Source organism: Emydura macquarii, unplaced genomic scaffold, assembly GCF_026122565.2.
Source record: "Emydura macquarii macquarii isolate MOO-44397 ecotype Brisbane River unplaced genomic scaffold, CSIRO-AGI_Emac_v2 contig_1027, whole genome shotgun sequence".
Lineage (NCBI taxonomy): Eukaryota > Metazoa > Chordata > Testudines > Chelidae > Emydura > Emydura macquarii.
In genome coordinates, this window is record NW_027131164.1 from 11,863,163 (window position 1) to 12,007,341 (window position 144,179).

General features: G+C 41.1%; 1 long non-coding RNA gene across 1 annotated transcript; it reads left to right on the top strand.

Moving 5' to 3' along the window:
• Positions 1 to 47,426: 47,426 nt before the first annotated feature.
• On the top strand, positions 47,427 to 90,634 carry LOC137150831 (uncharacterized). Its single transcript, XR_010919082.1, has 3 exons — positions 47,427 to 47,593; positions 82,339 to 82,442; positions 90,296 to 90,634. It is a non-coding gene; the product is annotated as an uncharacterized lncRNA (long non-coding RNA).
• The last annotated feature ends 53,545 nt before the right edge of the window (positions 90,635 to 144,179 follow it).

Sequence of the window (144,179 nt, forward strand, 5' to 3'; positions counted from 1 at the left end):
CTGTTACTGGGGAGTAGGAGGAGTGTAGATGTTTGTCTGCACTTGGGGTGTAGTGTGAAACAGAGGAAGGAGGGGTTTATATGTGCAGGGGATGAGGCATGTGTTTGTATCTTGATATCCTGGTCTTTGTCCCAGCCTGTCTGTTCCTGGCTTTATTTGCGAATAAAGGCACCATTGAGGTTTTGATTAGAGACAAAACTTGTTCGGAAAATCTTTTAAAAATCAGAACTGTTTCCTAAAATATACGAATGAGCCATTAGTTCCTCACTTTAAATCAATATTATTTTATGGCTCTGTGGCACATTCTTGGTCGGATGACAGCTCACTATAAGCTAAGGAGTCTGGAGCAGCCAGTACAAGAGCAAAACATGTCTGACGTCTATTGCTGAGTACTGACCAACTGGCAACTGCCTCAAATGGGCCTACCCCTATGAGTCGTCCTCAATTCCTTTGCACTGGGAAGGGGGGCTTGTTGATTCTTCCCTTCTACTTACAGCTGAGCCCTTAATAATAGTGAATCTACCTAAATGTTATCAACTGAAAGTAAGAGCATGATTATTTCTTGAAGTTGCAGGCAGCACAGGTCTGTTGTCTAATATAATGATAAAAACATTAAGGGCATCCAAAGTTCTCTAGTGCCTTTGTTGTAACAGATTACCCTTTGGAAGGCTGGCTGTTAAAAAGCTTTCTTGTATTCTTGTTATTAAACATTGCTTTTCAAGTGTAAACTCTACCTCATTCTCCCACCTTCCAGCCAATTCCCAGTGGAACAACCATAATTCTGCCAGGAGATAGCCTGACTGCCTGGGACGCTGTTTGGCATGGCTCTGAGCTCAGGCAGGAAATAAAAATTTAATAGAGAAACACAATGTAAGGGTCATCAACTGAAAAAAAAAAACAAAAAACCATATTACCATGTGAAAATTGTTTTACCAGCCATTGTAACAGCCAAGATTACCATGATGAAAGGGATCAAAGGCAAAATACTTTTCTCCACTTTATTTATACTGTGGGTTTGAAAGGAGATTGTATATAATAAATTTCATAGTAATCTGCTTCTCCTGTTTACATCATGTATTTTATACATAGAACACAGTGAAAATGAGTATAAACAGTCAGTAGCAGTGCTATTAATTATTTGTATTGCAGTAGAGCCTAGATATTTTCACAATGATCCCTTCTGGCCTTGAAATCTGTGACTCCCAATAAAGGATCGGGGGCCCCAGTTGTGTTAGGTACTGTACATACACAGACACACTAAAAATATGGGTCCTGGCCAAGAAACTTAAAAATTAAGAGTAAGAGTCAGTTTCATCATTGTACACCTGGGTTTTTTACACAATGGGAAAGAAAACCTTTTAAAAGATAGGAAAATATGGTTATAAACCCACCAAATTGCAGGGGACTTGAAGGCAGGTATAAATATCTGGAATGGCTTAACTCAATTTTTTTAATTACTAGATTTAAATTGATACACTGAAGTAAATTATTCCTAATTATATAACATCATTAATGGTTATAAAGTGCTTTGAGATTCTCAGATGGAGGAGTCTATAGAAGTAAACAAACAAACAAACCTAATTTAGTTGGATAATTATTTTATACAGCAAAACTCATTGGTTATGTGAAATATAATATATATCAGTTACTGAACTGCAACTAAACCTGAAGTGAACCTGGCTAACTCAATATCCAAATTGTCTGACTAGATATCATAGAATCATGGAAGATTAGGGTTGGAAGGGACCTCAGGAGGTCATCTAGTCCAGCTCCCTGCTCAAAGCAGTACCAACCCCAACTAAATCATCCCAGCCAGGGTTTTGTGAAGCTGCACCTTAAAAACCTCAAAGGATGGAGATTCCACCACTTCCCTAGGTAACCCATTCCAGTGCTTCACCACCCTCCTAGTGAAAATCTTTTTCCTAATATCCAACCGAGACCTCCCCCACTGCAACTTGAGACCACTGCCCCTTATTCCGTCATCTACTACCACTGAGAACAGCCTAGCTTCATCCCCCCTGGAACCCCCTTTCAGGAAGTTAAAGGCTGCTATCAAATCTCCCCTCATTCTTCTCTTCTGCAGAGTAAACAAGCCTAGTTCCCTTAGCCTTTCCTCATAAGTCATGTGCTTCAGCCCCCTAATTATTTTTGTAGCCCTCTGCTGGACTCTCTCCAATTTTTCCACATCCTTTCTGTAGTGGGGGGTCCAACACTGGACACAATACTCCAAATTTGGCTATGTTATTATACAGATCATTTCTTCTGTTTAATCTGACCTTTTCTTCTATCTGTTCTTTTTAATCTCCTTTTTAATTAGCCTGTTGTTTGGGGAATTTCACACAGACCATGTTGAAGAAAAAATCCCCTCGTCTTTTAAGGGGAGACAGGGAAGTGGAGATGTCTGGGCTCTAACTCCTTTGGGGTCTCAGCCAAAAGGGCACAGATTAAGGAGTTTTGTCCCAAAAATGTGTCACTGACAGGATTTCAGACAGACATATGGAAAATGCCTTAGAACCATAGTAGAGAACTAAAAGTAGATATTAATTTATGACACTGAATTCAGCAAACAGAGGGCCTGAATTTATATTTCAAAGCAAGGGAAGGTGGGCAAGAGGGATTTATAATGAGGAAAATCCATTCTGCCTATTTGAGAAACCACTGTACAAAAACTGAATCCAGCCAGAGTGAAGGCATGATCTAATTCCTATAGCCAAGAACATGAAAATGCAAATCAGAATTCATTCACCTTGACTGGTGACCATGGCTAAGACAATGAATTACATATGTGAAATGCTGTACTAGGAGCCAGGAAGATGAGTAGTGGGGGTGTTATCAAAATGCGGAGACTCAGAATGTCAGAATTATCCCGATCCCTATGCAATTTTTGCATTTCCTTCTGCAACTGACCAAATACTGTGTTGTGGCTATGCTGATGTACCCTCATCCTTATGTAATAATTAACTCTAGCGCTTAAGAGCTGACTTGGATCAAGGGACTTGATAAGCAGGTCTGGAGGAGATGGGAAAGGATCTCTGGGACACAGAAGGGAAAGGCTATGTCAGCCTATCTGCAAATGATCTGAAGGGAATGATTTAAAGAGATGTAAGATTTTCTGTTCCCTATAACTAATCTAAGGGAAGCCCTTTCAGGGCTTTGCAAAGTGTTCAGATGAGGTGGGGGGGGGGGGTTGTTTTGTTTTTGCAAGCCATTTTGTTTTATTATAATTTTCTCTCTCTTAATTTTTTAAAATAAAACCTACTGTTGAATGAGTAACTTCACACACATGGCCCCAAAGAGATGAGAATTCCTTAATTTCTAGGAAGAGGTGCTGAACAGTAAGGAGTTTGCGGAACCTCAACCTCAACCAGAGTGGTCAGGGTGAAATCCTGGCCCTATTCAAATCATGGCAAATCTCCCACTTACTTTGGTGGACCTGGATTTCACCTGTAGTCAACAGACACTCCCATTGATGTGTGTCACCAAAGGGATATGGGTCAGAAACACAAGGGGAGAAGAACGATGGAGGTGCAGGTGACAGTTACAGTAATTCACTGCAAAGTCTTCATAGTCATTCACTGTTTCATCTTCCTCTTCTCCTTTGTGTTTCCCTTGTTAGCTGCTGTGTGGCTTACAGTTGCACAAACACAATGATTTATCAGTGAAGAGGTAATGCAGCCATTAAAAAGCATTATCGTGGATAAAATAGAAATATGAAGATTATAACAATAGGGTCCCTGTTATCTGGCACTGTATGCACAGAACAAGAAAATGTATTTGCAGTGGACTATGGCTAATACACGTGGAAGGTCATTAGCTGGAATATTGACGAGTTGAACAAATTAACAGAAATGAAAGATGGTAATGTTATGGCTTTATGTTTCTTCAAGATACTTCTCATTCTGAGCAGGAGACCAAGAAACTGGAAATGAACATATATTCTACATTTCAATCCTTTCTCACAAAACACTAAGAACTGATTATTAATAGTTTGGGTTAGATCCGCAAAGAGATTTAGGTATCTGACACTTTAGGAAGGTGGGAGACCTAAGTCCCTGCTCCAAATCAGGCAGAGGGGGGATTTGAACCTGGGTTTTCCATATCCTGAGTGCTCTAACCACTGGACTAGTGTGCAGAAGTGGAATCACTTTTTCCTCCTCTGCGTTTTGTGCGAAAGGGCTGATCTGGGCGCCTAACCCCAGGGGAGGAGTCATGGTTGTGAATGCTGGGAATTGAGGGTGGAGCCTCCCTCAGCATATCCAACTGGAGAGTTTTGGAGAAATCCAACCTCAATAACAATTAGGATTTCCAGTCAAGAATTGTTGGGCCAAATTTGGAAGTGACTAGTGAGACTCCCTTACATACAACTTTCCTGGACCTAATTACATCCATTTACCAATGTTTGTGTATAAGGGAGTTATGTTGATGTGTTTTACATTCACAGGAGTTGGAAGATGGATTTTGAAAAGTAGGAGTGGCCTGCTGACCTTGTCCATTCTTATACGGTCTGGGACAGATGGACAGTAACCTGTAATATCCTGAAAAACCCTTATGCAATTAAGATAAACTTTACTGAGTTAAGTTAAAACCTTATTGAGTTAGGGTTAATACCTGTGGGGTACATCGTATTCAAAAGGCAGTTGTGTGTATATTGCTGTCGAGAGTGCTCGTGAACTTCGTCCACTCTCACTCAGCCTTTCAAGCCACGCCCCGAGGAGATATACATATACAAGTTCAAACTGGATTCTCCAGAGACCAATACAAAGAAAAGACTTTTGAATGAAAGCCTGGGTTTCAAACGGACTCAGGGCCTTCCTCCTGATCCAGCAAATGGACAGGACCCCTAGGTCCACTAAGGGGCCAAGTCTTTAGGGGAGGATTGGAAGGAGTTGGCCTACGGAGGCCCCATAAGGCTCTGTGCTTGTTCTGGGCTGACACTGTAATGAACTTGTAACCACAAAGATACCCCTAGGGTGGGGTGATACCTGGTAAGCTTATTTGCATGTGCTTAGGTTCTTTTATTGTTTTTAATGCGTATTTTTATAATGCTTTTTACCTTAAGAGTAAAATAGGCTTGCTTAGAAAGAACTGTGTGCTAATTTCTATCTGTAGCAATCACTCTGTTATCACTCTCTGAGAGAAAGCAAGCAGCTCTGTTTAGGCAGACTGTCTTTGCCAGGAAATACACAGAGAAGCAATGAACACAAAACAAACACCAAGGCACATGTCGATCTGGTGTTTACATATCTATTGAAACATTAACATAATTGCATGAAGTTTATAGATTTTATGCAGGCAGTTTATATCTGTCAGGCTCTGCATGCTGCTTCACCTACTGTTTTAATGTCGTATTTAAGCTTAAAGCTGGCTGTATATATTTCTGCTTAAGCAATTGCAGCTTGAATAAAGGGAACTTCATCCTGTTATGGAATTACTGCAAAAATGACATAGTGGCAGTTTTGTAATACATACTTTACAAATTAGTATCATTCGGTTCCCTAATTGGTGCAGGTACCAACAAAGCTGTGGATTTTGGATTAAAGTGGGACTCAAAGTGTAATAATGATTTCCAGACTCAGCTGACAGGCTTGCTCACCTTCAGCAAGTTCATCTGAAATTCACCTTCATCCCCAGTGAGATCCTTCTGTATTTGCTGATCAAAATGAAATGAAAATGATTACGTACTTTCAACATATCGAAGGTAATTTTAATCCAGTGCCAAATGCTATCCAAAGCAAGAGGGACATGTTGTCCTTCTGTATAGTATGCATATGGGGCATGTTCTCTTAAAGCTCTCACAAATTTAAGAAGGATTAATAAGGAGAGCCATCCATGCATGCTGCTAAGAGAAGAGGTTCTGTAGCATAGAACGTACAAATCTGATATTCAACTCATAATTATCAGTAGAAGATGCAGGAGCAAGGTCAGAGGTAGAAGTAACAGCAGAACTGTAGTAGGTACTGGGGCAAAGGCAGACATGGAAGTGGCATCTCCTCCCATTATGCAGCCAGCCCAGCTATTTGGGAACAGTATCCTGGGCCAGTGTCAGAGCTGTTCACAATTAACACCGTCTCCTGTAAGTTAACCTCCTCACTGAAGAGTGTGTAAGCATGAATGGGTGGAATTATTTCATTGATTGGGGTGCCAGCCTATTTTAATGAGAAATTTGCCAAAGTTATATTATTATTAGTAATCATTTGTATTACAGTACTGGTAATGGCCCCAACTGAGATGAGGGCCTGCATTGTGCTAGGTGTGTGCAAACATGTAGTAAGAGAGAGCCCCTTTCCTGAAGAAATTACAGTCTAAACAGACAAAGGGTGGGAGGGGAAACAGAAGCAGAGAGAGGTGAAGTGATTTTCCCAAGGTTGCATAATTTGTCAGGGGCAGAACCTGGAATAAATCTCTGCTCGAGTCCTAGTCTTCTGACTTACCCACTTTTAAGCAGTGTTCTATCTTTAAGAATTGTTAATATTTCAGACATCAAACTATGGACAGACATCAAACTATGGGCAGGCAGTAGGCTAACTGGTCCGCTCAAGCTGCTTTTGTGGAGTACATATGGAGTGGCCTCCTTGTTTTTTTTGAGGGGATTGCTAGATAGGAGTAGAGAACTTCACCCTGTGATTTCATTGCATGTTGTGGGTTTTCTCTCAGTATCTTACGCACAACACCTGCTACAAGCTGGCTGTATAAATTAGTCACAGTAATTTGTATAAGGCTTTATATTCTGGGAGATAGACTTTAGAATGTACTAATTAACCTTTTCAGAACTCTTTATAAAGTACACCTTCTGGAAATAAATCTTGGAGATACAGGCAATTTATAGTATTCATAATCATCAGCCTTGTATCCAATAGCAGCAGAGGTCTATTTTCCAATTAATATGTATGCATTGAAGTTATTCTCTAGCTTCATAGCAATAATATTTTGTTTGCCCTGAAACAATTTCTCTAGCATGTTTAAACTCTACAGTTTCTAGTGTTTTCTCTCTCTTTCCCTCTCTCTTTTTGTTTTGTTTTTAATTTTCTGTCTCTGGATATTTGGAACTAAATTTAAACCTCTTAAGTAAAAAATATCACTCATCTTGAGGTGGACAAGGTGAAGCACTTGTCACCTCTGGAAATTGCTTTCCATTTCTCTGCAGATTTAGTGATAAACCATGCTGCAAAAGTTAAACTCAGGGATTTTTTTGTAGCTATACACTCCTTGAAGAGATTAGACAGGAGAATATCTGAAAGCAAAAAATCCAGTGTAAATCACAGATGGAAAAACATTATTTCTATTCCGTTAATCCTTTTAATCTTTGGCAGGTTTATTCTTGTAGGTAGATTTTACCCATTTCCAATTAGGATACTGAAACAGAAGTCGACTATATTTTAGCTTATAAAACTTAAAGCCAGTATGTTGCCTGTATCTAAATTACAGTGCGTCTGCAATTTAAAAAAATAAAATATAAAAGAAAATAAATGGAATGTGGCAAGTTTATGCTATTACCACCACACAGAGTATGGACCTAAACCAATACCAGTTGGAGTCAATGGAAGTGTTGCCATTGACTTCACTGGGGTTTGGATCTGGCTCTATGTGTTTTTCTCCTGCGGGCCCCACACCAACTTATTCATATTAGCTAATGAGTGCAGTGAAAACAGTGGGGGTATCGGTGTATGTGAGAGAACACTCTTGGGGGCTACACCATATGCAGCCCCTACTAATCCTATGATTCTTTGACTCCCTGGCAGGAATGGACCCAAAGATTTGCTCTTCTGATCATGGGTTCAAATTGTACTTTGCTTTTGCCTCCATTTTCTTTTCTTCCAGGGAAATACCATTAAAATGTACTGTAAATAAAAATCAATAAAACAGAGTGTTTCTTTGAAGGTCAGATGAGCCCGGAACACAATGTTCAGAACCAGAATTGGTTCCCAACTCACCCAAAGTTCAGGGTGTTTTGGTTGGGGTGTTCTGATTTAGCTCATTACATAACTAAGATTAAGTAGTACATGTGATTTCTGTTCTGGATCCAAATTTAAGGGGCGTTTGGAATCAGTATTCCAGTTCAAGCCCTTTTCTACTTAAAGGGGTTTGTGTGTGGAGTTCTCATTCTCCTTCTGTCCCCCCATTTCTATATTCCTTTTCTTTTGCTCCTTTCATTTCTCTTTTGCTCCCTCCATGCATTACTTTCATCCTCTTACTATATCTTTATTTCCACTTTATTCCTGTGTGTTCCTGTGCTCTCTCTTAATTTACTATTTTATTTCTGAATTCCTCACATCTCTTTCCTGCGGTCCTTTGCTTCCCCCTCAATCTCTCACCATTCCCTTCTTTGATTGTTCTGTCAATATCTTCCCCAGCCTTTCTTTCACCACCTCCTCTTCCCCACGGTGCTTCTACCCATAAAGTCTTCCTCTTGTAAAAACTCCGGGTACAATCCTGCAAACACTTGAGACTACCCTTATACCACTCTCATGCTTAAAAGTAAGGATGTGCATAAATGTTTGCAGTATTGGTACTTGATATCGGATATGCCAGCCTGGACTTCTGTGGATCCCCTTTGACCTGAATAGTTTACTAATTCATAATCTGTTGTGGTTTATTGCCTGTGACCCTAACAGCATCCCAATACAAGAAGGCATGGAACTCACTGGTATCTGATACTTTGTTTCAGCTAGCCTGACCAGTCAGTGTACTCCAACCCACTAATATAACCTATATCTAAAAGGTGTCATATAAGATATCAAAAGGAAGCTAATAACATACTGATCATTGATATTATTGCCTGGTGTATATACAGAGTACAAATGCAAAATTGCAAACGTATTTAGAATTATGTTCTTAAAGTGTATCTACTAGGCAGGGCTGAAGTTTCCCCACTGTAGACAAAGAAATGTGGATCTGCCACCTTGAAGATATATCCAAGGTACATTCAGAGACAATGGGAATGTATTTACATAAAGATAAACAAAACCATCGAGCTGACAAGGAAAGGAGATAACTACTCAGCATCATGGTAGGTTTGCAGGAGGAGATTACAGGAACAGATCAATTTTCATTTTAGCAACCACTAGTGGGGGAAGAAACCAACTTCCTTCAACCTCCTTCCTCACAGCTTGAATAAACTTTACTTTGCAGGGGTGACATTTAGAAGAATCCATTTATAGGTTCACTGGACTATTAAAGAGAGTGGCAAAGAACACTAAGTTATCTTGCACCTAAGAAGACAAAGGAATTGAGGACTTTGGAGCTTGTGGGGTGGTCAGCCATCTTGCAGGAAGGAAGAGTGGTAAGAATATTACTTTAAACCAAGACTGTAGCTGTGTTAAGTCTTAGTCACTAGAAAGTGTATTTTTACTTCTCACTTTATTCCTTCTTCTCCCAGTGCTGTGTTTGAATTGAAGTGATTGTTAACTCTAGTTAATGTGGCAAGCTGCTGGGTATTGATTCTTTAAAAGAGCAAACATACCTTCTTATTTCTCTGACTGGTCCAGGAAAGGGCTAGACATTGCAGAGCATATGGTTTTAGGAAGATTGGGGGCTGAGAGTGTGTTGGAGTCACTTGACTAGTAGTAACCAAGGCTGTTGGATAACAGGGTTGGGTATGGGTATAAGAAGCAGGCTACTGAAATCAGAGTTGCTGAACCAGAACTGCTTAACACAGAGACCCTCACTGCATGCTTGCTGCTGGCTGTTGATGTCTGGCTGTGAGCCACAGCATCACAGCATTTGAGGCACCCACCGTTACAGGGCAGGCAGTGATACAACCTCTGATTGGTCTGGATTGCACCCCAAAACATGACACTGCCATGCTTAAAACTGGCCTGAACTATGCAATTTGTATATATAAATAACTTATATAAGTTATCTTCTCTCTGTCATGTATTTTAATAATTTAATCAGCTTTCATGTACTATATAATTTCTTTTCAACCAGCAGCCTAGTCTTCCTTTGGGGCACTTCAGGGGAGAAGGTAGTTAACAATGAATATAATTAAGGTGTGCATTTAGGGAACTATATATGGCAGCAAAATTTTGCTATTATTGTCTACTAAATATAATCTGTAGTACATTGTGCAGGTGCCATTTATTATACTTTCTATATCAATTCCTTTCCTTGTCTCTGTTTGGCAAATACAGAGTGGTATTGTGTACTACATGATGCTACATAGGTATCTCAGCTTGTAGAAAAGATTGATGATATGATATGTTGCATTGTTGAGAAATTTATTAAGACCATCAGACATGAAAGGGGACAGAGTTAAGGCTACTCTGAAAGTGGTTTTTGTATGTAATTTCCAAAGAAAGAAGTAAGCATCACGTTCCAGGGCTGTGAGTTCTGGAACTACTAAGCTGAAATACTTAGTTAGGCACCACAAGAACACACCTGTCCAATGCACTCTTGGAGAGCTGGGTGAGGGAGACCATCCCTTGGTCACAGAGAGTACCATAGAGACACTCTGAGGAAGGTCCATTGCCATATTTGAAAATGGGTTTAAACACCATAAAAAGTTTCAACTGGTCCTTAGTTTCTGACCCATGTTGTTCAGATAATCTCTGTCATCCTGCCTTGAAAAGGAACAGTACAGGCTACACGAGTGAATAGAGCACAATGTTTTTCTAATAAACAGAGCAGATGTAATAAAACAGTATTCAGAAAGTCGTATCTCAGAGTCAACTTAGAGTTTCAACCTCTTGAAGTAAATTGAGTAACATGGAGTACACTAAAAAGATGAGAGTTCTGTAGCACTTTAAAGTACACTGTATGTGGAGCATTAGGATGACAGTCTCCTGAATGCTATGTACATTAAAGATCCCATAGCACTTCGCTTGAGAGGAAGGTTTGCCATGTCCTTGGTCAGAAAAGATCCTTTCTACACTGTTGTGCAGCATTCCTGGCACTGGTCATTTGCCACCTACAGGGAAGTGCATTTCAGCAGTCCCCTATGCATGGTGTATGGTTTCTTTAAATGCTTTAGGATCCTTGCCAATGGGAAACACTACGTGAATGTAGAATATTATCTTTATAACCTTGTCACTCAGCTCACTGTGTCTGTTTCCTTTCTTTCTCTGCCCTCTACCCATCAGATTCTCTTTCCTCTGTTAAATGAATTTCCGAGTATAAGAATGGCTGTGTATTTTTTTGTTTTATTTTCTTTGGTATTCTGATTTGTTTTTATGAAGACAGCACCTCTTCTCCTCAATTTACCTCCACAACTCCCACATCTCCTCCAGCAGGTTGAATTTTCTCTTAATGTAAAATGCTAAAAGCCAAATCTGAATATTTATAGTGATTTTGATTCAGATATAATAGTAACTCAGAGCAAAGTTTGGGCTGGTGTGTGGGTGACTGTTTAAAGCTGGCTGATTTCCATCTCCGCATGCTACCCACTGAGAATATTCCAGTGGCACTTTCAGAGGAGCCCATGTTCCCTCTTAATTTCAATTAAAACTTGGTTGAAAGTTTAACATAAAATGCCTTTTCAGTAAGATCCTTGTACCTTTTATTTCTCCAAAGGCCCAGTGGCAGAACAGCCCTCTGTCCAAGAGACTAGGTACGTGGAACATGCTCAGTGACACTCACTGCTTTAGTCAGGGAAGGGTTGGGATCGCTAAAGCAGCTCTAGATACTCTCTCTTCCCAGGAACTGATTGTGCTGCTTCTGTAGTTCTTCCAGGTAATGGCAAGTAAAGCATATGAGCAATAAACTCTCACACAACAAATCTAGTCAGCCTATGGACTTCAGGGCTGCCGAACGTCACAGTCATATTGTAGGGCAACTCAATTTCATAGATTATAAAGCCAGAAAGGGACTGCTGTGATCATCTAGTCTGACCTAATGTATAATACAGGCCATAGAATTTGCCCAAAATAATTCCTAGAGAATATCTTTTTTTTTTTTTTAAACATACAATTTCTATTTAAAAATTGTCAGTCATGGAGTATTGACCATAATCCTTGGTAAACTGTTCTAATGGTTAATTAACTTTGCTGTTAATTTATATCTAGTCTAGATTTGTCTAGCTTCAACTTCCAACTACTAGATCTTGTTATACCTTTGTCTGCTAGATTGAAGAGACCTGTATCATCAAATTTCTGTTTCCTCTGTAGGTACTTGTAGACTATGATCAAGTCACCCCTTAACTTTCTCTTCTTTGAGTTATTACCCTACAAAAAGGACCAATAGGGACTTGTCTGCCCTGTCCCTCTTTGGGGCTGGTTGGGGTGTACAGTAGCCTCATGGTTGGAGCTTACCCAATTTACCTTGGACCAAGACAATATGGCCTAGTAGGCATATGACTGCCCTGGGGATCAGTGCTGTGTGGCTCAACAGCCAGAGTCAATATGGCTGCCCTGGGGATCAGGGCTGTGTGGCCCACCAGCTAGAGTCAGAGGGCCACCACCAGGAGGGGTGACAGCCGGGGTAGGGGGATCCAGGCTCTCCCTGCTCCCAGCCCAGGACCCTGGCAGTGGCAAGGTTGCTTGCCATTGAGTCAGTAGAGAATCTGGCTGCAACACATGGACTCTTCCCAGAGGTCACAACTGTTTTCCCCCCTCCCTGGGCTATTTCATACCCTGTCTCCTGATGTGATGGTCCACAGGTCGTCAGCTCCTCCAGGCTCCTCAGCACAGATCGTTCCCTGAGACTCTGACTCCAGTTGGAGGTCCATATACACTGGGGATCCTGCCTGGTTCTCTGGGAACCTCAGGCAAGGGGTGTAGCGGTTCCTATGCTGGAGCCTCCACCATGCGTCTTTTCTCCTCGGTGGTCAGCTTGGAATGAACTGGGCTGCTCCTTTTTATACTGAAGCAGCGGTTGGAGTATGCCCAGACTGGTCTAGGGGTCCGAACTTCCGCAGTCCATAGTGTGTGGTTAACCCTTTCTTGGCTACTGTGGGGCACATCCACTCTGTCACAGTGCTCCACATCAGGCTGAGCATGATTTGTGCACTCCAGATCGGAGATTTTTGTTAGCAGTGTCTGCAAGTCCATGCCTGCACCCTACATGCCCCCATTCTCTGACATGAAGGTTTATAGGGAGGGAGTGGACATCTGGTACCACTTGATGTCACTCTGGAGCACATCCCAGGCTCACTCATGCTGTGCAGGTTCCTTTTTCCATGGGGACCTCCAAGTCATGGAGGAACCCCAAAGAATCCTCTTCCAAAGGGTATCAGGACAGGACTATCAGCAGTACTGACACTCCCTCTGGAGATGGAGTACCACACCCCCCATATAAAGACTCTGCCTCCCATATCAGTTTAGTTGGCAATCCCATCTCAACCCCGGTACGGACAATTTTAGAATCACAAAATTTTTAATCCTCTCAAATCAAAGATCAAATCTCCCAAAATGTAGAGTTTTAAAATACAAGCTAGCTTTTTAGGTGTAAAATATATGCAATACTGTTCTATAATGAATTGTTACATTTTTTTCTAGGAAGAGCTATTTTATGTGTTGAGTGAACTGTTATAGCCATCTTAAATATAATATATATATATAAATATAATATATAACTATCTTAAAATGGTTTAGAAATAATGTAGCCATGTAGAGAGCAAAACAGTATGTGAAAATGATCTTAACTGTAAATAGTAAACCTGATTAAAAAAAAAAGTAGGACAAGCAGATATATTTTGAGAGAAGATATACAGAGATTTTATTTTTTTTAAAGATTTCAACACACCAGTTTATGCTGAGGGCAATCCAGTGGCTCGAATGCTCAGTATTAATATGTATTGACCCTTGAGGTCCCTTCTAACTATGATTCTATGGTTGCACCCATTTTATCTGCAAAGCTCTTTGATACACCATCCTCTGGAAAAAAAATCTAGGCCGTTTAAAGTTTGTGAAAGCTTATCCTGGAATAATAAAATCATAGAAGATTAGGGTTGGAAGGGACCTCAGGAGGTCATCTAGTTCAAGCCCCTGCTCAAAGCAGGACCAACTCCAACTAAATCTTCCCAGCCAGGGCTTTATCAAGCCAACCTTTGCTGGATCATGTTCTTTGAACACGATGTCAGGCAACTGGGATGTTGGTAGTCTAGCCAAGTGGACATCAGGCCTAGTGGTTGGATAGACATAGCCAGTGCAGATAGACATAGCCTGTCAGCAGCTTGTCCCCCCAAAAAAAGAATGGTGTTGAAAATACCATCTGTGTTTCTGTTGTGGCAGATCTAGTCATTCTATATTAGCTTGTCCTGTAGGAATTCCAAAGAACTTGGGAAATGAACTGGCCAGGTGTGGTAATGGGGAGTGGCCTGGGCCTCAAGTCAAAAGAAGCCCCTGAGCTTTGAACCTTGGCTCTAACCACCATATGCACCCAACTCCCCAGAAAGGTCTCCCACCTTCAATCCAGTTATGTATCCCTGGAGAGGCCCGACAGATCCCAATACAGGATGTCCTGATTGATTCAGGGGCAACAAACAATTTAATAGACGTTGCAGTGGCCCATGTTCCACAAAATCTCTTACAGTCTAAGGCCACCTCTGATCTAATGGACACTATTGATGGCTCATCCCTGTTCTTAGGACCTGTATCTCAAGACATGGTCCCATGGAAGTAATTGTCTGGGAGCACAGGAAATATTGCATTTTGGGGCAATACACTCTCCACGCTTTTGGCTGATCCTTGGGATTTCCTGACTGGACTGCATAATCCTCTCATCTGTTGGAGAAGATAGGAAATCAGTTTCCCTTTGGAATATTGCCAGTGACAGTGCCAGGGACCTCCTGATGTTGATCTAGTCTCCAGCGTAAGAGAATCTCATGCAAAAGTGGGTTCCTAGGCACGTAAACATTCAGAGCCTCTCACAGAATTCTCTTGTAAATACCAGGAGTTCACTGGTATGTTCAGAGGAAAAAAATAAAAGGTGGATATCCTTCCCTCGAACCAAGGCTATGATTGCTCAATAGATTTGCAGCTGGGAGTGCAGGTTGTTTTTGGGTGAATCTACGCTATATTGGAGCCCAAACTGGCAGCCATATGAGATTATCTCCAAAAAAACCTAGCTAAAGGGTTCATTCATAAATCACCACTGCCGGTTGGATGACTGGTTCTCTTCAATAAGAAGAAAGATGGTGGCCACCAGCTCTGTGTAGATTATTGAGCCTTCAATCAAATCACAATCAGGAATTGATACCCACTGCCTCTAATTCATGAGTTGTTGGATTGTGTGGGGACTGACTAAACATTTACAAAGCTGGACCTTCGGGGTCTAGTGCATATGTATTAGAGTGGGTGATGAATGGAAAACATTTTTTAGGATTTGTTTTGATCACTTCAAGTGTTTAGTAATGTTATTCAGCCTAATGAACACCCTGGCCACCTTCCAACGTTACCTCAACAGTGTGTTATGGGATATATTAGACCAATATGTCAATTTCTCTCGATGAGATACTTGTTTTTTCTGATAACCCAGAGCAGCACAGTTTCCATGTTGGAACAGTCCTAGAAAGACTACACCAACATGGCCTCTATACTAAATTAGAAAAATGCACTTTTATCAAACTGCTGTGGAGTTCCTGGGTTTTATCCTGTCTCCTTGTCTCCTGAAGGAATGAAGGTGGACCCACATAAGGTCTAGGTTGTTTGTGATTGGACCACTCCTCAAAATGTCTGTGACCTGCAATGCTTTCTAGGCTTTGCCAACTTTCATCTCCTAAATCCCACAATTGGAAGTGGCAAGGCTGAGGCCTTATCCTGAAAGGGAGAATATAACGCCAATCCAAAGGGTCCAATCTAAGAATCCTCTCATATACTTAAATCCCTCAATTTCCTGAATGCTGCCATCCGAGAGTATTTAATTTCCTTAATTTGTTCTGCCTCTGCTTTGGGAATACTTCCCAATGAGTTAGCCACACTAAACTAAAAGCCAATAGGCACTTGGGAGGGAATCATGTTTGTGAATGACCATATCTACATTTCCCCTGGTCTTTCACTCATCACGGTGCTAGAACTATGTCACAACTTCCCACTAGCAGGACATCTGGGATGCTTCAAAATATCCTGTGCCTTCTGTAATGTGTGCACCCATGCCAAGGCACCAAACAGAAACCCTTCAGCCTCCTTCAACCTCTGGAAACTCCACCCAGGCTGTGGGAAATTATCACATTGGATGTTATTGTATAATTGCCAAAGTCCAATGAGTTTACAATGACCTTGACAGTTGCAGACCACTTTACAAAAATGGCCCATTTTGTTCACTATGGTCACCTACTCTCATCCAAAGGAACAACCCAGTTATGTTGTTAGTCTCCATGGTCTCCTAATCACATTACCTCTGATTGTGGGCCACAATTGACCTCTCAATTCTGCTGGGAGTCAAATGTTATCAATTTAAATTTTCACAGTGCAGGAAATTATGTGGGTCAGACAATAATTATTTAATGACCGACACTGAGAAATAGAAAAATTAAAGCTTTTTAACCATTAAACACAAATGATCAACCTCTCATCTGAAAGTATATGAGGAAAATATCCTTAAATCAAATTAAAAAATGCTGCTTGAGAACTTATGACTTATTTTCCCTTTCTGCAAATTCCTATCGGGATATTCAGTGGCTAGTGTTTTACCCCAAGGCTCACTCTACAAGTGTGGATGCCAGTCTGCATACTCTGGAAGTAAGAAGGGGCCTTGTCTTCTACCTTGATAGGGCTAAATCTTTCAGGGCTTCTTACAGACTGTTTGTCTCTTTTGCAGAATGAAGGCATAACTGATTTCCACTGAAAGACTATTGAAATGAGTTTTGCGGTGCATCTTAGCTAGTTTTAAAACCTCTGGAGTGCTTCCTTTCCCAAGGTAATTGTACATTCCACTAGGGTCAACCCACCTCCATAGTTATGTTTAAGAACAGACCCATCGCGGACATCCATACACGTTTTCATATCACTATGCCATTGTGCCTGCTTCCATGGCAGATGCAGCATTTGGAAAGGCTGATCTCTGATCTGTTCTAGATCTGGCTCCTCAGCACTCTACCCACTTTGAGGTACTGCTTGGGAATCTCCTGACATGGAGCACCCATTGGGATAACAACTCAAGGAAGGGGAAGTTACTTACCTTTACAGTAACTGGAGTTCTTCATGATGATTTTTTCTGATGGGTATTGCACTAACCACCGTCCTTCCCCTCTCCTTCAGAGTCTTGCCTCAGACTTTGGGGTTCAGAAGGAACTGTTATATAATGCTCCACCCTTCCCAGAGCATAGGGATGTGTAGGGTGCAGGCGCAGACCCATGGACACTGCTAACAAAAATCTGTGATCAAGAGTGCATGGGGGGTGCATGGATCCTGACATGGCATGCCCATAGGGACAAAACATACAATCATAGACTTGTAGGACTGGAATGGACCTCGAGAAGTCTTCTAGTCCAGTCTCCTGCACTCAAGGCAGGATCAAGTGTTATCTAAACCATCCCTGACAGGTGTCTGTCCAACCTGATCTTAAAATTCTCCATTGATGGAGATTCTACAACCTCACTGGGCAATTTGTTCCAGTGCTTAACTAACCTGACAGTTAGGAAGTTTTCCTTAATATCCAACCTAAACAGCCCTTGCTAAAGTTTAAGCCCCCTGCATCTTGTCCTATCCTGAGAGGTTAATGAGAACAATTTTTTTCCCTCCTCCCTATAACAACCTTTTCTGTACTTGAAAACTGTTATCATGTGCCCCCCCCCAGTCTTCTCTTCTCCAGAATAAACAAATCCAATTTTTTCAATCTTCCCTCATAGGTCATCTATTCTAGACTTAATTTTTGTTGCTCTTCTCTGGACTTTCTCCAATTTGTCTGTATCTTTCCTAAAATGTGATGCCCAGAACTGGACACAATACTGCAGTTGAGGCCTAATCAGAGTGGAGTAGAGTGGAAGAATTACTTCTTGTGTCTTGCTTACAACACTCCTGCTAATCCATCCCAGAATGATGTTTGATTTTTTTGCAACAGTGTTACACTGTTGTCTCATATTTAGCTTGTGATCCACTGAGCCCTAGATCCCTTTCTGCAGTACTCTTTCCTAGGCAGTCATTTCCCATTTAGTATGTGTGCAACTGATGGTTCCTTCCTAAATGGAGTACTTTGCATTTGTCCTCATTAAATTTCATTCTATTTAATTCAGACCTTTTCTCCAGTTTGTCCAGATCATTTTGAATTTTAATCCTATCCTCCAAAGTACTTGCAACCCCTGCCATCTTGGTATTGTCCACAATCTTTATAAGTGTACTCTCTATGCCATTATCTAAATCATTGATGAAAATATTGAACAGAACCAGACCCAGAAATGATCCCTGCAGGACTCCACGGGATATGCCCTTTCAGCTTGACTGTGAGCTACTGATAACTTCTCTCTGGGAATGATTTTCCAATCAGTTATGCACTCACCTTATATTAGCTCCATCTAGGTTGTATTTCCCTGGTTTGTTTATGAGAAGATCGAGTGAGACAGTATCAAAAGCCTTACTAAAGTCAAGATATGCCGCATCCCCCCATCCGCAAGGCTTGTTACCCTGTCAAAGAAAGTTATTAGATTAGTTTGACATGACTTGTTCTTGACATATCCATGCTGATGGTTACTTATAATCTTATCTTCTAGGTGTTTGCAAATTGATTGCTTAATTATTTGCTCCATTATCTTTCTGGGTACTGAAGTTAAACTGATTGGTGTGTAATTCCCTGGGTTGTCCTTATTCCTTTTTTTATAGATTGGCGCTATATTTGTCTTTTTTCAGTTCTCTGGAATCTCTCCCTCCTTCTATGACTTTTCAAAAATAATCGCTAATGACTCAGATATGTCCTCAGTCAGCTCCTTGAGTATTCTAGGATGCATTTCATCCAGTGACTTAAAGACATCTAACTTGTCTAAGTATTTTTTAACTTGCTCTTTTCCTATTTTAGCCTCTGTTCCTACCTCATTTTCACTGGCATTCATTAAGTTAGATGTCCAATTGTTACTAAACTTTTTGGTGAAAACTGGAACAAAAAAAATCATTTTGCACTTCTGCCATTTCCACATTTTCTGTTATTGTTTTCCCCCCCTAATTTAGTAATGGGCCTACCCTGTCCCTGGCTTTCTTTTGCTTCTAATATATATGTAGAATGTGTTCTTTAAGAACTTTAGTTACTGTAGAGTTAAGTTACCTTTTCTTTTGTAAACTAAAAAAGATTGAACTACTTGAGTCAATCACTATAAGGCATATTTGCAATCCTTTTATCATTCTTGTGGCTCTTCTCTGAAAGCTCTTCAATTTATTACCATCCTTCTTGAATTGTAGACACCAGAATAGGACACAGTATTACAGTAGTGGTCACACTAGAGCTACATACAGAAGTAACAATAACCTCCCTGCGCTGACTTGAGTTTCCCTTGACTATACATTCAAAGATCCCATTAGCCCTTTTGACCACAGCATTGCATCCACCAGGACCCCCAAATCTTTTTCAGAGTAACTGCATCTCATGATAGAGTCCCCCATCCTGTGAGTATAGCCTGCATTCTTTTTTCCTAGATGTATGACTTTACATTCGGCTGTATTAAAAAGCTCGTATTGTTGTCTTGTGCCCAGGTTCCCAAGGGATCCAGATCACTTTATCGGTTGACCTGTCCTCCTCACTATTTTAAAAAAGGAGTTGGATAATTTTATGACCAATAACAGCATTTGTAATCATGCATACTAAGATAGTATGGGTAATCACATCTCCCACTTCAGGGTACATGCTGATTATTGCAAGGCTCAGGAAGGAATTTTATCCCCTATATCTAGCATTCCAAACTGGCAGATGTATTATGGGTTTACCCCTCTTTGTGTATTGGTTCACTGCTGGAGGTATATGATCTACTGCATTTTTGTGCGTGAATAAGGGAAGCCAGAGAACCCCATTCCGATCCCTTGCAAGACAGTCCTAATATTTTTTATTCCTACTAAGTTATCTTTCAAGACTTTCAATCTCAAATCTGGAATTTGAAACTTTGTGTATAAATATCTAGTGAATCTGCATGGGCGCCCATCACTAGAATCTGAGCATGTTTTCAAATGAAATATTGAACTGTGAGCCAGTACCAGCCCTAAATCAACCTTAAAGCAGCACAGAGTACCACAATGCAGAAACTGGCAACCCTGGTTTCTAACACTATGTCTCATTTCTCCTTTCTGGCATATTTTTCCCATGTTAGCAGAATAGTGTCTAAACACAGCTTTTAAAAATGGTTCCTGCCATTGTGTTTTAAACATGGCTTGCCTGGCAATGTATGCACAAGTATTTTAAAACCATTTACCTACACCCATGTTCTTGACAAAATAACTAGCTTAGCTAGTGTCCTACAGCAGCCACCGAGTCAAGAACACAGATCTCTAAAACGCTTATAGCATGGTTAAGTATCATCAGCCAGGCAACCCAGGTTTAAAGTGTGTTTGCAGAAGCCACACTCACAAAACATTTCTGCTAACAGCTTTAAAGAGTCAATTTAAAGAGAACTTTGGAGTACGAGACCCACTTCAGCACACGCCAAGTTCAAAAGCTCTTTCAGCTTTGATGCAAGAGCAGCTGTGCCTCCTGTCAAAACTAATTCAGGGAGATATCCCTGCCTAGTGGTTGTAAGTGGGAACAAGAGTACAGCTGCGACAGAAGAGAAACATGAAGAAGGGCTCTCCAGGTGCCTTTTTTCTGTAAAATGAAACATTTCAGACAGTCACAATGTTTCTGATGTTCCAGGCCCCTTGCAGATTTATCCAGAGAAATGTTTCTTCTTTCCAGTGAATTTCATTCTCTGCAAGTGCCACAGCCGGAGCTTGAGTGCAGTCAGTCACTCTCAGGGACATCAGGAAACCATCACTTAGAACATAAAAGCCTTTCTGTTTCTGCTGGCATTGGATAATGTGGTCGGAAACTCTATTAATGTCTGAATGCATTGTATCAGAGTATCCAGGAAGCAAGCAAACCATCAGAACACAGCAAGATGAGCTTGTTTGCTTTCTTTGTGACATTGTGCAAATGGGCTGGACAGACCTCAGGCCAAATTGTAGTCTCAGTGACCCCAATGTAAATTCAGAGTAACTGCATTTACTTCCATGGGTCACTACAGATTTACAGAAGTGTAACAGAGGGAAGAAGTTGCCCCATGCCATAGTAAGAGTCTTGAAAGTAGTTTTGTGTAGGGCTGGAAATGAACCTCTTCTGGCTTGACCTGCTACCCAATTGCTCACAAAACCTGTCTGTGTACTCCTCAGACTTTGGGGAGAGATTAAACTCCGAACCCAGAGCCAGATCTGAATATTCCAAATGCACCTTGTCTTTATGAGAAGCCAAGCTGAGACGCAGCATCTGAAGACCTCTGAAATTTGGGGTTTGAAATCCAAATCCCAATGTTGTGACTTGAGCCCCTCTTCATACATCAGAGAGATCTAAGATGGCTCAGTTATCCAAAGGGAAAAAGAAAAAAAAACAACCCAAATCTGTCAAGCAGTGGATAACTGTACCAAAGATGCTGAAGGCTACACTGATCAGAGATTTGCTTTTCCAACCGGTACTTTGGACAGCTATTAATCTGTCTAATTGAATGTCTGTCTAAATACCACCCTCTAAATAGCTGGGCACAAGAATAGAAAACTAATGGAAGTTTATGCATAATTTATGTCAATTAACCTTTTTCATTTTTTGATAAGGTATGAATAGAAATGAAATAGGCAACATTTTCAGAAATATATCTGAGTTGAATGTGCCAAGTTTGTAGTTATGGACACAATCACATTTCACTAGCTGGCTTTCAATAGTGCAAACTACTCGTTTCCTAAGTCAGAAAGCCCGCCCCAAAAAAAACAGCCCCCCACCCCCAAACAAACCAAAAGTGAGGACTAGCGGGGGTTCAGTGTGTAAGGCATGGGGCTGACTGTTTATTACTATGTGACCTGTGCAAGTCCCGTCAACCCTCAGTGCCTCAGTGTATCCAACTGTAAAATAAATGGTGAGGTTAGTAAGTGAGAAATGCTATCAACAGCACACTGGACTGGGACTCAGGAAACTTGAGCTTTATTCCCAGCTCTGCCAATGGTGACTGTTGGGAAGTCTCCTCACCCTGTTTCCCAGTTTCCCCGCCTATGAAACAGGGATAACTTAGCTCCTGTATGAAGTGCCTTCAGATCTACTGAAGAAAGACACTAGATAAGAGCTGCATATGGCTATAAGTGTTTATTAAGCAGAAGAATACTTAGTGCGGTATAGGAACCCTCCTTGGTCTCACCTACTGGCAAGAGTCTCCTTCGGCAGCAGGGCCTGTGGTAACTCTGCCCCAACCTGGACAAGTCCTTTGGCTCTTCCCCTTGGCACCTCTCTCACAGAGTGTTTGGTGCAGGCCTTATTTCAGGTCTGGGGGGAGTCCTTCAAACCCATAGAGGAGAAGCAGCTAGTCCCAGTCTGTGTATATGCCCCAGGGAGGTACCTTGCTGTGGCTCCTTCTCAGGGCTGTAGAGGTGGTGGTAAATCCCTGGAGGGTCAGAGACACTGGTCCTTCCTGCAGGCTGGAGTCAGGGTTTTACCGCTCACTGCTTCTCTAGCTAAAGAGAAACACTATTTCCTGGTCGGGGGGAGTCTCTCCTCCAGCCACCACAAACCTTTTGGCAGCACTTTTCTCTTCTTCTCCTTTATTCCCCCTGTCCTTTAGGGAAGGCAGGGTTTAAGTACACGTGGAGTAGCCCTTAATTGGATCCAGGTGTCTCTAATCGACCTGCAGTAACCTCTCCTCTGTTTGCAGGGTAAAGGGCCTTTAGCATTCTAGGGCTCACATCCCAGCCCTGGTCCCCCCTTTTGGATGGCTGCTGGAGGTGCTGCTGCCGGTGCTTGGAGGCCCTGCTGGTGCTTGGGGGCCCTGCCAGCCTGCCTGCCTCCCCCCTCAGGGTGCCAGCCTGGCTGTCCCTGCATGGGGGCCTGGAGCTGCGGGCACTGGGATTCCCGAGCCTGGCCCTATGGCGGATGCCCCCACCTTGCCTGCCTCTCTAGCTCCCGGCCCCGATCAGGAGGCACTGCATGCCACTGGCCCGGTTGCTGGGGCTGCGGACCCCTCCCCCGATCCTGGCCCTGCCCCCTCCCCTGCGCCGAGTCCTGACCTTTCCCCTGCCCCAGCTCCTGCCCCCCTTCCTGCTCCAAATCCCCCTCTGGCTCCTTCCCACCCCTGACCCTTCCCCTCCTCCCACCACCACCTGCACCTCTGCCACCCCTGGATTTGTCTCCTTTCCCCTTGCGTGCTGCCAGGAGGCGACCTTTGTTTTCACCTCTCCCCGCCCACTCCCCACTGTCTTCCCTCCACTGCTGCCCCTATTGCCCGTCCCAACCGGATGCGGGGCAGCCGCGGGGGCCAAACCAGAGGACGATCCCCCTGAGGTGCTGCACGATGAGCTGCGTGCCTTCCTCCAGGACCCGCGTGGCACCCGGAACTGGGTGCAGCTCTCCCTGCAGCGCTGGGCGGGACTTCCACCGCGTCCTCTGGACTGTGAGGGCCACGGTGAAGGAAGGGAAAGGGACCGAGCGGCAGGACGGTGTGGTCTACCAGCGGGTCCGTGGCTTCTGTGACGCCCTGATGGCCATGGGTTGCTGCGGAGCCCAACAGGGACCACTAGCGCTCCTGCCCACGAGGGCCCCCCCCAGCCCTCCTCATAATGCCTGTCACCTTTGCAACCTTAAACACCAGGGGCTGTAGGATGGGTCTCCGCAGAAGCCAGATGCTCTCCTTCCTTTTGGGGGGAGGTACTCTGTGGTGTTCCTGCAGAAGACCCATACAGACCCAGCCGCCAAGGCCAGCTGGCGGCTGCAGTGGGGGGATGGAGTGTTCCTCAGTCACCTCTCCGCCCGCGTGGGCTGAGTGGCCACCCTGTTCTCCCTTGACATGCAGCCCGAGGTGCTGGGGGTCACCGAGGTTGTGCCGGGCCGCCTGCTGCACCTCCGAGTCCGCATGGAGGGGCTGGCATTGAATCTTTCAACGTCTATGCCCCGAATGCGGGCCCAGAGTGGGTGCAGTTTTTCCAGAAGGCGTCCGCCTTCCTCGGCACCCTGGATCCTCGCGAATGCCTGGTCCTGGGTGGGGACTTTAACACCACCCTTGAGGAATGAAACCGCATGGGGACCGAGCACTGCCAGGCTGCCATGGATGTCCTCTGGGGGATTGTAGACCATCACTTCCTGGTGGACGTCTGGCGTGACCACCACCTGGATGACGTTGTCACCTTCACCTTTGTCCGGGTGGGGGAAGACCGGTCGAGCCACTCCTGGTTGGACAGCATCTACCTTTCCTGTCACCATCTCTCGCGGGCCCATTCGTCTGGCATACGGCTGGCCCCATTCTTGGATACCACGTAGTGACCATGACAGCTTCTCTCACGTCCCAGCTCACAAATAGTATGCCCTTTTGTAGCCATCTGGCCTGACTTTACCACAGTAGGCGTAACTACCTCTTTAAGTGCTCATTGCAATCTCAGTAGAGTTAAGGACACACATGACATTCCTAAACTTGTCAACTGATTGTCTCATTTAACACATTTTGAATTATTCAAAGGCTCCCTGTTTTAATGAGCGGCTGGTGCTTGAAATGGAGGAAAATGGGGAACGAGGCAATACTTTAGGTATTGCAAACTTGGTGCACAGCTCCTCCCCATAATTGTTACTTCATTCATACTTCTGAACAAATTCTATTTTAGACATGATCTTAACCATAACTGCTCCTAATTTCACACTTGGGAGACTGAGATCCTTTACCACAGAAGCGAGTGGCAGACTTGCCAGTTACTTCATCAGGAAAAGGGTCAGACCACTAAAATGAACTCTGAAAATCTTGCCCCATTAATTGAGAACATAAAATTTCCCTCACTTGTTTTATCCTGGTGCATCTCCATTTTTCATTCTTTAGGTTTACAGTAATACTGGGAATGAAATTAATTGGAGCTGTTTGTAGAATCTACTGGCGGCTCAGTCTACTGATCCACCCACTTATGTAGAGATGAAAACAAAAAGCATGTCAGCTATTTTTGACTTAAGAAGGTTAACAGTCTTTAAATATTAAATGCTTTTTTACATGAACATACTGTCACTGTTTTCAAATAATTGTTTTGAAAAAACCCTTTCAAATACTGTCTATACCATAAGAACTAGAAAATGCAAAACAATAATAGCAAGTTTATTTATTCCTGAAGGTGCTTGAAACGGTTTCTAAATATGCTGCTGTCAAATGACCTTTGTGCAAGAGACAAGGGTAAACCAGGCAATATGAGCTGCTGAAAGGAGGAATTGAAAAGACAAATAAAGTCAAGATTGCTTATTTACTTATCTTGTTTGTTTGTTGCTGAAATGTTTAAAATAATTTGTTAATAACAGGATACACTTTGATTTTTTTCAAGATAAACATTTAAGTAAAATAATGCAGAAGTATTGAATACAAAGGAACAGAGACTATCATTGGGCACAGGGTAAGAAAAAGGACCACAGCCTGCTGCTTTTCACTAGTTTTTCTTTTTTACATTATTTATTATTTGGAATAACCCTCTTAAAATCTTCAATAAAGCAGGTGCTTCAATCTTGTCCACACGTTTCTCATCAAAGGGCAGCTTCTCTAAATGCCAGTCAGCTCTTCTTTGTGTATTTAAGTTGCATTCAATTGAATTCAATGATTTATCTGGTATGTTTCACAGTAGATCCATAGCAAGACAATGAAAAAAAAGGGGGGACTAAGAGGAAGCCTAATAAATGGAGGAGGAGGCGGGAGAAGGGTTGGGGAGAGGGAGTCATTCCTTGGAAGTTTTTTAAACTCTGGTGCAATTTCCTGAATGTAAGAAGATTTTTAAAAAATAATCTTTTAGGTATTTACTTCATTATTGTAGTAGCTGAACACTTCATGATTTTTAATGTGTTTTTCGTCACAACTCCCCTGTGAGGTAGGGCAGTGCTGTTATCTCCATTTCACAGATGGGCAGCTGAGACACAGAGAGGAACTGCCTTGCCCAAGGTCACACAGGAAGTCTGGCAGAGCTCAGAATTGAATCCAGGCCTCTCAAGCGACAGGCTGGTGCACTCACCAGTGCGTTGTCCTTTCCCGGCAATCTAAAAAAAAAGACAGCCTGCCTGGGCTGCGGTTTTCCAAGGAACCTTGTGCTTTTGGGTGCCAGTTTGAGAGGCTTGCAAGGGATCTGATTTTCAGGGTGGGTTGTGCTTGCCAGTGGTGAAACATTGATCCCGGATTCCTTTATCAAACCAAGTGCAAGACTGAGGGTACAATTTTCAAAAGCATCTAAGTGACGTAATCTCCTAAATCATTTAGGTGCTTTTGAAATTTTTACCCTAACTGTATTAAGCAGGTGTATTGAGACCAATAGCTCATTTCACATAGATCACCAAACAGGCATTAGATGGTAATGACAGTCATTGAGTCAAATTCAATCAATCAATCAAATTCAATCAATAACCTAGAGACAAAGGCTCTGTATCCCATCATCAATCCCCTGAGCCATCCAGTCTCCTAATTTTGTTCTCTAAAGAGATAGTATTTTGGAAAATCAACTAAATATGAGGGTGGCTTTAATAATCCCTTGCCTTAGTGGAGTCATTTTGCTTTACTTAGCTATAAGAAAATATTAGAAATAGTTAGAAATATTCCCATCCTCCCACTTATTCCTTTTATATGTAATTGAAGTTTATTGTTATAATTTCTTCTGCCTTTCATCTTTCACAATCTATTTTCTTTTGAGGTATCAGGAATTCGCCTTGGGATGGTGGGAGGGAACAAATTAGCTGCCTCGTCTTCTCACAGTTTCCCTCCAGTTTCTTTGTCTTCAGTTACAAATATTTTCCTTGCTTATTTGGTTCTTATAATTGAACTGGAGGTTTTTAATCTTCTTTTTAATGTTAATTAGTGAAATTTGTCCTGAGGGGTATACCCCTTATTGGTTCCCACCAAATGGATGAGTATGGAGCAGTTTTGTTCATGGTCAAAGTGTAAACAAGTGGTTCTACTGGCTTGTAAATCTGCTGTAATGGGTGATATATTAAACAAACTCTGTTTAAGAAGAGCAAAGAATGGTTTCTAGCAGAGATAAGTTTATCACAGCTCCTATTGGCTTGGTAAAAGGAAGCTCCTGTTTGACTCCTCCAATACAACCCACAAGCTTTGGGGCCCTATTCTGAGCTTTGACTGAAGTAAAATGCAGGATGCATAAAGCTATTTCAGCTATTGGATGGAGGGCCATCCCTAATTAGTTACGTCCACTCTAGTGTAACATTACACTTCTGTTATCCCTGTAATCTTTGTGGATGCTCTCTAAGCCACTTCAATATACAAACCTTTAGTTATTGAGAACTATTTGCTCAGGCTTCCATGACGTATTAAATCAGAAGGACAACATGTAATACATTTTTGGAATACATTTTTATACTCTCTTAATGCTCATATACTCTTCTAAGATGAGTCTGTCAAATACATCCATTTAAATATGGAGTTTTTCTGTCTACTTTGGTTTGAAATGAAATTTCTAGACACAAGATTTATGGTTTCAATCTAATCTTGAACCCAACTCCTCAATGCATGTATTTCCAACTAACAATGGAAAGTCATCTGAAACTCTCCTGAAGGATCCAACACCTGGATGTCCTTAAAAATACAAGAGATGAAAGAGAGCATCTCTTAGGAGACAAAAAAATGCAAATTATCCCATTCATCCAAAAAATTTAATTTGACAGCTCAGTAACACCAGAGTTCTGATGGAACTCCTGAGGATGGTGTATGGGGTCAGGCCCCTCAGAAGCCATTACGTATTTTCCTAATCTCCCACTAACAGACATCATTCAGAATGTAAATTTAGAGGTCACAATTCCCAAAGAGCTAATCCCCTTCTTTCACTGGACAGCACGCACAAGTCAAAGCTAATCCTGATATCAGAAGTGGAATGGACAGTGCTGGCCATCATGTGAGCCTATATATTAACTAGAGTTGGCTAATAACAAAGACAAGATGCCCAGATGCTTGATTGTTATGACCTCTTAGCCCAGGGGTCTTTGACTTCATTCACAGTGTGGTCTGTATTCTAAAGCACAGGTTATCTCGTGGACCATGTCCCCTCCTAATAGAGATTATTTGGCCCACCTCCTTCTATCTGGCATGGCATAACATTCCTGAGGCACCTCAAAACGTTCGTTTACATGGAACAGTGATAATAGGAAAGTATTTAATGCAGTTCAGCAGCTAGAAATGAGGAGAAGCCAAAACCATGTGATGTGCTAGCATTCCACAGCCCACCAGCAAGTGCATCATGGAACACTGTAGTAGGGTGGCCTATCCCTTTAAAACTCAGGAGGCCTCGGGCTGGCCAGCCCTGTTCATTCATTCCTGCTTGTGCCATAATTAGTTGCCTCCCAGCCCCAGGTGGCAAGACTAATTGGGGTCAGGTGACAATCAGATGAACACCTGGGTCTCAGAAATGGCAGAGAACGCAGTTAGAGAGAATACCCCCTAGGGAACAAGTGGGGCTCCTCTAGAAAGCCTTGAAATAGAGCCTGGAAAAAGAAGGGAGCTCTACAGAAGCAGTCTAGGAGTCAAGGCTCTATTTTAGAGCTCTTAGGGGACTCCAGGAAAGTAGCCTGGGAATGAGGCCCTGTCCCAGAACTGAGAGACTTAAAGGGAACCCAACAGGAGCTAAAGAGGAGTCCAAGCAGGGTGAAAGAACTTTCTGGTTTTCTTAGACTTTTCTTATCCTGGAAGGGGATTGATCTCCGAAAGTGACCCATCTGAGGGCTCTCCCTAGAAGAGACTGAAAACTCTGAGGAGAAAACTGAGGCAGAGAGTGCCATGTGTGGCCAGCAGCGGGATCTACAGAGCAGGCATGCCCTCTGACAGGCACACTAGCCCACAGACTACAATTTGAGAACAACTTTAATAGATTTGAACTTCCTTCATGATGGCTGCTTGAAGATTTTCCCACCACATAGTGAGTTACCATGTTTCAATGCTAATTAGCTAATGCTAATAAGACCCTGGTAAAAGTAGGTGAATAGTGCAGCTAATAGGCTCAGAACAATCTTTTCTAGGTTTATCTGGAGTACCTATTGCCACTGTAAATTAGCTCTCAGTGCTGATATTGATAGCCTGGATCCCTAGAGTCTGCTTTTTTTTTTTTTTTTTAACCAGAGTCTAGGAAATATTGTTGGGATTGGGGGGAGTGGTTAAACTATTATTTATGTATCTTTAGAATGAACTTGGGACAAGGGCCTTTTTTCCAAGGAGTGGCAGTGGATTGTGAAGAAGAGGGACTGACTGCTCATGTCTAGTACAAAATGGAGGCAGAGGAACACCAGAAATACATGAAACAGCAAACAATAGGATTGAAAGAGAATATAACTGAGTTTTCAGTCATTTTATTTATTAAAATTCACTTAAGTAGTTTATAAACAGTTAATAAATGGTTAACAGATGTTTTAATAAAGGGCTTATCAATTGTTAAAGTCCAATAGGTTGTTTATGACCATGGCATATAGCAATCTATAATGGCTTCAACTGATGTGCTTATAATCATCTATAGCACATACTACTCATGTCGGTAACATGCTTATAATATCTATTGATTGTTGATTAGCCCCTTAGGAATGGAACCTTAATACGAAGTGTGACCAAGTTTTCTGTGAGACATCACTGTGTCATTAGATTTGACTTATCCAAGATGCTCGCCAGGCACAGTTCTGCATCCTGGTTTTATGCCCGTTGCAGGATCAGTGCCCAAAGCAATACAATTTACTTAATACCAGGATAAATCTGGAGAGACTACTAAAATTCCCAAACTAAGAGCCTAGCAATTGATTTATCCCCCTTTTGTCCACATGTTTGCATCTAGTGAGAGGCCTGGGAATGCTTAAGGCTAAATATTAACCATAAAGGGTTTGGGAGATGGGAAATGGCTGTGGAATGGCTTGTTAATCTTTTCATCTCTAGAGCAGCACTTCATACCCAGTAGCAAAAAAGCCATTATCTGCTGTTTAGTGACCTATGACAAATTATTTTGGTCGCCCTGATCCACTTCCTAGGCATAGTAGTCCCATCAGAAATATTACCACAACGTTTGATGTTCAGTGGCAAACTTGTTGGTAGCTAAGGCTGAGGATGAAGTGGGCATAGAGACTGATTTGTTCTTCTGACTCTAAGAGGTATTCTCTCCAGGGCCCCAATCCTGCAGTGAAATCCAGGCAGGCAGACCACTGCCCCCACCCACACAGTCCCACTCAAGTCAATAGACTCCACATGGGCATAAGGGTTTGTCAGCTCAGAACTCATTGAAGGATTGTGGTGCAGGTCAGGACTGAGACAGGAGCTTGCACTGACATTGCCTGTGCTGTGCAGAAAGGCAGAAGTTTATTTTTCAGGACTAAAAATCTGGCAGTTTTCATAAATACTAAAGAAAGATTCATGTGAAAAAATAATGGATAGAGAATAATTAATTGTTCCCACATACCATCTGCTCTTCTCCTACGCTACCAAAAATCTGAAACAAATCCCTTTGTTTTGAAGTAGCGTTTCTTTGCAATTATTGTTTCTCAGATTTCAAGACACAGATGAGGAATTTACAAAAACTTGAAGTGAGAGAGAAATAAAATCCAATAAATGTCAAAGAAATTTGTGCAACTGAAGCAAACTGATTTTAAATAATAGCAAATGAGAAAAACTGGGTGAAATCTTGCACTGCTTTTCCACAATGACAAAATTCTTAATCTCACAATCATCCCAACTTTTACTGAACACTTTCCATAAGGGTCTTCGCCCCGCCCCAGTTTGGGTGCCCCCTTACTGTTAGTATAATATATATAGTATGATTAGTATAATACTCACTATAGTATTAACAAGGTTAATAGGTCCCCACTTTGAGCTCTTAGAAACCTGTTCCCTACACCACCTATTGATGAAGAGTGCCCACAGCCCTTACTCAGCTAAATCCTACTTACCTAAATCCTGCTCAAAGGGGAGAATCAAGCCTTCCTGGGCAAGTCCCCCTTATCCAGTGTTTCATAAGGGCAGGGTCACTCTCAGATCTCAGCCCAAATTCCTACCCAGAGTTGTGTAAAAGTTCCATATAAACTAATTTATTCATTTCCCATTTTACTTCCACAAGCTTTGCTCAAGTCCAGTGGAAGCTAAGCATCCCACACTTTATGTAGTGGGGGCATTGTCATACTACCTTAATAGGACACAATCATTCAGGAGCACATGTAGACTATTGGTGGCCTTTGGTGATGGGGTAAAGGTCAGGCAATTTCCTCACAGATTATCAAAATGGGTCTCATCTGTGTAAGACTATGTTAGGCAATAACCAAGCTAGATCCACTTAGTCACTTTGGAGTTCATTCCACTAAAGCTCAAGCAGCCCCTGCTTCCTGTTTGAAAAGTGTTCTTATTTCTGAAATTTGTAGAGTGGCTATATGGAGTTTGATCCACGCATTTACAGGATGCTGTTTTTTGGTCGAGGCTTCCAGATTGGATGCCCCATTTGGCAGGGCTGACCTTCAGTTACCTGCCCTCCCTCTGGCTACTACGAAGTCCTACTCTCTGGGATTCTGAACTGATGAAGGAACTGAGGGATGGTTGGAGCTGCTTCATGCACAAGGACCTTTAGGGCACAGGCATGACCTCAACAGACACTGCTGGCCAAAACAATCAAATCTCACGTGTTGATTCTGGACACTTTGTGATCTGTGTGAATACCAGTGAGACAGGGGATGCCCGATTTGCAGATCAATAAGGTTTCATGTGCAAGGTTTTCTGTAGATATACTAGTTAGATACAAAGCCTAAAATAAACTACAATATATCGTACTCACTAAGCCTGGAGAGCTAAGCAGTCACTCAGAAGGCTGTATACAGGAATGGCTTTCTTCAGGGGCCCCGCCAGGGAGTCAGTGGATCCTCTGGTCCAACCGGCAGCACCTCCCGCAGAGTCAGGTGTTGATGTAGCACCCGCCCCTTTGTCTAAGTGGTAACTTCTTATATCCTTCCATAAACAACCTTCATCTAATTATCTCTCTCTCATTATCCTATATGCTAATTACCTACATTGGGTTTCCACCCTTAACCACATTCCATTCTCACCATGATAATTGGGGTCATCAAAACAACATCTAGTGATAGGAGGGGCGGTGTAAAAATATGCCCCCTGGCAATAAAACAGTGTACCCCAGATGTTCAAGGATAACTTGTTGTTCCCATCGCCATTATCTATGTGCAGCTTTAAGTATTTTGTCTTATGTGCTGTGGTGTGCAGAAACTGAGACATCTATAAGGTTATTCAGTCTATGCCAACTGGAAGATGTCATGCTACAGGGGTCAAAATAACCAAGCAAGCAACTGAAGCTATGCTAGGCCTATAGGACAGTGGTCAAGGAACTCAAATTGTACTGAGCCTCCAACAATATGCATATTGCATGTATGCACCAAGAGTGGAATCCACCTGGACAACATACCTTGAAGAAGCACAGATGCTGTAAGATAACCATTCTATTTCTCACTACTGTAATAGCAAAGAGGCTGAAGTGTTCAAATACAACTAGATTTCCAAATAACTAAATTTAGCATATTAAGAATTTTGTTAAAACACTAACATTTAAAATGTCACTTATATGCACATCTTAGCATATTCTTCCAAATGTTACTAGTTGAAGAAAGAATTATGTTGGAGAGCAGTTTGTCTAGTATAGGTCCCCTAAGTTCCATGGTTTTTAAAACTGACAGCACAAATTAAATAGAAAGATTAGAAAATATCTGCCTTTCTTGGAGAGTTAGTGACGTTCTTTCTGGCTTCCAAAAATATTGTGCTTATTATATTATTTGCTGTCAATTGTCCAGTTTGTTTGCCAAGTGAAATGATAAGGATATTTCACCTTTGTATGTTCTTTGTAGATCATATAGAGTGGCGAGGGTGTGTGTGTCTGGGTGTTTAAAAACAAACAACCCTCTCTACCTTCCCAGTGCAGTATTCTGAGCTCACAAAGGTGTAAATTAAGAGTAACTCTGCTGAAGTCATTGGAATTATACTGCTATAAAACTGATGTAAATTTCTTTGTAATAGGCTGATCCAAAATCCCCAGATCCAACACACCCAAACATAGAAGCTATAAGTTATGCTTGGGCCAAATGATTGCTTACATTTAACTGTGAGAGTATAATTTAACTTGAGCAACATGATAGCATGTGCTCTTCTTGCCTGCCATAAAAATGCCAGAAGAAATGAGTAAGTAACATACTATTCACCAGAGCCTATTTCAAAACCTCAAAACCGCGTATGCAAAGTTAAACACTTCATCATAATCTAAGCAACCTGTGAAAAATATCTCTCCATGGCCCATTTAGAGAAAGGAACTAGAACTAGAGTGCAAGGAATATGCTCCTGAGTGTATGAAGGATGGTACAGTAAATTCATTTATTTATTTGACTTTACTCATTTATAAAGGGCCTACTGCCATAGCAGTTAGGTACTAGTTACAAACACATATAAACAGAAATTGCTCCAAGCTGCTCAAAATGAAAAATGTCAAGTGACTTTAACTATATTGCCCAGCTATAGGTGCATGTCGTGATCTGATGAGGGTAAGTATGTTATCTAGTGGGAGAACAGAACACTGGGGCAACTGCATTCTATTTTTAGCACTCCCTCTGATTCAGTAAGAAAATGTGCAGGTCTGTCTGCCCCAAAATAAATATAAACAGAGATACCATGGAGTTTTAGTAACCAGGATGTATAAAGCACAAAAAGTTTCTCAACTGAAATGTTGTATATACTATCAATGAAAAATTGATATACTATTAAAATTATGGGTCCAATTCAGAAATTATGTGTAAGGTGGTGTAAGTTATACAACAGTGAGCAGGATGGGAGACTAATGGGCTAGATTCACTCAAGCAGATTCACATGGGAGTGCAAACTGAACCGTGTTCTGACTGCAGCTGAGCTTACAGAGGGCATTTACCACCTGGGGAGAGTAGCTTTAAATTCCACCTGGGGAACCCAGCAGGTGAGGCTGACCTGAAAAGCTGCTGGATTAGCACATCTCTTGGTTGGCCTGGCCCCCAGTCCCTTTTTGGTCCACATTTGGGTGGCACTAACTAGCTCTGGCCCCTCAGGCAGAGTGAAGATTATGGATGCCATTGCACCATTTAGGTCCTACTCCTGGCAGACTTTGTACCATTGGGCGCCTGGAAGCTAGACTCTGCTGGAGACACGGCTTAACACATTGAGGAGCCAGTAGAAGATGTAACAAAGTACAGGGAAGCCCAATTTAACTTATACCTTCTTATGTACCCAAGTTACATGTTCTCCTTAGTATGGTCCTTCCTTCCTGTCCTTCAGTTGAGACTGCCTTAGGCTTAGTTAGTGGGCCAGACTGAGAGACAGTGCTTGCAGGGGTGTTAGTTACACATTAGTAACCAACGGTGTAATGAGTATATGGTGTCTAGGCTTTGTTTTCACTGACAAAGGTGTTCTTTGCAGAGCAATAACAAATGTGCAATATTGTAACTATCATACAGCTAAATCTTACCTGGAGAGAAGGCGTTTGTAGCATTTGCCATGAGGTATCTAGGCGAGCTCAGCACTAGACCCCTGCCCGTGGTTGATCTCACCTAGTTTATTGGTCACAGGGGGACTGGCCCTTTTAAGGAGAGGGCCTAATCCATCTGTCTCGGGGAGGGTGGATGGAAGTTCCCTGTGAATGGGGGCCTGGAGAGATAGAAGGGGGAGTGAAGGGAGCTACTGAGACTGGGTGTTGTGGAAGACAGCTGGCTGCAGGCTGGGAAGAGGCTTCCCAGTATTTCCTATTGCCTTTCTTACCGCAGTTCTTCAATGGCAGGTGTCCGGGGCCCTGCGCTCCTCCCACCTTGGCAACTGGCACTCTGTGCACCAATGCCCTTGCCCAGGTTCCAGTGCCATGTCCTGTCCTGCCCCCCACCTCTTCCTGCCAGCTGACGTGTGTGCACCTGCCCCTCCCCCAAGCTAGGTATCTCCAGTGGGATCCGTGGTGGCTGGAAGTTGGAGATGGGCTGGACAGGGGAGTCCTACTTCCTCTCCAGCATCTGGCCTGATCTTGTGTGCCATGGTAGCTGCTCCAGCCCCTCCTCTGGGTCCTGCTCTTGTCTGTGCCCTCCTGTGCAGGTATGCAGGAGCAGACATAGTGGTTTCCCTGTTCTCGCCTCTGCAAGATATTGTGGGGGGTGGAAACATGGATCCAACTCCCCCACCATTATTTCCACTGTGGGGGTGCTGCCCCTGCCAGTGCCTGGTAATTGCCTTTTAATGAGATGGGAGAGAAGACACCTGGTCTATATAAACAGTCAAGCAGCAGCTGGGAGAGAGACAGGCAGGAAGGGGCACCTGGGATTTGGTGGACATTCCTCAGAAAAAGAGAGAGGGAGGGAGAGAGAGCTCGTATGCATCCTGCTGGAGTTTCCTCAGGGAGCAGTAATGGAGAACTCCTTGGGGAAGAGAGCTGTAAAAAGCTCTGGGCTGGGAGAGCAGGGGAGGGAAGTTTTCCCATTGACCTCTTTAAGGCCAGAGAGAAGGGAAGTCCAAGGGAATAATCCTGAGCTGGGCGAGAACCCAAGAGAGACTGAGAACCGAAGGCCAGGGTGGTGAGCCCTTGGCTGCTTTACATTTTTATTGCAGCGTGAGCGGATGCTGTTTATTTGTACTTTTTGTCTAGACATTGAGTTTGGCTAGGGGGCACTGGAGAGAAACCTGGGAATGTGCTGCTCTGATTGAAGAAGGAGGATGAAGAAGAGCCTGGTTTTTTTATTATGGTGTCGGACTGTACTTTGTGACTTTGAGGATTATTTTGAAGCATTTATGGTAATAAATTACCCCACAGCCAGGTCATTATTGAATTATAGAGTGAAGTAAAGGAGTTTATGAGGAAACTTTTGATAGGAAAAAGGAATACTGGAGCACTTGTAGGGCCTCCTCTAGCTATGAGGAGGCATCGCAGGAAGACATGCCTTGTTACATTACCTCACATACAAGTAAAGGGCCTTGCCTCCACTTTGATTTTACATTGGGATAGCTAACACGTGTTTGTTATCCCATGGTAAAGATAAGTTTTCATCCGTGAAGGCATAGCCTGAGAAGGTGTAATGTACCAGATGAGGAAAGTAGGAAAAAGGTGCATGCTACAGAAATTTAGATTCATTTCTTAATTTGGCATTTGTTTAATTAGTGTAATTTGTTTATTTTAAGGGGAAATATGAGTCAATTAAATTAGACTTTAATTAGTCTGACAGTAGGCTGACAGGGAAATGATATTGCTAATTCATACAGCTCTAATATTTCCCAGTCTGAACAGTTCCTAAATATACATCACAAATATATTCAGTTAAATATTTTACCTTGTAAGCAATTTTAAATAATGAAATGCACAATCCAGTTAGAAACAGTGATGAGTAAGCCTGACAGGTTCTTAATCTGCATACACACTGTGACAGATTTGGCAATTTCCTGCAATATCCTTGGAAGACCTTAATGTATTAAGTTTATGTATTACTGGGAACTGCGATTGTATATTTTAGGGGTGACAGATTTGAGACCTGGGAGTTCAAAAGACTATATTGAAAATGTGTCAGACAAGTATGGACTTTTGGGACAATAAATATAAAGTGGATTTCTTGGGAAATCCCTTGGGAGAGGTTAATACAAATTCCTCAGCGCTGGTTATGCAAAAACCCAGTGTTTCAAAGCTATGCCCAGAAGAGAGGGTCATTGTCTGCTGATTAGCTGTTACAGAAGGCCAAAATCAAAGGCCTCAACCGTATAAAGAAATGGCTGCTCTGCTCATTTGGGTTTCTGAATCTAAGATGGATGAACTTGTAACCATGAGGAAACTCAGTTGTGGGCTTTGAAGGACTAAAATCTACCAGAGCATTATGTTGGAGTTGGGGGTGACCTCTGATAAGCTTCTGAGCATGTGGGTAGGTTCTTTTATTGTTTTAATGTTTTCTCTGTAATGCTTTTACCTTAAAAAGAAATGTGCTTGCTTAGAATGAGCCGTGTGGCAACTTGTAACTGCGGGCAATACGGTGGTCATAATCCTCGGAGAGAAAGCAAAGTGCAGGTGCTGGCCTTTTGGGCAGTCTAGCTTGCTGGGGATATCACAGCGTAAGGCATGGAGCTCTGCAGCCTTAAAATCCCCAGTCAGGAGACAGTGATGGCTGAGAAGCTTGAAAACTAAAGTGGGTGCCCTACTGTGACATCTCAGGGTGCAGTCCAGACCTGTGATTGGTGCTCTGGAGTCCCTCTCTCTACAGCAATGGTGAGTTTCTAAGTTAACTCTTCTGTGCTGCCTCTTCTGATTCATTTGCACACAATCTCATTCAGGATGAGGCTTTGGTCATGTCAAATGATACAGAATGCTGTTCAGGACAGCCCAGACTCTGTTTCATCTTAGAGCATGCACAGCTGAATGAGAGGCCTGGGCACTGGCTATACACTGAAGTTTGGGTCTGGTAAACTAGTACAGCTGTTTATGAAGACTGAGATCCAATGTTGTAGACTAGACCAAGAATCAGAGCTGGGCATTAAGGATTCCTGTCACCCACTCCAAGCTGCAAAAGGTCTACATAGACACTCTGCCACCCCAATGCAGTCTTGAAGCTACTGGCCCCCAAATGGCTAGAAGGCCTCACTTTTTGTGGAGCACAGGAGAGAGGCATATCTGTGTGACAGTGGATCCTCCTGCTTCACCTCCTGGCTTGTACACGGAAAGCCCTCATGAAGCTGAGCTAAGTACTATGCCAAGGTGTTCACGTATCCTCCCAGCTCCCCCATCATTAAAACCAATTCTTGAGCTGTTTCTTGGCATAGTGTACAACAAATCAGAGGGCTAGATCCTCAGCTGGCGCGAATGGGCACAATGAAAGGGGCTGTGCTCATTTATACCAACTGAGGATCTGGCCCCAAATCTTCAATAGTCATAGTTAGCCATGCCTGCAATCTTAGAGCTAGGTCCTCTCTTTACAACTGTTCTACCAGGAGCAACCCAAGAAACAAATGCTGATTTGGCGAGGCGCGTTCTACCTCCCAGTCTCTTCTGCTGCCCTGGTAAGGAAGTAAACTTCACCATGTCTATATCCAGCACAGCTTACATCACTTGGTGCACTGGCACAGCTATGCTGACTGATGCACTGTAGGCAGGCCCACCAACAGCAATTCGGGGCCCCAGGGCAGAACAGTCAATGGCCCCCCTCGAAAGGGATGGCTGAAGTTAGAGTGGGTGTCTGCAGGAGGTTTTTACTTATTTATTATGTGCTATGCAGGTTCCTGGGCAGCTGAGGAGGCGGCATCTGCTACTCCGCTTCCTGGGTCCCTTGGACTCCCCAGGAAGATTACTAATGAATCCAGGAACCTGCATGGAACATAATAAATAAGCTCAGCTCAGGGCAGGAGTGGAGAGCATGAGCGGCGGGAGCCTTAGGGGGACAGATAACCAGCACAAGAGAATAAGGGAGCTGATTATGCTTGCTCCTTCATGTAGGTGTGTAGGGCAAGCCCTTATTAAGATTCTCTCAAACAAAAATAAGCTCTAATATTTTCCTGAATTAAACAGTTCAATTACAGTCTATAAAAATACAAAATAAGAGCTGGAGAGAATAATTCATAACAACATAGCACTTCTCATCCCTTGCTCTCTAAGCACATTACAAAAAGATTAGCAAAAAACAAACCCCAAACTAACTCTCTCTTTCAAGCACATTCAAAAATCAATGGGATTACTTGTGTGAATAAAGCAAGCAGGATTTGTCCCTTAAAGACTGTGCATGAAGAAAATAAATTAAGATGTCAGATTTTAATTACCTTTATTTCCTCTTCTCTCTACTTTCAAATGTCAGAACTGGTGACATTTACACCAGCTAGTTTATTTCTCTTTTTGTGATAAATTTATAATTAACATTTTCTGGTGATGCAGTTTTTTGAAGTAGACTGTAATGTTTGTGAAAGGTGTTAGGTTAACAGCACTGGAAATGATCCTTATTTATCCAACAGGTGCATTACAAGTTGTAGCAATGCAAAACTCTCCATGTGGCCCTAGTCACTGTATCCCTCGGTCTAGAGGGACTATCCCAAAAGCAGAGAAGTATCTTTGCCCATTCAGTCCTTGGTCTGCTAATATTGCCAGGCAGGGTGCCAATAGTTAAGCTGTTTGGTTTTGATCTTCTAATTGCAATTGACATTCTTAAATTAATGTAATTTGAATCAATCTGGACTGACCATTTCAAAATGATTTCAATCTGAAATTTTCCAAATTTTTAATCAAAAAAGCAAAGACCAAAACATAGAATATTTTCATTTTTTTAAAAACCAAACACTTTTCAGTTTTCGGTCTCTCTCTCTCTCTCTCTCTCTCTCTCTCTCTCTCTCTCTCATTTTTTTAATGTTTTCCTTTTTTGTCATTGGCAAAATGGAAGAGAAGAAAATAATGGTGAAAGAGGAGAAAGAAAAATGGAGAGAGAGAAGAGGAGAGAAACTGAAAATTTGCATTTTTGGTTTTTGTCCAAAAAAAAAAAAAAAAAGAGGTAAAATTTAAAACCACAAATTTAGTAAAGATTTCCATTTTCAGATGAGGCCATTTTTCTTCAAAAAAGCTTTGAATGAAAAAATTTTGAGCGGCTTTAGTGAAAAGGCTTAGAAAATAGTTCATACAGCTCTGGTTGAAATAAAATTCAGAAAATGTATGAAAGATACATAGTTGATTAGTGCAACAGAGCAGCTAAAAGTGCATGTCTACACTGCAAAAAAATCAAATCAAATCAAACCTGCAGCAACAAGTCTTAGAGCCTGGTCTAAAAATAGCAGTGTAGATGTTCCTGCTCCAGCTGGAACTCTGGCTGTGAAATGAATGCGTGGGTCTCAGAGCCCAAAAGGAAATGTCTGTCTCCTTAGTGTGAACCACACAAGTCCAACACTGTAGACCTGGGCTCTGAGACTCACTGTGGTGGTCAGTCGATTGGTCTTTTCTTTCTTTCTTTCTTTCTTTCTTAGTAGTCCCAGCAGCAAAGCTAAAATCATTGGAAGTTGGAGGGACTCTGTATTTATCAGAATCAGGCTTTTTATCTGCCTGCAGTCATCCAAATCTACTTGAACTAATCCAGCATTGTTTTTAAGAGTCCCGTGCCTGGATGTAAAATGCTGCTGAACCAGAATGGTAGTATTGTGCACCAATTTTGCACAGGTATAAATGACTGCACAGAATACAGGGCAAGCCCTCTGTACTTCCAGGGCTTAATGATAATGCCATTATCCAGCAGGATTTGCAATCATCACCATCATGCTAATCCTACAGAGATATAGAAGCAAGAGAGGAAGACCAAGGACAGGGTAGGCCCATTACTCAAATGCTTGGGGGGGGGAGAACAATAACAGAACATGTGAAAATGGCAGAAGTTCTAACTGACTTTTTTGTTTCAGTTTTCACTAAAGAGTTTAGTAGCAATTGGACATCTAACTTAGTGAATGCCAGTGAAAATGAGGTGGAACCAGAGGCTAAAATAGGGAAAGAACAACGCTCCTGCCCAACTTTAGCACTGAGGTTCACCCACTAAGAGCTGAAATCACAGAGAACTGGGTGGAACTGCAAGAGACCGATCCGCAGAGGTCATAGTGGAGAGGCAGGTGGTAGCAGAAGGTGATGGTGTGCAGCAGAGCGGCTGGCAGAGCTGCTTGTGGATAGCGGAGCGAGCAAGGTGCTTTCGCACCCCCCCAACCAGGGTGGGAGATGAACTCTGCAGCTGCACCTTTACACTCTGGGTCTGTCCTGACTAAGGACAACACCTATGAATGGGGTGCTGTGAAGGGAGAGGCACATTAAAGGAACTTCTTGTTGCTGGACTTAAGAACCTGAGACAAAAGAAACTGCCCAACGTACTCTGGGGTGGGTGTTTTCTTCATGGTTTTATGCATGTGAATCCTGCTTGCGGCATTTTCCCAATTTAATGCCAGGTTTTTTTCCGCTTTTATTAAAAGTCTCTTTTCTACACTCGCTCTCTGTGCTTGTGAGAGGGGAAGTATTGCCTCTAGAGGCACCCAAGGGTTGGTGTGTAATTCTCCCAGGGTACTGGGTGGGGGCTCAAGCCAGTTTTTTGTTGTATTGTTGAAAGGAACCACTGGAGATATTGAACCCAGCACTTGTTGCTGCCAACTCCAATTGGCAGAAGGGTTACACATGGAAGACAGGAGAGATTCCAGAGAACTGGAAAAGTGCAAATATAGCGCCAATCTATAAAAAGAGGAATAAGGACAACCCAGGGAATTACACAACAGTCATCTTAACTTCAGTACCTGGAAAGATAATGGAGCAAATAATTAAGCAATCACTTTGCAAACACCTAGAAGATAATAAGGTGATAAGTAACAGTCAGCATGGATTTCTCAAGAACAAATCATGTCAAACCAAACTAATAATGTTTTTTGACAGGGTAACAAGCCTTGAGGATAGGGGAGAAATGGTAGATGTGGTATATCTTGACTTTAGTAAGACTTTTGATATTCTCTCGCATGACCTTCTCATCAACAAACTAGGGAAATAAACAAATAAACAAACCTAGATGGAGCTACTATAAGGTGGGTTCATAACTGGTTGGAAAACCATTCCCAAAGAGTAGTTATCAGTAGTCCACAGTCAAGCTGGAAGGGCATATCCTGTGGAGTCCTGCAGGGATCATTTCTGGGTCTGGTTCTGTTCAATATTTTCATCAATGATTTAGATAATGGCATATAGAGTACACTTACAAAGTTTGCTGATGATACAAAGCTGGGAGGGGTTACAGGTGCTTTGGAGGATAGGATTAAAATACAGAATGATCTGGAGAAATGGTCTGAAGTAAATAGGATGAAATTCAATAAGAACAAATGCAAAGTACTCCACTTAGGAAGAAACCATCAGTTGCACACATACAAAATGGGAAATGACTGCTAGGAAGGAGTACTGCAGAAAGGGATCAGGGGGTAATAGGGAATCACAAGCTAAGTCCCTGTTTACATTTACCTCCGAGATTCAGGGACAGTCGACCAGAGTTACGCAAGCTACGCAAAAACCGTGCGTAACTCCTGTCAACTACCAATTTAAGAAATAAAACATTTATATTTACTAGTTTCTCCATTGCAGACGTCAGTCACATCTGTTACTTGTAACTGCTTGTCATTTGAGTCAGCAGCAGTGACAGTGACCTTACTCGGTCCAGGAGGTTTCTCTGTATTTCAGGAATGCTGTCAAGATTCATATCAGAATCCATGGCAGGATTTATGATTTTCAAGTTATTTTCTCAGTTTTGTCTGACTTCTTCCATTTAGATCATTTCGCTGTTATGTAATGTGACTGATGCAACCTGGACTGATGTGTCATTACAAGATGCATCAGCCAGGACCAAAATCTGATTTTTCAAAACTGCTGTTCAGGAAATGCATCTTTCTGAGATGTTCCCTCTTTAAAGATTTCCTCCCCAAAATAAACCAGGCCTGTTATATAATTGGAGGTGAGGTTTTATATTTGAAAACAATTTCCCATAGGCTGAGAAATTGATGGTAACAAATATGTGCAGTATTTTTCAGCAGAAACAAGAATACTGGGAATTTTCCATGTAAATTACTCCAGTGCAGGGCCGGATTTCCACTTAAGCACAGTAGGTACATGCCTAGGGGCGCTGGTGTTCTAGGGGCACTAAACAGTGGTGGATTACCACACGAATCAATGGGGCCCATTCCCAGGGTCCCCAGCCAATTTGGGGGCCCCACATGAGTTCTGGAACTCTGGCCACGCCCCCTGCTCCTCCTCCTCTCTCTTGGGGCCCCAGCACCCTGCTCCTCCACTTCCCCCTGAGGCCCCACCCCGTGGCCAGGCCAGAAGCCAGAGCCCAGGGGTGAGCATATCCCCCCCTCACCGGAACTGGCCCAGCCTGTCGCCCATTCAGCACCTCTCTCTCCTATTGTCCCTCTGCAGAAAACACGAAAGTCAGCTGTAGGCTGGGGGGTGCTGAAGATGCTGTGCCTAGGGGCATGTAAGTTGCAAATCTGGCGCTGCTCCAGTGGTTAAATCTTGTTTTTAAATCAAAACTTTTTGCCATGAAATATCAGGAAAATATGACATTTGTTTAACTGGGAAGAACACATTAGCAGATTGTCTGTTTTCTCTAGGGTGAGTGCTGGAATTTCTGCTCCATCTTACGTGCTCGTAGCACCAGTTTCTGTCTGGCAGAACATGGGAGAATGTTTCCCAGCATGGGTAGACAGACACGTGCTAGCTCTGGTCAAGCTAACATGCTAAAAATAAGAGTGTGGCCTCAGCAGCTTGGACTAGATGCCCGAGCACATACCAAGGCAATCAGACAGGATTGTACTTGGCTAGTTAGCCTGGGCCACTGCCCACACCAGCGCAGCCATGCTGCTGTTTTTAGCATGCTAGCTCATGTCAAGGTAGCGCATGTCTGTCTATCCATGCTGGGAAGCAATCTCCCAGCTGCTGCATAGACATACCCTCTAAGACCCAATCTTTCAAGCTCTCCCCTGGCTCTGAATGGGTGCTGGAGTGGATTCATATGGATTAGTTTACAGGATCAAGACATGAGGACTTTTGGATCTGCTTAATCACATTAGATCCTTTTTAAGGTTCTTGGCCATTTTAGTATTTCAACCTGCCACTCAATGTCAATGACAGCTGTTTTGTTTCTCTGTTAAGCAAGTCATTCAAATATATGATGCCTCCATTTTCACCTGTGTAAAATGGGAATAATGCTTACCTCTCAGAAGTGTAGGGAAACTTAGATAATATTTGTAGAGAACTTTGAGATCCAGGGGGGAAGTAGATTGTAGGCATGCCAAATATTCTTAATTAACTGAAAGTAAATGAGCTTCTCCGGAACACAGGTAAGAGGGGATGGTAAATGCAGCTCACCTGCTAAAGATTGAGCCCTAATTATAAGATTATAAACTCTTCAGGGCAGGGAATGTTTCTTGTGTTTGTACAGTAGCTAGCTCAATGTATAGCCCTCATCGCAGTAAGCACCTCATGATCACCGAGGGAGCATATCCTTAAAATACCTCTGTGAGGCAGAGAAATATTAATATACTCATTTTGCAAATGGAGATTTGAGGCACAGTGTGTGACCATGCCGAGCGTGTCAGAGCTGAGCGTGCCAAATTCAGGACAGACTGATAAAAAAGAGGACAGTCATACCTCCAAACTGGTGATTATTCTAACATTAGAGTTCACTAAGCCAGTAACAAAAATGAGCTCCTGTGTCATCACACTGGTTAACAAGAAGCCAAAATACAGTCCTCTTAGGCAATGCAGCCCCTGACATCCCTCAGACATCTAGTCTTTATGATGAGAGGTTACTGAATACCTGAATACATATATTCATCATACATAAAGTTCTTCTAATCCAAAAGGATCAGCCCCAGGTCAATGTATATACTTCAGACCTTACCAAATACCACACTGTGGTCAATTCCTTTAGGAAAACTATAACTAAAGATTTATTAATAGAAGATGAGTTACTGAATGATTAAAGGAATCGTATCTATTACAAGTGATTTCAGAGTCTGTAAATCAGGATCATAGCAGTGATGGTAAACCTGCTAGCTTGTAATAAGTCTCTCTGCCTCCCCCATTAGATTGGAGTTCATCACTCCTTTGTTCAAAAGCTCTCCTTTGTTAGAAATCATGCACAGAGAGGTGGAGCAGGAATGAAAGGCAAAGAAATGATGTCACAGTCTACTTTCAGTCCTAGTGCGTGGAAAGTTACTGGCAAAAGATAGTCTTAGATCACGTCCTATCACATGTCCTTACATGCCTTGCTGAATCACGGGGTAGCCATAGCCTCAGTGCTCTGAAATTTCTCCAGGAGGGGCTCACTAAGAGACCTACCTTGTCTCTCTCATATATTGTCCTTACTGGGTCATCAAGCAGGCTGGCTAGCATTGATGGAATTCTGTCTTGGGGCCTCACCCAAGCAAACATGTTTGAGATACAAACACATAGCAAATATTCATAACTTCATATAGAAAGATGATACTAGGATTTAAACAGGATAATAAAACTTAGCAGTCTATAACTTTTCCACTGATACATGACATTTACATGACATACTTTGGACAAGATTTATTACAATTTTGTAACAGTGGTGACTGTATTAGTGTAACTAGTCACCTTCCTTTTATAAAGCATCATTCAGAGTAAATAAAGTGACTTGCCCAAAGTCTTGCAGGAAATCTGTAGCTGAGCCAGGAATTAAACCCAGGTCTTCTGAATTTCAGTCTGATGCCCTACCCACTAAACCAGCTTTCCTAGCCTCTAGGAGGAATCCTTTATTGTGGCAGACCCTGAAGACCCCAGTCAATTAAGAAATGTTCATTAGCTCAGTGACTAGGAAACTAATATAGTCACATACAGTTCCTTCATTATGTTTGTAGGCAAAGTAAACAAAAGTCCTTTCCCCACCTTATTATTATATTTTTCTCTTGCCCCTTGGTCATCGTGTGTCCTAGCTAGTAGGTTTTAGTCTGAATGTACTTGTAACTGTATTGATTATTGTCAAAGTTAATTTTACCCAATGCAATTAAATACATTGTTTTAAGACTGAGACATGCTGGTGCCACTGTATTCAAACATAACGATCTATGTTTTGAACCAAATACAATGAAACTTTCTGAATGACCTGTGCTTGCCTGTTGCAGAGCCAGAGAACTTTCTGATCTTCAAAGGTAAAACTATCCTTCCCATTACAGATTGTATTTCCAATTTGTGGTATCTGTCCATATGCAAAATAATTAGGATCAGGATGACAACAACTTAAAGATTTAAAGAGATGCTTGAAAAATCAGTCTGAGCTGAAGGTAAGCACCAGAGCTAGGAAATGAATGATCATGACCAACATTTATTTTTTCCAGCTCTTCATCCAGTCAGTGAACTCAAGTAGTATTTATTTTAAAGTATCTTGCTCTCCAGATAACATGCCCCAGCTTTATTAACAGTGGGTCAGACCTGGGGGCCGCTACTCTGCAGAAATTCTGTAATACTTGGTCTGTGCCCTGAGGACTGGCTGGGCTTGCCCTGAAAAATATGATTGTAAAAAAATGTTACTGTACCTTTATTTTGGAGCTGAATGTAATTTGGATATAATGTGGTTTGTTGTTTTAGGTAGCATTCAGATGCTGCCTCTGCTGCATTTTTATTTTATAGAATGTTTTTAACATATCCCTTTGTGGTGCACACGTTGAAACCCAGCAGTGACTTGTTTAATGAGGAGACTTGTTTGGTTATTGCTGATGAAGTTGTTGCACGTTCAATTTCCTTCTTCTCATTTTCCTTATTTTATTTCATGTCAAATGTTATGTGGCATTACTACCCCACCATGTAGCATACATGATGGCTCAAAAAAAAACAAAAAAAAAAACAAGTTCTCACAAATCAAGGTATTCAAAAATTGGTATAATCCTTTCCCCACACACATTGCTTCCTACCATGAAGCTGACACTTCACCCAGCTCTGCTCCTGTTCTCTCTTTAACGGAGACAGAATCTCAGTTTAGAGCTGTTAGCTAAATGCAAATTCCCTAGGATCTGTTGCCCACAGGGGTGACAAGTGCTTCCCCCCGTCCATAAAATTCAGCATGGTGGTCCAAATATTATTCTAATGGAAGGCTTCCCTAGTAGCCAAAGTGGTACAAGTATTGGGACCCAGCATGCACAGCAGACATCTCTTAGTCCCATGTCAATCAGCTGTGTCAATCAGCCTTAGGGCTGTCTTTAATACCTCTCTTTGTAGCCTTCTCCTCCCACTCCAGCTCTGACTCTCACAGGTCAATGGTGAATAGTTGTAGGAGTTATAAAACTCCTAGTCCACAATGAAACCTTCTTGTATAGCTACTGAACATGTCTAGTAACTGCCACACCCTACTTCTGGATGTTTCTAGGCTTTTCCAGCTGCATTCCCCTGCGCTCTGCATATGTGTAGACACACAAAAGTATTCCAGCTAAAATCCATATCTCCTTCCCACTGCTGGTCTCCCTTTCTTTTGGAGGCAAAAATGCTGTAGTATCAAGTATATATGTGGTTAGTATTACCACATTGAGTAAGGTGGGGCTAGCAGCATGGTTATGTGGAGGCATTTAGGCCTCTATGGATCTCAATAGGTACCCAGTAAGTGGGTTTGCACAGGTGTCACTGAGAACATCTGACAATAACAGGGTTTCACAGGTGTAACTGCTGGCAAAACTTGGCCTGCAGAACCTTTATTACTGTGATGATGAAGGCTGAGTTTGTTGGAGGGAAGCTGGCAGCTAGAAAACAAACACCTGGCTATCTTTTTACTTGCAAACTGATCATGATTTGGAAATCAGTTAGACACATGACTAGGGGATCCCATGGTGATGTTTCTACAAAGCTATTTAGGGTTGAATTGCACTTTGGTACCTTTATAAGATCCTGAAGACTTGTCCTGAATGATCACCCAGGCATAGTACTGTCATACCACCCGAATGTTGATCCTGCCTCCTTCCAGCAAGGACTGCAACTGGAGAGGAGAGGCCATGCTGGCTCCTGTTCATGACCAAAGGAGACTCAGAATTGAGGTAACTACCCTTTGACTGTTCTGTCTTTCTTGCAGTCCACTCATATGCCTTGCCTATGTGTTCTTTCTTTAGTTAGTCTAACTCTAGCATTAAAGGCCCCTGTGTAATGCCCAGAGAAGAGAAAAATACCACTAGAAAGTTTTCTAGCTGGGGATTTTTTAGAAGGAGTAGATCCTGATTTTACCTTCCATCTTGCTAGGGGATAGAAAACAGAGAGAGTTCACCAAGGGCCTGTTCCTGAGTGGTGCTGAGCACCTGCAAGTGTTGTTGAAATCGATAGATTTCTGTTCCATCATTACCAGGCACTGAGCTCCTGGGAAACTCCAGTATTAATGCAGAGAAGGAATTGCACTGCAGTGGCTGCAGGGAATATGTTTCCTCCAGAAGGGAGAGGTAAAAGGGAAGGTGGCTTGCCTGAGGTTAATACCAGCAACTGCATAATAGTTCAAGAAGATTTCAGGCAAGTGAAAGTAAAATGATATCTCTGTGTTGATGCCCAGGTCAGTGAGGCCTAACGTGATTCATTGAATAAATGCTGGACACGCAAACAAATGCTGCAGAAGGGCCACAGAACTTAAAATCTCAATTTTTCTGTGATTTAAGAAGCGGGGTGAGGGTGTGGGGAGAGAGAGACTGTTGAGATTGGTTCTTCCCTTATTGTTTTCTATCACTTTTTGACGTGGACGGATTGTACCCTTCAATCTATTCCTTGCCTATTTACTTACTCTGAATCAAACCCTGAGCCTTGTGCAAAGTCTGCGTAAATAGAAATTTTGCACAGGGTGCCTATTTGGAAGTTGCCTGAACGGAACTCTACACCCACCATGCTACAGAGAGCAGGATACCAGCATAATTTTCTCATTACTGGTACTTCAGTGTCTGGAGCCTAATTATTGTTGCTCCCCCTTGTAAAGTGACCATGTCCTGGTTTTACTTGGACAGTTTCAGCTTTCCATGTGGCATCCCCGTGTTCTAATAATGTCTTTTGTCTCATCTGAAACCTGGTTTTTTACTTCATAGGTTTTTTAAAAAAAAAACAAAAAAAAAAAACCTAGAAACATTTTGTTCAAGGTAAATTGCTGTATTGAATAGAATTTGCTCAAAGATTTCCAGGAACAAAGAGTCCTGTGGAACAAGAGTTCAGTGTGATCAACGATCTTTGAAGTGAAGAGCGACTCTGAATGAGTGTAGATATTGTGAAAGCCAGTCTTGCTGAACGATGCTTTGTTCAGTGTTTCCTGATAACTTAGCATGTCAATGAGTTTATCACTTTAAAAAATAATCTTTCACCCTGAGAAATATGGATGTACCACAGCTGCATCATAGAAGATTATGATTGGAAGGGACCCCAGGAGATCATCTAGTCCAACCCCCCCGCTCAAAGCAGGCCTAGCCCCAACTAAATCATCCCAGCCAGGGCTTTGTCAAACCAGGAAACCAAAACCTTGAAGGATGGAGATTCCACCACCTCCCTAGGTAACCGATTCCAGTGCTTCACCAGCCTCCTATTGAAAAAGTTTTTCCTAATATCTGTGACAGGGTGCTGGGTAAAGACTGCTGAGTCAGCCCCCTCTTATGCCAGCTCCCATTGTAGAAGGTAAATTGGAGCTGGCTGGAGAAATCCAGCACCCCAGGAGACAATCAGAGACAGCTGCCAGCAATTTCCCTGGGGCTGTATAAAGTAAGCAAAGGAAGGAAGGAGGAGGAGGAAGCCAGGGGTGGAAGCAGAGCAGTGGCTCTTCCCTCCTGGGGCTGGCTGCTAAGAGAGCAGACTGTGTACACAAATGGTGTTGGAAGCACTTGTAAATAAACCTACACCAGTGGTTATGGAATCAAGGGTTTCTGCGTAGGTTTGTGACCAGAGAAGAAGCGGAAGCAGGGCAGGGTCACGGAGAGCCCTGCTACATATCCAACCTAGATCTCCTGCACTGCAACTTGAGATCGTTGCTCCTTGTTCTGTCATCTGCCACCATTGAGAACAGTCTAGCTCCATCCTCCTTGGACCCCCCGCCCCCGCTTCGGGTAATTGAAAGCTGCTATCAAATCCCCTTTCACTCTCCTCTTCTGCAGACTAAACAAGCCTCGTTCCCTCAGCCTCTCCTCATAACTATGTGCTCCAGTCACCTAATCATTTGTTGCCTTCCGCTGGACTCTCTCCAATTTGTCAACATCCTTTCTTTAGTGTTGGGCCCAAAACTGGACACAGTACTCCAAATGAGGCCTCACCAGTGCCAAATAGAAGGGAATAATCACTTCCTTTGGCCTGCTGGCAATGCTCCTACTAATGCAGCCCAATATGCTGTTAGCCTTCTTGGCAATAAGGGCACGCTGTTGATTCATCTCCAGCTTCTTGTGCAGAGTAACCCCCAGGTCCTTTTCTGCAGAACTGCTGCCTAGCCAGTCTGTAGCAGTTCATGGGATTCTTCCGTCCTAAGTGTAGGACTCTGCACTTGTCCTTGTTGAACCTCATCAGATTTCTTTTGGTCCAGTCCTCCAATTTGTCTAGGTCACTCTGTATCCTATCCCTACCCTCACCCCAGCTCTGCACCGCAAGGACACCAGAATGACAGCTGCCCTCACTGTGGAAAAGCGAGTTGCGATCACTGTGTGGATGCTGGCAACTTCACACTGCTACCGGTCAGTTGTGAATCAGTTTGGAGTTGGAAAGTCCACCGGGGGGGTTGCAATGATGGAAGTGTGCAGGTTCATTAATCGGCTCCTACTATGAAGGACTGTGACTCTTGGTAATATGCAGGGAAATACTTGATGGCTTTGAGGCAATGGAAGAATGGGATTCCCTACTGCGGTAGGGCAATAAATGGAATGCATATCCCAATTTTGGTTCCAGAACATCTTACCAATGAGTAAATCAACTGGAAGGGCTACTTCTCCAAGGTCTTGCAGGGGCTGGTCGATCACCTTGGCCATTTCACTGACATTGATGTGTGGTGGTCAGGGAAAGTGCATGATGCACGCATCTTTAGAAACACAGGAGTGTATAGAAAGCTGCACGCTGGGACTTTCTTTCCAGACCAGAAGATTCAAATGGGCAATATAGAAATGCCCATAGTGATCGTGGGAGACTCTGCCTACCCCTGGCTCCCGTGGTTTATGAAACCTTAATCCAGGAACCTAGACAGCAGCAAGGAGCACTTCAACAACAGGTTCAGCAGGTGACAAATGACGGTTGAATGAGCCTTTGGCAGGTTAAAAGGTCACTGGTGCTGCCTTTTTGGCAGGTTAGACCACAGTGAGTATCTTCCAATCACCATTGCAGCCTGCTGTACTCTGCATAATATTTGCAAAGTTAAGAGGGAAAGGTTTCCCCAGGGGTGGTGTGCTGAGGCAGATAGGCTGGCTACTGGCTTTGAGCAGCCAGACACCAGGGCAATTAGAGGGGCAGAGCAAAGGGCTTTCGAATTAGGGAGACTTTGAAGGAGCATTTTGACAATGAGTCCCAGTAATGTGTCTTCATTTGATGCCTTCAGCCCAGCAATGTTACCTTCAATGACTCCTGTAGTGCTTGCTTCCTGAGTAAATATTCCTGCCTATAGCCACTATGCTTCAATGTTCGCTCCAATTAACGTGTGTATGAATCAAATAAAGACTTATTTTATTTCAAACACTAAAGTTTAGTAACAGAACAGAACACAACTTTCCAGAGACAGTCTGTAACCCTGCTCAACTAGATTGTCATGTAGGAATCAGGTGCTTAAGAATTATATTGGAGAAACATGGAGCTCAGTGCATCCTCTGACATTCATATGCAAGGGTGAGTTCTTCATAGGCTGACTGAACACCAACCAGTTGGAGAAGATCATTTTTATGGGACTATGGCCCAAATCTCCTTGGCTTCCAGCTTCATTCCATCACCCGGGGGGGAGACAGCAGCCAAACTATGAATTTGGGTTCCCTGCAGATGCTGTGTGTCAGGTACATTAATCTGTCTGTTTTTATTAATCAAGTCAGGGCTTCTATTTCTGGTTATCTGAGGGGACTGAACAGCCATGTGAGGCAGGCAACTTCCCACAGCCATGTCCCAGGAATCTTTAAAAAGGTCACAACTACTTCGGAGAGGAGAGCAGAATGATGGCTAAAGGTAGCAGTAGTTGTGCCGCCAGCTCAGGATCAGTGGAAGATAGGAGCCTAAATATTGCTGTGGATCTGCGGCATTAAGGATTAAGAGAGAAGAGTTGGGCAGCCATATAAAAGACACCCAGCCATCTGCAGGAGGACACGTTTCTCCCTCAGAATACAAATTGGCCTCTGGAGCAGTGGCAGCCAGTCATGTTGCAGTGTGCCGGTGACCTCAGCACAATGGACAATAGTATGCCCAGCATTGGGCCCATATAAAATGGGAAACATTTGTTATCCTCCAGGAAGACTGATGGGAATCACATATAAAGGAAGAATAGAGTAAGTTTAATGATGATGTAACCCGTAAGTCAGTGGAAGACATCTATAGGTTACTCAGCCATACAAAGTAATCTATGATGATCTTTGGCCAAAATGACTGCATTGTGGAAAACTATTGTCCAGAGTGCTTTTTCAGCCAGTATGTTGTAATGAGTGCTACAGTCAACTTACTGATGCAGGGTGGGAGTTTCAAAAGTGCCTATTGTCTTTCAGAGACTTGTACTGCTAAATCACTTCGGCACTTTTGAAAACCCCACCTATAACCTATTAAATATTGGCAACATTTATTGACTTCAGTTGGAAAAAATAACAAAAAAATGAAAAATAACAAAAATCCCAAGCTCTAAGCTTGCAAACACACCATTAACAATACCATTTAAATCACAGCAGCATTAAAACAATCAGTTGGGCAGGAGCTCAGCCAGACAGCTACGAAAATCCTTTCGGCCCCTTCATTGTTGTGGGACCAGACCCTCGGCTTTCTTCAAAAACTCTCCAACTCAGATGTCTTTTGCAGAATGCCCAAGTCTCCAAATTCAGACTGATTTGGACCAAGGGGAGGGTGTGTGTTCCAGGATCCAAGGCCCTTATAGAGAACACCCTGCCAGCTATCCCCTCTCTTTTATAATGCTGGGTATCCACATCTAGCATCTCTGCTGACCACATCTGTGGCAGCGAGAGAGAATATTTAGCTCTTCCCTTTTCTTTAAAAAATGGGAATGGCACATATGCAAAGTTCTATATATTTTTACTAATGCTCTGGCGGATGTGGCATTTGATTAGAATCAAAAGATAGTGATGATGATGAATGGCCTAGTTAGTTTCAAAGCTGGAATCCCAAAATAAAGCCCATAAACCCATTATGTCATGTATGACTGAAATATCTCACTTTAGAAAGGGCTATTAATGTCTGATCCAAGTTTGTTTGAACAACTGTTTTTAAAGAAAATACCCTCTGCTCCAATGGATTTTCTTTAAAGCTGATGTGTTAAATCTTTTACTGCTTTTTACATTTTTGGCTTTAGAAAACTAGAGAAGGAGATAAGAGCTCATACAAACTGCTCCTGGGTCTAACAAATGATCCTTTTCTCATGGGTTAAGAGGATCACAAATTAACCATGGAAATTTCAGATTGGAAGTTAAATTAGTGAGCCAAAAATGACTCTCCCAGAGGTTGTTCCAAGTAATAATGCTTGTAGAATGCCTTTCATCCCAGGTTTACAAAACACTTTAAAAACATTAATTAGTTATGATCTCATTTACCTCCAGCACCCATGAAGCAGAACAAAGAGGGGGAAAGCCAGAAGCTGTTACTGAAAGAAGTTAGCAAAAAAATATTCTCTCTCCCTTGTAGGAATAGGGAGTTGATTTTCCTTCTGCACATGGCATTGTTGAGATTCATAGTGGAATGGTGCTCACGGTTTTGGTGTCCACATTTTGAAAAAGATGTTGAAAAATTGGAGAGGGTGTGGAAAAGATCTGCAAAAATGATTGGTGGCTGAAGAAAATGCCTTACAGTGACAGACTTCAAGAGCTCAATCTGTTCAGTTTATCAAAAAGAGAGAGACTGAGAGGTGACTTGATTATTATGTATAAGTAACTCCCTGGGGAGAAAATACCAGATACTAAAGGGCTCTTTAAATCTAACCAAGAAAGACATAACAAGAACCAAAGGCTGAAAGTTGACAAAGCCCTGGCTGGGATGATTTAGTTGGGGTTGGCCCTGCTTTGAGCAGGGGTTGGACTAGTTGACTTCCTGAAGTACCTTCCAACCCTAATTTTCTATGATTCTATGAAAGTTAAAGCCACACAAATTCAAATCAAAATGAGGCACCAATTTTCAACTGTGATGGTGATTAACCATTGGAATAAACAACCAGGGGAAATAGTTTGTTTACTTTGTGCATTTGATAGCACTTCGTGTACAATCACTTTTACTGCATCTTCTTCATAGTCAGTTCCTTCATTCCTGAAAAGACTCCTACAAACAACAGGGGAGCAGAAAAAACTCCAGGAAACTGTTCTAAAGCAATTGTTTTACAAAGAAAATTCAGAACATGCAGTATTATTTAAGCAGTGCGTTACCAGAAAATGAATCAGTTTTAAAATATAAAAATTGAAAGTGTTCCTTAAACAAGCAAAAGTCAGTCAATGCTGACCTAGAGAATGGAATGGTTTTTTATCAATAATTAGGTGCCTTGCTAATTAATCAATCAAAGAAAGTATGTAAATATAATCTTGCAAATAAAACAATCCTGTAGCTTAATTGAGCTGCAGAGCAACAGGGAGACAAGTTGGCATGTGACACTGTGAAAGTCGAGAAGCTTTGGTATGTGGTCAGTGTATTCCAGAGAGTCAAGAACATGCTGGTCTAAAAACTTGGGACTAAAGTCACCAAATCACTTCCCGCTCTTTCCCATCCATATCTAGAGAGGTACATCTGCTTGGGAGAAAGGACAAGGCTGCTGTGTGGCTCTGCTTCCCTTTTCATTGCACACTGGTAATACTTTGCAGCATTTGCACTACTGCCATCGTGTCAGTGCCTCAAGGATTTGACAGCTTGGAAATACGTTTTGTTTCTTTCTAAAACCAAAGAGGCAGTGTAATTTTATCTAACATTTCTTAAACTGAGTGGAAATGAACTGACTTTAAAATAGACAAATATACTGTAATCCCATTTTCTATCTTATGGGGATAGTCTTTACAATGGCTGTATGTAGTCTTGCACTCACATCTAAATGCAACTCAGTGACATACTTATTTGCTATAGGATCAGGAGCAAGTGAAATCCACAAGCACGCATTTGTTGCCTTATCTTGGAACACACGCCTTTTTTTCAGTTGTAATATTTGATGCTCCTCATGCTGCTGGTTTAAACCCCAATACTGATGGGTGGCATAACCTGAAGGAAAAGAAAATTTGGCTTTAATAGGGATGAGAGGTATTAGGAAACTTGTTAGCATGTGGGATTTCTCTCAAGCCACATGTAACTGGGCAGTGCTGTGTCCCCATCCTGTGATGGCCCACTTTCTTTTAGTGTTCAGTCTGTATTTTATTCTATCCCCTTCCACCAGTGCAATGCAGTATCTCAGTTTTAAATCCCTACATCTTTGAGTCCATCTTCACCAAAGCCCTGGAAGAAAAAGCGATCATTCTGTCCTGAGAATGCTTTCAGTCTAGATCAACTAGGCTTGCCCCCCCCCCCTTTGTAGCACTTCCTTCCCAGCTTTTATCAGGTTAGCTAGCTGAGAGCTAATTAGTTCCTTACCTCCCCCAGCCTTTCCTTCTGATTGAGCAATTAGTTAATCAGCTGTGACTGGGGAAACTAATGGAGACTAAAGTGATTGGAATGCTGACCTACCTGTCAGGCCACTGTTTTCTGTCTCAGGAAGGTATGATCATGTCACTGTTTTAAAATATTTAACTCTGATTAGATCACTAATGCAGAAACAATTTTGTGTGAAAATAATTTTGAATTGAGGATAGTCACCAATATACCCCAGCACTAACATTTAGATATTAGCAGGTATTGCAAGCATTAGCTAGTCCAGTTATAGCTTGGACCTGTCATCATCATTCCCTAATACAGCACTTTTAAGAAGATTGTTCTTTCAGAATTGATGCTACAAAGCTGTCAAACACTAGCTCAATAAAAAAAACAATCTTCTACTAAGGTCTGGACCCGACTAGTTGCTGAGTACCTCTGGTGACAGCCCTCAACTCACACTGTACCACACCCCTAGTTTGTTAGGTGGGCAGAGGGCTGTCAGAGATGGACAGCTGCTGGGGGAGGTGGGGAGAGAGAGTTATGAATTTGCTAGTGGCTTGGTGGGACAGCAGCTAGATATGAAGGGGAGATAGGCACAGAAACCCACTGTTCCTTCATTTGGTGGTTATGGTAACCTGATTAATAGGACAAGAGGGGCATTTTTTGCTTTAGAATAAAATGGCTTTATACTGTGTTCATTTCCTGCAGTACTGATGCTGGAGTTTTACTAGAGTTGTGAGCAAAGTTTGAGGTGACTTTAATTTTTTGAAAACCAGTGTTATGGGTAGTTCAGCTCAGGATCCCATTTTCTCCAACCCCAATATTTTTTCAGGGCTCAGAAATTTTTGGTTTTATCCCATCTCCATTACAGGAGATTGGCAAAAGCAGGCAGTGGGTGGGGACTGACAAACTTTCTTTGTTGGGTTTTCGTTTAGGAAAACCAAACCCAGGGTGATTAGATTCAGGCCTGGATTTATCTGAAGTCCCATAGTTCCTTTCTAATATTTGCATGTTTTCATTACCTGTGGTCTTTCTGAAGGGCAACACAGGAGGGAATGTGTGGCCTTGTGGTTTGGTGGTGCAGCCAGTAAAGGAAATAGTCTTTAATTGTCACTGGCAAACTGTCCTGATACCACATTCCAGACTATCAGGGGCTCTCATGCTTCTTGTGTGTGTGGGAGAGAGACACTTCAAGTCATCTAAAATGTAGGAATTTGCACCAGGAACATCACGGGACCCACCACTTTATCCTTTCTTGAGTTAAATTCTCCCTCTTTGTCAAATATATATGTTGGCTTGTACTGTGTGTGGTGCTGTACCTTTCCCATTGGTGTTGATGCTGCTTCATAGAAGGGTCTGTCTCAGGGTTTTATATCTATCTGTCTCAGTGTTTTGTATTGTGCACCTTGTGTGTTAAATGAATTGACAATCACAAAGTCCCTAGTGGATTTCCTGGAGTCTGGTTCATCTCCCTTTTTAGGGTCTATAAACCTCTCCTTGGAATAGGTTTCTTTTATGGGGATTGAGGAGCATGGCTGATGATGTGAATGTTCAGTTATGGTGGAAAAGCATTATCAAATAAGTAGGTTTTGAAACATTTCCTAAAAGGGATCAGACTCTGGATTCATTTAACCACCTCTGGAATTTTGTTCCACAGCTGGGCCCCGCTGGACTGAGAGTCCCTTGTCCATAGCTCTCATTCTGGATTTGAGTTTGTTTAGTACTACAGTATAGTTTGTAAATATGTTTAGATATGCAAAGGTGTTTTTTGATCTCTTGTCTCATGCAGACTAGGGAAAGCTCTTGCCATTTTGCATCAGAGTTCATTTTTTAATGTGTGAATATAAATCATTTCTAACCTGTACCCAAATATCATGATTTACTTCTGGGATCAATGAACTGCAGCATAAAAAATTCTGTGCATTTCAATAGAGAGAGTTTTGAGCTCAAATAGTTTATGCTGAGGAAAGTTAAGTGTGTTTTATTTATTGAAGTTTGTTACAAAAAAAAAAAACAAACCCAAAAAAGCTTTGATTTATTTAGGAATTTGAGTATGTTCAGCAAATATCTTACTGACTTTTTGTAATCCATAAAGGGATTCCATTTAATGACAACTTTAATACATAAAAGGCTTTTGAATTGGACTACATGTCTCAGGGGGAGAAGAACATACACAGCTTTAGTTAATATGCTTAGACTACTTTTATAGCTTATCATATGGAAAAAGTGTTTAAAATGACTTAAACTGTATTTATGGCCTATTCAACAAAAATTAAAAGATATGAGTATAGGAAACAAGGGAGGCTCCTGTTCTGTGGAAGTTCATAAAGGGCCAGAGGCATTCACAAAATTTATTTTCCATTGGTGTTTTACATCACAGGGCCGAAATGTTAAAGAATGGTATGCACAATTCTGCACACCCACTTGCACGTGTTCCTAATTTGTGCATACAAATATCCCAGTTGCATGTGCGAATAGAGTATTTGTGCATCTATGTAGGCCAGTTGCATACTGTGGCTTGTCACACAAGGTGGCTGTGTACAAATACCTGATTTACCATTACAGTTTATTGAATCTGCATGTACAAATTAGGTTCATGCACTCAGTTACCCATGCCTGTCTCTGAAAACATTACCCATAAAAGTGATGACTATAGATAAGCAAAGTATCCTTAGATCAAACAAATATAAGTGTGAATAGCTGGCGGGGGAAACTAATTACACCCAATGATGATGCTAAAGTAGGTGTTGTTTTTGAAAGCACAGAGAAGAAGTGGAGGGGTTATTTACCTTTGAAGTTACAGCACCATTTCTCAGTAGCAGCAAGCTGTTTTTAAGGCAGCAGCAAAGGAGAAATAACAATAATCCTTAGAGAGTTAGATGATGTAAATGTGTTCTGATATTAACTAATCTTTGTGACACTCCTTCAGTATAATATATTGCCCCCCATTTCAGAGAAACTGAGGCACACAGGTGAAGTGACTTAATAAATTATCAGAGCAAGGAGTGGAACCTGAGGATTCTAACTTCCAAACCCCATACTCATTCCTCTAGATGCTGCTTCAGAAAAGAAAAAGGGGAGGCAGAGGGAAATTAGAAGCTACTTCTGTCATTTTCACTAGCCTGTGATTTTTCTACAGCAAGAGGCTTATAAAAGGTTCACGAACTCACTGTGGAAGGTGTTATTTGATCCTTAAAAAATTGTATTTGACAGCAGCACCAGAGTGCAGATCAGTGTCAGGCTTTTGCAGAGTGTTCCAGAGATGTCTTGCTAAATGAAAATATCTGTGCAAAGGTGCTGCTTTTCAAGACCAAAATATTGCTGGATATAATGAACACTTATTAAACAAAACAGTAAAAATATACATTACCATGGACTAGTAGAAAAAGTGACCATCCTGGTTGCTCAGTCAAGTGGAACTATTACAAGAGTTTGTTTCATAGCTCTTTAGTTTTTGTGCTTTGATTAATATCCTTCAAAAATCCTCCTCCAACGTACTTTTTAGATTTTATTTATCTAACAATGGTGATAGCCCTGTATGCAAAGATGGCTCGAGATCTGAACACTCTTAAAGTTTAGATATGTTTGGAACTGAGGTTTCCATTCAGGCCCATATCTATATTCATAAGCTGCATAAACTGATATAGTCCCTATAAGAACCTAGGTACAGTGAGCCTGATTCTCCATTGCCTTGCACTTTGTGTATTCATTTACACCTGTGTAAAGTGAGTATGCTAAAACCCACTCTACATCGATGTAATGTCTACATAGAGGACTAAGGCAATGGGGAATCATGCCTACTGTAACCACAGCAGGCATATTTCTTACTGTAGATTTGATCCTGCAAAAATCTGAGTGAGCAGCATTTACTCAAAGGAATTGTCCCATTGACGATCACATGGATCTATTATAAATCAGTGGTTATTATTGGAGCTGAGCTGAACAGCAAAATTCATATCCACATGTCCCAAAAGTTTTGGCTCATGGGTGCTGCTTTTTTTTTTTTTTTTTTTTTTTTTAATTTTGGACTCGTATAATATCAATGTGAACTCACTAAATCACTTTTTCAGCTCAATCCACATTATAAAAGAGTTGAAAATCTAACAGTTATTCACATACTTAATGCACTTAGATTTATTTTTCCCATTCATCAGAAGATGATCAGACCGCAAGTCAAGGGCCTGATTTCACACTATGCTTATGCTGGTTTTACATTGATGACTTTAGTGAGTTACACTTGATTTATACTTGTATGAGATCAGAGTCAAGCACAGAGTGATTAGTATTCTGTCAAACAGCCACAGCAGCTATAGAGAGGAAACATTGGGATGTGATTCATTGGCAGAAATCAATCTTATTCAATATGTTTTTTGTTACAGGGATTCACAGTAATTTATTTTTTCTAGTGAGAATTTGCCATGTAAAATCCCCCAGGCTAGTAGTTTGTATATGTTAAACATTTACGAGCATTGCAGAAGGGGGATAAAACAGTGAATGGTAAGTTTCTAGGTGTATATAAAAAAGGCAAAGGAGATGCTCTCTCATTCTTTTAAGAATTCATTTAAGAATACTGTTTTGCAAAGGTTTCAAATCACCCCTGAGACTAAGAGTGAAATTTAAAAATCTTAAGAGGGTTGCTAGTATGAGCCACAGTGAAGATGTAAGTAGGATGAATGAACTGATAAGAAAATTGAAAACTTTGAGTAAATTATTGATCTGATTGGTCAAGAACATTTCCCAAGCATATATAAAGATGATATAAAATGGTGTTTCTGGAATAAAAATGAGAAGACTGTGGATGAGATAGCTTCTCTAGCTGATGCCTTTGAGTAGACTCAAGCATCTATTGAGAACAAACCACAGAAAGAGGGATTTAAACCTGGTGGGAAGGGATGATCCCATTTTGCCCCTTGGAAGAGAGAAGGGGGATGAGGGCCTAAACAGTCTCTTCCCTAAAAGCCTCTCTCTACTAGTAATTCCCACCTCAAATCTCCTGTAAAAGCAGAAGAGCCCAAAAGGTGTCAGTGTAATTCCCCTAAACATCTAAGAAATCATTGCCCAGAACTGAAAGCAAGACAGCCACAAATAGCTCATGTGAATGCTACTGTCCTTAGCACAAAAACTTCTCAGGTGCCTGTCACTTACCATATTGGTTTTATGAGATTATTCTCTGAAGAACCAGACATGGAGCACAATAAGGTTGTCAAGATTAGTGGCAGGGAATGCTTAGAGTGGAAGGCTATGGGGACACACATTTCCCTGGTTAAGTACAGTGTGGCCCAAGATGCCACCGTATTACCTGGTCAAATGGCAGAGATTGTAGATGTGGGTGGAACCAGATTCCCTGTGCCACTATCTAGAATTTATGTAGCATGGGAAGATTTGGAAAGACTGTGGGAGTGATGGAAGGTCTCCTGGTTGACATGCTTATTGGTAAGGTTACGATTCTGTCACGGGTGTTTTTTTTAGCAAAAGTCATGGACAGGTCATGGGCATTAAAGAATAAATTCACAGAAGACATGACGTACTTTTACTAAAATACCGTGGGATTGGGGGGGGGGGGGGGAGGGAACAGAACTGCTGGGGCTTCTTGCAGCCCACTGCTCCAGTGGGCTGGTCAATCAGCTGTCGAGCACGTGGGGCGGGCCAGCTGATCAGCCTGTGTATTAAAGACTGTAACCTACCTGCAACATCCAGTGGAATGAGGAAAAAAATGCTTATCCAAATACTGCTTAGTCTAATAGGGTTTAGGATTTAGAATGTGTGCTTACTTTTTATTTCCTTTGGTAACTATCTCTGACCTGTTTGCCTACCACTTATAATCACTTAGAATCTATCTTTCTCTGTTTAATAAACGTATTTTAATGTTTTATCCTTACCGGTGAGTTTGTATAAAGTGCTTGGGAAATCTGCTCAGGTTAGAAAGGCTGGTGCATGCCCGTGTTCCTTTGATGAGGTGGTGCACTACTTAATAAACTTGCACTGCTTGAGAGAAGGTCTTGAGTAGTACAAGACAGCATGTTCCTGGGGTTCCAGACAGGGGCTTGGGACATTTCCTGGTGTTTCCCTGCATATAGTTAATGAGAGCATTCATGCAATTTATCTGGGTGTGCCTCTGCTTGCTGGTGGCTGAGTGATAACAGCACCTGGAGAGGTTTGCTGCTTGTCACTGGCAAAGCATTGTGAGAGACAGTCCAGGCTGGAGAGTTAAGGGGGCACAGTGGTCCCACAGTTCCGGGTTGTACCCCGGACATCCCATCACATTGTGCTGGAGAGAAATAAAGTCAGCCGTGTATGTATTGTTTATGTGCTTAAAAGGAGCTTCAGAATGTGTTTGGCATAAATCAGTACACACACAGCAGGCATATAGAAGCCCTGAGGGTGCAATAGTATAAATGAAATATGGTAATTCACTGAAGGTATGACAAAATAATATAACTCTGAGGATATGTGGTAGCATTTTTAATAGATTGATAGGAATGTGATGGGTTGAAGAAAACTGGATTGTATCCCACTTATTAATGGAAAATAAGATTTTTATGATCCCTCACATTTATACCAATCACTCTCTGCAGCCTGACTGTTTTTCCAGTGATGTGGTGAAATGTAAATTAGTTACAATACAGGTGTCAGTGCATTTCTGTACTCTGGTGCAAGGAGATTTCCCCTTTCTACGGCTTGTTGAATAGCAATGGGACTGTGCTTTAGTGCACTACATTGGGAAACATTCCCCTTCTATTGTGCCATTTGGTTAATCCCTCTGATACACTAATATATGAAGTAGCATCCAATAAAAGATTCTGTACTGAAAAATATATTTGGCTCCTGCATGTCCACTCAGGTATTTTCTTCTCAGGGTAATTGCTCAGACATGGGCCCCAATCAAAACCCTGAACTGGAACACCCTCACGTTTAGGCATAGTTCTTCTTTACATTTCCAGGTCCCAGAAATATTGGGTCACCCTTTGTACCAGGCTTTGTGGAGCCTAAAGGTCAACTTTGTGCTTAGACTGGTCATTTGGGCTGTGCAGGAAGATCAGGAGTTGGGCCAAAGCCCCTTTACCTGCTTGGTGACTGTGAAGTGAAGTGACGTCAGTTATGTTAGTTTGGTTATAAAGCCTTCATTTAAGCAATGGATGTTGATCCTTGATGAAAGAAGGAGGTTGCTTTTCTTTTGAAATGAGCACCAAGCATCTTTCCCAACACTTTCTTCTCAGCCAATTATTTTAGTTAATCTGTAGCATGTAATCAACTAAAAGGTCATGTCAAGCTGTCATGATGCATTGTCGTCTTAGTTCACAAACCAGGACAGTATTTACTGGAAGAAAGGGGAGTGAAATACATGCATCCAGTCCTGTACAGAGAGCAGCCCATGCAGACTCCCATTGACCTTTATAGGCACCATGTATGCAGTGGGGTTGAATGGGACTACTTTCATGCTTAGAGGCGAGCACACACACACATTGTTTGCAGGATGCAGGGCCTTCTATCCATGAGGAAGGGTAATGGATCAAATGAATGACTATACTCCAGTAAACAGAAATCAAGGTGATCGTTCGGTTTGCCCGCCTCTGCATTGTTTGTTTGAATATACAATATAGCAGGCAAGAACTTAACAAGGGACATAAAAGGCAATAAGATGACATTCTAGAAATACATTATGAGCATGAAAAACAAAGGAAAATATAGGTCCTCTACTTAGCGGGGAAGGAGAGCTAATAATGGATGACATCAAGAAGGCTGCAATGTTTATGGTCCATTTTGCTTTAATCTTCATTTAAAAAGGTCATTTGTGACCAGATGCTTAGTACATGTACGCCTTGTCTACACTAGAAAGTTTTGTTGACAAGAATGTTGCCAGCATAAAGCCACCACAGTAATTAAATCACTGTTGCATGTCTTCACTGTCTCCTTCTATTAGTGGAGTGCATTCACACTATCAGCTCTTTTGTCGACAAAGGGAGCAGTGCACTGTGGGTAGCTATCCGACTATGCAACTGCACACAGGATGCTTTGGGAAGGGTTTGCAATGCCTCCTGGGACAGCCACAGCATCACATGATGAAGGTTTCTGAATCCCATCCTTCCCTGGGCATCCTACTAGTTTGACAGCTGCTTGTAAACTGACCTGTCAGCCAAGCTGACACCGTTGAACACAAATATAAGAAGCCTACAGAAGAGGGGGAGATGTGGGGGGTGTGTGTGTGTGTGTGTGTGTGTGTTTGAGAGGGACACACACACACACACGGAGACAGACAGACAGCGAGTGTTTGGGGACAGTGAGTGTGTCTACACTTGTCCTGTCTCTTTAGTTCAGACAGCAGCAGCTGGAGGCAACTAATCCAAAGACAGAAGCTGCTACACACACAGCTCATAGCTGGCGTTCCTCCTCACTCCCCGTTCCCTCACCCCCTCAGAAGAGATTGGTCCGGTGTGTTGATATTGGACACTTAGTGATTAGTGTGAATACTAGTGAGATACGATACACCTGATTTGCAGATTAATAAGGTTTAATGTGCAAGGTTTTTTATAGATATACTAGTTGAATATAAAATTTAAAAATTAATTATAATATATTTATTAAATTTGGAGAGCTAAACAGTTACTTAGAAGGCTGTGTACAGGAACAGCTTTTTTTAGGGGCCCTGCCAGGGAGTCAGTAGCTTCTGGTCCGACCGGCAGCACCTTTTGTGGAGTTAGGTGTTGATGGAGCGCACATTTTTGTTTAAATAACTTTTTATATTTTTTAATAAATTTTTATTTAATTACTTTTTTGTCTATTATCTATATTAATTATTTACATTGGGTTTTTATTTTTAATTACATTTTATTTTTATTATAATAATTGGGGTTGTTAAAACATTTGGTGATAAGGAGGAGCGGTGTAAAAATATGCTCCTTGGCAATGAAACAGTGTACCTCCAGACGTTTAAGAATAACTTCTTGTTTTTATCACCGTTATCTATGTGCAGCTGCAAGCATGCATGTTGTGTATTTTGTCTTGTTATGTGCCATGGTATGCAGAAACGGAGACATCTGCAAGGTTACTCAGTTAGTCCTATTTATTTTTTCCAACTGGAAAATGTCATGATACAGGGGTTGGAATAGCCAAGCAAGCAACTAAAGCTATGCTAGGCCTATAGGACAGTGGTCAAGCAACTCAAATTGTACAGGGCCTCTAACATTCTCTTTTTTTGGGGGCCGACCTAGCTTCATAGGCCACCATGATGACTTTTTGATACACACTTCCAACTATGGCTTAAGGCACTCCACCCGGGGTCCAAACGATTAGCGTTGTTTTGTTGGCAGGGTATATCGCAGAGCGCTGCTTTACTTGTATATGGGTGTTTTTTGAGGGATTTTTTAGTCTCCCAAAAGAGTTTCACTGCAGGTATTATAGAAACTATTTGTAACACATATACGAGCACAATGGGATGCAATGCTAGATTTAAAATTTCAATGGCAGTGAGGGACTATTTTAGTTGGGATTTTTACTAAATATGTTTTGTGGCAGTTTTTGCAATATTTAGGACTTTGGTTACTTTTGTTTTATTATGTTTGACTATTAAATTTACGATTTTTAATTGTTTGAATTTGTCTAAGCAGGGTTATTATGTTTGAGTGTAGTAGCATGTGTTGTACTAGATTAGTAATGATTTTTAATATTATGGGTTGAATGTATTTTATAATACTTGTTATTAATTGAAATATATTTGATATTATACATTATTACATAATTTTAATGCAGCAACATTATAATATTTGTTTTTAGGCAGGATTAATATTTTTAAACTTTATTAATTTGGGTACATTGCTTGTGTACATAAATACAATTTTGTTTAATGTACACAATGGTAGAATTAATGCTATTATTGGGTAATAAAGCATATTGACAATTTTATATATTTATTTTTATAAGGGTATGTAAATTGTATTAGTGGTTTTATAAATATATTTTACTTTTGATTTTAATATGGTTTTACGTGTATATCTTTGTAAATTAACTAATTTAATTTAATTTTTTAAAATTTGTTAGATGTTTAATAGACTAACACTTTAGTTTTTACATTGAGGCTTAGGACGATCACTTTGTGTATGTTTATGGTGCGAACAGCAGATATTATTATTGCATACGCTGTAATTACTTGAGCTTGGGCATTTACTGTGAAATTTAATATTTTTTATTAATGACAAGGTTTTTTTGGGTGGTAGTATTTTAAATTAATTTTTTTATTTTATTAGGTAGGATTTTAACTAAGTTTTTGTTGAATGACATTTTGGTTTGTTTTTTGAGTTTAAAGCTGTGCTTGTATGTAACAAAGCTTTGGAGGTAGCATTTATTATGATTTTTGTGAGGTTCAATAGGCTTAGGTGTGGTTTTTTAGTTTGTTTTTAGGGTATTAATATATATATTATATAATATAATATATTTTGGTAACTTTTTTTTATATTTTAAGGCTACAAGGACACAGCCCCCACCTCGCTCCCTAGCTCTGCATGGCACATCAGGAGTTACACCCCTCCCCTTGTAGTTTAGGGCAGGCAGGGCAGGACTGCCGTTTGCTGAGCTGTGGAGGGAGCTCTCCACAGCTCAGCAAACTTGAAAACTTCCTGGGGCTTTGAAAGGGGAGGGGCGGAGGCGGACAGCTGCAGGGCAGCCGAGCTCAAACTGCTTACCAGAGCGGCACTCACGATGGCATGCTGAGATAATGGGAAGCCTATTTTCAGCGATATAACGTCAGGGCAGTGTCAACACGTGCTTTTTCTCAAAAACTTTGACTAAAAAGGCTCTACACCTCTCATCTAGGTGGTTTTATTTTGTCAACAAAACAAGGCAGTTTTGTCAACAAAAGGGTCAGTACAGGCCAGGATTGTTTTGTTGACAAAAGGTGACGTTTTTGTTGACAAAACTCTCTTGTGTAGACCAGGCCTCACTGTTAACAAAGGGGAAAGAACACAAGCCAGAATTGGGAAAGAACAGGTTCAAGAATGTTTAGAAAAATTGGATGTATTCAAGCAGCAGAGCCTGGAGAAGTTCACCTCAGGGTATTTAAGGAATTAGCTGAAGCAATCACAGAACCATTAGCGATTATCTTTGAGAAATCATGGGAAATGGGTGAGGTCCCAGAAGATTGGAGAAGGGCAAACATAGTACCTAGCTTCAGAAAAGGGGAATAAAAAGGACCTGGGAAAATTATATATCACTCAGCCTAACTTCAACACCTGGAAAGGTACTGGAACAAATGATTAAGCAATCCATTTCTAAGCATATAGAAGATAATAGGGTGATTAAATAATAGTGAACATGGTTTTGTCTAGAACAAATAATGCCAAACTAATGTAATTTCCTTCTTTGACAGGATCACTGCTTAGCAGATGGGAGGAAGCAATAGAAATAATAGATCTTGATTTGTAGTGAGGCTTTTGATATAGTCCCACATGACATTCTCATACGCAAACTAGGGAAATGGTGTCTAGATGATACTACCATAAGGTGGGTGCATAGCTTGTTGAAGACCATACTCCAAGAATGGTTATTAATGGTTAGCTATTAACTGGAAGGGCATATCTAGTGGGGTCCAGAAGGGGTATGTCCTGGGTCTGTGTAATGGGTTTGCTCAGGGCCCTCCTGTTGCTCAAGTCCTCCGTGTCCACAAACTAGTCAGAGACCTTGGCTTGGTGCACTCACTAGCGACATTATTTACAGTTTACTTGCCCACCACCTTCTATCTTCAGTTCAGTTCAGTTCAGTTCAGTTCTTCAACAGCCTTGCGGTCTCAGCCACCAACAGAGAGGTTCTTGCCCTCACTCTGTAGCTTTTCCCTTTCTTTACTCTCCCCCCTGTACTGCCTTCCTGTGAGCCTTTTGTAGCCCCTGGCTAACGAGGCCGGCAACTGTTCCTTATTGGCCCACTAAGTGCAGGCTTACTCAGCCGGCTCCAATCCTCCTTCCTTAATTTGGGCTCGTGTGACAGAGGGCTGGCTCAGCTTTTCTTTGCCTAGCACCCTGTCACAGTCTGATACTAATCAATATTTTCATTAATGACTTGGATAATGAAGTGAGGAGTATGCTTATAAAATTGCAGATGACACCAGGCTGGGAGGGGTTGAAAGCACTTTTAAAGGACAGGATTAGAATTCAAAATGACCTTGACAAATTAGAAAATTGGTCTGACATCAACAAGATGAAATTCAATAGATTCAGGTCCAAAGTACTTTGCTTAGGAAGGAAAAATCAAATGCACAACTACAAAGTGGGGAATCACTAGCGAGGCAGGAGTACTGCTGAAAAGGATCTGGGGTGATTGTGGATCACAAATTGAATATGAGCTAACAAGGTGATGCAGTTGAGAAAAAAGGTTTAATTTAATTATGGGGTGTATTAACAGGAGTGTCATATGTCAGACACAGGGAGTAATTGTCCCTTTCTACTTGGCATGTGTGAGGCCTCAGGTGGAGTACTGTATTGAATTCTGGGTGCCACACATTAGGAAAGATGTGGACAAATTGGAGAGAGTCCAGAAGAGAGCAACAAATTGATAAAAGTTTTATAAAACCTGACCTCTGAGGAAATATGTGAAGGGCTGTTTATGAAGAGGAAGATGATCAATTGTTCTCCATGTCCACTGAAGGTAGGACAAGAAGTAATTAGCTTAATCCGCTACAGTGGAGATTTAGGTTAGATATCAGGAAAAGCTTTATAACTAAAAGGATAGTCAAACCTTGGAATAGGCTTCCAAGGGAAGTTGTGCAATTCTTGTCATTAGAGGTCTAGCTTTACTAGGTAAATAAGTTTCAAGATAAAATTCAGGGAACACCACATTTGTGTGGAATGACAGGAACTTTGGGACTAAAGTGATCCTCATTCCTTTGAAGCGAGGGATGTTTGAGAGGTATGTGGATGCTGGTATAAGAGACCTGCTTTAAAGTAGTAGAAGTTGAGAAAAATGAACACAATAGTAGTGATGCATCTGACTCACATTAAATTATGCAAATGAAGTAGCTTTAAAAAATGCCCACAATAGACTTGGACATTTCTGGTGTCCTGTTCACAGGACTCTTTCAGATGCTAATAGAATGATGTCAAACAATTATTTCAAGTTCTAACTATGCTATGTATACTTGGCATTAATTCCTTTTTCTATTATTCAGTAAATACTGCAGCTACTCATCCTTATAGGTCACTTTCTTATAAGTAATGCAGAAATATAAACCGAAGAGAAGCACAAACATTTAAAGCCCCCTCTTCTTGCCAGGAATAGGAGAGAATGTACCTCGTACAGCTCTGATCCTGCAGGCAGCTCCATGTGAGGAGAAATCTGCACCTGAGTCTCAGCATCATAGGTGCAGGAATCCACTTGTGCGGAGCAGTTTGCAGGATTGGGGCCTTATATATGCAGTGTTGATAAATATTTAAAGCTGTATCCTATTCTTATTTCATACCTAAATATGGATCATCTATACAAACTCTGCTTCCATGCCCACTAAGGGGTGTTTTAAGAGAGCCTATAAAAACATCTACCTGCTATCCAATGAGGAAAAATAAATATTGGTTAATTTCCAAATGCATTACATTTAGCTCTGTTTTGTTTTAGATCAGTTTTCTTTTTAAATGCTTGTCACTATGTGATTTGATGGCACAAGTGGAAATTTTGGAGTTCCATCTGCTTCACTGTGTTAGAAGAATGAGGTATCATACAGTACATTCTGTTTAATCTTCCTCCTTTGAATTTAGCTTCTGAGATTTTGCCCTTTAGCTACCAGTGCAACACCCCTTCAGCATAAACCCTGACATTTAAAAGTCATGATACCTTATAGGATGCCCAACCTTTACCATCCTACTTAAAAGTGTCTTATTTAGAAATAATTATTACCTCTCTATGTAAGGAACAGAGACTGTTCACAAGAAATCTTTTGACGTTTTTACCATTCCCTTTTCTCCTAATAAAAGGAAGGCATTAGAATATGGAGAATGCTGTGCATTGTTGGCATTTGTGTTTTAAGTCTTTAGCTTCAATTTATCAAGACTTGTTTGTGTGTGTACATGTACACACACACATATTTTGGTATGAAAACAGTTGTCGGAAGACAAGACCAGTTGCCTGATAAAACATTAAAGACTGTTTATTTTTAGATCAGAATCTATTTATATGGAAGTGATGGTGTGAAGAAAAGCCTTGAAGACAAAATAAAATTGCCAGCATTGTAACCGGCTTCCTCAGAACAAAGTATGTAAACCACTCAAACTATAAAAGGGCATAAATTGCAGGTTAGCAAGGAAAAAATGTAATTGGTGAGGCCATGCACTATTACTGCAGCTCCACTTATAATTGAGGTGAATCATCATGATTCAGAGAATTATCAGTAGACAAATAAGTAATAGCATTGTGGAGCACAGTCATAGATCCGCCCCACAGTATTCCTGCATTATGTGGGGACCTCTTTGATTCCAAAATTTGTAGGGGGTAAGGAATATAATTATGGGGTCTCATTAAGTAACTGGGCTCACAGAAAACAATCTGCTTTACTGATGGAGAAACTCTGAGGTGGAGAACTAACGTGCTAATTGGGTATTCTGGGTAAGTACCATTAGGCTGTGGGGAAATTGTTTACTGAATAGGAGGAGTTGTATGGAGATAATGCATGTGTAGCCAGGATGGAAAGTGCAGTATTTTGCGAGCTAAAATCAGCGTCAGAGAGAATTATTTTGAGTATAATATATATATAAACAAATACACCAGAGCTTGACAAGACGTGAGTTGAATCAAGGAGTATTAGAATTTTTTAAAAGGTTTCTTTATTTTCTTAAATGAAACATTATTATACCTTTATAAAACATACATATATAAACTAATCAAATCAAAATCCAGTCCAGAGCTACAAAAGAAATTACCGTATCAAATTTAAGCTCAGATATAGGTCCCATATCTCCTTTAATCTCTTCCTCTGGCTTTCCTCTGAATTGATAAGTGAGATCACTTTAGATTTGTAAAACCTCAGACTTGGATTGGAATTTTTATTTTTAAATTAGGCAAAATTAAGCTATTGGGGCATAATGATCATCGGGAAGCCTCATGCGGGGAAGAAAATATAAAGAAGATATCAGAGATGGGCCTGAACCAAAACCTCTCTTCTGAACATCTCTCCAAAGTTTTTGGAAAAGTTAGAACCAGAAAGGAATCTTTTAGCTGCTTTCTGTACTCCCTCCCTTCAACCAGCATCAAGGAAGTCAACTGACAGAGCCCTTCCCCTTTCTCACCAAGAGTAATACTCCTTTTTAACCAAAGAGCCATACACATTAACATTCCAGGGACCTGTGTGGATCGAATTGCCAGATCACCACACCATTAATTGCAGAAGCCACTACATGTAAACGTGAGATGTTGCATAATTATTACTTTGCGCTGTGTATAGCTCTTTCCAATCTATAAGGCTTTACCATTTCTGTTGCTCCTCTCTGACTATCCCTCTTTTTCTTTTTGTCCCCTCTGTAGTGAAGGTTCTTTCCATTTTACTCTTAGGAGATGAGGTGGATTTGTTATGCTAACTTGGTGGTTTTCTGCTATTTTCTCAGCTCTATTGTTCTCTTTGCTGATTTAGTCTTTTAATTTTGGTTGATCTTCCTCCAGGAAGGTTGGCAAGGCATTATGCCTTCCTTAAGTGTTCCACTGCTTATTAATTTTTTTTATTTTAAACATATAAGTGATGCTGTAGGCACACTGAGAAACAATTAAAAATGCAGTCGATGAGAGGAAAAAAAAAAAAAACAAGAGCAAAATTGGCAGCCAATCCTACCCAGTGTAAAAAGCACCCAGTCAAGAAAAGCACAACAAACAATCTCCACCCTCACTCCCATAACAACAGCTAGTGAATTTTAACACTAGCCCATGAGATCAAGATTTTCACTGCAGCCTTGATATCTACTCATGGTTTTCCCTTCAATCACTAGGTGTGTTCCTATTTGGTGAGGAACATCACCAGCATTGTAACTACCATTCACTATCACATTATGCCAGGTGAGAGAGCCGCACCAGGATGAGGATCTTGCGCCTGTGGCACTGACAGAGTAGGCTCTGATGTTCTTCACGTTTTTCTTACATTCATATTTCTGAGCCCAATTCTGCCTAAAGACATGCATTCACGATATGTAGCTTCAGTGAGAGTTGTGTGAACACACATTATCTGAGGGCAGAACTGGTTCCCCTGTGAGACAGAATGACCTTCTTTCACTGAGTCATTTTTGCAGGGTGACATTTCAAAGATCTACGACCTGAATGGAAAGGTGAATGCTTAAAGTTGGTTCAGTGAATTCAGCCTCATCAGATGCAAAGAGAATAATTTAGAAATTTTAGATGAGTTGATTGAAGTTGACCTAGTTTGCTCTGTGTAAACCTGGAGTAATTCCATTGGCTTCTCTGGAGTTAACCCAAGCTTACACCAGTGTAATTGGGGTAAAGAATTTAGATCTCAGTGCTTTTCTAGTCTGCACAACTGATTTGCTGATTGGCTGCAGGTTTCTTTCAGTGATTACATATCTAATTTTTGAATTAGTTGGGATTGGTCCTGCTTTGAGCAGGAGGTTGGATTACATGACCTGAGGTCCCTTCCAATCCTAATCTTCTATGATTCTATATTACCTGTATGTCTGTCACTGGTGCAGCTGCTGCTGGATTACTGTGTTCAGTTCTGGTGTACACAATTTGGGAAGGATGTTGATAAATTAGAGAGGATTCAAAGAGAGCCACAAGAATGATAAAAGGACTGGAAAACATGCTTTATGGCAATAGATTTATGGAGCTCAATTTATTTAGTGTAACAAAGAGAAGTCTAAGGAATGACTTGATCATAGTATAAGGACTCACATGGGAAAAAAAAATTTCTTATATAGGGCTCTTCAGTCTCACAAACAAAGGTGTAACAAGATACAAGGGCTGGAAATTGAAATTAGACACATTCAGATTGTAAATAAAGTGTAAATTTTTAACAGTGAGGGTAATTAACCACTGGAGCAATTTATCAAGAGTTGGGGTGGATTCTCCATGACTGGCGATTTTAAAAAGAGGATTGGGTGTGTTTATAGATATGCTCTAGTTCAAAAAGGAGTTGATATAGGGAAGCCCTATGGGATGTGGTTTGCAAGAGGTCAAACTAGATGATCACAGTGGTCCCTTCTGGCCTTAGAATCTGAGTCTTTGAATTGCTCAACCGTACCAAGGCATTTTAGAATAATTTTGACCTAATTTGGTATTTTGTCTTGGTAAATATGCAGAAGATTAAACCAGCATCTAAATTATTGGCAATAAAGCCAAAGAACAAGCAATTGTGAAATAAATATTTTCAGCCAGTTAGTATTTTGCTGGGAAGTCTTCAGGAAAGATGAATATTTTATTTTCCATGATTGTCTTCCACTGCATACACACTTAAAGGCTGGATTCTTGCTCATTAAGACCTCTCACACAAAAGGCAAGTTATTCACCTAATGGAAATTCTCTCTCTTTCAGAACATGATGTGATCTCAAGTCTGTTTCATATCACCTTGTAATATCTTAATATTTAAAACACTTTAAAAAATACAACCATTAACATAATTCCTGAAACTTCATATGAAGTATGTTAATTATGTCTGGCATAAGCTACAATGCTGCACAGATGAAAGGATGGAAGCAATTCATCTTATTAAATAAAGCTGTTGAGAACTCTGAAGCCAAAATATTCCATGAGAGTTACTTCATCAGCTTAATTGTGAGACGACACGGACAGTTTCTTTTCAGAATGAGCTGTCCTTGGTGCAAAAAGCAGGGTGTCTAGTAATCATTCATTCTCTTCAGCTCATAAAGACATGTTACTATATGTATATAAGTCTTTAACCTGAAACAGGGCTTCAGTGCCCAAAGTTTTGTATGAATATGATTTGCTGAACTACCCAGTGTGGGGAAAGTGGCCAAGATCTCATATCCATAGGTGTAATAGACCTTATTTTAAAGGAGAAGTGTTTTCCACTAAAGCAGGGGAGAATGGGAATCTGAAAATCACTTTTTCCTAACTTCACTTATTTGAAATGTCCCCCAAGGGATTTCAGATAACTGTGCTTCAACTAAGTGAGGTTTCTAGTCTGCAGAAAAGTCCAAAACTGGTTGTATTTTCCTGTAGAGTAAATAGCACAGTATAGTCAATACTAGTGACAGGTGAATCTCTAAAAATTCATAGATTCAGCACAAAGAAGCACCCGAAGTTTGTGTGCTTACCTGAACCTTTGTCCAAAGTTCTTCGGTTTATCAAATTAGTCTGGAAATTTCACCTTCTTGTGAGATTTCCAGCAAGTCTTGTTTCCAATTGGGCGTCATATAGTAGGAGAACAAACTTTCTCATTGTATTTTGATTGTTATGATGAAGTACCTGTGCGCATGAAATTGCATACGAATAGTAAAATAATTTAATCAGTTTGGGGCATGGAAAATGCTTGATTAAGTTTTGTGTGATGGCTCAAGTCAATTCTTTTTCAATCCAGCTCAGCACAGTTTGTAAATACTTGACTGAATGCTATACAATATGCTTACTAATGATAAAATAACAGCAATGAAATTGGTCTTGTTTAAAAAAGACATGACGGTGCTAAGGATAGACCTGCTGGGACAGTGCATTTGGCATAGCATTAAGCATGAGGCTAACGGCTGAATATCAGAGCCACGAGAGACACAGAGATATTCCTAGATAAGGATTTGTATTGGTATATCATACTGAGAGTATAAAATGGTCCTAAATAGACTTTAGAATATATTGTTTAACAAATAAATATTCAAAATTCAAAACATCTTAACACTGAAATAAAAACAAATAGATGGAAAACAATAGCAAAATTAGCTTAACCATGGTGATTGACTTCAAGTTTGGTTTTGTAAGATCTCCTTGATTGGGAGGTGGCTTTGCAAAATCCAGGATGGCTCAGATCTGGGTTCCATTTTGGATATTAGATAAAACATTCTGATATGGACACACCTCTTAACTGTTGAACCAAATATTTCCCTCCTGTGGAAATACCCATGGGAATACAAACCATGAGGTTGACTTCAGACTTCCCTTCCAGTATTGCCCTCACAGGAAAGGGGTGGATTGGTTTTAGGGATCATGAGGGGGAAGGGATGCATCTTTCTAACTCTGCAGATCCTAAGTATCATAGGAAAGGGGTCCCTGCAGTCCCAAAGATGATCAATTCCTGCATGCTTCGTCTATGTCTGCTGGCTACTGGAGGAGCCATGCTGCCATTTGCTTGGCACAATTTTCCTGTGCACAATCCTCATCTTTAAGTGGAATGTAGATGCAGAGTTTATGCTGGTTCAAGTAATTTTGACCAAGACTTGTATATATAAAAGTATACCTACTGCCTCTGGCTGGGGAAGATAATGCCCTGGAGAATGACTTGTCCCCCTCTGATCCCACCAGCAGAGCAATTGCACAGGAGTTTCCATGAGATCTCTTGGAAGTAGGGATGATGGCACTCCCTCACTTCCAAGCTCCCCTGGGGACTTCTGCCCATGTAGCATCCTCTTTGCACATAGAAGTCTGGGCTTTTGTGAGGAGCCCAGCATGGTTTTCCAGAGACAGTAGCTTCCTTCTCCCCAACCTGTTCTGTCCCATCCTAGCTCTATGTTCCTTTCCTGAACCACCATACTTGGGAATAATGGACACATTTGCAGAATGCAAAGAATTTCTTTACAGAAAAAGGGGGCTACATTTGCTGGATAATGTGTGTACAGCAAATAATTCAACCACCTTTACTCATCACACACATACACAAGGGCCTGCCTCCATCTTTAATGTGGTTCTCTTTTTCCTTTCTAGATTGCCCAGTACAATGAATGTTAGAACATAACATACCATGTACCTTTGTAACTGAGCACTGCCTACCGTACAAAAGGTAATGATCACATGAGGGTTATATTGCAGGTGACATTAGGGCTCATTCAATAAGATTATTCTGCTGCAATGCAGGGACAAGAGCCAATTAAAGACAATGGAAATAATTCATTGGCTTCAGTGATCTTTAAAACAGGCCTTTAGAACCAAATCTTGGTTCAGTTGCAATCAGTGTCAAATTTCCGCAAGAAAAGAAAGGATTTGGAATCAGAAGTGGCTTTAGTAGTGCTGTATGCTCACATTCCTTTAGAGTGAATGGGTTAGTTCTCTTGTAAAATGTTGGTAATAATTAGATGTTCTGGGGGATCACAGATCACTTAATTTTCACATCGCTTTTATTAAAAAATGACTTCCAATTTTTGCTCAATGCTGCATTCCCTCCTCTTTGCTCTAATATATTTCTGTTGCACACATTATTGTTTTTTGGGATCTTCATTTCTTTTTATACATTCTGATTCAGTGAAGCTGCTATAGGGCCAGGAGTGACCGAAAGAGAGCAGATAGTTTGGATGGGCTATCAGTTACCCAGAGAACCAGAGGATGGACTTCACTTCCCCACAAAGGGTGTAGGTAGGGAAGCCCTTTATAAAATTCCCTGGGTTCTAGTTGGAAGTGAAATTTGCAGGAGCAAGCATCATCTGGAGGAACATGGACTCTTTCTCGGGGTGTGTGTGTGTGTGTGTGTGTGTGTGTGTGTGTGTGTGTGTGTGTGTGTGTGTGTGTGTGTGTGTGTGTGTGTGTGTGTGTGTGTGTGTGTGTGAGATTATTTAAAATAAATCTGGGTAATTTTTAAATTCCTTCTAACTGTGTCTTGCTGTTTCATTGGAAGACCTTCCTGCATTCTGCCACATATGTATTTTTTTTTTGCAATAGATATAGATTTTCTGATCAAACACATTTCAGAAAACACCATACAAGGAAAAGCAAATACTTTTCAAAGGCTTGCTTAAAAGACTTACATAATATATGGTAGGTAAAGATCCACATTCAGATGTGTCTTATCTAGCCAGAACACATGGAGGAAGAAGAAAATAATGATCTGAAAGGTCTTTTATGGACACTTCAATAGTGACAAAGTCTTCTGAAGACTTCTGCTTCACATTTACCAGTCAATAGAATTTATATTCTTATCTTCTTCCTTCTGAAATGGAACGTTCAAACTCTTACCTTTACTTATTTTAGGGGAAACAGCCCAGGAGCGCTCTAAAGAATAGCTATTGTATCACACCGTATATATAGCTTCATCTTAATAAGCTAGTAATCTGTACACTGTATAAAATAATATCCGCCTTGTTTGAAAGAGCATCACTCTAAGTGGAAAGTCAGTCATACTTGAAAGCGTTGTGGCATTCACATACATCAGAACAATAGCTTGGTAGTTAATTATATTAGGTAACGAAGAGCCCATTTGTGTGGTCTTTAATCAGGTAAAGCTTTCTGTTAAAGGGTGGCTGGTGACTGATCAGCTGCCTCCCAATTGATGCTTTGAGGCCAGGGATCAGGTGATAGCTGGAAGATCATTTTGTCCTTATAAAACCCAGCTAATAGTTCTGGTGAGCTTGGGAATTTCAGGAAGTAGGAAGGATCATTTAGAAGTCACTTGACTAGGGGAAAGAACCCAGTTCATCTGTGAGTCCCAGGTAGATGGCCTGTGGAGTGTAACCCTACAGGAAGCAAGTGGGGAAGGAGAAGGAAGCAGAGGGGCTTGCCTTGACTTGTAGGCAGACAGGCTGTGGACTGTAATCTCTTAAGGAGTACATACGTTCTCTAGAAGACCCTGGGTCAGTGGAAAACCAACATGACTAAAATGTTGAACTTGTGAGAAATAGTTTTTATTTTCAAGTGATAAAACTGAAGCCTGAAGAAAGGGACTGGAATGCTATAGCTAGAAAGTATTCTTTGGTGGCTTGGCTGGTGAGAGAGCCTGCTGGTTTATACTCCCATTGACTTCATTGATAGGTTGTAGGATAAGGCCCAAAACCTGTACAGTGTGGATAATGAAAGGGGACCACTTGGTCTGTTTGAAAGGGTGTTGTCAAATTAAATATCTAAGGCAATATCTCTTGCTAGCCTACTGTTCCTGTAACTCTTGCTGCAGCCAAATCTGGGGCATTTCTACATATTGGTAGCTTGCATGGTCAGACGCCATAATTTTTTTTTTTAAAGCCTTTATGTAGATTGTAAATTCATTAAAACTAAAAATGTTTTAAATCTTTTTTATTTATGCTTTTTACTTTCCAGTCAGTTTTGGTTTTGGATTCCCAGATAGTAGGTGCAAGCAGTGCCGGAGAATGTTTTTATAAATATAGGTTTGCTTTTTCTTACAAGAACTAAATCTGGAGTCTAGACATCCTGACACGCTGCTCTGGCTTTTTCACAGTCTAAAAAGAAATTAGATCAGAATGCCTACGTGAAGCCAAAATGATTGGCTGAAGAAATCAAGCTAATACATGAGGAGCCATCACTATCAATCAGGCGATAGAATAAAAAATAGTTCTCTTCATCTTCCCGTTCTTATGATCAAATATAGTCAAAAGAGTCTCTGACTTAAAAAACAACATAGAAACAAAGCAAACAAAAGCTATATTAAATGTCTGTTGCTATGTTGTTAAATATAGCCAGGTTAATTGTTGGAGCCGGAGGCTTTCCTTGTCACTGCTGCTTTAGAGGTTGCAGAGGGACACTACACCAGAGGGACACCATGTGGATGGAGGTGTTCTGTCCATCTGAGAACAGAGACATGGTCAGAATACTTCTTGTGTGGCTGGGGCATAGACACAGGAGAGGAAACAACTGCACACTTTAAAAGTCAAGTGCTGTGGGAAGTTTACAGTCCCCACAGCACTTGATTCAACTGTTTCAGAAGAAGGGAAACAGGCATGATCCTGCCCTTGCGCATCCTAGTGGAGCTCTTACAATAGCTGGTGACTAAAGGAAAAGGTATTGTTCCCTGCACCTTCCCTACCCCCTTGCACACCTAGGCAACAGCAGCCAGAATTTGGCACTTGAAGAAACATGTTTAAATTCTCCATCAGAGAGGCTTTCAATAGTATTTGCAGTGCTTGGCTTGAAATGGGGGGCCCAAGCCTATATTCACTTTTCCATGCTTGAGTTCAATGATGGTTATTGTTGTCAGTATTACAGACATGCCTAGATGCCCCAGTTGAGACCAGGGCCTCCATGTGCTATGGGTATATACACAGAGTCAGAAATGGATCCTGCCCCTAAGAGATTGCAGGAGGAGTATTATCCCTGTTTTACAGATAAGCAACTGAGGCACAGAGAGATGAAGTGACTTGCCCAGGTCACGCAGGAAGTCAGTTGGAGAGTTGGGATCTGAACCCAGATCTCCAGAGTCTCAGTCTGATACTTTAAACAAAATTCCTCTTAGTGGGACAGCAGTTCTAAGTGTGCCAGGAATACAGGAACTGCACTTTTGCTCATGCTGTGACCTATTTGTACATGCAAATACTATGCAGGTATAAGCTAGATCTTTCTTTCCTTAGCCTTCAGTGTAAGTGCTGGTTATCTCCCCTCCTGCCAGACATCTGGAACCCAAAACTTCTGGCATCACGGTTTGGAAATTACCTACTTCAGTCAGGATATTATGAAAACTATCAATGTGTTTCCAGAAATAACTTAAAATAAGTTTGTTTGCAGAGTTGCTGTAGCTATGTTAGTCCCAGGATATTAAAAATACAAGGCAGGTGAGGTAATATATTTTATTGGACCAACTTCTGTTGCTGAAAGAGATAAGATATTACCTTACTCATCTTGTCTCTTTAAAAGAAGTTTAGGCCTTGAAAGTACATACAGGACGAGAACTATATATTTCAGCTAGGTAAGTTATTTTAATTTAAATAATTTTGTATATCACTTATTCCAAAGCACAGTATAAAATATATCTAAGTTTACAAATGATAAACTGGGCCTAGTGGCCAGCTACAAAAAATTTTCCCTTTCTCCATCATATCTATGCTTGTCCACATCTGTACAAGTGGGAGAGATAGAAAGAGGGGGAGTCTTCCTGAATAAAATAACCCAGACAGGAAAGACTTGCAGCATAACTCTACTAACTGAGGGAGAAAACAATTACGTTTACAATCTTCAGAATAGCAGATGTGATTTTTATTAGAATTAGTTATAGCCCTTATTTCTGACATGTGAATTTCCAGTCCAGAGAGATCCTGCACTACAAGTACAGGTAGACTAGTTGTCAGTCTAATCCTTTGTATTCTGTGCAAGTCAAAATATCTTTTTGATATTCACAGCCTGATGGTAAACCTGGTTAATGGGGAAGCCTATAGATCTGTAGCTTTTTTCCTGAGAGTGTAAAGGGAAAGCAGTACTCTATGAATGAAGCGATAGCTGTCTTGTATGTGAATGAGACTGGTTTCTTTTTTTAACTCTCTGATTTACTCTCTAATTTAATTTCCCATGATAAATGCAGACATTGGAGAAAATCAGGGAAAGGTATACAAAAAGACAGCAGCTTCATTTTCATTTGCCCCCGTGGCAGAGAGTTGTTTTCACCTTTCTGAAACACATAACCATATATGTGAATTTAATTATTTGATAAGTTTGAGCATTTCATTTTATCTCCCAGGAGAAAAATCTGATTTCTTTATTTCAATAAAAGACTGAAAAGCTTGCCTGCAGGATATTGGAAAGCAGCCAGCAACTTGCATAAGATTCCTTGTCTAACTGTCAGCGTTTCCATTGAATTTCTGAATATTAAACTTCTGTGCTGAATCAATTGCTGATCTCATAGTGACTTAAGACAAGGGGCCTGATTTCCTGCTCCACTGACAGCAGTCTTAACAAGGTTGTATCACCATTGATTTCAGTGGAATTACACTGGTGTAAAACTGGCATTATGGAGTGATGCATTGGGCCCAAGAAACATGGAAGAAAAGGACTTTTATTAGGGAATGGATTTATTGCTTTTCACCCGCATGAGTATTTTCTATATAGAGGATTTCAAGTAGAAAAATATTTGGAACTAAAGAAGAATGAGAAATATTCACTTCATTAGCTGTTAGCTGAAGAACACTGGTTTTGATCAGAGTTGCAGAAAATGTGCAGAGATTTAAAACTCATGATTTTTCTTTGAACATTTCTGAAGTTTATATTTATAACATTTGTAATACATGGAGAGCCACATTCTCTGCTGGCAGTCTACTGAAATTCACTAGCTTCAGACGGTGGTGTACTTGATCCATGATTTTTATATGTTGTACATATGTAAACTCAACTCAGTCAGCACAGTAGCAAACCAATTTAACACTAAAACCTAAAGGGAAGACTTTCAAAAGCACTCAGCAGTGGTCCAGCTCTGCTCCCTCGCTGACTTCAGTGGGAGTGGAGTTAGGCCACCACTGAGCACCCTTGAAAATCCCACTTCTATGTTTCTACTTCTTTGTTTTTCCAGGCATGTGTAATTTCGGACAAGACAGACAAAGAACTGCCCAAGAAACATAGGACTGCCCCCTGTTTTGTTACCAGATTATCAGAGGGTGGGTTCAGAGGCTGTTCAAAATGTATTTATTTTAGAAGCTGCCAAACTGTAGCTGGGAGGAGAAAGGGATTTTTTTTTCAAAGGCATTAAAATAAAGTTTGAAAACAGCCTATTTGTTGGTCCCATTGAGGCCCAATTCAGCTCCCACTAAAATCTACAGACTCCATTAATTTCAATAGAAACAGGATTGGGCTCAGTAGAAACCATTGCGACAAATGACACTGGACTAATATAGTATTGATAAGACTAAGAAATGTAAAATGGTCCCTAATGAATGAAAACTAATGGAAAGACTGGAAAACAACTGGGGACTTTCTGACATTTTACGAGATTGAGATGTTGGCATTGAATTTGAAGCCATGGCCTATTTGCAGTGTCCTATGGAAGCATTAATTCATGATAGGCTGTGTATCAAACTGTGATAATGTTATGACTTCATGTAATGGGGTATACTGGCCCTTTAAGAGTAGAGGGGGCCAGAGACCCCATTCCAGAGAGTTGGACTGAACAAAGGCCCAAGAAATGGCCTGAGAGGAAGCAGTCCCAGAGAATTAGGAATTTGGTGTGTGTCTGGGGCGGGGGAGGGAACCTCAGGATACTGTTTCTTTAAGGGCTTGGGATCAGGAGCCCCCTAGTATAGGGTGGGGGCAGAGTGCCTTTCTCTTCCAGCCAATTGGGAGTAGCTCTCTGGAGGAAGGCAGTATATATAGACTGCCTTTACCCTCACAGTGGGGGGACACACTGAAGGAGAGGTAAGTTGGAGTCTGAGAAGGGAACTCCTGTCAGAAATAGCTGGGACTGGTGACTTAGGGTGGAGCAGTCTGGGAAAGAGGAAGAGCTCTGTGTGTGGCAGAAGAACCAGGACTAAGTAAGAACTTTTGGGTTATTGTTATGGACTGTATTTTGGGGACACTCTGGATTGTTTGAACCATTTGTAGTTAAGGACTCTGGGGACTGTTGAAGTCTTATCTCTTACTAAACCAACTCTTGTGCTTATCTGCACCCCCTCTCAAAGAGAGTGGGTGGAGTGCTTAAGGGACTTGCAAGAGGGAGCTAACAGGGCAGAATGACCCAGGGCCATGAGGGGATGCTCAATAATTGGCCACCCTGCCACACTCCACTAGGCTGACAGAAGTGAAGTTAAAGTCCTAGTGCTTCAGCTACCTCTGAAGAGGAGCTTTTGTCTGTGGGCCTCATCCTGAGGCCAGACAGGATAGGCACAGTCTGTTGCTCATGCCTGGTCCTTGGTTTTGGCCTCAAACAAATGTAGTATGTTGTATTAGACAGTATATCTGATGTGACTTGTTTATTCATGTCTCAGGACCTCCACACTAGGTCCTGATTCATCAAGGTACTTAAGCATGTGCTTAATTTTCAGCATGTGAGGTAGTCCCATTGACATTAATAGATGATTCAGGGTCCTAATGCTAGATTAATTTAAGGGGTATATCTTCAGTTGAATGAATTAAAGCCATTCTGAAAATTTACCCTATATTAAACAGAAAAATCTTTTCAGTCTAATATTTTCAGGAGTTTGCACTAATTGACCTTGACCAAATGTATATATTCCACACTGTTATAAAAACCTCTGCATTAGCAAAGTTTTGACATCATTCCTTCCTTCAAAATAGGGTTACAGAGCTGTATTTTCCTGCATCCTTCCTGGATCCATTCTTATACATGCAATAGCCCACTTCCTCCATTCTATTTCTCTGGTGTCTTTCCACTAATTCTGGTAAGTTATGCACAATCTTTTAAAATCCCCTCATATTTCCCTCCTTATTTGTTTCTGTATTCTGTGACTTGAGTGCATTTAATTTGGGTCTGACAACTTGCCATTGTTTGTCTAATTGACTATTTGACCAAGTTTAATCATGAAACCTTCTAATATTGGCTCTTCTCCTGAAAATACACCTGAATCTCTGGCAGGAACACACAGAGAGAATTAATTCTGGCTATCAGCAGTATCAAGATTATGTGTCACTATCTTCCTACTCGTGCCTCTTAATGGCTCATTCTCACCGTTTGCTATACATCCATAAGGATGTATATTTATTTACTATATATCAAAATATCTTACAGATTTAGATATTTCTGTTTTGTTTCCATATCTTATAATTATTTCTCATATCAGATGTCTTCCCTCCACAGTCCCAATAAACCACTGTCTTAATAGCTATTTACTTTGTGAAACCTCCTCATTCATCTAAATACCAGATGGCTGGGGTTCTTCCTTTTTTACATTCCAGCTTACTTGTTTTTAATGGTGCACAGTTTGATTTATTTATTTATTTATTTTCCAAATAACATGAGACTATTAAAGATGCCATGACACTTTGTAAGAGCTGCAACTGTCCTAGCCAAATTTCATATTGGAAACGGAGTGCCCTTCCCATGGATATGCCTATGGGAAGGGGAAAATGGGAGAGGAATTCCATAAGGTCCTCCCAGGGTGTCTCCTCCTAATTATTCCATGGGATGGATGGGCTTTGTCCCTCAAAACTCTGGAACTTGGGGGGGGGGGGGGAGAGGGGGCTGGGGACTGGCAAAACAGGGACGGAGGCTGGGAATCTCCTTGCGGCATGTGGCCTTCCTAATGGAAGTCCTCTGCCTCCACATAGGCTTCTAGGTTCCTTGCTGTTCTAGCAGTGTCTCTGGTAACTCTCTCCTTTTGGAGCTTTGCTACCAGCAGTTTGATGCTGTGTAACTCTCTCTCTCTCTCTCTGCCACTCAGACAATCATATTGTGTGAGGAAGATGGTATTGATTCCATGCCAGCATCTTGGCTGAAAGTGAAATAAGAATGAAATGGCCAGTTTTCCTGTACTCCAGTAATTTGGGCATGACTATAGAAAAACCTTCAAATAATTGTAATACTCACTAAGGGCCTTATCCAAAGCCTACAAAACTCAGTGGGACTCTTTCAGGCCTTACTGAAAGAATTACATATTCAATTAAATTACATGTTAAAGTCAATGGAAATTGGATCAGGCTTTTGAAACAGGACATAGTGTCCTCCATACATGTTAAGTGCCAGTAGGCTAGACTACCCTAGAGCTCACCAAACCATGTCCTTATTCCATGCAGAACTATCATGTGACACCTCCAAAATCTATTAATATCAAAATGTTATACCAGTACTATGACATGTTTGTTTGTTTGATTTAGTGTTGTTAAACATTGATTTATAACTACTTACACTACGTATTGTTGACATCTTAAAAAAGAGAAATGTATTATTCATTTATTAGCTTAGTGGTTCAACTTCTGAAAGGCACCAGTGAAGCTATACTTTGAGCCATACAGAAGACATTCAGGAATTGTTTGTGAACAGAAAACACATCCTAGAAAAACAATGTGAATGATACAAAGTACATTTGTCAAGGCTAAAAGTTGGTTTTAAATATTTAATACGGACATAAATACTGTACATTTCATAAGGCTGATTCTTTGACAAAATAGCAGATGGGATTAGTAAAAACATAACAATCAGAAATAAGAGATCTTAACTTTTTTTCTTCCTGATAAGACATCAAAATATGAGGAGATCTAAATCTCCAAAGGATTAAAGGGAGAGAGAAGGAGGAGGTTAATTATAATTTTCAATTAATATGTGGGCCTGGGCCATGATGAATATTCAGTGACTAGATAATCTCTAGTGAAATAAAATGACATTTGTTTTCCAACATGCATTCTGAACTAGTGCTCAACCACCACCATGGTACAGTTCTTTCACATAGTCTTTAGGATATCACAGTTAGAGAGCCAAGGAGAAGAATCCCAGGGGAATGTATTAAGAAAGAGGGAGAATAACATCAAAGCCCACAGAGAAAATGCCAATGATAACTAGCACATGCTCAATGACCTAAGCTATGTGTTAAACGCAAATCATTTGGGTGTCTGAAATATACAGCATATAAATTTCATACACTTTTGACAACTCCTAACAATATTTAACAAACTTTCAGTGGCTCTATATCAGAGTATTAAGGGCAAATATCCTCCCATTTTGTAGCCTTGTAGATGAGCTTTACAAATCCTTCTTGCCCAAAATAGGGATATAGCAAAATTTGTACTACTTTAATGCAGCCACAATATGTCAAAAGTTTTAGATGAGTTTGACACAACACACATGCTAATATTCTTCTACAACAATTTCACCTTACACAGAGGTGAGGTTTAAAAAATACCAGGGTTAGCCTTACGTGAGTTGCCTGTGAGATCTGAAGGCTACTTAGTTACCATATCCTCTCCTCCCTGAAAAATCTATCTGTGTTTTGTTTCTCAATGAATCTGTCTGGGCCTACAATGTCTTCAAAAAATAACAATCTCTCATGCTATGAAGCTACTTTGTTTTGATGTGAAACTGAAAAATATTGCAGTGAAAGCTGTTACATATTTCCTTTTAAGGGACAAAAGACATTTTTCTTTTAAATTATAAGATCAAGAACATCTACAACAACACTCTTTCACTGGGACTGAAGTGCAAAACCAAATGAAACTTATGGGATTTTTTCATCAATACTTTAACACTTGGTGTCATCAGCTCAGTGTTCTACACCATTCTTTAGGATGTGGTTACTGTAAATTATTTTAGAAATAGGTATAATTCTTGAGAGAGATTCTCAAATCAGAATTCAAACGCAAAGTGAATGAATAAACAAGATAATGGAAAAAGCTCCTTTTAATTGGAGGGTAACAGGAGACTTGGAGAAATGTATCATGAGTCTTTATTATACGAGAAGCTTTCAAAAGCATCTGTGGCGCTTAGGAGCCCATGTCCCAAAATGGACTCCTAAGGTGCTTTGGAAAACTTTCCCCCTATATTAGCAATGTGAATACAGCCCAACTGGCTAGCAATCAAAGCTGCTCCTATTGTAGGAGTTAGAGCAAAAGGCTAGAAGTCAGAACTTTGGGGTTGCATTTTCAGCTCTGTGACTGTATTGATCTCTGGTAGAGGAGGTCAGTGTTCTTTTTTTCTTTCAAATTTGAAAACTTTAATAAGAATTTTCTCCAAATTATGAAGTTTGATGAAACACATTTTTACTACATTTTTCACAACATTTCTACCGCTGTCTTGAAAAAAATATTGAATGGTTTTATTTTCTTGGTTTTTACAAGCTGTAATCTCTGGTTTTAACCATTACATGACTCTCTTTACCCATCTGCAACATGGATATACTTTTATGGTCAAGCTAAGTAAGTACTGTTGTATCTTGCTTTGGTCTCCTTGTGTGAGCCCAATGTGAAATGAGTTGACTGTCTCAGTCACATTTCTGATGGACTGGGATCTACATGAAAGAAAACAACTCCACAGTTGACACTCCCTCATGGCAGTGAAGTCAAGGAAATGAGCATGAAAACAGAATAAACCACTCCCATCCTCTGAGGTAGTCCCTTGACAAGGTTGCTTGTATTGCTGTACCCATGTTGTAGCTGCCCTGTGGATAAAAAGAGGACTTCTATCTTCAGAGCTGCTCTTCTGGCTCCTTGCACTAGCACTAAATTTGGCTTTTAAAATAATGTGTTAAACACTATTTTTAGTCCGTGGGCATTGAATCATGCTTTATATGAAGTTAGTCTCTCCATTAACTCCAAAGGGCATTGGATTAAGCTCAAATGACATTAGATTATCCATGCTATATACTCAGTGAGGACAAAGTAAATTCAGTTTGGGATGAAACAGTAATACAAGAATAGATCCAATGCAGTCTTAATTAACTCCAAGCAAAATTTAATGAACAAAAGCAATGGCGTTTTTGCTTATTCAAAGAACATATTATTTAAGTGCCATGTCGTAAATAATAACTGCAAAATTTTAGTGTGAACATAACAAAACCTTCAACTACTTAAATGGCTAATGAGTCAACTAGAAAATACTGAGTAACAGATCACAAGATGCTTCAAGGGAAGAGAGGATCTCTGGTACTCCGTGAGTACAGGGGACAATAAAACAAAGAAGAAGGGAGGTTGGTTTGCTCATGAGATTGGCAATAAGCTATTAAATTTGTTCCCGCAAGGAGGCTGGTTCAAATCCAGCTCAGGTTGGAGTTGTTATAAATTGTTACCGTCTGCTGTCTCTTTGTTGGCCTAGGTAATATGGATTGAGTGGCCTTAATGCAGTTCCTAATGGACAAGCTGATCATGGAGGTGGGGCCGGGAAACATCACCATAATGGGCAATGTTGTTAGTGTTTCAGCAGTGAGGCTAATGACTGAACATGGAAACTTTCCTTTTAACCCTTAGAGTCCTTTAGTTCCAAGTGAAGACTGTTAGAGGGACATTGATGATTTGAAGTAGTTTGTATTGCTTGCCCTTGCAATGTAATGTTAGGTTCAGTTTTATTAAACATCCTAATGATCTGGAAGAGGGACTAATTCACACTGATCCTAATTTAGGAAGGGTTGTAAATACCATTAAGGACAGAAATAAAACAAGGGGAGAGATTAGTGATGTGGACTGAAAGTTACAAAACAAGGTTCACCTTGGAAAATGCAAACAACCAACTGCGGATATGATTATACTTAAGAGGAGGGCAGACACTTAGAAATAATAACAAGTTGTATAGATTTAACATGAAAGTGATTCATACAAAAGCTCTGAGTGCCCTAACAATAAATGTTTCAAGAGACGTAGAGGTGGTAATGGAGACAAAATTAGGCTTGAATTGGCAAAGTGGTAGAAGTGCAAAAGAGAGGCAAAATATTTTGAGCAGCATTGCCCAGGGCAGGGTTCTTAAAAGGCTTCAACCAAAGAAATCTGAAGTAACTAGGAATCTTTCCATTGGCTGAGGCCCACAGTTCCTCTCTGTTCTTACGGAATTTTGTTCAGTTCTTACCAGCACATTACCAAAAAGGCATTTACAAAGAGTTTGGAGAAGAGCAATACAATGATTAATCGCTTGAAAACTGACTTCCGAGAATATTGTAAGAGCTAAATAGATAAATCATGACTCATGCAACAGAATGTAGGCATGATAACAGATCTGTGAGGGGTGCAAATGCCAGTGCTGGAAAGGAATGATCTAGTGTGATTCATAAGGGTAAAACTAATAATAATTAGAGGACATTAAGATAGTGAAAATGTATGCTGAATATCTCCATAAATGTACTGAATTTATGCCCAAGAGAAGTGGTGGAAATCCCATTGCTTGAAACAAAACAATAGGCTGGACAAAGCTCTACAAAATGAAGGGGAAAATCCTACACTGGCAGAGAGATGGCCTTGATATCCTAACAGGTCTCTTCCATTTCTAGATTAGATTATTTTAGTGAATTAAACTTCACAGCACTTCAATTTGTGTAATCTTTTACAAATTGGGAAATTTGGGCATATTTCTCCATGTCTCAAATCAATTTATTTTCCACTAGAAATAAAGTGACAAAGGTATAAATAAAAGGGGATGAAAACAGCTGACATGGAAGAGAATAAAGATTGTATGAAAGGGTACCTACATTCATCCATTCAACAGACAACAAATTTACTTACCTAAGAAGACTTCCAGAATTGGTATCTTATTGCAAATCAAATTACAGAGGAGATTGAGAGTGGGAGCCCATGAGGTATTGATTGAGCCTCACAGAAAGCAAATGATTGCAACTGAACTGAAAAAAGAGAATTTGTCAGACATTCTCAAAGCTCTATTTAAAGTTATCTTAATATGAACAGCTAAGTCAGTAATATAAAAAGGGGAGAAGTTTCATTCCAAATGCACTGGGTTCTGCACTAACCTGGATCCGTTTGCAATTACAGAAAATCTTAGAGCATGAGAGTTGGTAGCATAAACAGTCATACAGTCGAACACGGTAAGAATGAAACTCTAAAGTTGCATGAGACAGAGGAGATGATGAGATGGCTAGTAATGTTGTGTTCACAAGGTTATTAAAGTAACTTGTGTCGATCTATCTAGCCTCTCATACTTTGCCCATCACCGTGGGATCCAAGAATCTCCATGGGATCTAAACAGCTAGTCTGGCTAACACATGGTCTATCTGTGTGACTGGGTTTATCAACCCTGCACTGGGCAAATGAAGGCTGACCAATCACCAGAAGACTTTGCCCCTGCACATGCTTCCGGTGGAGGCAACAGATAAAGGCAGGCAGCTCAGCTCAGTTAGGGCTGGCTGAGGAGGAGGAGGGTTGTGTGCTGTCAGCTCCTGCAGAAGAACCAGCAGCCCTCCTGCTGAGGCTGCGGACCCCGAATACACTGTGGAGGACCAGCCAACCATGGAGACTGACGGGGATGCCAAGCCACTGCCAGCTGAGGAGATGCCCAAGATGGGCTTCATGGTAGGAAGTGACCCAGGGAACATGTTAGGAGCTGATGCTTGAACCCTTAATAGGGAGTTTACTGGCTTGGAACCTGCTGGAGTAGCATAGGCCTAGGTCCCCCTTACCCCACCCCCCATTTGCCACTAGGCATGGCTCCTGGGACTCTTGATATAGACTGCTTGTTTCCTCTGCCCCACCCAGGGGTCCAGAATTCCTGATTGTGATAGCTTGACTCAGCGGGGAAGCTTGACAACTGTGTGATAGGGCGTGTCAACCCCACACTGGGCAAATGGGGTGACACCCCCCCCCCCGGACACGCCAAGCCCCTATGACAGTCTGATTAAACTCAACCACTTTTACACATGTGAAGGATGATGAAGGGAAGGATAATTTATTGGGTAAGCCAGTGACTGGGATGCAGGAGGTCTAGGGCTCTGCCACAGACTACATGTAAAACCATGGGCAAATTATTTTCTCTCTGACAGTTTTACGTCTATAAAATGGGCATCATAATGCACCCTTTGTATGTCTTATCTGTAGATTGTAAGCTTTTTTGAGATTGTTGAGAAGACCAGTATCATTCACAAGAGGGAATTCTCCATTGACTTTCTTTCCCATCCACCTTATTAGAAGGAGATTCATCAAAGCGGAGGGTCTTACCCTTTCTTCCACTGGCAGTGTTCAGAGAGGAGTTTCTTTTTTTCTCCTCTGCAGAAGAAAACAGTTTTGGAGCATGTGCAGCTACATCCATCCATCCATCCAGCTTCTGCTTCTGTGCCCATCACCAGGGTATCCGAACACCTGGTTTGATGCTTTGTTTAGTGACTTCCCAGAACATTTTGGAACTCCCACAGTCTATGTGATTTGGGGTTTTCAGGATATGCTCTGCATGTTTAAATACAGCTATTAGGAAAGTTCCAGATCAGAAAGCACATAGACAGCAGGAGCCAGCATACAGAATCTCCTCTACCACAGAGAGAACATAGCTAACTAGATAGCAAACCTTTAAAAGGTTCCAATTTGGTTTGGTTCAAGGGATGGACAAAAGTTCAGGCAAGTTCTTAGTCTGGCCAGGCTGACTTGTTGGATCCTAATTATATGCCTCAAAGCAGCTAATATTTGAAAACCAGGTGGTAAACATTTTGAACTCAGCTTTATTTAAAAAGTTAACTTCCAACAAATGGTCCTATAAATGATATTTACTTAGGATGACCGAGAGTTCAGTACAAAGGGAAGTTTGCATTTTGTCCATCATACTATATATATAGCATTTTAAATGGCAAAGTTAATGGCAATTCTTATACGAATTAACTTGCAGGTGAGATGAAGATCAATGATTCTGAAAAAATGAAGTCAGGACAAAGTACGTTCAGGACAAAATCCAAGCGAGATCTAATTACTTTCTGAATCAAAAATGTGGATGATAGGCTACAAGGGGAATAACTGAGGCAAATATAGCATGATGGGGTCACGAAAGAGTACTTCCTTAATTATGCTGAAAAAACTTGTTTAATCATCTGGTTGCTGATATACATGATGGGTATATATCTGATGGATGGTGTGAGAGAAACATATAGCCAATTAAACCACTATCACAAGCACTTCTGTATCTAAGATCCAACCCCACCCTGGATGCTCATCTTGGTTTGTTTTAATTGGTGGAAATCTGTATTCATGGGTTAAGTTCAAGTGCAATGAAAATGCACACATTTTACAGCTTGCAGTATTCTTTCAATATATACTTGAACTAGCCAAATTCTTATGAATCAGTGTTTATGTGAATGGACTGGTACTCAGATCTGTGAATTGAACCCTGATCTACTGCCACAGACTTCCTGTGTGCCCTTGTGCAAGCCACTCAATCTCTGTGCCTAAGATCACAATTTGTACCATAAGGGTAATAGTACTTTTCTCTCACCCTTTGTCTTCACTTAAAATGAGATTTTTCAAAGGAGCTTAGGGGCACAAAAATCCCATTGAAAGTCAGTGTGTGCAAGCACAGCTCACAGCAGGACCCCTCTTTTCTTGCTCCTCCGGCCTTCCAAGGCTCACATGGGGCCACTTGCCAAATTTGGATTGGAATCCAGAATCAGGTTTTGATCAACCCCAAAAGTCTGTAAAACACATAAGAAAACTGTCCCTTGTCTGAAATCGTGTGCATTCTGAATAGGTTATGCAGACAAAAGTAATGGACATGTAGCTAAAAGACATAGTCAGGTAGGAGCCCAAGAGAGGGAGGAAGGTCATGTCTGATTGCTGAGTTCAAGGAGGTCAGAAGCACTGGACAAATGGGAAAATATTATGTTGTGTGAAGCCTATAGAAGAAGACTGATGTAGATAAGCTACTTCGTCTGTAAAATTTCCTGTAGTCTTATGTGAATAAGGAGAGTGGAATAGTAAGAATTGGGTAACACAGACAAAAGTACCTTCTATCACACTGCAGAAGTATCTTTATTTTTAACTTGAGTGGCAGTGACAAGGATCTGTTCCTATTAGAGATAATATTGACAAACTGTTTCTCCAGCCTCTAACTTTTGCTATGTCTTCTTCCTCAAAAATGATTAAAGCTACTGTAAATGCATCTGAGATCTGTGTTCTTGGGAACCAGGCACACTGGAAAAATGAAGGATTGTCAGTATTCTCTGCAATGTGAATAGATCTTTGTCATTGCCACCTTAGCTGACAAAACATAAATTTGCAGCATAATAGGTGATATTTTCATTGGAGTTGTCTTCACTAGGGTCATAATTTATAGTAAAACTGAAGAGAACTAGAAAACCGTTTTCAAACACAGACTTGGTAATAGCTGATACAGCAAGTAGTCACAGTTTGGAGGAAAAAGAACTGTCCTGTTCTTAATCCCAAAATTTAATTCAGCTCCCTAGATGGTACAGTTTATTCAGGACCCCATTTTCAAATGGGATTGCTTAAAATCAGTACCAAAATCTATACTGGATTACTTTGATATGCATGTTGGCACCTATATATAGTTGCCTAAATACTGATTTAGGGGCTAGGATTTATTAAGCAGTTTAAGGAAGTTAGGTGCCCACTTCTCATTGAATTTCAATGGGATTTAGGTGCCCAACTCTCTTAGGCACCAGATTTTCAAATTCCCACATAGGAACCTAATGTTAAGCACTAAAGTTTGACAGTTGGGCTGTCCAGGTTCAGATAGGAAAGTAAGGCTTTTTTCAACTAAATCCCATCAGGAGCTAATAGCAAATCAGCATCAAATATGAAAGAGTTTTCTGTACCCCAGGGTCAAAACCATAAAAGCAAGTTAATAGTATATGTTGTATTTCTATAGCTATGCACACAAGTGTATATTAAAAGAACATTATTAAGGTTTCAAAGTCCTGCACTCAAAATTTAGAGAATGTTAGAATTAAGGTTGCCTAAGTCTTATTAAAAGTCAATATTTAAGCCACTTTTGATAATGGGACTTCGCTATCTCAGTCACTTAGGTCCTACACTGCAAAACAGAGCAAAATCTAAACGTCTTTAACAATCTGGGGATTGACCCCTATTTTGTAGATGAGAAATGAAGGCACAGAAATTAAATATCTTGACCAGGGTGGTGTAAGAAATCTGTAGCAGAACCTAAAGAAATTCACTCCCTGTCCTGTATGAATCAAAGACCATCCTTCCTGTAGATTCTAGGCTGACCATGCTGAAGAACTGGGCTATCACACACCATATGTTGATTTTATCTTCAATTTTCCAATGGTAACTGCTTCCTATACTGAATTTGTGCTTATATCCCCTAATTGGCTCAGGAGAAAGTGAGTTGAGAGTCCTGAGTGCTTTCCATTTGTGGGAATAATTTTCTTGTGTGTTGATGCACGTTATGAGGAGCAGGTGTTCTGAGAGAGTCCATTATTACACCACTGCATTCTTTTCGGTCTTATAACAGGCCAATGCACATTCTCCCCGGTCCCTCTAAGATGAGAAAAGCATTGCTTCTTCTGCATAGTTCCAGTGGGGAAAACTGTTTCAAGCTGTAATCAGAGCAAAAACGATGGGTTAATCAGATCAACTATAATTTATTCCATGAGTCACTTCTCATTTTTAAACAGTTTGTTATAAAGAACAACTAATAAACTTATAAATGACTTCCTCCGGTTCTTTTCAAGTCAAAACAATCTGCTGCTAATGAAGTATTGTAGAGAAGGAAAGAATCATAAGATTCAGGGTCAGACTATGCATCCCTGCAAAGGAGTAGGAACCTCCCCACCCCCACACACATGCCTTTATATTTACTACTCAAACTTTGGGTCCTGGTGTGCCAGAGTAAATGGGGCTAAGCATATGCTTATTCCTTCCCCAGAGCAGGGGCATGAGGAGTATCAGAGGCAAGGCAGACAATAAGTAGTCTTGGGGAGCCAGTGTGGATTGTCGGTAATACTTTACTACTGGTATAGGATGGCAATAAAGTCCTGTCCCCTTGCACCTGACAAGAAGAAGAATGCAAGGGGGAAATTGTGGCTTAAGGATGCTACCCCCAGAATGGCACAGCTTAAACCCCACATCTTGCTTAGGGTTGCATGTAGTGACAATCTAGCTCTTAGAGATGGAATGATGTGAAAATGTAATCAGTCTTTTCTCTTTGCCAGTGGAGGAAATTTTCTTTACAGTTAGGTATATACAGTAGGTTTCACACCCCACTCTAGTGTTTGTGTGTATAAAGTATCTAGAACACTCCTGGACATTATATGAATATAATGTATTATGTTTCCTGTGTCTACAATACTCACATTTTTCTTGTACAGTAATTTTCACACAGTTGACACTCTATTTTAAGACCCATCTTGTATTGAAGCCTTAACCATTGTGATGTTCCCGTAGTGCAATCTGCACTGGTGAATGGTTGAGTCACCCCAATTTCCCACTCCTGGAGCCTGTCTTAATCTGCTTTGCTGTGAGAACTCCCACTCCTGGGTGGTTCACGCACAGCCACCAGCAAACAAGGTGCTCTCAACTCAGTGAGTGAGTGCTTCTAGCCAGCCACTCCTTGGATTATGCAACAGAATGATCCCCAGTGAATACCCCCAGTCCTTCTTTGACTGCTTGCTCATGTCGATTCCATTCTAGGTGTGTGCACGTCTCCATGCACAGTTACTGGAATTTTTTTCCCCTTAGCCATACCTGTAGGGCTGGCTCTAGCATCCCCTGGAATCCTGCGCACATGCCACAGTATGACAGGCACCGCTGGCCCTACACCCCCTCAGTTCCTTCTTTCTGCCCGGGGCAGTTGCTGGAACTGTTCTGCTTGCTTTCACAAGTGTTCCTTTAGTTACCCTACAGCAGTGTTAGATAGTTTGTTTGTTCTTTGTTAGTTAAGTAGTTGTAAATAGTTGATAGTTAAGTTAGGACTAATCCCTTCTGGGACCTTCGCCCGGGCAGGGCATGCCCCAGTCTCTGGGTTTCAAGCCCTGTGTCTCCTGCAGCAAGCCCTTCCCTCTTAGTGACCCCTACAACAGTTGTCTAAAGTGCCAGGGGGAAACTCATAGAAAGGAAAAGTGCGAGATCTGTAAGGCTTTCAGATCATAGAGCCAAAAGTAGAGAGAAATCCACCAGAAAGCCTTGCTGATGGAGACAGTGCTAAGACCAGCCTCTGAGCTGGCACAGTCTACCTCACTGTCAAGCATCGCATGGGGTCAAAGTGCCCAGTTGGCACTGGCTCCGCCATGGCACCAGACCCTTTTCTCTTCCCCCATCAGGGAAGAAACAGAGGAAGCAGCATCTGGATAGAGACCGCTTCCCCGCACCAAAGAAGTCCAGGGAAGCGGGGTCGAGCATGGGACCCATACTGGACCAACTGGCTGAGGGTCAGCAGGAGAGGTGATCACCGCCCAGAAGTGTGACACCCCCCTTCCTCCCCTCCCCCACCCCCCCCGATAAGAGACCCACCTGCGACTCCTGGGAGCGGAAGGGGGCCTCTTCAGATTACAGTGCCATCGACGCCGGATGCATTCCAGGTGGCAAGGAACCTTATGGCCCTGCCTTCACTGCCTTCTCCTAGGCCCCTGGTGCTGTTGAAAGAGAAGGCTCTGGTCTCCAGGGGGAAGCCCATGATGGGTCCCCTGCAATGGATTCACCACTCCGCTGAACAGAGGTGTCCATCCCCGAGAACCAGGTGCACTGGCAATTGTTGTCGCGGCACTGGATTCCGAGGAAGCGCTCCTGATCCCTGTCTCCAGGGCATGCGTTGGCAGTGGAGTACCACCGTCAGAGGCAGTCTCTGTTGTCCTCACGGCACTGATCACGGTCACCAGCACTGAGGGCTTTGCGTTCTGACAGATGGCACTGATCCTCCTCATCCTTGCATAGGCGTTTGCTGGATAGGAGTCGACCCTGTTCCTGCTCCCCGGCATGGTGCAGAATCTAGTTGCCAGAGACGGAGCCGTCGCTCAAGGGGGCAAACGGTGCCGTAAGTCTTCCATCCCAGGGCACCAATCTTCGACGCAGCACCAGTCCCACTCATCCTCTTGATCCTTGGCAGATCCTTGGTGGATCCTTGGCAGCCCAGCACCAATCGGGTGAGCGACACCGCCGGTCATCATCCTCACACTCCCCAACAGCAAGGTGGCAGTCATCGGACCGCCATGGTACTTGAGTGGAGGAGCGGCGCCCCAACCCCCTATGGCACCACACCACAAGAGAGCCAACTGCTGCCCCCTCATGGTCGTCCGGCAGCAAGTCCATTTACTGAAGGGAAGACAGGCAGCCTGCCACCCGCCATCACCCAAAGTCACAGGAGCAAGTTCACTGCTCTACAGCTCCTGGTTGGCCTCCAGGGCCAGTGGCCAGTGCAGTGGCCGTATTGGGGACCCTGGAGGATTCCTTTATCATACAGGTCCTCTGGCATGCAGACAGCACTGGTGGCCCCGGAGAGGGCTCACAAGTTGGCTTCAGAGAAGGACTCGGATGCCCAAGAGGTGATGTCGTCAGTAGCTTCCCATCAACAGAAGGGGAATCCAACAGGTCCCGTGCCAGCTCAGTCCTCATTGTCTTCCCCGGACCAGGAGGTCGCTTCGGGGCCATCTGTGCCCCTGGACGATGTTCAGGCCCACCAGGAGCTCCTTAAGAAGGTGGCCTCAAATTTAGGTTTGGAGGCAGAGGAGTTCAAGGAGGCCTTGGACAGCCTCTTTGATGTGTTTGTGGCGGCGGTGGCGGCGGTATCTCAGGTCGCCCTGCCTGTACACCAAGGGGTGCTCATGGTAGTGAAGGCCCTATGGTAGATGCCATCGTCTGTGGCCCCAAAGTCTAAAAGGGCTGAGAAAAAGTACTGTGTTCCTGCCAAGGGATTTGAATATTTGTTCACCCAATCCTCCCCAGGTTCCCTGGTGGCGGCAGCGGCCAAGAAGCGTGATAGGCAGGGCCAGCCTAGCTCGACTCCCAGAAATAAAGACGACAAAACACTGGACCTTTTTGGGAGGAAAATGTATTCGGCAGTAAGACTGCGGTTTCACATTGCAAATCAGGAGGCGCTCCTGGGCAGGTACAACTACAATCTTTGGGGCTTCTTCAAGCATTTCAGGGAGCCCCTGCCCCAGGAGCAGGCACCAGACTTTGCCACCATCCTCGAGGCGGGTAGAACAGTGGCTAGAGCAGCCCTGCAGGTGGCTTCCGATGCAGCAGACTCAGCCGGGAGAGCCATGGCTTCGGCAATTTGTATGTGTCAGTGCTCTTGGCTGCAATCTTCTGGACTGTCACAGGAGGTGCAGCTGTCCATTCAGGACCTGCCTTTCGATGGGTCTGCTCTTTTCTCTGACCAGACCAATACCAAGCTGCACGGTCTGAAGGACTTGAGGGCCACGTTGCGCTCCTTGGGCCTTTATGCACCTCAGGCCTTGAGGAGTCAGTTCCACTCCCAGCAGCAGCCACAGCGATACTAGACTCCTCGTGTCGCCCCCTTTAGATGAAGGGACAGAGATAGGGAGTCTAGGAGACACTGGACGACTGTGGGTTCCGCCCCAGCCAAGGTCTTCCAGACACTCTCTAATGGCCCGCGCCATTCTTTTTGAAGGTGCATTCGAGGACAGTGTTCCAGTCTCAAGACAGGATCCTCCCTTCCATCCATTCCTCAACCAACTTGCTCCCTTCCTTTCCGAATGGGCCAAGATAACATCGGACCATTGGGTCCTTGGCATAATGTTGGCGGGATACATCCTGCAGTTTTCTTTCCCCTCCTCACAACCCTCCCTCCCCGTCCCTCTTCAGGGACCCCTCTCATGAGTAACTTCTTGTATGAGAGGTGGAGAACCTTCTTAGCCTAGGGGCTATAGAGGAAGTTCCACCAGACGTGAAGGGGAAAGGATTTTACTCCCCGGTACTTTCTCATTCCCAAGGCAAAAGGGGGTCTCAGGCCCCTTTTAGACCTGCATTGTCAACAAATAACTCAAAAGACTGAAGTTCCGTATGGTCTCCTTAGCCTCCATCATCCCTTCTTTGGATCCAGGAGACTGGTATGCTGCCCTTGACCTAAAGGATGCATACTTCCACATTGCGATCTTTCCTGGCCATGGATGATTTCTCCACTTCGTCATGGCCTGCTCCCACTACTAGTTTATGGCATTACCCTTTGGCCTCTCTTCTGCCCCAAGGGTGTCTACAAAGTACATGGCAGTGGTGGCTGTGCACCTAAAATGCCAAGGTGTGCAGATTTATCTGTACCTGGACGACTGGCTGATCAAGGACAGGTCTCAGTCTCAGAAAGGCTGAGATGGCCACCAGGTGAACCTTCAATGAGGCAGTAGCTAGACCTTGGTGTTGGAACAATGTCCTGGTGCTTTAACTCTTTCAGAGTGATCGAATAAGGTCCACCATCAATAAATTTGCTTTAGCACAGTATAGCTCTTAGCTTCTTAGGGTGCTACGATTAGATGTATGGAAAGCAACCGTCCTGGACAGTCAGTAGGTCTTAGCTGGCTCTATGCTGCCTGTCTCCCTGGTTTGCTGCTCATAGTGCATCAGCTTAAAAGACCTGGCCTTGGGCATTTAGGAAAGCAATGCACCAAGGAGGGATAGATTCCAATAAAAAGACAATGTCAGGTCATTTTAAGCTTCAATTTAACAATTGTAAATAAATCAGTTCAAAGGCCATACTATATATTTCAAATGAACAGGATGCTCAGGTTGTGTTCACTGTGATGATTTACTGTGTCACTTGGAATGGGTTATTTAATCTTACTGTGAACCAATTTATGAATCTATTTAATGGGTAGATCAAGCTGGAAAACTGGGATTTTTTTCCTGTGATCATTTTCATGGAAAAAAATCCTCTTTTAAAATTTTTTTCCATTGGAAAAATCTGGTTTTGAAAATGGGGGAACATGGGTTTTTCTCCTCCCACTTTTCCACACATTTATTATATTTTCCCAACTACTTCTAGATGAGAAACAGAAAATGTGAGCGAGGGGGAGCAAAAACATTTTTCACTTTTCAAAGGAACATTTTCACTTTTAAGTGTTAAATGCTTTACATTCTTCCTAGCTGTCAACATTTGTAAAATAGTAACAAAGTGTGTGGAAAGTGCGATTGGAAAAGAGGTGAAAAGTTGGAAAAATCTCACAATTTTGAAATGGCACACTGAAATTCTGTGGGGGAAAGATCTCGATGACCATTTTGTTTGGAAAAAATTTCAGAAAGTGTAAACTTGTCAAAAGAATTGTCTGTTTAAAATGGAGTTTTTGATGCGAGCCAATTTTTTGATGAGAAAACATTGTCAGAAAGATTTTGACCAGCTCTCATAAGGGGGTGATGATACTTATCCAGGGCTTCTGTAAGACTTAATTAATCAAAGCTTGTAAAGCACTTGGAGCTCCTCAAATGAAAGGTGCAAAGTATTAATGTTATCCCAGGCAACTTCTTTGAGAAGGGACTGAAAAAGATGCCTAGGTGGAGCTTTTACAGCATGTTGTTGGCGGTATTATTTTTAAAAAACAAAACTATATATATCGGGCTAGGTCCTCATCTGACATAACTACGTTGTCTTCAGGGGATATATGCTGATTTATGCTAGATGAGGATCTGGCTCTGTATTTTTCAATGTGTGGTGAATTCTAGCCACGCTAGAAAACCACATTTCCAGTAGCTGCTGGGATAAGTGTCAGTGTTTGCTGTAAAACCCCAAAGACAGGTGTTCCTGCTTTATTTAAGACTATTTAAATATTATATTAATATTGATAGTCCAGCTGCCCAGTGGCAGCATGCCTAAGTGATTGACTGAAACAAACAGGACTCAGAGGGAAAACGTATGGGACTGAGCAACATGGAGGACAGGCAGAGAGCAGCATAGGCTAGACAGGGACAGTGGAGACTTGTTTGTGTCTTAAGTGACATCTGTCAGCATGGGAAGGATTCTGCTATTAACTATTGCCAGGAATCACTGTGTTGGAAATGTAGGTTCTTTTTCTTGTTGAATTCTGAGAAGAAAGAGAATGATGATGGGGATTCTGCATCCCAACTGGAGGAGACAGAACTGAAGGTCAACATAGTGGCTCAAGCCAAGCTACAGAAGAGAGCTGCCTTGTGCTGTTACGATCTATAAAGAGCCACGTTAGGCCATCTGAGTTTCTGCCTTGGCAGCACCTAGCACTGAAACCATGTGTGCAATGTTAGAGAGGACTAGGAGGACATCATGCTCCATAACTTTCATCTTCCCAGCGAGGGTATGATGAACATTTCTCCTCTGTCAACTTTCAGCCCCCAGCTGGAAGGGAAGGAGAGAGAGCAGTGAGAGACGGCTGCGTAGCACAGCCCTGGGTAGCCTTTCCCTGCTGATCAGCTATGCAGGGTAGAGGTGGCTGCAGTTGCAGTTTCTGCCACTAGCTTTTTGTTGTACACCTGGCAGGCAGGCAAGAAGCTGTTCTCTGCAACTAGCTCAGCCCCTTCTGTGCTGTCCCCTCCACCCAACCTTCCTGACTGAGTGCAAGGCAGGCTATTGAGCCTGCTCCAGGGGACAGACTGAGCTACTGGCCACCTCACCATAGCAGCAGCTCCTCTTCCTCCCCTCCACCTCCAGCCTGAGGGGGTCCAAGTATGTGGGAGGAAAGCTGGGGGGAAATGTGGCCTTAGAGCAGTTCTTGGAGAGATCCAAGAGAGAGGAAGGATAGTGCAATGGGTATGGTGCTAGCCTGGGAATTAAGAAACCTGGATTCAGTTTCCTGCTCAGCCATAAGCTTCCTTTGTGACTTTGGACAAGTCAGTTAGCCTCTCTGTGCCTCAGTTCCCCACATGTAAAGGGAGGATAATAGCACCTACCTCAAAAGGGTGTGTGAGGCTAAATACATTAGACTGTGAAGCGCTCAGGTACCACTGTAAAGGGAGCCATTTTAGTTCTTTAGATAGATAAGATTCTTGCTCAGATTTGGATCTGAATGGGATATGAGCTCAAAAGTAGGCCATGGCAGGTTTACAACCTATGGGGGAACCGGCTATAGGCCGTTCTGGGGCATGTCTCTCTCTTTTTCTTTTTCCTCTCTTGTTTTGGCCAGAAATGCCATCCTTTTTGTTCCCATGAAAAGTTGCAGTTTAATTTTTTAAAAAAACAAACCAACTCTACCAGGAGGAGAACCTACTCTTTGTTCATTGATCAAATTATCATGACAGACTATTGGATATTTAGTGTATTTGTGTGTCTTTGTATATATATGCCCAGAATTTCCTTAGCACTTAAATATTTTCTCCTCAGTTCCAATGACATGAGTTAATTTCCCAATCTAATTTCATTGCACTCGGTAGGAGAGAGAGCACCTCAGTGCTCGGTGACAATGTTAGCAGATGGCTAATTACTGTTATTTACAAACTGTCCAAATTACCTTGCCCACAAGTGGAGGAGGGATCTACATTTTATGAATAAGATTAAAACAGTATCAAATTAAAAAGGTAATTTTATTATATTGCCTGTTTCAGAGGTGATTGCCGAGTAAAATGTGCAGCTATTTTTCTTTCTGTTGGAGAGTCCCAGGTACCTCGGTTTACATCAGAACTGACATGACATAAAATGATAATAGTCGGAAGGCTTTTTGATTTTTATTTTTGCGTAGCGTTCTAGATATTGAAAGGTATGGGTCCTTTGTCGTCTTTGGACAGTGGTACAATAAGCATGTCCTCACCTCTCTGAAGCAGTTATTGAGAATATTAGCTGCTGTTAGAATGTGGTGGGAGTGTTCTTAAAGTACAGATTAGTTTGATCTGAACATACTTTGATATGGATTCAGATTTCATGAATGACCCATATCTCTGTAATGAGCCAAACCATACAACCAGATTCTCAGAACTTTGTGCCACCTGCAAGCCACAATAGGATCCAAGCTTTACAGCTGGATCAAGACTTTTGCCCAATCCTTTGCTTTGCACAGACTGTAGTGTCCTGAGGAAGTAAATCCAGGCACACTCAGTACAGGGTAAATGGACCTTTCCCCCACCCTCCCACCCAGCATATCTCCAGCAGTCTGTTCCCCACTCTAACAGCTCATTCATTAACCCAAATTACTGTATGTTCTTTTCATTGCAGTAACATTGAAAATCCTCAGCCAAGATCAGGGTCCTATTATGCTGGGCTTTGTTTAAACTTGTTGGCAGATCCTGTTTCTGTCCTTTGAGCCAAACTGGGTTCTCAGAATTACAGAAGGTGTAAAGGGACACCTCACTGCAATGATTTTTTTCTCCATACTTCTCCATCTTCCTTGTAGCAGTGACCATGTTTGTTAAATGCTTGCTGCCGTGGTGGTTCTTCCTGAACAGCTGCTTTTTATTCTAGTTCCAGCAGCTGTTGAACTGCAAAAACGTGATGCACAGCACACCATTGGTCTCATGTGCTGGAAGCACCCTGCAGCAAGGAGGGTCCATAAATTACTTCCAAACTCATAGAATAGTATATTATCTTTTTCCAGGGCTGGCCCTACACCAAATGGTACCCCAGGCAAGGAGCATCTTCAGTGCCATCCACCTCCATTTGTTTTGAATACCTTATTTTTATTGCATTTATAGCCCATTTCACGACTTCCATGCACAATTTGCTTGAATAATTTATCCCTGTCATATAAGATGATAAATTTGCACACTAGGATCTGTAAATCTGTATTTATTCATGCCATATATAAGCAAATAAAAAAATTCACTTTCTCTAAGCTTATAGAAACTTTTTAATTTTAAGAATAACTGAAATATACTAACATCAAGAAATTAAACTGTGCACCAAACTTGGGTGGACCAGGGCTAAGTAGTGTTAAGGTAGGTGACAAGTTTAGATAAATTTGAGTAAAAAGTCTGGAAGGTTCCACGAGATTCTACAAAGTTCCAGAACATTCTAGGAAGATAGTGAAAAATGAATCCACCTATGGAATAATGAAACATTTTACTTCAAACATTCTATTTTCCCTTTTTTTTCTAACAACAAAAACAGCACCCCAAGCCCGGCACCCAAGACAGTCACCTGGGTTGACTGCCCCTGAATCTGGCCTTGTCCTTTCCAAAGATATATTGAGCCAGCCCACGTATGCAAAATATCAGGTTTTGATTTAGTTTGTCTTAATATATATTGCTTGTGAAAACTGGCAGCCTTTGAAATCCTTCACACATGTCAGTGGTTAATTGGGACCACCTCTATGTGTGACGGAGTACCTAAGTCTCTGTGGGTGTTCAGTCTTCAGCTTCTCTGAGGATGCTAGTACTATATTGTTTGATGTTAAGTAAAGTGGCAGGACACATCATGATTAGGTCAGTCATCTGAGGGGAAAAAACTGCACAATCTAAAATGTTGAACTGTAATCTGTTAACTCATATTTTTAAAAAGCCATTCCCAACAGGTCTCATCCTGAGCGGTACCGAGCACTTATAACTCACACTAACTTCAATGGGAATTGCAAATCTTCTGTACTCCTCAACTTTGTTCAAGATCTCTTCTACCTATTTTAGATTGGGCGTCTCTTTTAATGCAGCACCTTGTGTAATTTGCACTTGAAACTTATAGCTTATTTTTAAGAAAGGATAGATCCCCCAAATTTGTGTCATGAAGAAATGAAGTATGGGAAACCCTTTCAATATAAAAAAACAGACAGCATTACATAAGGGTAAAATAGATTTTTAAAATGTATGCCTACAATTTTTGGAATATGAACAAAATAAATACACAGATTGTGGAGAAGCTAAATGAATTCTTTGCATCGATCTTCACGACTAAGGACGTGAGGGAGATTCCCAAACCTGAGCCATTCTTTTTGGCTGACAAATCTGAGGAACTGTCCCAGATTGAGGTGGCATTAGCGGAGGGTTGGAACAAATGGATAAATGAAACAATAATAAATCACCAGGACCAGATTATATTCATCCAAGAGTTCTGAAGGAACACAAATGTGAAATTGCAGAACTGCTAACTGTGGTATGTAACCTATCATTTAAATCAGCTTCTGTACCCGATGACTGGAGGATAGCTAACATGATGCCAATTTTTTTTAAAAGGCTCCAGAGGTGATCCCAGCAATTACAGGCCAGTAAGCCTAATTTCAGTACCAGACAAATTGGTTGAAACTATAGTAAAGAACAGAATTATCAGAAACATAGACGAACATGATTTGTTGAGGAAGAGTCATCATGGTTTTTGTAAAGGGTAATCATGCCTCATCAATCTACTAGAATTCTTTGATGGGAGGCATTAACAACCCTGTGGGCAAGAGTGATCCAGTGGATATAGTGTATTCAGATTTTCAGAAAGCCTTTGACGAGGTCCTTCACCAAAGGCTGCTAAGCAAAGTAAGCAGTCATGGGATAAGAAGGAAGGTCCTCTCCTGGTTCAGTAACTGATTAAAATATAGGAAACAAAGGGTAGGAATAAATCATCAGTTTTCAGAATGGAGAGAGGTAAATAGTGGTGTCCTGCAGGGATCTGTACTGGGATCAGTACTGTTCAACATATTCATAGATGATCTGGGAAAAGGGGTAAACTGTGGCAAAATTTGCAGATGATACAAAAGTACTCAAGATAGTGAAGTCCAAAGCAGACTACGAAGAGTTACAAAGGGATCTCACAAAACTGGGTGACTGGGCAACAAAATGGCAGATTGAATTCAATGATGATAAATGCAAAGTTATGTACATTGGAAAACATAATCCCAACTATACATATAAAATGATGGTCTAAATTATTTGTTACCACTCAAGAAAAAGATCTTGGAGTCATTGTGGATAGTTCTCTGACCACTCAATAACCACTCAATGCAGCAGTTAAAAAAGCTAAGAGACTGTTAGGAATCATTAGGAAAGGGATAGATAAGACAGAAAACATTGTATTGCCTCTTTATAAAATCTATGGTATGCCCATCTCTTGAATGCTGCATGTAGATCTGATCGCCACATCTCAGAAAAGATATATCAGAATTGGAAAAGGTATAGAAAAGGGCACTAAAAATTATTAGGGGTATGGAAAAACTTCCATATGAGACGAGATTAATAAGACTGGGACTCTTCAGCTTGGAAAAGAGACAACTAAGGGGGAATATGATAAAGGTCTATAAAATCATAATTGGTATGGAGAAAGTAACTAAATGGTATTTTCTCCTTCTCATAACACAAGAACAAGGGGTCATCAAATGAAATTAATAGGCAACAAGTTTAAAACGAACAAAAGGAAATATTTCTTCATACAATGCACTGTCAACTTGTGGAACTCCTTGTCAGAGGAGGTTGTGAAGGCCAAGATTATAATGGGATTCAAGAAAGAACTAGATAAATTCCTGGAGGATAGGTCAATCAATGGCTATTAGCCATCTGGGCAGGGATTGCTGTTTGCCAGGAGCTAGGAATGGATGACAGGATAGATCTCTTAATGATTGCCTGCTCTGTTCATTCCCTCTGAAGCACTGTTGGAAGACAGGATACTGGGCTAGATGGACTATTGGTCTGACCTAGTATGGCCGTTCTTGTGACAGGCCAAAACCAACTGCATATTTTAAAGATAACAAGTACATGTTATACATAAATCTTGCATAGAAAGTTCACGTATGTTAACAATGATAAAAAATTATTAACTTATTTTTACTTGGTATTAGTTGCAAGCTGTCCCATTTAGAGAAAAACACACTTTCTACTTGTTTTCTTAGTAATTCTGTCTTGTTTCACTATAAACATGTTTAAAGAGAGTAAAATATGCTACACACAAGATGTGATACACTATTGAATCATTTTGACTACTGCCTGAGAGATTCTTCAAGCTGAGAGATAGAAAGATATTATCCTGCTATGTTTGCTCATTAGAAATGGCATAGTAAAAAGCACAGCATGCAGTTTCTTGCTCATTAAAAGAAATTGCATACTGTAAATGTTTTCTAAGATACAATTGAGATGGTTATATTTTGAAAATGTCTTGGATGGAAATCTTTTTTTTAATTAAAATCCTTAAAGGCATGAAAGTCAATTTATTAGACTCATGAAAGCAGAAAATGATTTTGGAAAACTCTTTCCATTTATTGAAATGGTATTTGTATAAATACAATAAAATTGCATTCCAAATTGATATATATATATAAATCACAAATGCTCTATGCTTTATTACAATTTTTTCTACGTTTAGTATTATGCTTAGAAAGAAATACTCAATTGCACAAATACAAAACGGGAAATGACTGCCAAGAAGGAGTACTGCAGAAAAGGATCTGGGGGTCATAGTGGATCAAACTAAATGAGTCAATAATGTAATACTATTGCAAAAAAACCAAACATCATTCTGGGATGTATTAACATGAGCATTGTAAAAAAGGCCTGAGAAGTTCTACAGAACTGATAAGGCCTCAATTGGAGCAGTGTGTACATTTCTGGGCACCACACTTCGTGAACGATATGGACAAATTGGAGAAAGTCCAGAGAAGAGCAATAGAAAAGGTTAAAAATCTAGAAAATATTACCTACAAGGAAATATTTTTTTTAAATGGTTTGTTTCTTCTGTAGAAGAGAAGACTGACAAGGGACACAATAACAGTCTTCAAGTACATAAAAGAGTGTTATAAAGAGGAGGAGGATAAATTGTTCTCTTTAACCACTGAGGACAGGACAAGAAGTAATGGACATAAGTTGCAACAAGGAAGATTTAGGTTTAGATATTAGGAAAAGCTTCCTAACTGTCAGGGTAGTTAAGAACTGGAGCAAACAGCCTAGGGAGATTGTGGAATCTCTGTCACTGAAGATTTTAAAGAACTGGTTAGACAAACACCTGTCAAGGATGATCTGGATAATATTTAGTCCTGTGTCAGTGCAGGGAGCTGGACTAGAAGATGAAATCCCTTCAGTCCTACATTTCTATGATTCTCTGGAGCTGGAATTGCTACTGATTCTTGCCTGTGTATATCAGGCCCATTCTGCAATGCTGTCTGTAGAGTGGATCAGTAATCCTCTAGGCTTGGCCTATAGGCAAAAAAGCAGCTTCGATCACAAGCGCCACTGCAAGACATCTTTGAAGAGAGAGGACTTTTAAAACTGTAATAAATACTTGTAAGAAGCAGCTATTTCCTTGGTGCAAAGATGAGTATGCCCAAAATTATAAAAGATGATTAAGAATTTGATGAATTATGCTTAGTGCTTGTAAAGTGGTTTACACGTTCAAAGCATATTAAATATATTAATTAATTCTCACAATACCCTTGTGAGGCAGTCAAAGAAGCATTATTCCCTTTGTTTTATAGAGGGAGAAAATGAGGAACAGAGCGGTTAAGAGCTAGATAGTGGCATTTAAACCACAGGCCTGAGGAAAAGGCCAGTGTGTAGGTGCGTCACCCCAATAGGAATTGGTACTGAGTCACTCTTCCTCCGGCAATACCCATCTTTCAACAGGGAAAGAAGCAATTGATTGCAGCCCTGAACAAGTTGCAGATTTCTCACCTCATTGTGTCTGGCCAGCTTTTCTAGTTGGCACATGGGTGAGCAGAGCCATGGCTCCTACCTACTTCTCGCCCTCCTGTCCCACTCCTACTAAGACTTTGTTCACACTTGCGGTGGCATGTGGGATATGTATAGCTGTGCATCACAGTGAAAGGCAGGCTGCGTCCACACTCACTGCAGTGTGTAGCTGCATGTGGTAGTGAAAGGCTCCGACAGGCAGGACGCAGTGGGGAAAGGTGCGGCCATGGGGGAGGCAGTAAGATAGTACACTGCTAAAATTAGCAGTGTAGAGATGGGAGGCATTGCTTGGGCATGTAGAGAGCCTTGCAGGGTATGTACCTTAAAGTTCAGGCATGTCTCTACTTGCCTAAGCGATGCCTCACCATCTACACTGCTATTTAAAGCCTTGCTAGCCGGGCATGCAGTATCTGTATTCTCCACGCAGTTGCAAGTGTAGGCTTACCCTCAAGGTCTGTCCGCTCTACAAGAGCGATGGTAAGATGGATAGGCAAACTCATACTAACTTGAATCTAGCTAGCATGGGTAACAGTAGTAATACAGAGGTGGCAGCATGCGCTAGCAACCAGAATACACACCCACTGAGGACCCTGGATCTGTATTCTGATTGCTAGCCCACGTTGATTCTGGACACTTTGTGATCAGTATGAATACCACTGAGACACGGTACGCCCAATTTGCAGATCAATAAGGTTTCATGTGCAAGGTTTTCTATAGATATACTAGTTAGATACAAAGCCTAAAATTAACTGCAATATATCATACTCACTAAGGCTGGAGAGCTAAGCAGTCACTCAGAAGGCTGTATACAGGAACAGCTTTCTTGAGGGGCCCCTCCAGAGAGTCAGTGGATCCTCTGGTCTGACCGGCAGCACCTCCCATGGAGTCAGGTGTTGATGGAACGCCCTCCTTTGTCTAATTGGTGACTACTTATACCCTTCCATAAACAACCTTCACCTAATTATCTCTCGCTCATTATCCTATATGCTAATGACCTACATTGGGTTTCCACCCTTAACTACATTCCATTCTCACCATAATAATTGGGGTCATCAAAACCACATCTGGTGACAGGCGGGGCGGTGTAAAAGTATGCCCCTTGGCAATAAAACAGTGTACCCCAGACGTTCAAGGATAACTTCTTGTTCCCATCACCATTGTCTATGTGCAGGTGCAAGCATACAGTATCTGTATTTTGTCTTCTTATGTGCCATGCTATGCAGAAACTGAGACATCTATAAGGTTATTCAGTCTCTGCCAACTGGAAGATGTCATGCTACAGGGGTCAGAAACTCCAAGCAAGCAACTGAAGCTATTCTAGGCCTGTAGGGCAGTGCAACTCAAGCAACTCAAATTGTACTGGGCCTCCAACAGCTCATGCTGAAGCCCGTGCCACCATGTCCACGCTACTGTTGTTAGCTTCAATCTAGCTTGTTCAAGTATCATGGATATGCCTCCCTGTGCTAGGATCACACCTTTACTTGCAGTGTAGACAAACTGTAATAAAGTGATGATCAACTGTGTTACTCAGAGTATTAGGAGTTGGAGCTATGCTCCGCTCCACCCCTCCCTTTACGTAATAGAATGCTAAACTGTATTATATCAGTCCTTAGATGGCACTGTGTGTAAAATACCTTATTTAAAGCACCCTCAGCCATACCTGGCAGACCATGAAAGGATCTTACGATGAGCACAACCTGTGTGCATAAGCCAGCTCTGTGACCAGTCCATATCTGGTACAGAAGAATACATCTTACTTCCTGTTTAGTGGGTTTTTCCTCCCTCTCTGCATGTAGTTCAATAAAACAGCACGTTCCCAGCCTGCTGTTTCTAGTGTACTGAGTGGTCCCTTTACAAAACTGTTGATGAGAAAAACATAAGAATGGCAATTTATGGGAATATTGAAAAGTTTAATGCAGAAAATGAAGTTGGCAGCAATATTTTGAAAGATCAGGCCACTGTTTTCTTGGAAATGAGATTCTAGCTAAGGACAAACAGAAAACAATTTTCCTTGGTGTCTATCACGTACTTCCTCTTAAGGGGTTTGTTATAATCTCAGGAGCCAAGAGATACAAATTTTGAAGACCTTCGAAAGATCTTAGCAGAGAGAGTCCTGCATACCAAAGCCAAATCTTCTGGTCAAATGTTTCGTACCAGAATGCGGAGGCAATGTGAAACTATATCTGTGTATGTGGCAGTACTAAAAAGATTAATGGATTATTGCTAATTCAGAAACATCCTAGAGGATGAGAGAGGTTAGTTTGTGATATTAATACTGAGAGAATTCAAAGACAATTGCTGTCAAAGGGGCACTTAACCTGGCCCAAAGCAATAGAAGTACCAATAGCAATGGAAAAAGCAGTGACCAACTTATAAGATTTACACTTTGAATGCTGGGCAAAACAGATTGATTCAATGTACCAAATACAAAGCCAGCTGCAAGGGCCTCAGTATAGTAAATGCATTTTCTGGCCAAATGCCCAGTCCTGAGTCAAAGGTGACTATCAAACAGCATCTCACGCCCAGGAGGCAGAGCCCAAAACACCAAAGGAAAAGGAGGAAAGAAGAGGGCTTTTTACCGTAAGGGGGAGGAAGACTAAAAGGGAAGGAAATGGGACCTTACAAACTAATGGTAGAGTTAAACAATCAGTCTCTACAAATGGAAATAGAGGCTGGGGCTTCAGTTACTATGATCAATGAATACATATACCAGCTGGGTATTGTGGCTCACCAGTTGAGATCACTGCATCTATTGCTTGAGTTAATTGTCTGACAATTTTAAAATATGAAATGTTGGAGAAGTGCTAAGTAATGAAGTCATACATGTATCCGTGGTACACAGTGGGTTAGTCTCCTTCAGGCTATAATATTTGATTTAATTTTGGTTGTTTGGGCTTGGTGTGGGTGGGACTTGGGGTGGTTACAGGCCTGAGATACAGGAAGTCAGACAAGATGATCTGACGGTCCCTTCTGGCCTTAAACCCTAACTCTGTTTTATTGTACTTTCAGGAAATGTACTTACAAATTAACAGTAAAGATATTTATTCTTATAATAGTACCTAAAGGTCCAGGAAATGACTTTGGATTTATCTCATGGATTGATAAATTTTTTTTCTAGCTTCAATGATTTTGGAACAAGCAAACCTCTAAAATTAAAATAAGAAAAAAAAAGGTAAAAGTGGGTAAATGGCATATAAGTGTTGCTGATGATATGTCCTTGGAGCTGCTGAGGGCAATGAGCAATGCCTTGTACTGACCATGAGGTGTTGAGTGCAAACAGGAATGGATTACATAAAATCCAGCGAGTGCCTGTGCTGCTATCCACAGCAAGTGCAACCTGGCAACAGCAGCTGTGAGCATACTGCTGCTACAGAACATAGCAGCAAATAGCATCCTATAGCACAGTGAGCCAATCCATCATCTGGCAATGTGCCCTGTAATTGCAGGATTTCTTGTTTACTGGCTTTACCTCTCAACTTTGAGTGCTTACACTTCACTGGCTTTTGGATCAATTGCCAGGATTTGGCCCATAGTGATTAGTTCTCTGAAGCATTTTAATTTATTAGATTAGAACTGAAGAATTATAATCAACTCTATTTACTTCCATTACCCATCACAAGAAATAGAATGCTTACACATAGCTTCTTTTTAAAGAAAAGTGTTAGATTCCCTTCAGCAATAGCTGAAATGTGTGAACTGAGGACATATTTAGCATGTAAGTGAGAGAAGCTCCTCAGATCTGGAAAGCAGTTAAAGTAATTCAAAATCCAGAGTAGAGCTGGTTAAACAGTGACAAATATTTTTCAGAAACATTCTTCTAATCCTACAGTGCCATTTAATCAAGCATGTTTGAACTCTGTTTTAGCTGCCATTCAAGCAAGCGTTCTTTGTATTAAGATTAATGAAAAATGACTATTTTAACCTTAGCTGAAATTCACTTAATGACCAAACAAAACTTTTTGTGGCCACAATGTAAGTGGTTCATTGGCCATCTAAGAATTTCATTTTGGAGCTTTGCAAATCGTGAAAATAATAGATGGAGGATCCTGCCACCAGGAAGAAAAAGGCATTAATTTCGTTAACTGAAATGTCACCCTAACCATTAGCAGTTGCCTGGCTGTGTCCAAGGAATATAAAATTGAGCTCTGAACTTTCCTACATACCCAATAAAAAGGGAAAGGCTCAGACTGCAGGAAGGTGAACTGAAATTAGTTAACAGGCTCTAATGACTTCTAATAGAGCTGCTTAGGTGCCGGTAACAATGGGAATGACAAGCACATAAATCTAAAATATAATTTGAAAAACCTCTGCTCCAGCATGAGACATTAGAGAGGTTTATCATTTCTGAATTCATTCGTTCCCCCTGTCCTTCCTTCCTTCCTTTATGTAAACCCTCTATTTAAAAAAGTGGCCATCCCATGTTTATCAGTTTTGTGCTGTATTTTCTCCTAACAAAATGAGCTCCTTTCTGTAATTAATTTAAGTCTAACTAAAACTCTTTTCTGCCATGTAAACAAGGGCATTAATTAAAGTACAGTAGTTTAATTATATATTTTCAAATCACCAATTCTTTTCTGAGTATTAGATCTTGCTGTTAGAAGCATTATAATTACCCATGTGTATCAAAAGCATCAGGGAGTCCCACTGCAGTTCTTCAAGCCAAATATCTCTCTTTTTTATTCTCTCAAATTATGCAACTTGCTAGCTAAGTAGCTTTTCTGTTCTATAATCAGGTTTCACTTTATTTTTGAGATATCATAACTGATGTTCCAGCACTCCTATTATTGTTTCATCTTGGGATCATTATTTCTATTAAGACTTCTCGTCCTTGGAAGTTTGTCATTACTTTAAAAGCACACTGTTAAGCCTTGCAGGTCAATATTTGATTCAGTATAGAAAATGCATGTTTACATTACATTTTTTTTTCCACAGGGCTCATGACTTGGCTCATTACAGGCAGTTTGTGAGCGCCTACTCATAGCACATTTTCCCCATTCCAGTTGTATGCTTCATTCTTGTCAGCAATGTACTAAAATGTGTAAGAATCTCTCTGAAATTCGATAAAATGAAACCCAGATGTCTCTCCTCTAGCTCTACTTCCATAAAGGACAGGCAAACTCATTCTTCCTAATTTCAAACCCAGTTGACTATTATGGGTTTATAAATTCAAGCCTAGCTTGAATGGTGTTACATTTGTATGTTATGCTTTAGGAGTGTGAAAACAGTTTGGGATAGAAATAATAAAAGAAAGCAGAGAAGTGGATTGGGTAGTTTAAAAAAAAATCCTCAAAAATATTGTGATAAAGGAGCAGAGTAGCAGAGTTTCAATGTGTCAGTGTGCGGAGGAGGGGGAATCAAGATGTACAAAGTGTACAGACCACCCCTCATCTCAGCCTACTTTTGAGAGCTGTTCCTTTATCATTAATATATACCTGAGCCTCATCTGGAGTAAAACAATGTCACGTTGTTGACATCAGCCTTGAGTAACTGGTGTTTTTTATTTACATTACAATAGGAAACCAAAGTCACATTTTCTGTGTATGGTACATATACAGGGTAAGAGACAGTCCGTGCCCCAAAGAGCTTACAGTCTAGTCTGGTAAAAAATGCATTATTATCCCCATTTTAAAAATTCACTTGAGCTATTTAAGTAAAAAGAGAGTGTGTAACTTGCCAAAGGTAATCCACAATGTATATAGCAGAGCAGAGACTTGATCCCAGTTCTCTTGAGTCACAGCTTAATGCTTTAATCACAAGACCATCTCTCCTTTGTGAGTTTACTTTAATGGAGCAGCCTTGGTTTATACCAGCGAGGTTCTGTCCTTAAAACTTGCTCTCATATAGTCTTTCACAACACAATGGAATGTTAGGAGGTTACATTCAATACCATAAAATGGGCTTTCTACTCTGAGTTGATGTATCTACAATTTGGAAGCAATTCAAGAGTTAAAATAAATCCTTCTCTTATTAAAAACCAAATATTAGGCATCTCAGCATTTTTATTTGTGTATCTCAGCTCCAACATTTTATTCCTTTTTATTTTAGTGAGGGAATAGAGTATAGGAGGCAATAATTGGCTTGTGTGGTTGGTTAGATGCCAAGCTTTTGTCAAAAAATAATCACATATTACATCTTTAAAACAGTTTAACTATAATCAAAGTACTTTAGTCCAGGTATTAAATACATTTTAAACAGCTTTTAAAAAGTTATAAATAACTTGGAGCCAGCAGAAAAAATGCAGAGAATGAAAACAGGAACCAGAATGGGGTCACTGTCTTCCAAAAACTATTCCCAGAGAGTGGTTACCAGTGGTTCACAGTCAAACTGGAAGGGCATATCGAGAGAAGTCCCACAGGGATCAGTTCTGTGTCCAGTTCTATTCAGTATCTTCATCAGTGCTGTAGATAATGGCATAGAGAATACACTTATAAGGTTTGTGGATGATACCAAGCTATGAAGAGTTGCAAGTGTTTTGGAGGATAGGATTAAAATTCAAAATGATCTGGACAAACCGGAGAAATGGTCTGAGATAAATAGGATGAAATTCAATAAGGACAAATGCAAAGTACTCCACTTAGGAAGGAACAATCAGTTGCAGACGTACAAAATGGGAAATGACTCCCTAGGAAAGAGTACTGCAGAAAGGAATCTGGTCATAGTAGATCACAAGCTTAAATATGAGTCGACAGTGTAACACTGTTGCAAAAAAAGCAAACATCATTCTGGGTTGGATTTGCAGAAGTGATGTAAGCAAGACTCGAGAAGTAATTCTTCCGCTCTACTCCGCGCTGGCATATTGCGCCCAGTTCTGGGTGCCACATTTCAGGAAAGATGTGGACAAATTGGAGAAAGTCCAGAGAAGAGCAATAAAAATGATTAAAGGTCTTGAAAACATGACCTAGGAGAGAAGATTGAAAAAATCGGGTTTGTTTCCTCTGGAGAAGAGCCAACTGAGGGGAACATAACAGTTTTCAAGTACATAAAAGGTTGTTTCAAGGAGGAGGGAGAAAAAGTGTTCTCTTTAACCTTTGAAGAAAGGACAAGAAGCAATAGGCTTAAATTGCAGCAAGGGTGATTTTTAGATTGGATATTAGAAGAAACTTCCTAACTCTCAGGGTTGTTAAGCACTGGAACAAATTGCCTAGGGAGGTTGTTGAATCTCCATCATTGGAGATTTTTAAAAGCAGGTTAGACAAACACCTGTCGGGGATGGTCTAGATAATACTTTAGTCCTGCCATAAATGCAGGGGACTGGACTAGATGACCTCTGAAGGTCCCTTCCAGTCCTTCGATTCTATGAAATACCACTATGTAAGACTTGAACAGCAGTTGTGTTAATCCTTACACTAAATTGAGATAGAACCTTAAATTATCTCTTTAACTTTCTCATCACTCTAGTAATTTTAAATAACGTTAGTTCTTTTGATTAAATAAAGTGGAATAATTCAACAGATTTTAATTTTATAAGCTATATTTTATCAACAATTTAAAACCAAAAGCAAAACTTGCAAATACTCTAACCTGTTTGTATAGCTGTCATAATTTTAAAATGATTATTGACTGGTGTTCAGGAGCAAGAAGACATTAGCTTTGAATGTGTAATGTGGAAGAGTTATTGTGTGTGATTTAAAAAAAAATGTATGTCTGGTGCTGTCTTTAAGTTGCCAGTGAATGCTCCTGAGTGATCAAATCAACATATTGTGCCTGATTGGCCCGTCATACTGATCCAGGCCACAGTTAATTCATTGACTGATGAAGCTGCATTGATTTCCACAGTTGTGAGTTAGAGAAGAACACCCTTTAATGCTAAAATAAGAACATTTCCCTGCCACTTACAACAGCAAACTGCAAGTCAGGACCCTATCCTGCAAACCTCATTCATCCCATATCAACCTGTATCTCTGAAGCCTTCTGGTGGGCTGCTGTGGAGTGGATGTGTTACTTCCTAGGGAACATCATTGAAATGTCTCATGACCATTTCTCCAACCTCTCCCTCTATTTTTCAGGTTTGGGTAGCAGAGGCATCCGGCTCTTCAGGTGTTCTGACAAGGAGTTAATTTATAGGCTATAGGTAATTTTTAGTTGCCAGTAGTGCTAGCAGCAAAAATACTGTTATCTGAAGAGAAAGAGTTAAGAACTGGTACTTGAGATTGCCTGAGATAAAAAAAGAAAACTCATCATAAGTACTTAAATGTGTTTCATACTGAAGAAAAATTGAATAGCATTTCATATTGGTATGAAAGTCAGAATCCCAAGTATACTTTTCAGTAGTTCTGAATGTCTTCCTCCTAACTTTAGATCCTTATCTGTTCCTTGTAATGATCATCTTATATTAATTTGCAGTCAAACACACTCTTCATTGCATTTGTTATTTGACACCAAGAAATTCCAAAGCAGTAAGTGACATGAAGTTCAAGAGCTGAGATAAGAGAGAATGTATGAGTTTCTGTAAAAAGAGACCGGTTCCTGGGAGCTGCATGCATGACCAGCAGCTATACAGAAAGCATCTTGCTGGACAAAATCCTTATCCCATTGTAGTCAATGGGAAAAGTTCCATTTACTTCAGTGAGATCAGGATTTGGTCTCATATGCAGAATTTTCCTGGTTGCCAGCTATATGCAGATTTCTTCTGTTTATGTAAATTGTTATAGCTTTATCAAACTTGATGGAACAACACCAATTTACATCAACTTAGGGTCTGGTCCATAATAGATTAAAAATAAGCCAAAGGTGTTTGTGATGAAAGGTACAGCTTGAAGCAGTATTACCAAACGAACTGCTGGATTTAAAAAAAAATCATTCTATTTGTAAGTTGGTGTGTTACCCCAGAACTTGACCAAGCTATTTGCAGCCATATTGTGCACATTCAGCCACCATTAATTAATAAAATAGAATACCACATAGTTAAGGATTAATTTGGACAAGCAGGGCTTTTGGAAGCAAGATCAAATATTAGCTTCAAGTTTGCAGTTTCTGCTAATCAGAATAGGAGGAAGGGAGAAAAGAGTCAACAAATTATGAGACTGAAAGAAAATAAGTGGATGGAGACCTTGAGTTTGGGTGCCTTTGACATAGAAGCTTATTATGGCTAAGATTGTTAGGAATGTTTTATTGATAAGTAGTTTATTGAAGGTAGGAGAAGTGATGACCTAGTAGGGGTCACTGTGAGCTATGTGTTTTGTAAAAGCTAGTTATAAAAAAGACTAAATAATAGAGTGTACTTTGGAGAAGTTCTCTGAAGCTATCCTGAGAGACTTATTTTTTCCTGACACAATACTCCCCTGCAGGGAAGCAGCTGGCCATTGCTGACCTGCTGCTAATTACTCAATAGTATCTCAGATTTTAGGTAATTATTTGGGATGTTCTAAACCTATTGCTTATGTCTGTGTGTTTAAATCTAAAAACAGTAGTTTTAGATAAAAGCCACGCTTATTTGTATCAATCTTTCATCAACTGGAAGTGCTGTGTTCCCATTGATTTATTCTTGACATCACCTGGAGTGAAACACTTAAGTTACTACAGCTTTGGGTTTTAAAATCCTGGGTAACACTAGGTATGTACTTGGGTGGCTAGATCTTCCTACTGCTAATGCCACAACAGCTACATTTCAGTTTTTAGCATCCTAGTTCAACCAGAGCTAGTGCAGCTATGTCTACATGAGCTGGAAATTACACCTTCCAGCTCCAGGGTAGGCATACCCTTAGATTCTTGCACATTCATCAATGTGTAATTTGCACTTGCCTTTCCACATCACCTCTGAATTTGTCCTCTTTGTGTAACTGATTGTAAAAGGGCTAAAGGAGCATATGTGCTTCTATGTGAATCCCGTGATAATGGACAGTGAGAAAAGGAGCCAGCATGGATAGAATAAGGTGTACCTTACAACAGGCCACCCCTCACCTTACATTAAACTTTCTTCCATCAGGAAATTTTTAAATCTGTGACTAGGAAGTGGATCTGTAGGTTGTTGTCTGGATATTCTGTCTAGGGAACAGATCCATAGAGACTATGTAGGATTTCCTAATTCAGGAGGGGCTCCAAAGGCTAAACTCTGGCTTCCTCGACCTGGTGAGGAGCATTTCTCAGGCTGGCTCCTGGCTTACTTCATAAAGGCACATATAAACTGACATTGTGAACATCACACCAGTGACTCTATTAAGTGTGTACTCCTTAAAGTTCATGTCTATTAATGGTGCAGTCAGAGTGGTAATGACCCTGGAACTTTGGGGATTTTACGAGTATTTTGGATTAGCCAGCAGAGTTTGCCTTAGCTTCTTTGAGAGCCAATTGGATTTTTTTAAGTGACTAAAGAATTTTCCAGTAATCTCTAAATCCATTATTGGGATGAAAGAGACTCATCTTATCCTGTGACCTTGGTTGGTTCTCCATCAGACTTAAGACATTTGAGCTAAAATTGGAAATTGGAACTGTCCTTCAGTTCAGTCAAAAGAGCTAACTTACAAATACAATTTGCACAAAAACAAATCTTTTATTATTTATTTTTAAAAAATACAGAAATTAGTTAATGAAGAGACACAAGCCTGCTCTTTCCTTGCATGAGTGCTGAGGGGAAGGACTATAATTTGGTTGCTTGGCACGTAAGGATCAGTACCTGTGAAGTTTGGGTATCAGATGCTGACTAGTAAAACGAGGCTGAACTCCAAGCTGGGGAGCTATTTGATTTTCTATTTAGAGTATGTATATCTATTTTACCTTACTGTAAACAGTATCCATGGAGGAAAAGACTTTATTGACTTCCCCCCTGCTGATTTATTCCTCCAGTTTACATACAGAAACATTGCTAAATAATACATTGCCATTAGTCATGACATACCATCATGGACTCAGTTGTAACAAGAAAATGTAAAAACAGCAGTTTATCTTTTAGAAAATATATATGCTTTAGTTCAACAGGAATTATTTCAGGGAAGTTCTATGGCCTGTGTTATACGGGTCAGACTAGAAGATAATCACAATGGTCTCTTATGGCTTTGAATCTATTAATAGGAGTCTGCATCTTACTGGAACTCTACATATGACTGAAATACTTCCAGGAGGAAATAGTTTCCTGTGCATGTGATGGAATGGAACCAGGGTAAGAATTGTTCAAAACTACACTCAGCTTGGAAATGTTAGTTTGCAAATTCCCCACCAAAAATAACCCTGCAGGCTCATGTCTGGCAGAGAGACTGCTGCTACTGGTACTCTACACTCTGCTCTGCTTCTGAGGCTCCTACAGTCAAGCTATCTGTTAACTTTTATTTGCAAATAAGCAGCAGCAGCCTGATCAGATAATGAACTGAGAAAATTTGCCTTTTTATTTAATTAGTTTTACAAGAAATGATTCTGTGAACTGGGACGCAAAGAGTCATCAGCATGTGATTCTGCAGACAGAGGATAAAGGAGAAAGAACATGCATGTGTTTTATTTTAAATACGTGTTTCTTAATTAGGGATTAAAACAGGGCATCTATAGTTGGTGGAACAGAATGAAGAAAGATTCTTGACCTCATATGAAGTTACAGTAAATTAGCCTTTGGCATTACGCAGCAATCATTCTGGATTCTCTAGTTAGCAAGGTGAGGATTCAAAAGGAGAACAGTAATTTTTTACACCAGTCATTTAATAATACTCTCACTTCCACTTCAGAGCGTTGAAGGAGGATCTAGCACACATTTATTTATATTGGTTGAGATCTTTTTTTTTTTTTAATTCCACACCAAAGTGCAACTAGTCAGTTTTGAGCACTTTCAACATTTATTTAAAAACACAAAACTAGAAGAGTTGCAATATAAATTGTCCAAAGCAGTAGCATTTCTTTCTCCACAAAATTGTCCCTCAGCCAGTCATTCAGTCACCCACCCACTCTCACCTGCAGTCACACACACATCCACAGCAACACCTGCACATATCCATTCACTCTCATGGCACCTCAACTACAGGCAGACAGGTTCTCAGATTTTCTATGACCTTTTTTGGTCAAGAAGTTAAAAGTTGGCCTATTATTTATTTATTTAAGTATATCAAAATGTCTAATAATGAAGTATTTTAGACATATTCTAAATGGGTTAAAAATACTGGACTGAATGCGCAGCTGTTCTATATCAGTGAGTCTCCACTGAAGCTAATAAACCAGTGAATACCAGATAAGAATCTTGCCCAATGTTGTTCTGTCAACTAAATGAAAAAAAAATGTTGAAATAGTTGCATAGGTTGTAGGCAAGAGGATGGTGAGTGCTGAGGGTGTTAGCTAGATAGAGTGCAAGGATTTGCATATTGCTACCGTATGCTATGGTTGTGTCAGTTCCTATGCAGCATCCATTTGGTAGCGCAGTCTTCAGTGGTATGAGGAGACTGGTTTGGACCATTTATTTTAATTTATTATTTGTATCATTTGTATTAGTGCCCAGGAGCCCAAGTCACAGACCAGGAACCCATTGTGCTAGGTGCTTTTTAAACACAGAATAAAAACACAATCCTTGTCCCCCAAAGCTTACGAAGTAACTATAAGACAAGAGACAACAGGTGGATATAGACAGACCAGTGGAGGAGTTCATGAAAGCACTGAGACAATATTGAGACAACTTTAATATTAATGACATATTTGACCCTAGGTTACATAGGAAATAAGTAAACCACAAAAAACCTGGGCCCATCTTACCAGGCAGGTAATAAATCTTCATGGCTAATGTGAATAGTTGCCTAACTACCTTTGGCAGTTTAAGGCATTGTATCATTATCTGGCATATGCTGCCTGATGAAGAATCTGGTTTACTCTGGAATGATCTATAGAAGGCCCTTTAAAGCAAGTACATCTTGTTAGTATTGCTAAGTATTGCTCTTTATAGAAAAGAGGAACTGGGAAAAACAACCTCTGGATCATAACTTCATTCACTTGCACATTTGACAAATTATGGCTGTTCCTAGACCAGCGTGGCTGCAGAGTTGCCTGGAGATGTGAGAAGTCTTGCCAGCCGGAGCATGTGAACTGCAAAGTTATTGGCATATTGCTGTAGTGAAACAGAGGTCAATCAGAAATACATAAGCACCATATAGCAGAGAGGAGATAGTGTTGCCAATTATAGCAGGAATCACAGTAAGATAACTATAATTTATTTAAAGCCCAGATCCAGGAATCATGTGATTAAGTGAGAATCTCAGATTTCATTTAGAAAAATAAGTTTCTAGCTCTCCTGGTTGCAGAGAAAAGCTTGAAAATGTGAACCCAAAAGGCTTAAAATAACCAGAAAATGAAAAACACAAATGCATTACTTTTTAAATCTCATGATTTTTCAGGGCCTGGTTTTGAACACTGGGGGTTGGCAGTACTGTATTTCTGTCATCTGGCTTCTGCATTTTCAGGCTAATTCAGCTTTCAACTCACTATTTGGCCTATGTTTCTGTGGAACAGTTACTGTGAGTGAGTGTTAAAAAATAAATTTGTTAAGGTTTTCAGCTGCTACTTCAGTCACAACAGTAAGTAAGGCCTTGTGACCTCTGGGATCTGCCCCTTTGGAGAGAGGGGAAGACTACTGTGCAGTCTAACTTCACTGACCTTTGGTTTGTTTACTGTGATGCTAAGCATTCCTGTATTCATACTTTACACACTAGTGTAATCTTGGTACAAAATATGCTTTGTGAGGTATCATTTGAAAACTAATAGCTCGCTGATCATTTATATTCTTGAGTGATGTATTTACACTGTGTGTATTAAGAGTTATGGATATATGCTAGAATTATGACTAAAGCGTGTTTAAACCAGGCATGTCAGGTTGAGTTGGTAAACAGGTCTGCCTTATTCTGACCAGTCTGTTTTTCAGGCAGACAATGAAGGTACATTTTTACATATTAGGTAAACAAAGCTATTATACTGACAAGTGGAGAAAGAAAGAGTATAGAGCTTCCTTCATCACCAGGCTCCATATCGCCTTCCTCACAGCTTGAATAAATGTTTACTTTGAGGGTTAACCTTCAGAAAAATCCATTTCAAAGGTATACCGCTCTATAAAAACAGGGAAGGGGGTTGCTGAACATCAAGTGATAAGCAAGTGACTCAACTGATTGTATAGAATATTACTGTATTTTATAAGTGTCTGTGGCAAAACAGGTGCTTCCCAAACAGAAGAGAAGGAAGCTATTTACCTGTCTCCAATGTAAATTAAAAATGGTGGAATCAAAACAATGGAAGCCCCATTTACATACAGGGGGATGGGAAACAAACAGGAAAGAGGAGCTTGAGGTCATCATGTCTCTTGAAACAAAGTAATTTAACTTTGGAAGATATAAGCAAAGACAGAAGTTGTCTTTGGCGTCCACCACTAGTCAGGCACAAGGAAACAGAGCTCTTGCAAACTGAGAAAGATGGGTCTTTCCACCAAGGGTGGGAGTGAAGGGGGGGGTGAGGGTTTTGAAGTCTCTGAGAATTGAGGCAAGATGAGAAAAAACTTCTTGAACAAAGTTGGTACCTTGCTAGATTAAGTTTTAGACTTTTAAATGCATGTTTTCCCCTTTATGTGCTTGTAATCCTTTCGAACTTTATTCCTTTTACTTGGCATCACTTAGCCTATGCCCTGATAATAAATTGTTTTTATTATTTAATATAAACCAGCTCAAGGCTGTATTTAAATAGAAGGGTGGATTAGTCCCAGTTAAGTAATAAGCTGTGATGTGCTTTTGTGTCTTTACAAAAACAAATTAACCTTATTATTTCTCTGAGCTGCCAGGAGAGGGTTGGACAGTGCAAAGCACGTAGTTTTGGGAAAATTCAGGACTGGGCGTGTTGGGTCACCCTCCAAGAAGTAACTAAGGCTTGTGGAAGCCAGAGTGGGGCTGTGAGGCTGTAGATAGACTGCTGGGGTTGGAACTGTTGAACCAGGGCTGCCTAGCACACAGACACTCAGCGTTCTGGTAGGATGGTTGGGAGCATCCCAGGTTGGGAGCTACAGCAGCAAAGCACTGTGAAGCACCCATGGTTACAGGGTAGGCGGTGACACAACCCCTCATTGGTCTAAACACCATCACACTTACCAAATAAAGGTAAGTGTATTCTGATGTATTTTAGAGCTTAGTGCAAAGTATACTACAGAAGCACTGTGCACACTATTGGACAGATTTTCAAGAAAAACCGTAGCACCCAGCAGCTCCCATTGTTCAACACAAGTGTTGCTGTGAAAAGGTTAAAATCCTTTATTCATTTTGCTGCTTTTTATATTTCTTCTCATATCTGAGATATTCAGGGTTCTGTAGCCCTGGTCTTAGTGCCCTTTTACTGAACCCTTAATTGCTGTCTGCTGATTCTATAAAGAGCTAAATCATCGCTATAGGACATTTTTCCCATCTTCAGCTGCCACCTGGGACACTCTCCATAATGTTTGGTGGCAGATCCCTAATGATGTATTGTAACCCACACTCATGCAGGGTCATTAGGATGAAAAGATCACTGTTTAGCTCAGTTCTCTTGTCACCAATATTTTATCTCCAAGAAATTCATCCATTTTATTGTCTCCACTCAATGTTGACAATTTTGCTTCTGCATTTGTATAGTCTCATCCATATGAATCTAAAAGCACTTTGCAAATTTTACTAACTGATTACACATGGTTTATATATAGAATCTCTTTGTCTACTACTGTAGTGTGCCCAGCTCTGGATTAGAGCACAACCGCTATCTAACTATACATATTACATGATGATCTAAGGTGGGGGATGAAGAATAGTGTACCCAATTGAAATTACAAGGTGATGTAGTCAGGAAGAATGACCTAAAACGGAATTTGCCCATAGAGAACAAGGACTAACTTTATTGCTCTATCCAGTAATTTAACCTCACATTTATACATAAGCAGCAAATCTTAATAAAAAGCAGAAAATGGGATGTCATCCATTATTTTCAGGAAAAAAACAAAACACACAACAACAAAAAACCTTATAGCCAAAAAATCTTCAAGCAAAAACTTTTGTTGTTTGCTATAAGGATTCACTTTTTTTCTACTTTCTTCAGATTCTTTGCTATAAGTAAGATCAAGACACTTGCCAAGTATGAAATAAGGAGATCACTGTTGCAAATACATCATCAGAGACTACAGATGTGGAAGAGAGAAGGAAATTCAGGATGTAACATATAACTATATAATCTATAGTAGTTACTAAATCACTGAATGCTTCATTGGAAAACAAAGAATACAACTATTAGCCTTCATATTAGTTCCACAAAAGCCTTTCTGTTAGTTCTGACCCTTGACTAAACTTTATTTCATGGACAGATTTTTCAAAGCAGTTGAATTGACAGAGGGTGATGAATGATGCTGCTGCTGCCATGACAGATACTGACATTTTTTTGTTATGTTCAGGACTGTGTCATCTACATTCCTGTAGATGAAATAATGTGAAGTTTATTGAAGGCTGACAAAATCCTTTCAGGAAAGTTGATGGGGTGAAATGCAGTTGTGTGATCGATAATAATCCAGGTAGGTTGGGTGTTGTAAATTGGCATAGCTTCAGTGAAGTCAGTGAAGCTATGCTGTTTTGCACCAGCTGGGGGATTGTTTTAGCATTCCTCATGGCAACCTGTTTTGTGCTAGTTTGTCTTAGAATCTTTGCCGTTGCAGTGCTATTTACCCTACTGTGCTCTAGAGAGAGTTAGGACTCCTGGGTTGTATTCTCATCTTTGCCACGCAAATAGTGTTTCTGTTTCCCTATGTGCAAAATGGGGATAGCAATATCTACTTCACAGAACTGTTGAGAGATTTTTACATCCATTTTTCACGCACTTACACTTGCATTTATATTTTATAGTTTTCATAGATTTCAAGGCCAGAAGGGACCATTGTGACCATCTAGTCTGACTCCTGTATTACACAGGCTATAGAACTTCCACAAAATAATTACTAGAGCAGATCTTTTAGAAAAACATTAAATCTTGATTTTAAAAAATTACAACAAAACTGTAATTAAGCTTACAAAATAAAAAACCCCTCTCAACTAAAAAAAATATCTTAACTGTTAGATTTTTATCTTTCTTGGTTTCTTCCTTCACATTCCAGCTCAGATCAGGGTTTGGGCAAGCATGACGTATTTGGCCAAGGCAAATTAAAGCTGTGCCCCCTCTCTCTTTAAAGAAGGGGAGGAGGAGGATTGGAGGAAAATAGAGGCTCCAAAATATCAGTAGTATATTTATTTCCCTTTAAACTCCTATAATGGTAAGGAATGTTGCAAACACTGAAGTAGTATTATCCAAGGCAATGGGCAAGTTTTTAAGGGTGACTAATATGCTTATTATTGTTTTAAAGCAGCAAAAGTAGCTGGGATTTTAGATGGCAGATCAACTTATTTAGAAATGCTTTTTAAAATGGCGAGAGTCCTGTGAGAGAGTCCCATTTTTAAAATGGGTTTTCAACAGTTGGCTTTTTGTAGGAGGAATCAGTTAATAGGGACAATATGTAACATTGAATAGTATATCAACAGAAATAGACAAAGTGGTAGAAGCATCAGCAACAGTTATGGGTCTCTCAGGAGAAATGCTCGTGCTGATGCAGTTTTTTAGCAACTTCATAGAGCTGTTACGGAAGCTTAGGAAAAGTTTGACAGATGTGTTTCTCCTATATATTTAAATTTGTTCAGTAGTAGCACAGCAGAGTCCAAATTTGACAGAAAGAAAACAATATACATTCCTTTTTTTCTGGTAAACAGGCATCCTTGGTTTTCTTGTTAGTTTTGAGTAGCTGTTCAAAGGATTCTTGCTGTGTGGTCCAAGTTCAATCAAAGAGATACTCTCCTTCCCTAGAAAGCGAAGTATTTTTAGTTTCGTAGAGTCATAGAACCAGAGGGCTAGAAGGGACTGCAAGGATCAGTGGTTCCCAACCATTTTGCGTGAAAGCCCCATTAGTTAACACTAGCTAAAACATGAGCCCTTCCCCTCGCCACCACCCTCCCGTCCTACCCCCTCACCCCTGTAAATACATATAATGATAATAATAATAACACTAAATTACATACATAATCATAAATTACTCTTACTTGAGTAAGAAGCTAAACCTTCCCAGGAGCAGCCGCCACCACACGCCCCGTGTAGCCCCACCTCTTCCTGTCCATCATGGAGTGAGGGTAATGGAGGCAGGCCCTGGTGGATTGGCCAGGGCTGTTCCAGGCCCCCACCGGTGCGGGGCTGCTCCTTCACTCCGGCCAGAGTGGAGCTCAGGGCTGCTGCTCCCTCTGGGGGGCTGCGGAGCTTGAGGCTGCTCCTTTGCTCTGGCCAGCACAGAGCTCAGGTGACTAAATTGCCTCAATATTACTAAGACCTCATGGAACCCCTGTAATCTTTGGTGCCACCCCACGAGGGCCCCGCACCCCAGATTGGAAACCGTTGATCTAGTCTAACCCCTTGCCTAGACACAGGATTTGTTGTGCCTTAACCATCCAAGACAAATGAATATCCAGCCTCATTTTGTAAACCTCCAGTGAAGGAGCTTCCACAACCTCCCGAGGCAGTCTGTTCCATTGTCCTACTGTTCTTACAGTTCGGAAGTTTTTCCTGAGATTTAATCTAAATCTGCTATGCTGTAGTTTGAACCCACTGCCTCCTGTCCTGCCCTCTGTGGCAAAAGAACAACTTTTCTCTATCATGTTTATGCCAGTCATTGAAGTATTTGAAGACCACCATCACGTCCCCTCTTAATCTCCTCTTTTCCAAACTAAACATACCCAAGTCCGTCAGCTCTGCTCATATGGTTTCCACTCCATCCCTCTGATCAACTTTGTCACATATCTCTGGATCCTTTCCAGTTTCACTACATCCTTTCCATACATTGGTGATCAAAATTGGACACAGTACTGCAGCCGAGGCCTAACCAGGGCCGAGTAGAGCAGACTATCACCTCCCTTGACTTGCCGCTCTTCTCTGTCAATGAAACCTAAAATTGCATTTTCTCTTTTGCAACAGTGTTGCATTTTTTACTTATGTTGAGATTGTGATCCACCACAACCATCAAATCCTTCTCAGCAGTGCTGCTGCCAAGCCAATTATCCCCCATTTTGTATTTGTGCATTTGTTTTTTCTTCCCTAAGTATAGCACCTTTCATCAGTCTTTGTTGAATTTCATTTTTGTTGTCTATAGTCCAGCTCTATCCTCCAAAGTGTTGGCAACCTCCCCAGCTTTGTGTCATCTGCAAATTTGATCATTATGCTCTCTTTTCCTACATCCCATGGGTTATTAATAAAGATGTTAAATAATACCCGACCCAGAACAGATCCTTGTGGAACCTCACTTGAGACCTCCATCCAATCTGACATCATTCCATTAATAGTTACTCTTTGTTTGTGGTTGTTTAACCAATTACATATCCACTTAATGTTAATTCCGCTGAGCCCACATTTCTCCAGTTTGCTTATCACAATGTCATGTGAGACTCTGTCAAAAACCTTGCTAAAGTCCAGGTATATTATGTCCACTGCATTTCCCCCTATCTACCAAAGCAGTTACCATTCTCCAGGTATTCACAAATTAAATGTTTTATACATTGCTATAGTAGCTTCGCAGGTATCGAGTTCAGGCTTACTGGTCTATAGTTCTGCGAATCCCCCTTTTTCACCTTTTTAAAGATGGGCATTACATTAGCTCTTCTCCTGTCTTCTGGGACCTCTCCTGTCATCCATGAGTTTGTAAATATTATTGCCAATGGCGCCAAGATTTCTTCAGCACCTTGGAGTGATAGCATCAAGCCCTGCAGATTTGAATTCATTCAAATTAGTCAGAAGATCTCTGATGTGATCTTTACTAATACTGATCTGTATCCCTTCCCCTTTATAGTCTATGGTAACTTCACTAGTCACATGTTACTTTTTGTGAGAAGACTGAATCAAAGTAGGCATTGAACAGCTCTGCCTTCCTATCATCTTCCATTACCAGATCACCTTCCCCACTTAGCAGCAGATTACATAATCCCTGATGTTTCTCTTTTGTCTGGCATATTTGTAGAACCCCTTCTTGTTGTCTTTTAACATCTCTTGCCAGCTGTAACTCATTCTTTGGACTGGCTTTCCTGATTTTGTCCATATACACTCATACTGTATACTGCATTTATACTTCCTTGGTGACATGCCCCTCCTTCCATTTCCTGTATGCTTTCCTTTTGCTTTTTAGATAGCAAAAAAGTTCCTTGTGTAGCCACATTTGCTTCCTGTAACTCTTCTTATCTTTCCTATGTATTGGAATAGCTTGAAGTTGAGCCTCTAGTATTACATCTTTTAGGACCTGCCAGCCCCCTTTGACTTCTTTTCTTCCCAATCGGTCTTTCTAGGGGACCTTTCCTACTATTTCTCTAAGTTGGTTGAATCTGCCTTTCTGAAGTCGTGTCCTTGTTTTGATGTTCTCATGCCCTCCTTTCTATAGGATCTTGAATTCTATCAGATCATAATCATTTCCTCCCAAGTTTCTGACCACCTTTGCATTCACAACTAATTCATCCCTGTTGATCAACATCAGATCCAAAATGAATGACCCCCTAGTTGTTTGTTCCCTGCACATGCTAAGAACTTGCAGGACATACTATGTTTTGCTGTAATAATCTTCAAACAAATATTAGGGAAGTTAAAATCCTCCATTAATACTAGCTTATGTGTTAGCTAATCTTGTTACTTGCTTGTAGAATGCCTCATTCATTTCCTCTTCTTGATTTCACTTTAAATAAAAACTGGTTAATTGATGCCAATTTTTGATGGACTCTTAATAACACTGTTTTCTTCAGTCAATCATAGGTTCATCCAGAGGAAAAGACCTATTGGATCACTTAGTCCACGAGTTCTCATCCTATGGTTTATGAACAGGTTGCAGGGTATTGTGACCAGGCTTTTTTCTCCTTGCTAGATAGGAAGGAAAGTCCTAACACTCTTTTCTGTTGTACAGGGGGATCATGGAATGGAAAAGGTTGAGAACCATTGCTCTAGTCCATCCCCCCTCCCAATATGGCATTGTTCCTTCCAATATATATATTCTGGTGTTTTGCCCAAACTAGTTTTAAACCACCCAGTTGATGAGTCTTCCAATATTTCACTTGGGAGATTGTAACACAGCCTACTATAGATCTTAGGAAGCTCTTCCTGATATACAATTTGTTCTTCCAAATATTCTGCCTAAATATTCCCAGTCTTAATTTTATCACATTACTTCTATCTATGTACCCATTTAACAGATGAAACTCCTTTCCATCCTTGATGTTTACACCCTTCAAGTATTTGCAGAGTGCTTTCAGACTGTTGTAAAGTTTAGTGGTTGCTGAGCAAACCTATATATTTAGCTGCTTTAATCTTTTCTAGTAAGCCAACCTCCTGCCAACTTTTGTTGCTCCTTTGTGAACTCCATCCAGTTGGTCAGTATTTTTCTGGTGATGGGTTGCCCAAAATTGACTTCAGTGCTCCAAGGCAAGCAATGTGGACTTTAATATCTAAAAGGTTTTCAAAAGCTGTAGTGTTTCAAGTATAGCTTCTTTTTTTCAAACGGCAAAATTATTTGGAGGATGGCCAACTGGGTAAGATTGTCCGTCTGTACAGATCATACCAGGCAACAACATACTCAGAATGTTTGTCAGTCAATATATTTCTTATAAATAGTTATATAATGTTTAGTGTACAGGAATGTTGCAAGCAATATTAAGGATCAGAAATCGTTTTTTCTTAAGTAAATAGCTGATTATGTTTATATTCAAATATGTCCTATATGTCTGGCTTCCTCATAACAATTCATATTGGGGTCTTATTCTCTTCGCTTGCACCAATATAAAATTGATTCCACAAAGGCTTTCACACATGCTTCCCTTTTAATTGTGTGAGCAGTCCCACTAAAGTCAATGAGACTATGCACATATTTAAAGTTAACCATGTACTCAAGTCTTTGGGTAATGCACTGGTCCCTATATGTTACGTGTCCCCTTTCCATGTATGATCTACAGAGAATATGGGTCTATTATACCTTGAGCTTTAGCTCAAGCAGTAGAGATTGATGTTTTTAGCTCTGGAGGTCCCAGTTGTTGACCAAGATGGGGGTCATTGCATTAGTGGGGCCTATCTGGAATTCACAGTGCTGTGGGATTCAGACACTTGGGATGAGCTTCCTCTGTTTAAAGGAAGTACATTACCTATTGGTCAATGTGTGTTATATATCCCTCTTTGTGCCAAATTCCACAGAGGATATGAGTCTGTTACGGGCCCCAGTTATACAGCTTGACTCTTTAGCTCAAACATTAGATGCTAATGCGTTCAGCTTTGGAAATCCTCAGTTTAGTCCCTGATGTTGGCCAAGATGGTGGCCATCAACATTTGCAGGATTAGAGCTTTTAAGAAATTGGAATCAGGCCTATGATATTTCCTTCTAGTCCATAATAATAATAATATTGTACGAAGAGTGATAGTAATACCTTGCCAAAAATTGAATAAATGCTCACCTTGGCACTGAGAGTGCTTTCATGCTGATATATCCATTTTAAGATAATGGAACACGCGTAATATGTGTTTATTTAATTATCTCAAACAAAATGGATCAGACAAACCTGTACCTGGAAGATGACTTTGCTTTGATAAATTCTCCGTAAAAGCTTTATTCTTTAAAGGTCAGTTGATCAGTCAAGTCTCCCTTGATTATTTTCTGCTATTTACAACGTGTGGGTGTATGGACAGCTATTCAATAAGTGAACATCTGAAGTGTGTTTGATAGTTCAGTTTATCCCTTCAAGCACACACTATGCCTGATTCTTTAAAAAAGTCTAAAACCTAAATTGCCCTCATTCCAATCTCACATCAATTTCACATTGATGTGACTACATTGATTTAATGGAGTTACCCCCAATTTACAGCAATGTAACTGAGGACCACATTCTATCCATAAGATCAGCTCATAAGAGGCCCTGTGCTCATGATTCTTGCCATTCTGTGTGGAAGAGTGGGGGACGGATTGGGAGTATCGGCCCCCTCTTCCTCTGGGGGAGTCTGGAGGGCTGCTTGAAGATCAGTAGTGGGATTGGTTGGGGTGGGGGGGTGGAATCAGAGCTGAGATGGGCATAGATGATGCAGACAGTGAATGAAAGGCACCAGGTGTTGCAGGCGTTCACTGATCAGCTGCACACAGTGACATGCCAGTTCTGGGCCTGTGAAATAAGCACTGAGTGGTAGGATCAGACTGTGATGCAAATCTGGGATGATCAGCAGTGGCTGCAGAACTTTCAGATGCAGAAGGGCTGAGTGTCTCTTAGGCTATGTCTACACTGCCGTGTTAATTCGACTTTGTTTAATTTGACTTTCAGCAGCCGATTTTTAGAAATTTCAGCAGAGTGTACGCACTACACGGTTTGCACTGGTCTCTTGAGTTCACACTGACCAGCCTTAATTCGAATTAGAAAGCAGTGCAATGTGGGTAGCTATCCCACAGTGCAACTAGCCATGGTGGCTGTTGGGACGAGTGTCATCATCCCAGGATGCAACGCTGCTTCCCCCCCCCCCCCCCACACCCCTTCAAACAAACAGGAAAAGGATTTTCGTGCTGTTTTTTTACTCCCACGATCGCCACTGCTGCAGAGACATGGAGCCAGCTCAATTCTGCAAAATAATTGTGAACGTGATAAATACATGGCGGCTTATCATGGAGTACTTTAGAAATAGAGCAAGAAGGTGAAGCAGATACTACACCTATGCCACCGAGGCTGCCCTGCTACAAGACATTGAGCAGAACAATTCCCGATTGCTGCAGGCTGTAACATGTCATCTGCAGTCCATGGAACGCAGGTTCTGGTGCAGGGAAACAAGCACAGACTGATGGGACCACATCGTTATGCAGCTGTGGGATGATGATCAGTGGCTGCAAAACTTTTGTATGCGAAAAGCAACTTTCCTAGAACTGTGCTTGGAGCTGGCACCATCCCTGAAGCACTGAACATTTGCTTGAGACAAGCTTTGACGGTGAAGAAGAGAGTCGCCATCACTCTCTGGAAGCTGGCAACCCCCAACTGTTACCTCTCAGTTGGGAATCAATTTGGAGTCAGTAAATCTACAGTGGACATAGCCGTGCACCAAGTGTGCAGTGCCATAAATAGACTTCTGCTATGAAGGCTAATGATTTTGGGAAATGTGCAGGACATAGTGGAGGGTTTGCCACGACGGGCTTCCCAAACTGCGGGAGGGCCATTGATGGGACGCACATCCCTATCTTAGCGCCTGCACACCTGGCGACCGAGTACATAAACTGCCAGGGGTACTTTTCCATGGTCTTGCAGGGGCTTGTGGATCACAGGGGTCGTTTCACAGACATCAGTGTGGGGTGGTCTGGGAAGGTGCATGATGTTCATGTATTTCATTATTTCTCTAAGATGCAGGTGGGCACTTTCTTCCCTGACCAAAAAATTCAGATCGGGGGTGTGGAAATGCCCATAGTGATCCTGGGGGATCCTGCTTACCCCTTGCTCCCTTGGCTAATGAAGCCATACACTGGTCACCTTGACAGTGACAAGGAGTGTTTTAATAAGGGGTTAAGCAGTTGCAGAATGATTGTAGAATGTGCCTTTGGGTGTTTAAAGGGCAGATGGAGGAGTCTCCTCACTAGGCTGGGCATGAGTGAGAAGAAACTCCCTTCTGTGATATCTGCTTGCTGTGTTCTTCATAATGTGTGTGAAGTGAAGGAGGAAAGGTTCCCCCAGGGTTGGGCTGTGGAGGCAGAAAGACTGGTCGCTAATTATGAGCAGCCAGATGCCAGCACTACGCGGAGAGCATACCGCGGAGCGCTTTGCATTAGGGAAGCTTTGAAAACCAGGTTCTGCAATGAGATGCAGGAGTGATTTCTGTTCCTGTATGTTTGCCTTTGATGATCCCCCCCACACCCCTGTATGTTGTTTGCCTTTGATAATCATTCCATCTCCCACCCCGCTTCGATATCTGTGCCCGAGAAATCCCTCTCCCTCCTGAACAATATATGATTTAATAAAGAAAAGTTTTGGAATGATGAAAAACTTTATTTTTTAACATTCAAGTCATGGGTGAAGGTGGGGGGAGGGTTCATTCACTGTCTCCAGGGGTAGAGTGGTAGCCGGAGTGGAGGAGAGCACGTACTGCATCCTGGACAATCTCCTCCGAGACCTCTTGGGGAGGGGGAGGGCAGCAAAGCACTCGGTTGAGGAGCATTATGGAGGGGCTGCAGCGGGACTCTGAGGCTGCTGAGGCTCTGCAAACAGAATGAAAGAAAAATAAGAGGGTAGCCACAGTTAGCATAGTGAGGAAAATGATACAAATGTAACATTTTTGTTAAGAAGCCCATGAAACAATGTAGCAAATGATTTCCTCTCTCTGCTTATATTCCAAACCCTTACAGAGAGCAACTGCGGACAGTGTGGTGGTGGTGGTGGAGGGGGAAACTATGCTTAAAACACATGAAGCCATGATGCTGGCTACCTTGATTGCAGAGAAGAATACTACCGTGGAGGGAGGAACAAGGCAGCCCTCCGCTGAAAATTTTTTCGAGGGATAACAGTTTACATACATTAAATTTTCCATGTGATATCAACTGATGATAAACATAGCGTTTCTCATCACATAAAAAAATGATCACTGGGTAACCACCCAGTACAGTCAACAAAACGCCTGAGATCCCCTTCATGCCCCCCCCCCCACTCAATGCTAATAAGAAAGAAATGCTAATAAGAAAGAAAACTCACCAGATGTGTATTCCCCGGGATCATTTGTGCTGTTTTGTGTGCTGGTGGACTGCTCGGAGGTCAGGAATAAGTCCTGACTTTCTGGGAGAACAGACACCCTGCTCTCCTGCACTCTGCTCTCCACAGCTTCCTCCTCCTCCTCCTCATCCACAGAGTCCTCCTCATTGTTCGTGGACTGTGAACTAGCGGAGGTATCAATGCTGTGGGAAAGCATTGTGGTGGGATCGCCCCCGAGAATTGCATGTGTGTTTTGGGAACTTACATGTTTTGGGAGAGGAGCCCCTTCTCCAGCATGCCTTGTGATATCTTCCCATAAATGTCCAGATTCCTTTTGCTGGCTCTGAGCTGAGTCAGAATGGACTCCTCTCATCACAGCCGGATGAGGTCTAAGACCTCTGGTCGACACCATGCTGGAGCGTGTTTGGGCTTTGCAGTAGACATGTGGAAAACAGTGGCAAAGCTCTCTCCATGCTGGCAGCAAGCACAGGAAATGGAAATTCAAATCTTCCCGGGGCTTGAGGGGAGGGGACTTTTCCATCTACCGTGACCACAGAGCAGCACAGCGCAACTGTCCAGAGCGGTCAAAATGGGGAATTGTGGGATACATTCCAGAGGTCAATTAATTCGAATTAAGTTCCTTTGCGTCTACACTGACACTAAGTCGACTTAACAAATTCGAATTAGGCGCCATGCCACTTGCAGAGGTGATCTTATTAAGTCGATTTTACAGGCACCTTAATTCGAATTAAGAGTAGTGCCAGTGTAGACGCGGGTGTTTTTAAGTCGACTTAAGTGATGTTAAGTCGACTTAAGTCGCCAATGTACACCAGGCCAGAGAGAATTTAAAGAGTCCACTCACAGAAATGTGCATCAGGGTTATCCCTCAAAAACACTGGAAGGTCGTAGTGGAATAACATGCAAGGAACTTCTCCCAAAAAACATTTCTGGTCTTGAAACAGAACCAGCAGCTTATGAGAAACCCAGTACATGTGGGAGATACTGTTGGCAAGCAGATCCCATATTGATCTTCACTCAGCAAGATCTGATTGCCAGCTGGATCAGTCTTTTCAATAAAACTAATATTTGCCAACAAGACAAATACATTTCTACACATCAGACATTTAGAGACCCATTTCCAAGTTTAATTATGGGACTTCAGTTAAATTCTTGTTTTCCTGCTAACACTTTCCAATGTAATCTATCAGATATGAAAGTAGGATTAGCAGCATGTGCTGTAATGTGTGGGCCTGGAGGATAATGGTCTGTTAATTTAGGGCCCGAGCCAGCAAACGCACATCTGGGTAACTTAACTCAGGCAACTTGTACTATTTAGTTCCAAAAAGTAATTTATGCAAGTGTTTGCAGGATGGGCCCATAATTGTCTGAACTGCAACAGCTGCTGTATAGAGGCTATTGCATGTGTCTTTAGTCAGGTTGACAGAGGAGAGCTATAGCAAATGAAAATTATCATTTCTATAAGACTCTTGGAAATAAAAAATATGGAGAAGATGTTTTCAGTGCCTTGTGTGTGTACATATATAAATAAAAACAGGCTCAAAACTGTATAAAGATGGTGTAAGCTGTACAGGCAATTCCCATTATCTATAAGACAATATCCCCTATGTCTCTGTTTGCAAACCTCCCCAAACTTTTCACTTCTCCTCTTCTATAGTCTCTCTCCTGACCTGGAAATTGTCATCTTACAAGTTACAATTTTAGAATAGCTATACCTTTAATTATTATTATAAGTATGTTACAACATGTTACTAATTATGTATGCTACTACATTATGCTCTGTCACTAATTGCTAAGGCCTGGATCAGTTCTCCCCACCCCCAGTAAATTTTGTGGGGAAAAAAAATATCCATAATGGTTTCTTCCCCTATCATTCTGTTGGGTGGCCTTTTCTCCTAGATACTAGACCTGCCCCTGAACCTGGTGGACTTGCAAAAGACCACAACCATCACTAAGAACAGAATCAGATCCATAGTAGCTTCAAGTACTTTAAATCTCTATTACTTTACAGAAACCACTTAGGCTTCAGAAATGACTATTCACAATCAACCTACCCTCAAGTTTTCCTTCGGGAAATGCTGCTACTTTTTCAAGCAGCAACTCAAGTATCTTGTTAGCCCATGAATCGTGTGTAAAACAGGTATTGGAAGTTATACTGATCACGTAGCCAGAGGAACTTGTATGCATAAATAACTGCAAGGTTGGACCCTTAGACAGCAATTATTTTTTTTCTACTTGTCTACAGAAAAACAAGGTATAGCAGACAGCTTCAAAAATTTTTGAGCCCTTGAAATCAAATCCAGGGACCAGAATGTGAATAATACTAATTTCTGTGCCCTTTACATTTTGATAGACTATGTTCTTCCAAAATGTCTTTTTCATGGTTATTTTGGTAGACTAAATAGCCCAGGAGATTGATTATGAAACATTGTTCATGCCACTGCTAGAAATAGAAAGCAATCACATTTAAAAATAGATCTGAGTCTATTTCTTCCAAGGAAGGATAGCTACTGCAATTGTTCAGCTTCCAGCCATTGGATCATGTTATGTATACCTTTTGTTTGCTAGATTGAAAAGCCCATTATCAAATTTCTGATCTCCATGGAGGTACTTTTTAAACTGTGATCAAGTCACCCCGAACCTTCTCTTTGATGAGCTAAATAGACTAAGCTCCTTGTGTCTCTCATTATAAGCCATGTGTTCTAATCCTTTACTCAGTCTTGTGGCTCTGGATCATCCCTGAACCCTCTCCAGTTTATCTTGCATTGTTGATACCAGAACTGGACACAGTATTCCAGTGCCGAATACAATGGTAATGTAACCTCCCTACTCCTATTTGAGTTTCTCTTGTTTATGCATCTACGGATTGCTTTAGCCCTCCCAGTCACAGCGTCGCACTGGGAACTCCTGTTCAGCTGATGAGCTGCTATGACCTCCAAGTCTTTTCTGAGTCACTGCTTCCCTATGTGTGCCTATCCTGAGCATGGCCTACATTCTTTGTTCTCAGATTTATATACCTACACTTAGCTGTGTTAAAATGCATATTGCTTGTTTGTGCCTATATTACCAAGAGATACAGATTGCTCTGTATTAGAGACCTGTCTTCATGATTTACCACTCCCCCAATTTTTGTATTGTATGCAAACTTTATCAGTGATTGTTTTCATCCAAGTTATTGATAAAGATGTTAAATAGCTTAGGGCCAAAAACTGATCCCTGTGGGACCCACTAGAAACACATCTGCTCGATGATGATTCCCCAATTACAACCACATTTTGAGGCCTATCAGTTATCCAATTTTTAATCCACTTAATGTGTGCCATGTTAATTTTGTATCATTTTAGATTTTTTTAATCAAAATGTCATGTGGCACCAAGTCAAAGCATATTACATCAATACAATTCCCTTTATCATAAGGGTTACATCATAAAGGATACTTTATCTGAAGTTACAATAATGTGACTTCAATAGAAATTGAGAGTGGTAAGGCCAATCCTAAAGGATGCTGTTGTTTTGGAGTGTGGTTGACTTATTCACACAGAGGGCTTGTCCTCATGTATAGTGGTAGAGCTTTAGTAACATGTTACTATGCCGACAGGAGAACTTCTCCTGTCAGCATAATTAATCTACCTCTCTGAGAGGTGGTAGCTGTGTCGACAGGAGAAGCCCTTCCATCAACATAGTGCTGTCTACATGGGGGATTTAGGTCAATATAACTACGTCGCTCAAGGGTGTGGATTTTTCACACCTCTGAGCGATATAGTTATACTGATATAGGTCTGTAGTGTAGATCTGGCCTAAAGCCCCTTTCATGCTGTCTAGCAGTGCATAGAGGTCTTGAAGAGGTAGTACATTACATTACATTTACACCCACTTTTAGACCCTTTTACACTGCTAGTACTCTGCTAGAGCAGTGAAAAGGAGAATCAGGTCCCCTGCATTTTTTTTTTTTGTGGGTTAGATTTTGTCTCTAGACATAACTTATAATAAGTAGTGGCACTTGTCTGCTTTGCCTCAGGAGCATCACCAGGAAAGAATTGTGCCTCTTTTTCTTACCCTAACTTGCTTGAGGGGGTAATGACTTACTGCGGGCCTGTAACAGCAGCAAATGACTGCCCTCCTTATGCTGGCTTAACTGATTTCAGGAGTAAAACTCACCTGTTTCAAGTTAGGCAAATGCTTCAGTTCCTTGCTGAATCTCTAAAAAAGTAGTGGGGGGAAAGGCCTACTGCCCATTTCAGTACCTAATATTCAAAGTCACACAGATCTCACAGAGAGAGGTAACCTTATTAGAAACCCAGTCTTCAGCGTGATTAGTTACATGTTTCAATACCTTGCTACATCAGGGCCTTAAAGGGCACAGATGAGGGAGGATTTGCCTTGCATGCCTGGCTAATTTAGCTGCAAGGTGAAAAGACTATTCAGGTACGTGGTGGGTACCTCACCAGTGCACTAAGACAGAGGCAGGTGCTCCATAAACCTTGTTCATTTCAAGGGGGTTGGGGAAGGGCTCCTGGATGCCTGTGCATTTTGTAACCAAAATATCTTGATAGATTATTATAGTGATGTTTTATGTCCAAATCTTAACTAAGTATTGAAATAACCCCTTATGCACATATATTTGCATCCCCTCCTCTCTGTGTGTGTGTGTGTCTGCAAGCGTGTACATTAGGATAATATTTGTGTGTTTAAACTGGGTACCCAAAAAAGTGCATGAACACTTGGGAAGATTGGTGTTTTATATGGCAAGAAATCTGCTTAAAATAAAATAGACATTTGTTTAAAAAACAAAACAGAAAACTGCACAGATCAAAATAAAAGAATAGGTGTGGGGGAGAATTATCTAGTAGCTGGAACCAGGAATCAGACTCTGGTGTTATATTCCTGGACCAGCCACAGTATCACTTTGCCCAAGTTACTTATATTGTCATGGCCAAATTTCCACCTGATGTCAACTGCATAGCTCCATTGACTTCAATGAAGCTTCACCAATTTACAATAGCAGATAATTTGTTTCTCTCTGCCTGAGATTGCTGCTGTAAAATGGATACAATAATACTTACCTTTATAATGATTATGCGAGACTTAATATTTGCAAAGCAACTTAGTATCCTCAGATGAATAGTGCAATATCTGTGCAAATAAGTATTTAAAAAAAAAAAAAAAAAAAAGACCAGACAGAATTTTAATATGAGACTACAGACTCTAAAGTAAGAGAGATGCTGGTACTGAATACTATTTCAAACCAGGCACGTGGTCAGATTAGTCAGAATTGGTTTCCCATACTGATTTATGCAGGCCCCTGATCACTGAACTACAGCGGTAATGAGCTTGCCAAAGAGAGCACCTTTGACATCAAAAGACAAGATAAATGGTAATTGCTGAAACTCTCCCTTTTACTGTCCCTTCCAAAATAAAACCAAACTCATTACTATTTTATGGTATGGTCATATTGGGAATTGCTAGCTCCTTATTTTGAAGATTGAATTGTTATTTATTAAAGGGAATACTTAATCAAAACTAAGAGGTAAAATTATTTCATACTGAGATCAAACTGCTTAACATTGCTTTTAGAAAAATATAATAAATGACAAGTGCTCCGGCTGTTTAGGGAGAGTGGGCATTAAAGAAGCATTTTAAAACAGACCTAGAAAAAGTCTTGAAATGCTATATATTTACAAATTAGAGGCCTGATTAAAAGTCGTGGGAATCTTTCCTTTGACTTCAGTGAGTTTTAGGCCAGGCCCCAACTCACTGCCAAACAAACATAGCGGGAAACCTGTATTTTATGTTGATGTATTCCTTCCATCTGACTTGCTTGTTTGTCTCATTCACTCATTATGCCTTGTCCTTTGGACTGTAGACTCATGGGGTTGTTGGGACTGTTGTTTTCTATATGTGCAGTGACTAGCACAATGGGACCGCTACTTTGCTGGCCTCCAGGTGTTACCACAATATAAACATTAATTAATTAATATTGATGACCAGCCAGCAGATTTGATTCACTCAAGAGCAGGTAACTTCATAAGGTTCTTTAGAGACTTTCTATGCTCGTGTTACTTATCTGAGAAGTACTTAGGCCTGTTCTGTGCTTGAAAATTGTAACAGTATAACTATTTTGTTTAAGGGTATGATTTTTTAAAAAAAAACAAAATAGTTATACTGGTAAATGCCCTAGTGTGCACACATTTATATTTCTAAAAAGGTGACTTACACTGGTATAGATATTCCCTTTCCTATATAGCAATAACTATATTGATATAAGGCACCTTTATACTGATCTAACTGTGTCCATGCTAGGGTGTTGTACTATTTTAACTATACTGGTATAGTTAAAGTAGGACAACTTTTTAGTGTAGAGGAGACCTTAAATACTATGATAGATTAATTTTTGCTCAAATGTGTGTGTGTATGTGTGGGGTTTTGGGAGTGAGTGAGGGGTTTAAAGGAGAGGATACACCTTCCTAATGTTGTTTGTGGATAATTCAAGATAAACAAAACATGAATCTAAATCTCCAAATAGTTCCCATGATGTTAAATGAGATACTTCAATATTTATTGTAGACAATGCAGTAAGAATTTTACTCCCATCCATGTCTCTGATTCCACTCCTCAGGGTCGTTACCATATTCAGTAAGAGTTATTGCTCATCCTGTATTTTGAATTTTTTTGGGGTAGAATCTTCATTCTTGATTTCAGTGTCACAGAACGACTATTATAGCCGAGTTTATTACTCTCTAAGCTTAGTTAAAATGTTTAGAGGCGCTGAGATGATTAGCCTCAAGTATTTAGAGTGGTACAATATGTTCCATATTTCAGGGTTTTATGTTTACGTCAGCATTATAGTAGGATGAAGCACCAGGAGCCAAATTCCGGTGTCAGTTACAGTTCTGCAGCCTCACTGATAGCGGAGTTTGCTGTGGTGTAACTGAGAGCTGAATCTGACCCCATTGTTGTCATCAGGAACATTAGCATTGGGGTTGGAAGCTGCACTGAAGTGTAACACTTATTTTCCATGAATACAAAGAACTTATGTGCACTTCTCACTAGAGGAATAATTTTATGGCAGAACAATTTTATGGACATGGCTCATTAAAAGTCCAGTCCAGCAAGAGGCTGAGCATCTTTGGCTTTAACTGAAGCCAATGGAGGTTGAAGTTTTGCAGTATTAGGTTAAAAAATTTGCACCATCCCACATTAGGAGTATGGAGTTTAGATACAGATCCCAAGTTTAGGGTTGAGTCTGTGTCTAATTGCTAGAGATTAAAAATATTGAAGTATGTGGTAGCCAGTGTAATGTGGATTTACTGATAGAGTTGGGTGGATTTTCTTCCAGACAAATAGTTTATTTGATAAATATAATTTTGATGGACCTGAAACTATTTGTGAATTAGACACAAATAGTTTCAACCATTCACAAAATGCCTGGAGGTAGTAGAGGTGCTGCACCTGCCACTTTCCTGAAGCTTTAACACTCACCTGAGATGCAGGAGACCCAGATTTGAATCCTTGCTGTGGAACAGACTGAAATGGTCTCTTTCAATTCACCAAAAATTTAAAAAAAAAAAAAATTCAGATTCCGTTCACTCATTTCTACTTAAAACAAGTAAAATAAGCGTTCTCCCAGTCCAGGGTGAAAGAAAAATGCCTAGTATATTTCATAGCTTCTCCGTTGTGTGCATGTTACTTGATCAAGAAGTATGGAAATCAAAGACAATTTGGAATTGCCTGCATCCTCTAAATATCACTTTTAAAGTTAGACATGAAAATTAAGTGTGTGTCTTAGTGAAAGTTGTACTTATTGCACAGACCTCAGACTGTATACGACAGGGAAAGACAATCACTAACACTTACATCACTCTAGTTCAATGCTAGAATGGCAATGAGAAAATTATCTTGGAGCCTAGGATCTTGAATTTTATTTGCTGTTTTACAATACTCAATAACTATTGATTCAGATGCAATTAAAGTATAAGATACAGCTTACCTTGAATTGCAGTTAAGGTATATCCAAATTAACAGTCTATACTAAAATAATAATTGATACTTTGGATTCTCCTCCAACAGAATGTAATGAATTTCACTTCCATAGTAATGGGGCAAATTCTGCTCAAGATTCTCCAGTGTAAATGTAGAATAGCTATATTGAAGCCAAATGAATTACTTTGATTTACAATGTAGTAACTGAGAGTAGTATTTGTCCCATGGCTTCTAACTTTTCAACATTACCACATTTCCTGTATATTTCTACAGGTGTAATAAGCAGGTCAGTGGAAGTAATCTCCATTTGCCTCTGATCTAGTACTTAATTTTTGCACTAGCTGATAATTTTTGCTTTACAAACTGTCTTTTGAGGCTGTGATCATTAGCCATTTGACTGTTGGAGGTTCTTTTATCTCCATTCTTTAAAATATGTGCTTCTGCTTATGTACAGTATAAACATGGTGATTTTGGTGTGCCTTTTCCCCACTGGCCCAGATGAAAGGGGAGGAAAGGCCACTTGTGAAATGTGGAATCTTGCACATGGTTCATTAAGTACTGCTCTTTTTCAGCCAAACACTCCATTCCCTGAAACCTTATTTAAAATTTCCATTGCATATTTCTTGTGTTGGTGTGCAAAAGCCCTAGTTGCACTGCCTAAAACAATCACCTCTAAATGGAAAGGATGACAAAAACAATATGACTGCCATGGATTTTAAAGCTCTTGAAATCTCCTGAGGATGAAAGAAAATATGGAAGCAGCAACAGAAGGGGTTTCAAGTCACTTTTGGTAACAGCTTGTCACTTTCAGTAAAATATTTATTTTACTGTAATCCTCTGAATATAGAAGAGAAATGGAACATCTTGTTTGTCAATTAAGGGAATGCAATTTGCAAAAGACGTTCTGACATTTGCCTCACTCTGTCTATCAGTGTGACAATCTAGTTAACAGATCAGTGTCTTCTACTTCTTGTGTGTTTAGCGTTAGGACAAAATGGATTCAACACTTTCTGTAGCATATACTTGCCTCCTCTTCCGGAATAATTTGTGCCACCTCTTGTGATTTATTTCAAATGATTGCTTTGGATTTTCTTTTCTTTATACTGCAGAGAACCATAAGTATGGATTTGTATAGTCCAGTGTTTATTTAATGAAGGATATTTAATACCCAAAATGAATTGTTGACTGGCTTCATTGAAACATTGTTTGGTTTAGCATAGGAGCCCCAGCTACAGAAACAACCTGTGGACTCTCATTTCTTGGGCTGGTTGAACTTAGAAGTGTCATGGAGATAACTGACTTGTATTTATTAGCCAGGGTTCTGTACACATTACACCAGTGTAAATCCCCAATAATCCACTGACTTTGATTTGTCAGAGCAGAAACTTGGCCCTTACATGATTACTCCTTCTACATAGGTCCCTTCTGGCAGCAACCCACAGACTGGACTAGCATCAAAAGGACAAAGTGGAACTTCCCATGGGACAGAGGCTTTGTGGGACAAATCCTGAAATATGCTGCTGTACCTGCTATTCCTATTGATTCCAATGGATGTTAAAAGTGCTTAGCACTTCAAGGGAGGTCTTTTACAGAATCAGGCCTTTTGTTTGCATCTACAAGATGTTTGGTTTAAAGGTTCAAAAAAGAAAAATGTTTATTCCCTCAAATAAAGGGAGGGATGCTCTGGATCGGACAATGGCACTGCTACCATTAAAAAGGTCACAGATGGGCATCTACTGATCATAAGCACCAGAGTGTGTGAAAAGCTTGTCAAGTCAGTAATGTTGGTATTAGATGGTGGTGTTTGAACACTCTCCTAAATGGAACTCGTCTCCCTTTTCACAGAATAAAATTGAAGCAAATGATTATGTAAAATAGCTTTAACATTGATTTTAGTACACAGTTGGTTTCCTTGAGCAGACTGGTAAGCAATGTCAACTGACTCAGTAGAGAAAAAGGACATTTATGAACATAAGAGAAGTGTTGCCCAAGAAACCAATCAAAAACATTCTTTAGAAAAAAAGATGAAAATCCTGGACAACCCCTCCAGTTAATACTAACTTCATTTGGAAGATTTGTTTGTAACGCCTTGAAGATAAATAATAGATTGTTAAACTTAGCTAGACTTACAATGTTGTTTTCTGTTTCTGCCTTTAGATATCCCTACCTTGATCCTGGGAATAGTGCATTTCTTTAAGATCCCAATGCTTTTGTAACCTGAGCACCCAGCAGTGCTGAGTGTGTGACACAAGAGTTTTGAAGGAGATCATTAGTGCTGCTAATAAAAAAAAAAAAATTAAATACACACACACAGAGAGTACAGGGTTATGTTTTTCAAGAAAATATCCCAGTTCTCTTGAAGCACCTGTCCATAAATAGGGCCAAAGGATCCATTTGCCAGAGATCAGGCTCTGAGTTGCCTCCTCTAGCTAGCAAGGCTGTTGGTCTGGAGAGGACTTGATTCCTCCGCCTCTTAGGCCTGGTCTATACTGGCGATGGAGGTCGATGCAACGTCACGTACGTCTATCTCTGAAAGCCTGCGTCTACACTGGTATGGCAGTTCCGTTGACTTAAACCGTGGCAAAAGTCGATGTAATAAAACCACCTCCGCAAGTGGCGTAGCGCCTAAATCGGTTTTATTGGATCGATTTTGCATCAGTGTAGACAAAGCATAACGTAATTCGATGTTAATAGCCTCCGGAAGGTATCCCACAATGCCCCGTTGTGACCGCTCTGGACATTCGCGCTCTGCTGTTACGTGGTCCCGCTACCCGGAAATGGCCCCTCCCCTCATGCCCCGGGAAAATTTGAATTTTCATTCCTGTGCAGTCAGCGTGGAGAGAGTTTTGTCGCTGGACTCCTCATGGCTACTGCAAGGCCCAAACGCGCTCCAGCGTGGAGTCAACCAGAGGTCTTAGATCTCATTGGTCTGTGGGGTGAGGAGTCCATTATGGCTCAGCTCAGAGCCAGCAAAAGGAATTTGGACATTTACGGGAAGATATCCCAGGGCATGCTGGAGAAGGGGCACAACAGGGATGTGCAGCAGTGCTGTGTGAAGATCAAGGAGCTACAGCAGTCATATCAGAAAGCCAAGGAAGCTAACAGCCATTCTGGCTCCTCACCCAAAACATGTCGCTTCTATGAGGAGCTGCATGCAATTCTCAGCGGCGACCCCACCACAGTGCCGCCCTGCAGCATTGATACCTCTGCTAGATCACAGTCCAGGGACAATGATGAGGACTAGGAAGAGGAGAGCAGGATGCAGGAGAGTGGGCTGTCTGTTCTCCCAGACAGTCAGGACCTATTCCTGACCCCAGAGCAGTCCAGCAGCACACAGGACAGCAATAATGATCCTGGGGAAGGCACATCTGGTGAGTTGTTTCTTCTTCTTAGCAGTTCTGTCCTTTTAAAAGGCGGCGGGGGGGGGAGGGCAGGAAGGAGAATTCAGGCATTTAGCGGACTTTACTGGGTGGTTACCCCCAGAACAGTTTATTTCTGTGATGAGATATGCTCCGAGAATAATCAGTTGATATCTCAAGGAAACTTTCATGTAGGTAATCTGTTATCCTTTTCACAAGTTTCGGGGGAGGACAGCCTTGTTCCTTCCTCCCCGGTAGGATGCTTTGC